The sequence below is a fragment of the Ursus arctos genome, unplaced genomic scaffold (genome assembly GCF_023065955.2).
Source record: "Ursus arctos isolate Adak ecotype North America unplaced genomic scaffold, UrsArc2.0 scaffold_23, whole genome shotgun sequence".
NCBI lineage: Eukaryota > Metazoa > Chordata > Mammalia > Carnivora > Ursidae > Ursus > Ursus arctos.
The window spans coordinates 40691104-40818400 of NW_026622908.1; the positions used below are offsets into that span (position 1 = coordinate 40691104).

The following is a 127297-nucleotide window of genomic DNA, read 5'->3' on the forward strand; positions in this document are numbered from 1 at the left end:
GCCATGGCCCAAAACCACCCCCCGCCCCCACTTTGTGACGGGCTATAGATGGGAGATGACTTCCTACAGGGCACAATGGGTGTAGAGGACACGAATTGGTGACTTTCCTAGTTTGAACAGAGCTGCTTTCCTCCAGACTGGGGGGGGGGGGGGGGACGACGCTCCGTGTGGTGGTGAGCCCCTGGCCCGCTCCTCCCTTGCTTCCTGTGCTCCCCGGGAACAAAGGTGGGGCCACAAACTGGAGCCCTGGCGGCGTGGTGGCAAGTGTGCTTCCTGCACCCAGAGCCAGCCCGCCCTGGGGAGGGGCCGAGCCCGCCCTGCTCATGATAAGGCTGCGTCTGAAGAAAGCTCCAAAGAGAAAGCGAAGGGGGAAGAAAGCACTCACTGAGCTGCAGGTGTTTAGACTGGGGCCAGGAGTGGCTGACACTCCCACCCCCCCCCCCCCCCGTACCTGCAGCCCCCCAGCCCTTACAGGCAAGGTAAGCTGCGGTGGCTGAAAGCCCAAACACCCTTTCTCTCCCCCTCCTGCGGCCCCTCAGCCCCTCTAACTCTCTCTATGCGGCACCCTGGACTTTTCACCGCCCTAGAGAGGCCTTGGCTGGCTTGGGATGTCTGGATCCTAGCTTCGGGCCAGGATTGAGAGTATTTTCTGACTTGCGTCCCCCACCATTTCCAGGGTGGGGAGCTGCCGGTGCAGGCTTAGGGCTGAGATGTGGGCTGGGGAAGCAGATGGAGGTTGTGCCAGGCTCTGGCCTCCATCCGGTGATCTTGAGTGAGCCCATTTCTTACTCTTACCGGGCCTCGGTCTTCCTCTCTGTAAGACGGGAGTGGGTAACGGCGCCGTGCACGAAACCACCATAATGGTGAGAGTCTGGCGTTTGCCTGAACAACTCTGCGCCTGTGTCTTGCCCCTGCCATTGACATACCAGCCCACACGTGTGCTCTCTGCTCTCCTGCCTGTCCAGGGCACCACGGGGCCACTTCTGCTTGAACGCGGACACCTGCAAGGCCCCGGCACCCTGCTCACTCTGCCTCCTTCCCACCCTCTGTAGCGCCACCGCAGCCATGGCGGGGATGAAGACGGCCACCGGGGACTACATCGACTCGTCCTGGGAGCTGCGAGTGTTCGTGGGAGAGGACGACCCGGAGGCCGAGTCCGTCACCCTCCGGGTCACGGGGGAGTCGCACATCGGCGGGGTGCTCCTGAAGATCGTGGAGGAGATTAGTAAGTGCCCCTGCCGCTCCCGCTGCTGACCTCAGCACCACGGGGCGGCTGTAACTGGGTCCGTGGGCGCTTCCGGGCCACCCGACCGGGCAGCGCTCGATAACCCCGCCACAGTGACTCAGGCACCAGCTTAATCATTTGGTTCCAAAAAAGACATTTCCCCAACTTCCCCTCCCTCCCGCAATCTTCCCTCCCTTCCTCCCACTCCAGCTCACTCTGCGAAGCCCCCAAGGAGCAGACCCAGCCACGGCCTGTTCACCCACTTCTGGGGGCAGGAGGGGTCTTGCCTGGGCCGCGGCGGAGTCTACAATCGAGGTCTCAGGGGAGACCAGGGACCTGGGGCCGACTCCCATACCCTCTCTCTGGGGCAGAAGCCCTCCACAGGCTGGTGACGGGCCTAGCCTGGGTGGGAAGGCCCTGCCCCCACAGGAAGTTACAGCAGAACAGCCTGTGGTATCAGGCGTGGAGAAGAGCAGGGCTAGTGACATGGGGGCTCCTCATCCCCATTCCCTGCCGGGGGTGGGGGCTGCCCCTTCCTGGGAGAGGCAGAGCCGGAAGGCAGGCCCACGATCATTTCAGCCCCTGGGTCCTGGGTCCTGGGTCCTGGGCCACCCGTGGGCAGGTAGGGGTGGGGAGGCTTCCTCAGACGCAGCCAAGCCAGCACATGCAGCCTGGGACGCAGGTTGACTGGCTTGTGGACGCGCGGGGCCCCGGGACAGCCCAGCCACAGGGCTGAGGTCGTGAAGGAGCTTCCAACAAGCAGGGCCCAAGGAGGCTGTGAAAGCAGAAGTGGGAAACAGAGGGTCCCTCAGGAGACTGGGCGTCTGGCCAAGCTGCAGACAGGCCTGGGCTGAGCCAGGGCAGAGGGGGTGAAGAGACAGGGCCCCAAGGGAAGACCTGGTTGGCACCAGGGCAGGGCACACGAGCCATGCAAGGGGCCAAAATAAGGAGTCAGTCAGTCAGTCAGACAGAACTCACCCTCCACCTGCCGGGTCCCCCCAGGGGTAAGTCCCTTCAGCTCCTGTCCCCTGCAATGGGGACACTGTCCCCACCCTTCTTAATCCTGCTCATTCCTGAGTGTATCAGATGTCAACTGAGGCTCAGTCAAGCCAGACCCCATGCCACGCCAGTCCCTGCCTTGCTGGAGTATAGCCAGGCGGGTGAGATGGACCCTCCAGCTCCCAGCACGGGGCGGAATGCCAGCCTCAGCACGGGGCGGAGGGGGAGAGAGCACAGGGCCTGGAGCCAGAGGGGCTGCACGCCACTGGGACGGGGAGACTCCCTAGGAGAGTCCCGAGGGGGGGCCGCAGCACGGGGGGCAAGGCGTGATGTTGGAGCGCAGGCGTGTTCTGCACTGGGACCTCCGGGCCAGGGAGAACAAGAAAAGAGGCTGGGGTGGCTGCCGTTCGGAGTGTAGACTACTAGAGGTGAAGAGCGGCCACCAAAGCATTTTCAGCTCACATCTAGACAAGCCCCTCAGATAGGGGTGGGCTAGAGGCAGGGAGACAAGTCCTCCTACGGCGGGCAGTGAGGACAGACAGGAGGGTGGGTATTGGAAGTGAGATTGGCATCGGTGAAACGTGGTGGCTAAAAGTGGAAGGGATAATGCTCGGGCCTGGCAAGGAAGCCCTGTCACCCAGCCCCCAGATGCCGCATGGGAAAGGAGGGAGAAGACCCTCCGTCCCGTGTCAGGCAGAGGGAGTTTCACGAGTGCCTTAGGGGCTGGAAGTAGGAGTTACAGCATTTCGGTCCCAGAGGCAGGCACGTGGCCTGGCGAACATGTTCCTGGAGTGACTGAAGCCGGTGGACATGTCATTAAGCTCCTGGCATGTGGGTTTCTGGCCCGGGGCCCACAGCAGGGCCTGTCCTGAGTATGGTGTGTTTGGGGATGGAAGCAGGAAGATGAGGCTGTAGACCAGGCAGGACCCCTGGGTAGAGGCCAGGGTGGAGGAGGAGAGGGATCTGAACCGGGGAAGGACAGAGGCAGGCCAGGACAAGGGGCCAAGGAGGACAAAACAAGAGCCAAAGGTCCAGAGGAGATGGGGAGTGGGCGCCACAAAGCCAGAACAGAGTGAGGCAGCGGCTGCAAGGACTCTGAGAGGTCGGACAGATCCAGCCGGAGAATCTCTTGCATTTGGCAGCTCTGGTGACATTAGGGAGGGAGGAGGAGGGAGGGCAGCAGGAGTGCGGGTGGAGATGGGGACAGACCACTAGCTGGGAAGGGCTTTGCACACTCTAGAGGGCTGCGTCCAGCCTTTGTCTTTGTGCTCACCACACACCAGCTCGCACTCCTGGACGGAGACGTGTCCTCTGTCACGCTAGCTGCAGGACAAGTGACGTGTTTGTGTTTCGGACTGAGTCCTCGCTCCGTGCGTTAACGTGCCTGCAGAGCATATCGCAGGCCCTGGAGCGGGTCTGCTTCCGCGTCCACGGGGTGGGGATGATGACCGCTCACATCTCACCAGCTCCAAACTGAGGCCCAGAGGGCTGAAGGCCTTGGCCAAGGGCACAGAACGTGTAACCGAGAAATGTTCCTGGAGGGCCTGCTGTGCCGGGCACAGCCCCAGGGCCCCAGCAGAGCCTCGGCCTCCCAGGCTCCCAGGAAGGCCAGCCAGAGGCCAGTCAGCCAGGAATCACGGGCGGTGCTGTGCGGGGCAGCCCAGTGGGCCGGAGTGTGGGAGGTGGAGGCACGAAGATCAGGCCCCCGGCTTCTGGGGAGGGGGGCTCCCCTGGGAAGTGGCACCGCCACTGAGCCCCGCAGAATGAGCAGGGCTAGCCGGCAAGGAGCCCTTCGGCCGTGACCTCCATCCTGCCCGGAGCCCGCCCTGGCCTTGGCTTGTGCTCAGCCCCGGGGCCGGGCCCCCTGGGGCTGACGGGCCTCCCGCTTCCCCGGGGCCCCACAGAGCGCAAGCAGGACTGGTCGGACCACGCCATTTGGTGGGAACAGAAAAGACAATGGCTGCTGCAGACACACTGGACGCTGGACAAGTACGGCCTCCTGGCCGACGCCCGCCTCTTCTTCGGGCCCCAGCACCGGCCCATCATCCTGCGGCTGCCGAACCGCCGGGCCCTGCGCCTGCGAGCCAGCTTCTCCCAGCCCCTCTTCCAGGCCGTGGCCTCCATCTGCCGCCTCCTCAGTGAGTCGCCTGCAAGGTCCCGCTCTCCCACCCGGGGCGATGGGCCTGCCAGAGGGCCGGGCCCCCCGCCTTACCGGCCCAGCTGTTGTCACAGGGTCCTTGCGGTCCTGTCCCCTGTCCGGCCTGCAGGGCAGTGAACTGCCCCAGAGTACCCGGGAGTGGGGTGGGGAGGTTCCGGGGCAGGACCCCGGCCCTGGCTGAGGTCCCAGCTCCCCCCAGGTATCCGGCACCCTGAGGAACTGTCTCTGCTCCGGGCTCCTGAGAAGAAGGAGAAGAAGAAGAAGGAGAAGGAGCCGGAAGAGGAGTTGTTTGACTTGACCAAGGTCGTCCTGGCTGGGGGTGAGCACAGGCTGGGCAGGCTGGGGGCTGGGCACTGGCAGCGGAGGTCCTCCCACCCCCACCCCCACCCCGAGGCCCAGGCTGGGGGCTGGGCCCGTCTAACCCCGTCCTGCACTCCAGGCGTGGCACCTGCACTGTTCCGGGGGATGCCAGCCCACTTCTCAGACAGCGCCCAGACCGAGGCCTGCTATCACATGCTGAGCCGGCCACAGCCCCCGCCGGACCCCCTCTTGCTCCAGCGCCTGCCTCGGCCCAGCAGCCTGCTGGACAAGACCCAGCTCCACAGCAGGTGCGCCGCCTGCTGGGTCTGCAGCCCGGCGCCCTGTCCCCTTGGGTCTGGGCTCCCACTGCCAGGGCCCACGCCCTCCCCTGTACCCTTGCCCCAAATCCATACGTCCTGTTTCCAGGCCTTTCTTATATGTGTGCTTGCCCCTGATCAAGCCCCCTGCCCAGACCCCCACCCCGCCCCAGCCCCGTAGCCGCCTCAGCCCTGACCCCTGCCCGTGCTGTGGCGCAGGTGGCTGGACTCCTCGCGGTGCCTCATGCAGCAGGGGATCAAGGCCGGGGACATGCTCTGGCTGCGCTTTAAGTACTACAGCTTCTTCGACCTGGATCCCAAGGTGGGCTGGGCCGGGGGACGGTGGCAGGGGGGTCTGGGTCAGTGAGTCAGGGGGACTTAGGGTCAGGGGTCTGGGCTCGGGGAACGTGAGAGACCAGCAGGGCATCTGTCCATCCATCCATGGCCTCATCTGCACTCCCGTGTCTCAACTCCGCCACTGTCGGGGCGGTGTAGACGGTGGTGGTGGGTGCCCCTAGGGAGCCTGCTCAGGTGGGCGATGCCTGGCACCTGGACTCAGAGAAGGCTTCCTGGAAGGGGTGACACTGGGATCTGCAGGTTTGGGGTGGGCAAGGGACAGGCTTTGCAGCCAGGGGCTGCGTGCATCTCTCCCTCCCCGCCTGCCGTCCCTACCGGTGATCGGCCATCGGTGGGCTCTGTGCAACCCTCTCAGACACTGTCAGGACCCCACAGGCACTCCCTCACCTGTGACACCTTTTCTCTCCCCTCTTACTGCAAAACTTCTAAATGCCGTTGTTTACCGAATCTTTGGCATCTAGCGTCCTTGCTTCCCAGAATCCTGCCCCCTGTTTCCAGGTCTTTCCTGTGGATGCTCCGGGACTCCCTCTCTCCTCAGCCAGATCTATCCTGGCCTCTTCTGTCCCCATCCACACACAGGAAGCGCACCTGCCACGGTGACCACACCCGACATGCTCTCTGTCCCCTGCTCCCTTCCCTCCTGCTTCTTACTAGGCCTCTTGTGACCCCCATGAACTGGGGGTGGGGTGTCTCCAGACACCCTGTCCAGGCTGCCCCCCTCTTCCTCCTGTCTCCACAGCCTCTGGGGGTTGACAAACCCAGAATGCCCTCCCCAGCTATCCTTATCCCCTTGCCTGTTAGAGCTCCCAAGCGTGTAATCTCTAGCGCAGACCTTCTCCCCTAACCTCTAGACTCGAGTGTCCAGGTGGCCCGGCTCCACTCACGGACCTAACAGGCATGTCAGACTTCTGCCTGAACCGGAAGTCGTGATTCCCAGCCTGCCGAGCACATCTTCCCACCTTCCATGAATTCATTGCAAAAGTTTTCATGGCTTCGTTGCTTAGGCCATTCTGGATCCTTCCCTTTCCCTCCCATCTCAGCCGTCTTTGTGTCCTGTTCAGAATCCCTTGGACTAAAATCCCAAACCACCCGTTCTCTGTCTTTTCATCTGTCCATCTGTCCGGTGGTCAGCCCGTGTCATGGTGGTTTGCGCACTCCTCCTAATGCACCTCTCTCCTCTCTTGGCCTCTCCAAGCTCCACACCACATCTGGAATGAACAGACACAAGGTCAAGTCACTCCTGCGGCTGCCTGTGGCCCCAGCTGCCCAGCCCCCAGGCCTCTGCCTGATCTGGTCCCTGTTCGCCTGTCTGTCACCGCTCCTTCCCTTCCTCTCCTGGGGACTTTGTTCCCTTCCCCAGCTCTTCCTGCCATACTTTGGATTGAGTGGTTTTCATGATTCCATTTTCTCTCCTTTATATTAGTTTATTAGCTATACTTTAAAAAAATGGTTTGGGTGGTCACTCGAGGGGCTCTAGGATACACAAGGCTATCGCTATTCGGTGAGAAACTTACTATAGGACATTTGCATTTCCCCTCTGGCCTCACATTCCTCCCATCACACACTTCAGTTCTGCAGGTGTCAAAGCCCTCAAGACACTGTCATTCTTGTTGCTGTCATTATTCTCACCACGGCTGTATTGAGAAATCATTCATGTACCATATCACCTGCCCATTTAAATGGACAACCCAGTGGTTTTTAGTACATTCACAGAGTTGGGCAATCATCAGCACCATCAGTTTGAAAACATTTCATCACCCCGAAAAGAATATCATACCCCTCACCCGCCCAGCCCCAGACAACTCCCAAGCTCTTTTCTGTCTCTATAGATTTTGCCCATCCTGGACATTTCCTATAAATGGGAGCATACAGGATGTGGCTTTTTGTGGCTGGTTTCTTGCCCTTGGCATCATGTTTTCCCGTTTTAGCATGTTGCAGTGTTTCATTCCTTTTTCCTGCCAAGTAGGATATCCTTGCAGAGCTATCCCCCATTTTATTGATCCATTCAGCAATTAATGGACATTTGGTCCCCCTCCCCCACATGCTGGCTATTATGAAGAAGGCTGCCATGAATAGTCATGTACAAGTTTTTGAGGGGTCATATCGTTTCATTTCTCTTGGTGTAGACATAGGAATAGAATTGTTGAATCATTATCACTCTTACTTTGACTTTAACCCGTCAATCATTCTTTTGTGGAATTTTTGTTTTGAGATAATTGGAGATTGCAGGAAGTTGTAAGAAATAACACACACAGAGAGCGCCTGGCTCCCTCAGTTGGTAGAGACGCGGCTCTCGCGCTCACCACTTCCTGTGCTATTCCCGCCTATGGAGCCGCGTCTCCAGCTGGTCTCATTTGCTGTCTGCCTGAAGGACTTCCTTTAACATTTCTTTCTTTCTTTCTTTCTTTCTTTTTTTTTTAAGATTTTATTTATTTATTCGACAGAGATAGAGACAGCCAGCGAGAGAGGGAACACAGGCAGGGGGAGTGGGAGAGGAAGAAGCAGGCTCCCAGCGGAGGAGCCCGATGTGGGGCTCGATCCCAGAACGCCGGGATCACACCCTGAGCCGAAGGCAGACGCTTAACAACTGAGCCACCCAGGCGCCCCTTGTTGTTTTTTTTCTTTTTCTTTTTTCTTTCTGTGCCTGATCATTTTTTATTTGATGCCAGACAGACACTACAAATTCTATGTTCTTGGGTGCTAGACTTTTCTTTTTCTTTTTTTTTTTTTTTTTTGTAGTCCTTTAAGTATTTTTAAACCTTGTTTAGGGATGAAGTTAAACTACTGGGAGACAGTTTGATCCTTCCAAGGCTTGCCTTGAATGTTAATTAGGCAGGACAAAAGCATCCTCTAATCTAGGGCTAATTTACCCCATTACTGAGGCAATTGCCTTCAGAGAACTCTATCTAATGCGTCGTGCATCATGACACTTCTCTAATCCGGCTTTTGGGAGTGTGAACTATCTCCACCCTTCGGTGAGCTCTGGTAAAGGTTCCATCTGCTCCTTTCAAGTTGTTTTGTTTTGTTTTGTTTTGTTTTTTATCAGCCTTGGGTAGTTTCCTTACACACATACACTGATCAGTGTATGTTAGCTAAAGACTCAAGAGGAGCCCTCTGCTTATTTCCGGAGCTTTCTCTCTGTGCAGCTCTTTCCTCTGTAAGACTCTGTCCTGTGAATTATAACTGCCTTGGACTCACCAAAAGTTCAACTACATTTCTTCAACTTGGGGAATATGCTGGACTCTGTTTGGGGTCCCCCTCCCTGTGCAGCTCTCTCTGGGCAACAAACTGGGGCAAACAGGATTCACCATGTTTGTTTCCATTCTGTCAGGGATCACTGTTCTCTGTGGTCTCTTGTCCAATATCTAAAAACCACTGGGTCTTTGTTGCTTTCTTTGTTTTTATTTTTTTTTAAGATTTTATTTTTAAGTAATCTCTGCACCCAATGTGGGGCTTGAACTTATAACCCCGAGATCAAGAGCTGTATGCCCTACCAACTGAGCCAGCCAGTTGCCTCTGTTCTGTTTTCAAAATGAAAATTTAAAAACAAAATTTTCTTTTTTTTAATATTCTTTAAGTTTTTGTTTATTTATTTAAGTAATCTCTACACCCAAGATGGGGCTCTAACTTACAACCCCAAGGTCAAGAGTCACATGCTCTTCTGACTGAGCCAGCCAGGCACCACCCCCCAAAATTTTCTTATAGTTCAAAATTGCTGGATTTTATTTACTTATTTTTCTACTAATTGTGCACAATTTTCTATTAATTGCACACAAATTGAGCCCCGTGTTGGAGCCAGAGATTACTTAACTAACTAAATAAAAACACAAAAAGATAGTCTTTGGGGGTCTCTCTTGTAGGATACTCTCTCTGGGGCCATGGCTTCTCCTTTGGGGTCTTCAGAGTGATGAAGTGGGAAGTTCCATAGCCAAGCCCCTCCAGCATTGCAGCCCGACCACAATACTCCTTTCAAACCGGTGGATTGCTTTAGGATATCAGTCAGTGTTATCTTTTTCGTGGAACCATAGACCCACCGCACAACTGTTGTCCTTGAACTGCTCTTCCTTATTTCCCAGAATCCCTCTATTGGACTTCTTGGCTCCTGAATGTCACGTGTTCCTCTGTTGACTAACTCCTTTATTTGGATGAAACATATATTTCAATAGCTTCCCCTCAAATGCTAAACGATTTGAAATCCTGCATGTCTGAAAAGGTCACTGTTCTACCCTCACTCACATGATAGTTCAGCTAGGTATAGAATTCTAGGTTGGAAATATTTTCCTGCCAAATCTGAAGCCACCTTCCCATTGTCCTCTAGATCCCAGGGGTTCCATTGAGGAATCTGATGCCATTTTGTTTTCAATCCTTCCATGTAAGACCCTTTTATTTATTTTTTTGGAGAGGGAGGAGAAATACCAGAAGGTTTTAGTCTTCTCCTTATCTCATGATGCTTTAAAACCTCTCAATAATATGTCCTAGTATGGATCTCTCTTCATTGATTGGCCTGCACACTTGCAGAGCCCTTTCAGATGAGGAACTTGAGCCTTTCAGTTCTGGAGAAATGCTCTAAACAATCCCCTTATCATTTCCTCCCCACCACTTTTCTGTTCCTTTCTTCTGGAACTCAGTAGATATTAGACCCCCTAGATGACTTCTTCAAAGAAAAAACATAGACATTTATCTTGTCTTTCTCATGTCTTTTTTTTTTTTTTCTTAAGATTTTTTATTTTTAAGTAATCTCTACACCCAATGTGGGGCTCGGACTCACATTTCCAAGGTCAGGAGTCGCATGCTCCACCGACTGAGCCAGCCAGGTGCCCCTCATCTTTCTCATTTCTAAGTTTGTTGTCTTTTTGTTTTACTTTCTGGAGAGGACTTGGACTTCTCTTTCAAGTGACCTACTGAATTTTTAATTTCTGCAACTGTATTTTTTTAAGTTCTACGAGCTCTTATTTTCTGAGTGTTCCTGTGTAAGGTTGTTTCTTTGTTTTAGTATAACATACATTTTGAAAAATGTACAGATGTATCCAACATGTCAAGCAGCAGGTTTCACCAGCCCCCAGAAGCCCCTTTCGTACCCCTTCCAGTCAGTATCTCCCTTGGGGGAGGCACTAATGTTAATTCTAACAGCACAGATAGTTTAGCCTGTGTTTGAAATCTACATAAATGAAATCACACAGTCTGTACTCTTTTGTGTCTGGCTTTTTTCCCTCAGCATTATGCTCGTGTGACTCACCCACATTGCATACAGCTCATTCTTGCTCACTGGTGTGTGACATCCCATTATGTCAATATACCATAACTAATTTTCCATTTCTACTGTTGATGAGCATTGCACAGTTTCCAGATTGGGACTATTATGAATAAAGATGCTATGAACATTCCAGTGATGTCTTTCAGTGAACGTGTCTACACATTTCTGTACGGTCTGTGTCCAGAGGTGGCATTGCTGGATTACAGGGCAGCTTTGGTTGAACTGTAGCAGAGAGCTGTTAAGCAGCTTTCCAAAGTGGTTATACCAAGTTACACCCCCCATCAGCAGTGTCCAAAAACTGTATTTTTTCCAAAAGTTGGTACTTGGTGTTTCCTATCGTTTCCATGGTAGCCATTCTGGTAGGTGTGTAATGGTATCTTGTATGGTTTCTTGTTTATTTGGTTTTTTTAAAAAAACAGCTTTACTTAGGGGCACCTGGGTGGCTCATTTGGTTAAGCACCTGCCTTCAGCTCAGGTCATGATCCCAGGGATTCCAGGGCCCTGGGATTGAACCCCACCTTGGGCTCCCTGCTCAGTGGGGAGTCTGCTTCTCCCTCTCCCTCTGCCGCTATCCCTGCTTGTGCTCTCTCTCTCTCTGTGTCAAATAAATAAATAAAATATTTGTAAAAAACCCAGCTTTACTTGGATATAACTGACATACCATAAAAATCACTCATCATAAGTATTCCTTTTGATTATTTTCAGTAAACTTATACAGTTGGGCAGCCATCACCACAATCAAATTTTAGAACATTTCATCACCCCAGAAGGTTCTCTAGTGCCCATCTGCAATCATTCCTCCTCCCACACTTAACCCCAGACAATCACTGATGTGCTTTTTATGTGGCCTTCACATTTCCCTGATGACTGATCAAGTGAGCCCTTTTTCATATGGCTACTAGCCATTTGGATATCATCTTTTGTGAAGTTTCTGCTCAATTTCTTTGCCAATTTTTAATATTGAGTTGCTTGTCTTTTGTATTGCTTTATAGAAGTTCTTTATATATTCCGTATATGGATAGTACGTTGTTGGATAAATATATTGTGATTACACTTTCCCACCCTGTGCTTCACCTTTTCATTCTCTTAATGGTTTATTTGGATGAAAAGTTGTTCCTAATTTTAATATAATCTGACTTCTATTTTAAAATATTTTTCTTTTATGATGAATGTCTTTTGTGTCCTGTTTAAAAAATCTTTCTTATTCCAAGATCACAAAGATGTAGTCCCATTTTTCTCTAAAAGCTTTATCTCTATAACTTTCATGTTTAGATCTGCAATCCAGCTGGAGTTGGTATTTGTATATGGTGTGAGGTAGGGGTACAAAACAATTTTTTTTTTTTAATGGGTATCCAACAGACCCAGTATCATTTATTGAAAACAGCATCCTTTCCCCAGTGACTACGGGGTCACTTTTGTCGTAAGTCCGGCGAACATAAATGCATGGGTCTCTCTCTGACTCTCTGGTTCTATTCGTCAATTTGTCTCTCTTTACCAAAGCCACGCAACCTTAATTACTATACCTTTATCATTATGTTCTTTTTAAACACAGCATTCCGTTCTTGTTTTACGAATGCAGCATTTTGTCTCCCTAAGGATTTTTGGTTGAAGTTTTCTTCCGCTCCCTAATGTCTTTGTTTCCTCCAAGCTCTTTCTTTTCTGTTTGTCTTGGTCTCTGTAGTTGCTGCCGCAGCTGTCCTTACACGGGGTAATCCCTGCCTGCCCTTTCATATTGAGAGGCAAGGCTCTAGGAAACCACCGAAAACCCTGAGCGGTAGAATAGGGCTCAGCACTTTGGGGGCTTCCTGGGGGTGCTGGGGTAGGCATGTCGCTCTTTGTGGGGGTTTTCTCTTTGGCTCATCAGTTTCTCAGCAGTGAATCCTCTGATCTCCCAACTAGGAATAGAAGGCTCACTGTCAAAGTCTTGGGTGACAAGTGGGGAAGGGCTGGGGGTGTTCCACCTTTCAGAACGTTAGCCTTCTCTCAGTTCACCTGTTTTGAGCACGGTGTGCCCCTCACCCCGCTGTGCCTAGAGTACCAAATGCAGGGGTTCCTCTGACTCACCATCTCCAGAGAGTAAATCTCTGGCTTCTGCCAGGTGCCTGGCTCTCACTTGGCTGCAAGGAGTGGGGGACACCTGTTCCTTTTATACACCTTCTATAGTCCTCATTTCAGTCCACCCTCACCTCTCAGCCAGAGGATCCGGAACCTGTCCAGGGGCCACCACACACACTGGATGCCTTTGTCCAGATCGGTGTTCTTTTTGCTGTTTGTTTCCTGTCTATTTTCAAAACTCATTCATGCCTTTACTGCAGAACGAGAGAGGGGAAATGGCAAGACATCCCAGCTCTCGCTCACTGTAACTCAGTTCCTGTTCATGTTTCTGCTTTCCATCTGCCAAAATGTTGTCAGCATCCCTCACCTACGGTAGTTCCCGCTCTCTTCTTTGTCCTTTTGGGTTTACTCTTTTTATGCCTTTGCTATCAATGTTGGTGGGTTTCAGAGGGAGCCTGGGCTTGGTCTTCTGTGGGTAACTGGGATCCCCCTTTGAGCTTTGCACTCCCTGTTCCTTCTCTCTGGAATGTTCTTCCTATCACTCTTCCCTTTAGTGGCCCGTTGCCATCCTTCAGGTCTCAGGGCAGTCTGTCACCTCCTCAAGGAAGACTTCCTGGAATGCTTCTTCATGTGGAGTAGTTCCTGCACCCCAGTTCCATGCTCTCTCATCGCCATCATCCTTGGGGTGTCCTTGCCTGAGGGTGTGAGTGAATGGCCCCATGAAAGCTATTTCCTTTATTTATTGCTTTTATCTCAATCTTGAATCACCTTACTTATTGATTGACTGGTTTACTCAGCTCCCCTTCTGCCCCCACAGGCGCACAGTAGACATACAGTCAACATTTGCCTGGGCAGGCCATAGGCTGCCGTTGGGGTCTGCTGCCCAGGTGGGGCTGCGAGCTGAGCTTGCCACTGAGCAAAGGCAGGGCCGGCAGGTGCACAGGGAGCTCAGGACAGTTGGCACCTGACCGAACCAGCCTCCCCTGCCCCTGCTGCAGACAGACCCAGTGCGGCTGACCCAGCTGTATGAGCAGGCTCGGTGGGACCTGCTGCTGGAGGAGACCGACTGCACTGAGGAGGAGATGATGGTGTTCGCAGCCCTGCAGGTGTCTGGCGGGCGGGGGGACCTGGGGGGTAGGGCGCAGGCCGGGCCCAGGGCAGGGAGGGTCTTCCAAGGTGGGGCCCCATCTCTGGGAGGCCCCACTTGGGCCACTGTGGGCTACTGGGCCGCCCACTCAGCCGTCCCTGGCCACACGCCCCACCCAGTACCACATCAACAAGCTGTCCCAGAGCGGGGAGGCGGGTGAACCCACTGGCACCGACCCGGGGCTGGACGACCTGGACGCGGCCCTGAACAACCTGGAGGTGAAGCTGGAGGGGTCGGCATCCACGGACGTGCTGGTGAGGAGGGGCTCTGGTCAGGGGTTGGGGTCAGGGTCAAGTGTGGGGACCTGGTCCCCCTCTGACTCCTCTTCTCTGCAGGACAACCTCACCACCATCCCAGAACTCAAGGACCATCTCCGGATCTTCCGGTGAGTTTAGGCCCAGCGTTGGCAGCCCAGCTGGAGGGGCCCCAGTGTGGAAAGAGAGCCCAGGAGGGAGGGAGGCAGCCTGTCGCAACCCTCCTGCCTCACGCTCAGGCCCCGGAAGCTCACCCTGAAGGGGTACCGCCAGCACTGGGTGGTGTTCAAGGAGACCAACCTGTCCTACTACAAGAGCCAGGACGAGGCCCCGGGGGACCCCATTCAGCAGCTCAACCTCAAGGGTGAGTGAGGGTGGCCTGGCCAGGACAGTGACAAGGGCAGGAGCGGGCTGGAGGCCCACCTGGCCCCCCCCCACCTGCGGGCGGGGGAGGTAAAGGCTGTCCCCTCAGGTTCCCCCTGGGGGCAGGAGAAGACACCTTGTGTGCTGAGGCATTGTGCTGGGCTGGCACACGCCCAGGGACCTCTCAGGCAGGGCCCCCCCCAGCCTCCTACCCACCGCTTTGTCTCCCTCTAGGCTGCGAGGTGGTCCCGGACGTCAACGTCTCAGGCCAGAAGTTTTGCATCAAACTCCTAGTCCCCTCCCCTGAGGGCATGAGCGAGATCCACCTGCGATGCCAGGACGTAAGTCAGGGCCAGGCTGAGGCGGGAGCGGGGCCGGGGCCGGGCCCGGGGCTGACCGGAGCCTCCTCCTCACCCCACAGGAGAACCAGTATGCCCACTGGATGGCCGGCTGCCGACTGGCATCCAAGGGCCGCACCATGGCGGACAGCAGCTATGCCAGCGAAGTGCAGGCCATTCTGGCCTTCCTCAGCCTGCAGCGGACAGGCGGTGGGGGCTCAGGCAACCACCCCCAGGGCCCTGACGCCTCTGCCGAGGGCCTCAACCCCTACGGCCTTGTTGCCCCCCGCTTCCAGCGAAAGTTCAAGGCCAAGCAGGTGCCAGAGGAAGTGGGTGGTGGGAAGGACCGCCACATTTACCTGGCCACCCTCGGGCCCTGGATCTCCCCAGAGCCTTCCTTTAGAAAGCCCCGTGCTCACTCATTCCTTCTCCTACCCTTGTCCCTGGGACGGAGCATGCTGGTCCCCACCCTCTGGGAGGGGTCACCGGGCCGCTGCCCACACCCACCTCAGGGCCTGGCTCAGCTGCTCCTGCTGCAGGGCCCCACCCCCGCTCCGGGCACAGCATCCTGTCTCCCTGGTGGGGACAGGCAGGGCGTCTCAGGGGCTCTGAAGACCCCTCACCGGTGTGGTCCCGCAGCTCACCCCACGGATCCTGGAAGCCCACCAGAACGTGGCCCAACTTTCGCTGTCCGAGGCCCAGCTGCGCTTCATCCAGGCCTGGCAGTCCCTGCCCGACTTTGGCATCTCCTACGTCGTGGTCAGGTGCGGGCCCTACCCCAGCCGGTCCTGCCCTCCCCTCCCCGGAGGCCGCTGTGGCACCCTGAGCCTCCCTGCCTGTTCTCTGTGGGCGCCCCGCCATCCTGTGCCCCTGCAGCGAGCACCAGAGCAAGAGATCAGGCCCAGAGGGCGGGAGCCCCAGCTCCCCTCCCGGCTCGGCTAGGGACCGTCCCTCTGGAGACCGCGGTTCGCGGCTATGGTGGTGACTGCCCTCTGCCCATTTCCCAAGCCCGCGAAGACAGAGCCAGGCAACATGATAACAAAAAAATGTTGTCGTGGAAAGGCACACAGTTTGCCTGATGCTGCCAAGTGCTATTGTAAGGGTTTTATCAGCGAACCCTCATTTTCCAGATGAGGGGCCTGAGGCCCAGAGAAGCTAGCGGACAGGTGCTCGGCTGGGCCAAGCTCCGCACCAGGCTCTCCGGGCGGGCTCCGGCTCACACTCTCTCCCGCCCCGGGGACTAGGTTCAAGGGCAGCAGGAAGGATGAGATCCTGGGCATCGCCAACAACAGGCTGATCCGCATCGACCTGGCCGTGGGCGACGTGGTCAAGACCTGGCGCTTCAGCAACATGCGCCAGTGGAACGTCAACTGGGACATCCGGCAGGTGGGCCGGGGTGGGGGGTGGGGGTGCTCCAGGGGCAGGGCCGGGCCCAGCCAGGGCAGGACCGGGGCTGCTCTCCTATCCCGCCCCCGCCAGCCCCTCTGACTGCCCGCTCCGCAGGTGGCCATCGAGTTCGACGAGCACATCAACGTGGCTTTCAGCTGCGTGTCGGCCAGCTGCCGCATCGTGCACGAATACATCGGGGGCTACATTTTCCTGTCGACGCGGGAGCGGGCCCGCGGGGAAGAGCTGGATGAGGACCTCTTCCTGCAGCTCACGGGAGGCCATGAGGCCTTCTGAGGCCTGTTTTGTTGCCCCCACTTTGCTCACTACCTGCTATGGCCACTCCTAAGCCCACACCCTCTCCAGACATGCACCGAGCTGGGCACATTCACCTGCTGTCACTGGCTTTGTGCAGACCAGGGACCTAACTGGGCCAGACTCCGCCATCCCCCAGGCTAGGGAGGGTAGGTTATGAGCTGTACAATGCCTGCCCTTCCCTTGTCCGAGTGGCCAGGACCGGCGCCGCCGACCTAGCTGGGGTCCCTGAGCACACAAGGAAGACTGGCTGTGGCTACAGGATGATGATAATTCATGGTTTCAAACTGGAGCTTCCTTTTTGTTATCTTTTTACATTTTTTTAAATAAATATTTTATTGTTGGATCATCCTTCTTCCTCTGGAGCTGTGCTTGGGGCCACTCTGACACTCTGTCTCTTCATTACCAACCAAGGAGAGGGCCTTTCCTGAGATAGAAGAGGTGAGGGAAAGGGAGACAGAAGTCAGCCTGGGGCTGGGAGCTGGGAGGGAGGAGAGGGCAGAGGGCACAGGCTCCAGGCACCACGAACAGGAGGAGGGTGGTGTTTCTCACGGGTAGGGCGCAGCTGCAGGGCCTCCTTGAAGTACTTGGGAAGCAGGAAGCCATCAGCGTTCCCTGGAGTCAGGATCACTCCGTTGGCAGAGCGGAAGAAGGGGATTCCATCTGCAGACAAAGCCAGATTTGGGACTCCTGCCCTCTCTGAAGCCCTAGGGCAGTCCGTGCTGTGTCCGGGCTCACCTGCCAGGGCCCGGGGCCCGTCAATGAACACAGCCACTTCGCAATTTGGCCGCATGCCTGTGGAGACAATTGGAGCTGAGGCCTGGGGCATTTGGGGTTGCAGTCATCAAACCTGGGCAGGCTCAGTGGGAGGTTCTGGGCTCAGGGGCGGGGATGGGGTTACTGCAGCATGCAGAGCATGGAGTGGCCTTGGACAAGAGAAGCTATGATCCTTGGAGAGGGACCTGGTAAGGACAGCTGGGGAGGACGACTGACCACTGATGACACCAGGGTCCCCAGGCAGTCCTGGGGCCAGGTGGATATGTGTCCTTCCCCGGCTTGACAGGCCCTTGAGCAGGATGGATGGCCAGTGCTGCCAGAATGTGCCATGGACGAGCCTCAGGGGCAGGGCCTGTGGGGTCTCCAGGGGCATCAGCTCCAACTCAGGTACCTGGGATGGGTGGGGGGAATGGACAGCAGTGAGACCCCCCCTCGCGGGCACGGGTCCCACCTGGCTTTCCCACTTGTCCCCTTAACTCCCACCTGCAGGGAGTGACCCTGATTGGCCCGGATGAGAGGGCCAGTGCCGGGGTCGCCCGGCTGCAGGGCAAACCGCTGCTTCCCGTTGGTGTCCACCACGCGCTGCACGTCTTCAGCCGAGAAGCTGCGGAACTGGGGCAGCTGCAGGAGGGCACCCAGGGGCACGAAGCCATCTGCGGGCAGGCGGGGCGCTCGGGAGTTGAACTGTTCTGGCCTGGGCCAGAGTTAACAGCGGGAGCCACAGGCGACCAGAACGGAGCCTGGGCTTGGGGGGTTACAGGGGTTTATCCGTGAGAGTCTCCCCTTTCTGGGCCTCCATTTCCTCAACTTACAGGGACATAGGATCTGCCTCAGGGAGGGTCACAAAGATAAAGTGCCCCTTTTTTAGCACAGTACCCTGCCCAGAATGGACACTCAGTAAACACCAGCTATCTCAACAGCCCCCAGTACCCACTCTTGGGTAAGTGTCTACCGGGTCGCTGTACCCAAGGTATCGCCAGGCCCGGCCTCCCAGTTTGCTCTAGACAGGATACTGGGCCTCGGGGCTCCCTGCACATGGAGGGGACGGGCCCTCTGTACTGTCCCCATAGGGCCATGGGGTAGGGCAGTCATAGATAGGCTCACACTGCTCCCTCACCTCCAACCACTCACCTCAGTCTTCAAGACTCTCACTTACCAGCCCTCAGGGGAAGCCCCAGCTTCAGGGCCCCGTGCCGCAGGGCGTAGGACAGAGCCTTGGACAGTTGCACATCTCGGTCCTATAAGAGCCCAGAGGTGGGGGCGCCTGGGTGGCACAGCGGTTAAGCGCCTGCCTTCGGCTCAGGGCGTGATCCCGGCGTTACGGGATCGAGCCCCACATCAGGCTCCTCTGCTATGAGCCTGCTTCTTCCTCTCCCACTCTCCCTGCTTGTGTTCCCTCTCTCGCTGGCTGTCTCTATCTCTGTCAAATAAATAAATAAAATCTTTAAAAAAAAAAAAAAAAGAGCCCAGAGGTGGCCCCTGATCCACTCTCACCCCACCAGCATATTCAGGGGAGCCAGGGCATCAAGTCCTCCTCCTTTACCCTCCCGCTAAGAAAGTGAGGGTGAGGGTGGGGTGGGCGCACCTGTTCCCGGGGTCTGTGAGCCCTTCTACCCCTGGGTCCTGTAGTTTCCTGTCTCCTTTCTCCAGGGGAGTTCATGGCTAAGACCTGCGAAGAACAGTGATATGTGGGTACTGTTAAGGACCCTCTCATGCCCCCGTCCTGCCCAGCAAGTCACAAAGCCTCAGGATGTGAGAGCCGGGAGGGGGTTATTCTGCTCATTAAATTCACTTCCCACCCCCAACTCCCTGATGCAGACAGGGAAACTGAGGCCAGCAAGCATAGCTGCCCAAGGTCACACCGCGTCCGCCACGGATCCCACGAAAGCCGAGTCCCCGCTCTCCAGGCTCGCGGGGCTGCCCCGCAAAGCGGGCCTCAGGAAGCGGCCCGGCGTTCGGGCTGACGGGGCGGAAGCGTCAGGGCCGGCCAGGACAGACAGAGTGACGAGGCGGGAAACAGACCCGCGGGCTCACCGACTCGGCGGCTTCGCAGCGGACCCGCGGGCCTCGGCGCACGGACCGGCCAATGAGAAGCGGGGGAAGAAGGGGACGGGCACTTCCGCTTCGGGAAAAGGGGTGGAGCCCGCGGGCCGCGCAGGCCGGTGAGTGCCGGCTGGAGGTGTGAGCTTCCGCATCCTGCAAGAGGTCCCGGAGCCCCGGGGGTTGGTGGCAGGACCCTGGGTTTGGGAGAAATAGGCACCTTAAGGGGTGACTGGACTCAGGACCTCTGGGTGGTAGAGATGCGCGGGAGTCCCAGGGATGTCTGGAGGCAGGAATGTCGGGGCTCTTGCCTGGATAAGACTCTACTGCCCAGGGAGTGGTCAGGGGGTGCAGAAGGGCTGGGGGTACCCTAAGGGGGTCTGTGGCAGAGGCGGCTGGCTGCTGGGCCCAAGGGTCGCTGTGGTGCTCTCCGGGTGACAGGCGGCTGTGTCCTCCTCCAGAGCTGCCCTGTCCGGATCATGGACCCTGAAGTGTCCCTGCTGCTGCAGTGCCCCCCAGGTGGGCTGCCAGAGGAGCAGGTGCGGGCTGAGCTGAGCCCAGACCATGACCGCCGCCCACTGCCAGGAGGGGACGAGGCCATCGCTGCCATCTGGGAGAGTCGGCTACAGGCTCAGCCCTGGCTCTTTGACGCCCCCAAGTTCCGCCTGCACTCAGCCATCCTGGCACCCGCTGACTCACAGGGGCCACAACTGCTCCTGCGCCTGGGCCTTACTTCCTACCGAGACTTCCTGGGCACTAACTGGGCCAGCTCAGCTGCCTGGCTGCGACAGCAGGGGGCCACTGACTGGGGTGACAAGCAAGCCTACCTGGCAGACCCCCTGGGGGTTGGCGCCACACTGACCACTGCAGATAACTTCCTTGTCTTCCTGCGTCGCTCTCGGCAGGTGGCCGAAGCACCTGGGCTGGTAGATGTGCCTGGTGGGCACCCTGAGCCTCAGGTGAGATGCCAGCCTGGGTGCAAAGGCACAAAGACTCAGCTTTGTTTTCCTCATCCCTTAAGGTGGAGGGGGCTGGTGCTTCTCTGAAAGACTGCTCAGGGCAGCACCTCAGCCTCCCCACTGACCCCCGTTTCAGACCTGTAGGAAGCTAGGGGATGATGGGGGGTGGGAGGGTGTGGAACAGAGGACTAGCTGGATCTCTGGTTGTCCATCTGGAAATGGCAGGCCTGGGTCAAGGGATCACTAAGATTCTTACTCTGTGCCTAGCCAGGCCCTCAGGGCCAGCAAATATGGGGGGAGGCAGGGTGGGAAGAAGTGGGGAGCAGGTGCTGAGCCTGACCTCTCCCAGGCCGTGTGCCCTGGTGACAGCCCCCTGCACAAGGACCTCCCTGGGGAGCTGGTGGTGCATGAGCTCTTCTCCAGTGTCCTCCAGGAGATCTGTGATGAGGTGAGTGCGGGGTGGCCCAGACAGGTGGGCAAGAAGGGAGGGGGTAGAACATGCCAGAATTCTACAGGTGTGGACTGGCAGGAGGGTCTGCAGGCATCTGGCATTGGGAGAAGAGCTTGGCTTTGCAGTTAGCCCAAGTGGAGTGGAATTCGAGCCCTCGTATCTGTGTGCCTCAAGCTCTTCCTTTTTAAAATGGGAACGATAGGAGTGCTTGGGTGGTTCAGTTGGTTAAGCATCCGCCTTGGGCTCAGGTCATGATCCCAGGGTCCTGGGATTGAGCCCTGTGTCGGGCTCCCTGCTCATCTCGGAGTCTGCTTCTCCCTCTGTCCCTCCCCCACACTTGTGCTCTCTCTCTCTCAAATAAAATCTTAAAATTTCTTTTAAAAAAACTAAAAAAAAAAAAAAATGGGAACAATAAATGTCTTGCCCACTCCCCTCCCTTCCTGTGTGTTGAAAAGAGGAGTAAATGAGAGTCCCAGTTACTACGGACTTCCCTTGGGTGACCCTGGGCAAATTGTTCGGCCTCTTGGGTTCTGCTTTCCCGTCTGTAATATGAACATGCCCAAGATCTGACATTTTGTTATTCTGGGAATTTGAACTACGAACTGTAAAATGCTGTACAAGGATAATGTTCTGCATTGAGAGGGGCAGGAATATGGGCAGTGGGCACTGACAGGTGGGCCTTCTGTCCCAGGTGAATGTGCCACTGTCCACCCTGAGCCAGCCACTGCTATTGGGCATTGCCCGCAATGAGACCAGTGCCGGCCGCGCCAGTGCCGAGTTCTATGTCCAGTGAGTGAGCTCTGGGGTACAGGGTTCCTGGGTCTTGGGGTAGGTGGGTGGTTGAGGGGAATGGCTGAGGCAGCTGGGGTTCCCGTAGGACCCTCCAGGGACTGGGCACTCCCCAAGCCACTCTCCTATCCTTTTCCAGGTGCAGCCTGACTTCTGAGCATGTGAGGAAGTACTACATGAGTGGAGGAGCTGAGGCCCACGAGTCCACGGGAATCATCTTTGTGGAGACACAGGTGTGAAGGGGCAAAGTGTATCTTGTTTGGACAAGGAGCTGGTGTTGGGCTTTGCATAGGCTGGGTCATGCATGTCTGTCTCCCTGGGGCTGGATCGGATGGGGCTGCTGATTCTTTTAGAGCTTTCCTCCAGAGCCACAGGGCCTCTTTGGGGATGCCCTCAGTCCAAGAGAGAGCCAGGAACCTCTTCAGCCTCCTTAACATGTCTCCCTAGGGACGGTGAAGTGCCAAGGGTTCTGAGGCTCAGGACCACTGGGCGCAGCTCCCCCAAGGGACCTGAAGGCTGGATGTTGGGGGTCTTACTTTCTCTCCACAGAGAGTACGGAGGTTTCAGGAGACCGAAATGTGGGCTGAGCTCTGCCCCTCGGCTAAAGGCGCTATCTTTCTCTACAACCAAGTACAGGGAAGTCCCACCTGAGTCGCCCTAGGGCCCCCAACCCTAGCACAACTTGGAAGACAATAAAGGACTTTATTCTTGGATTCCATTGGCATCTGCTGTTTCCGTGAGACAGAGATGGACCGCTGGGAGAGACCTGGGTGGGTGAGAGACAGGACGAGTGTCTTGGGAAACAACAACAACCCAGCCTCGGTTTTCCCGTCTGCAAACTGGGATGAGGACCGAGCTCCCCTGCCAGGCTGTGGTGAGGGTCCGGGCCTCCTATGGGGTGGAAGCTGCTTTATGAAAGATGTCTCGCTGCACAGCTGACTAACAGCCGTGTTCCCGGCACAGAGCGACGAAAGCTGGGTCGAAAGCCGCAATGAGGGCGGGCAGCATCCCTCCTGCTTCGCGGATGGGCGCCAGGAGCCCTTCCGCGGGTCCGCGGGCCTCAACCTCGTTGGGCGGGCCCGAGGCGCCAAAAGCCAATGGGTGTGCGGGGTGTGGCCTTCGACGCACGTCCGGACCTTCCGGCTCGGTAGGCGTGGTCTGGGCGGCTAAGCCACTGAGAATGTGGAGGCGGGGCCTGAATAGGCGCTGGAGTTGGCGGCCGCGGAATCCGTGAGCGCAGCGGAGGCGGGGCTTGGCGGGCCCCTCCTTCACCCGCCCCCAAGCTCGCAGGGTCGGGATGGGGGTCTCGGTGTCCGGGACTGCTTGTCTCGGACACCGAGACCAGTGTGGGGAGGGGCCCTGGACGCCCGGGTCAGAGGCAGGGGCAGGTCCAGGACACTGGGGTCTGGTCCCGAGTAAAGGAGGCCCCACCGCCCCTGGGTTCCCCAAGGCAGCTTCAGTTTGCCTTCGCAAGTAAACGGGGCCAGGCCCTTCCCTTTGGCCCCGGAGTGTTTGAAGTGTGGTCCTATTCTGGTCCTAATGCCCTCCTCTTCGTGGCCTCCTTTCAAACGCCGCCTGCCTGTCGCCATGCTGTCCCTGTTCCTGTGCCGGTTGTGGCCCCGCAGCCCTCCCACCCGGCTCTTCTCAGCGGCCACCGGGCAGCGGTGAGTCGGGGGCCGGGGGCAGCCCCCCCCCCCCATTCAGTGGGTTTTCCTTGAGGAGAGCCTGCCCAGCTCCAGGCCTGAACGTAGCTACTACGGTAGTTGTGATCTCTCTATTCTGTCAGGTGCCTTACAGGCTGTTTCAGGTAACCCTCGCCTTCACGATGGAGGACACAAGATCATACAGCAAGTTAGGTGGCAATAGTGGAATTTGAGTCCAAGCCAAACTCAGTGCTCTTTTCACGACTGTAGTGGTCGTCAAGCATCATTGTGCAACTCACTGGAGGGCTGGGGTGGGGGTGGCTTACAAAAATGCAAATTCCTAGGCCCTGTTCTGGAGATTCTGATCTGCAGGCATGAAGTGGGGTTCGCGAATCTGTTTTTGCTTTTTTTTTTTTTAAACAAACTTCCGGGGTGTTTCTGACACAAGGGGTCTGAGGGCTACACGTTGAGATGTTCTGATCTGCACCATACCTGAAATGCTCAAAAAGGGAGGGATGATTTGGAGGTGGATCTCCCTTGGCACCGACCTCAGCTTCCTCACCTCCTGGTTTCTTTTCTTTTTCCTCCTGGTTTCTGAGTTGAGGAGTGTGGTCCAGGGGGGCTGGGAGGAGGAGGGGGGGAATATCCTCTGTGTTTCCATAGCCCCTGCAGTTTCTGGCTTATCTCCACAGGTCTGGCCCCAGGAACTACTATGAACTGTTAGGGGTGCATCCTGGTGCCAGCACTGAAGAAGTTAAGCGAGCTTTCTTCTCCAAGTCCAAAGAGGTACCAGTGGTCCTAGATGGGGAGGAAGGAGGGTCAGTCTGAGCCAGATAGGGTACATTTCAGACTCCCAGGAGTGGAGTTGAGTGGCTCATTCTGGATGGTGCCACATTCCCTTAGCATGTATAGAGAGGGCAGAGTTCTGGCCAGTTGGGAGGAAAGGTTGGGGGCAGGAGCCAGGGCTTCTGTGTGGTGGGCTGGACTTGGCTCTTTTGACCTGCCTGCTCTTGAGAAAGCCTGGACCTGGGCATATGGCGAGAGCCAGGCAGCAGGTGGGGAGGGCCTGAACAAGGGGAGGGGGCAGGAGTCTGTGGTTCCTGACTCTTCGGCCTTCTAGAGGGGTGGGCAGCCCTGAGATTGAGGGTTCCTGTCCAGGCAGGGCCTCTGAGAGTGATTTGAGCCTTTGTGGGTGGACATTATTGGGATGGGTTCTGTGAAGGGCCATGGAAAAAGAGCTGAAGAGAGTCCTGCCCCACCCCAGCTGCACCCTGACCGGGACCCTGGGAATCCAGCCCTGCACAGCCGCTTTGTGGAGCTGAGCGAAGCGTACCAAGTGCTCAGCCGAGAGCAGAGCCGCCGCAGCTATGATCACCAGCTCTGCTCAGCAGCTCCTCCAAAGTCTCCAGGAGCCACAGCGCATCCCGGGTCTGCTCATGGAGCACACAGGTACAGTCGTCCTGCCCCGGCTTGCCCCACCCCCCGCGTCTCCTGGGGAGCCTCATCCCCACACTTCCTTTCTTCCCCCTCCCAGCAGCTCCTGGGAACCCCCCAATGCACAGTACTGGGCCCAGTTTCATGGTGTGAGGCCTCAGGGACCGGAGTCGAGGCAGCAGCAGCACAAACACAACCAGCGGGTGCTGGGGTACTGCGTCCTGATCATGCTGGCGGGTATGGGCCTGCACTATGTGGCCTTCAGGTGATCTCTGCCTTCCCCCTGGGGTGATGGGCAGAGGGCAGGGGGAGGGGAAGCCCACTGTGGTCAGCCACACATCCACCTGTGGGGCCTGCACTTTTGTGTCTCTCAGGCTAAGAATGGCATGAAATAGGTCTCCTGAGCGTCTCCTTACTTGGCAGGGGTAGCTCTGCATTCACTAAAGGCTAATGTCATTTTCCGTTTTTTTTGGCATTTGAATGTAAATCTTGGGTGCTGCTGCCAGGGCGTGCTGGAGCCATCGAAGAGCAGGCCCAAGAAGGAAATATGTTGTAACTGGGCCTCACCGGCAGCTATCCTCGCTTGTTGGGCAATCGGCTATCTCCCTGCCACCCTTTTACGCATGCCCTGGATACCGAGGCTCCCCAACAAAGCTGCCCAATGACTGGTGCCCACAGCTAGCAGGCTGCCGAGCTCAGTGATGGAGATGTATACCCTTGCTAGTCTCCGGCGAGGAGGAACACCCCGATGTTCAGACCTGCTGTCTCCGCCTTCCACAGAACAGCCGGGGACCTGGGTCACCAGCGGACGCTGGAAAAGCCCCGGCCGTTCTGGGCCCCTCTCCCCGCCTAGCGCAGGCAGTTAGGCAGGGGTCCTCACAGATGTAAAGCTGTGAGACCCTAGAGTGGCATGGTCGGCGTGGGATGGATTTGGGGGACCGCAGGGATTGGGGTTAATTGCAACCCCCTTGCAGGAAGCTGGAGCAGATGCACAGGAGCTTCATGGACGAAAAGGATCGCATCATTACAGCCATCTACAATGACACACGGGCTCGCGCCAGGTCTGTCCCTGCGTCATCCTGCCCTCCCTTCACTGTCCCGGCACCACCCTCCGGGATCCTACGTCCTGACCGCCCAGGTGCTCTCTCCTGCAGGGCCAACAGAGCGAGGCTCCAGGAGAATCTGCAGAGGCGGCAGCAGCAGCCACCACCTGGAGACCCAGGGATCCCGACTCCGTTCACAGGCACCCGCCCATGAGCGGCTCATGGGGGCTGCCCTGTGTTCCCTCCTTGGTACCCCGCGGGACTTCCCACTCCCCAAAACGCGTGCAATAAAGTGCTTCTCAGAGCTCGTGCCCGGCTCCTTGCTTTCGGCCCAGCGGCCCCCTCCCGGGCCTCGCCGGGAGACAGCACCCCGCCCTCCGGGTCCTGGCGGCGGCGACCCGGGAGCCCGGCCCCCTGGGCGGTGCGTCCCCTTTCCCCTGCTGCGGCGGGCGGGGGGTGTGTGGAGGGGGCGGGCCCCGGCGGCGGCCTCGCCCCCCCTCCCCCGCCCCGCCCCCGCCCCGCGGCCCGGTGGGGAGCGCGTGTCTGGGTCACATGAGCCGCCCGCCCGCCAGCCCGGGCCCGGCCCCCCGCCGCCCCCGCCGTCCCCGCCGCCGCCGCCCGCCGCCACCGGCCGCCCGCCCGCCCGGCTCCTCCGGCCGCCGCTGCTGCGCTGCGCTGCGCTGCCTGCGCTCAGGGCTCGGGAGGGGGCCGCGGAGGAGCCGCCCCCCGCGCCCGGCCCCCGCCCGCCGCGCCCGGGCCCGCGCCATGGGGCTCTGGCTGCCGACGCCCCCCGCGCCACCGGGCTAGGGCGATGCGGGCGCCCCCGGCGCGCGGCCCCCGCGGGCACCATGAGCCCCCTGCTCCGCCGCCTGCTGCTCGCCGCGCTCCTGCAGCTGGCCCCCGCCCAGGTACGTGCGTCCCCGACATCCCTCCCGCCCGCCGTGCCCTCTCTCAAGGTTGGCGGAAGTGGGGAGACGCGGAGCCGCCTCTGCCTCGGGGATCCGCGGGGTCCGGTTGCGGACCGGGGCGTGGTGGGGATCCGGCCAGGGCATCCCCCGGGAGGAGTCCCTCCGCGCCGGCCCGCCAGCCCGCCGGCCCATCTGCCCAGCCCCGGGCCACTCCCCTGCCCCACCCCGTCCCCTGGGCTCGGCCGGGGGCGGAGATGCTTGGTGCCCGCAGGACTTGGTTCGGCGCCCACTTGCCCCCTCCTGACCTGCGGCCTCCGAATCAGCCGGCCCCCTGCTTGGATATTGGACGCCACCGCCGCTGCCGCCGCCACCGTCGTGGTTGGGGCAGGTCTCAGGTGGCCAAGAGAGGATAGGTAAAGCTAGAGTGACCCCAGGAGCAGAGCAATCTGGAAAAATGTCACAGAGGAGTTGAAGCCTTTTGACGGCCAGGGCAGAGCCCTGGGGACAGTGACAGGGCCAGCCCTTCCTTGAGTGCACCTTGGGTCCAGGTCCCTTCTCTCCTACAGGGCCCTGTGTCCCAGCCTGATGCCCTCGGCCACCAGAAGAAAGGTAATAGTAACGATAACTGCACTAACCAGCACTGAGACGGTTTGCCCGACAGTTTGTGTAATCCCAGTCACTCTCCAAGACGCAAACTCTTACTCTGCCCATTTCACAGAAGAGGAAATTGAGGCAGTGGGGTTCCTGGGGTCTTGGGCAGGGGAAGACAGGTTGTGAGGGCAGAGAGAGGACTGGCGGAGGGTGGCTGTGACACAGGAATGAGAGAGAACAGCTGCACGGGACAGGGGACAGGGGACAGGGGAACCAGGGAGAAGCTGCAGGAAATCCAGCCTGGACTTAACCCTTGTGCATCTGCCCCCAGTGGTGTCATGGATAGATGTGTATGCCCGTGCCACCTGCCAGCCGCGGGAGGTGGTGGTGCCCCTGACCGTGGAGCTCATGGGCTCCATGGCCAAGCAACTGGTGCCCAGCTGCGTGACGGTGCAGCGCTGCGGTGGCTGCTGCCCTGACGACGGCCTGGAGTGCGTGCCCACCGGGCAGCACCAAGTCCGAATGCAGGTGCTGGGGCAGGTGGGGTGTGCCCGGCTGGGGTGGATGCTGGTGCTCTGGGGGCGGTGGCCAGAGCCTTACCTGGTGGGCAAGCTGTTCTCCCTCCAGCCCATGAGGCATTCCCTCCCCTGCCGCCGCATCGTCTCTCACATTGTCTCTCCTCCATCTCTGGGATACAGATCCTCATGATCCGTTACCCGAGCAGTCAGCTGGGCGAGATGTCCCTGGAAGAACACAGCCAGTGTGAATGCAGGTGCCAGCCAGCCCCACTTCTGAGCTCGCAGAGACCAGGCTCCGGGGATGGCAGGGCGGGGGGGTGGGGGTTGCGGGGCACAGTGGTACACCACAGTGGGGACCAGATTTCCAAGACTTGAACTGGAGTAGGCCTGGGATCCGGGGTAAGAGAGTAGGAGGCTTGGCTTTTCTGATCCTCTTCCCCTTCTTGTCTTTGTCTGTCCCTCTTACTTTTCAGACCAAAAAAGAGAGAGAGTGCTCTGAAGCCGGACAGGTGAGTCTCTTGGGCTTTTGCTGAGGTGGGGTTGGAGCCCAGGCCCAGCAGCCAGAATGTAAAGTGTGGATGGGGTGGGGTAGGGGAGGGGGGTGTATGAGTGTGTCAGGAAGCTGCAGTCCCATCCCCTCTTTCTCCTCCCACTGTGTCCCCCGTCCCCTTTTCCTCTGCTCCCCGAGACTGTGCGCTCTGACCCAACCCCAGCTCCTGGGAAGACTTTTCTTTCCCGCCCCAGACATGTTGCTTCTCCTCCTAGGGCTTCCACTCCCCACCACCGCCCCCAGCCCCGCTCCATTCCGGGCTGGGACTCTGTCCCCGGAGCACCCTCCCCAGCTGACATCACCCATCCCACTCCAGCCCCAGGCCCCTCTGCCCACGCTGCACCCAGCGCCGCCAGCGCCCTGACCCCAGGACCTGCCGCTGTCGCTGCCGACGCCGCAGCTTCCTCCGTTGCCAAGGGCGGGGCCTAGAGCTCAACCCAGACACTTGCAGGTGAGGAGCTGCGGGAAGGCATCGGGCCGGGAGTGGGCCCGGGGTGAGCCTGCCAGGGAAGGGGAAGCCGCTGAATGTGCTGAACAAATATTTACCAAGCATGCACTGGCACTGGGATCAGTGTAAACAGAGTTCACATTCTCATGTGGGAGTCGGACGTGAGGATATGTGATGCCAGCAGAGGAGGTCAAGGGCTGACATTGGGGCACCCGACATGGTCTCCGAGAGGTCACAGATGCCCCGAAGGTAACATCTGTCTGCAGTGAAGATGAGAGAGACGGCTCTCCAATTTGTGAAGCTCTGGGCCTTCCTAAAAGCCCCCATGGGAGACATTTGTCGCACCTTGTGGGCTCTGTGAGAGGCCAGGGGACACCATGGAATCCTTGTCCACCCTTGTCTGAGATGCTTCTCGTCACTCCTCCCTTCCACAGAGAGGCCATGGGGTGGCATCACGTGGGCAGGCCAGTTGGGGCTCACCAGGAGTGGTGGGAGAAAATGGGGTTCACAGAAGGTAACAAAGGGGTGAATCTAGAAGTGCAGGGGCTGAGCCATGCCCGCATGAACAGACCCCTTCCTCCCTTCCTCAGGTGCCGGAAGCTGCGAAGGTGACACGTTGCCTTTCAGACTCAGCAGGGCCACTTGCCTCACAGGCCACCCCTGCCCCCAGAGGGGGACAGGAGGGCAACATGTTGAGAAGAGCCCAGTCCCAAGATCTCCGTGTGGGCAGAAGCTGCTCCAGGACCTGGGCCTCTCAGAGGACTTCCTAGCTGTCCCGGGTCCCTCCAGGCTGCCGTCCAGCAGGGTGGGCAGCTGGACGAGGAGATGTGTAGGCAGCACCAAGTATCACGGACTAACTCGGGAGAGAAGGGGTCCCATCTCAGTTTTCAACCACCATGTACAAGTGAGCATCTTACAGCGGGCTCCTCTGTCCCCTCACTAAGAAGACACCGATCCTGCGCACATATTGGGAATCGGGCTTCAGTGTGAGAACTGTGACCCCCCCGACCCTGATAAAAGAGATGGAAGGAACTGTCCCTGCCTGTGTCACTGTTTGTCACTGTCCTGGCTGGGGGATTCAGGCACTTTGCATCACACTGCCTCCTCGAACCAGAGCTGGTCTTACTCCCTCATTATGCCGATGGAGGAAACGAGACCCGAGGTCCCCCACCAGGTCACAGACGGAGCCGGAACTGTGTATTCGTCACAGTCCTGTTGTCACATCCAGGCCCTGTCCTCCTTGTTCATCACAAAGGCTGCTTTCTGGAAGGAGATGGCCTGCTGTGGCCAATGAGCTTGAGGTGGGACCCAGATCTGCTGAATGATCTTGGTTGTCACTGCCCCCTCTCTGAGCCTCAGCTTCCACCCTTGGGCTCCAGGAAAGTCTGAGTACGTCTTCACTTGATAGAAAAACCCATCTTCTCTGCTGGGCAGCGCTCCATATGTAAGCTACTTCCTCTAGCTTAACTCTAAAGCCACGCACCTGCCCTGTCCCCACCAGTACCAAAGGGCTGTGGCTGGTGGGCTCGGTTTGGGAGATAGGTCCCCTCACCCCAACCACACAGTTTTCTCCACCTTCACCTCCCTTCCCCTTGGGCTCCCCTCACCAGCCCCTGCTTGGGATTCTCCTGACTTTTGTCTGACCCAGCCTAAGCTCAGTGCCCAGCCTTCTGCCTGCAGCCTCCAGTGTCCCTGGGGCGGAGCGGTGAGGGGTGGACCAAAGGCCAACCTTGGGGACCCAATGCTTTGCCCTGCTGAGACAGGACATTCAGGGGCTAACCCAAAGCGGCTACCCTAATGCAGGCCTTCTCTGAGGTGTGAGATTGGAGGGCAGGGTAGTGATCTTGTTGGGCCTCAGGCAGGAGTGGGGTTAAATCAGAAGAGACAATTCCTGACAGTGATTACCAACTTCAAATCATTTTTCTCAGTTATGCTGTCACCTAAAATGCCATAGCTCAACTGAAGTGAGACAGATGATGGCTGGGGACCCTAGAGCTGGCCCCTCTCCAGCCCACTTAGTGCTGGACACACACAATGTTTCATATGCACCCCTTTGCTTAGTCCTCAATTCTCAGGTCAGCACTGCTGATTATCTTCCTTTTTCAGTTGAGGAAAACTCTGAGGCTTAGAAAGGCTGATGGACCTGGGTATGTGACCGCTAGTCGGCTGTCTCTAACACTCAATTTAGGTTTCGTTGCCTCCCAACTACAAGTTCATTACTTCAATTGAGAGATGTTGACTGCACACGGCTGGGTGCTGGGGCACCTGAAAATACCAGTCTGGTTGGGGAACAGGCCCAGCCAGACCACTGTCATGACTCAGTGGTCAGTGTGCGGCAGGTCGAGGCAGGCTTGGACGCCAGCGCGGAGCAAAGGGAGAGCATTAGCTGTGGGCCAGGGCCTGGTGGATGCAGGGCCGCAGTCCCACAGTGGCCCTGCCAGGTCCTACCAGGCCCAGGAACTTGCTCAAGGTCACATTGCCAGTCGATGATTGCAGACCCCAAATTCAAACCCAAGTCTGAAGCCCAGGCTCTTTCCACTGCAACTAACGAGATCGTGGATCCCGAAGAGGCCCAAGGGGACGTTTGAGAACGCTGTGGAAGAGCCAGGGGATGAAATAAAATGGCGTCTCAAGACCCCCTCCGGGAACCCCCGTCCGCCTGACCTTAATTTCACCTCGACCGGAAGTGCCGAAGGCACTTTAGGAAGTCACTTTCACCTAACCTTACCCACTACCCAGCCACCGGAAGTAGCGCGTCATCACGTGGTGGCGCGGGGGCGGGGCTGGGGGGAAAGGCCGCCCCAGCGGGCGTTGGCAGCGGGTTTCGCACAGTCCAATGAGGGCGGGCGGCGTGGCCCGGCCTGGTAGCGACGATGACGCGCCTGCGCAGAGGCAGAAGCGCGACTGGGGTTGACTCCGGGGGCGCGGCGAGGAGGTGAGCGGGGGCCACAGCCCGGGCTGGGGGGAGCCGGGGTGCAAGGGGGCAGGCTGGATCAGGCCGGGCAGGAGCGGGTCGGGGCTCCGAGTGTCAACGAGGGATAGGTTAGGTGGAAATTGGGGGTTGGGGTCGGAGCTGTCTGGGGATGCCGCAGGGGGAGGGTTCTCACGCCGCACGGGGCGGAGCCCCGGGAGTCGGGGCGGGACGTGGAACAGAGAAGGGTGGAACCTCTGAGCTGGTTCCAGTAGGAGGCGGAGCTCCGGAGCCAGGGGCGGGGCTAGGACAGGTGGGGGGTGGAGCCTGGCCCTTGGAGGAGGAGCTGAAACAGGCGGAAGGCGGAGCCTCGGGTTTGGAGACCGAGGGGGACGGAACCCAGGCGCTGGGGGCGGGCCTTCAGCCGGTGAGTGGTGTGGCTACCGTTCAGGAAAAGGGGTCTGGATCTGTTGAGGGCGGGGCTCCAGGGCAGGGGGCGGAACTACGTCCTCTAAAGGGTGGGGCCAAGGAGTCAAGCGAAGGGGTAGGCCCAGGTAATGGCCCGGGGCGTCCACGCGGGGGCGGTCTCCGCGGGGGCCGGGCCTGGGGACGCGGTAGGCCGAGAACTCCCCCAGGAGAGGTGGTGTGGGTGGAACGGGCTCGGCGGCCACCCGACACGGGGCCAGTATGGGTACCCCGCAGGCCCCCGAGGGCTCAGAGCTGGGGCGGCGCCCCCGGCGGAGGCACAGGCCCGGCCTGGGGGGTGCCTCCGGAGGATCGGGGCTCCCCGGAGCCACCCAGCGGCGATGTGTGGGTCCCTCGGGGCAGGCCCCCTGCAGCGGCCGCAGAAGTGTGGGTGTGCTGGGCGGGGGGCAACTGGGTGTGGCGTGAATGGGGTCGCCCAGTCGAGGCAACGGCTGGGCAGCCAGATAGGGTCTGGACTTTGCGTAAAGGGACGGGTGGGAATTGAAGAGTGGAGATGGGGACCGGGAGGGAAGGAAGGGCTGGGGGTGAGCAAAGGGGCGGGGCCCTGGCTGCTGTGGCCTCCCCTGACCCCCTCCCCCCGCTGCTGGGGTCCTCGGGCAAGCCCCCTTCTCACTGGACTGGTAAGTGTGGCCGCGGAGCCCGGGGGAGGGGGCGGTGACCCGGGACAAGGGGATCCCCAGGGGCAGGCAAGGTACGGTGGGGGTGGAATTCTCCTGGTACCTACTATTCCACGCCTTCCCCGCCCTACCCCCCGGTCGGTTGGTCGGTCGGTCGGGGTCTGTCCCCGCAGAGACATGAGGCTGAGCTGGGTCCTGACAGTACTGTCCATCTGCCTGAGCGCCCTGGCCACTGCTGCGGGGGCCGAGGGCAAACGGAAGCTGCAGATCGGGGTCAAGAAGCGGGTAGACCACTGTCCCATCAAATCGCGCAAGGGGGACGTCCTGCACATGCACTACACGGTGGGTGAGGGAGTGGAGCATTTGGGGTGGGTGGGGCTTCTGGGGACCTGAGAGGACTTGGAAACCAGATCCCTCATCCTACAAGGTGGGTGACCTTGGGCGAGTCCCCTCCCCCTTTTACACTAGTTTCCGTAGTTCTACCCTGCTGTTCACTGCCTGATTCCCAGGTTGGCACCAGCAAGCAATGACAATGTCCTATGAGCTGTCCAAGGCTCTGTCCCCTTCTAGGGCTATGGCTGCCAATGGGGAGCCCCCTTGGGGAGAGCAGCTGGGTGGGGAGGTGTGTCAGACTGGACCCTCCTCTTCACTGGCCTTCCCATGGTCCCACAGGGGAAGCTGGAAGATGGGACGGAATTTGACAGCAGCCTGCCCCAGAACCAGCCCTTTGTCTTCTCCCTGGGCACAGGCCAGGTCATCAAGGGCTGGGACCAGGGGCTACTGGGGTGAGTCGGGGGGCCATGGCTGTGGTTGAGGAGGTTGATTGTGGGAGGCAAGCCCCAGGGATAGGGTGGGGGGCAGGGAGCCTGGGTGCTTGCCATGTGCTGAACATGTGTTGTCCTGCAGGATGTGTGAGGGAGAAAAGCGCAAGCTGGTGATCCCATCAGAGTTGGGTAAGAGGCCCTTCCTGAGCCTGGATAGGGGAGTTGGGGGTGTGTGTCTGGGGAAGGGTGAAGGCTGGTTCAGCCTCTGCATTGGTCTCCACCCCGTCCATTCATTATGGCGCATGCCTCTGCCAAGTCTAGCTATGTCCAGCAGTGAGAACAGGGCAAGACCCCTGGGACACTGGATTCTGGTGCCCACCCTCTGCCCTGTACCAGACCTTTTGTAGCCCCTTCGCATCTCCATTACACCTTCTGCATTTCTGGCTTTCTTGTTGAGATGGGCAGAGGCCTGGCTTCAGCGGATGCCTGCCCCACACCTCTCCCTTTGCCAGGCTACAGCTTACTATTTCTTTGTGCATCTTTGACAGGGTACGGAGAGCGGGGAGCTCCCCCAAAGATTCCAGGTAATATACCTTCCTGCCCCCCATGTCCTGCACCCATCTCGTCTCCCTGTGGTCCTAGTTCTCATTCTGTCCCCTCTTCTCCCCTGCAGGTGGTGCAACCCTCGTGTTTGAGGTGGAGCTGCTCAAAATCGAGCGACGTTCAGAACTGTAGCGAAACTGGGGAGGGGCAGTGGAGAGGCCCCCATCAGGGACCAGACTGTTTAAAACAAAAAACAAAACAAAAAAAAACACACAAAAAAAAGACCCTTAAAGTCCATGGAGTGAGCCTGTGTGTGTTTGTGGGCCCCGAGAAACTGAACTAGCCCACAGCTTCAGCTGGTATACCCTCTCCCTTGGCATCACGTACCCCTCTTCTTTCTTGGCTACAGAGAGCCTTGGGGGTGCGCTCAGTGGCATGGGGATCACGATGGCCAGGCCCTAGGTGGCATAGTGGCCTCTTGCCCAGAGGAAAAGGAGTGTTCCTGCCTGCCAACAGCAACACCACTTCCCCCAGTTCCCCAGCCACTTCCAGCTCTTGGTCTGGGAGCCAGCACTGGGCTATCGCCATGGCTACGTGGCCCTCTGGAAGGCCTGCGGTCACCTGGGAAGCAGCTGAGCTGGCAGCAGCTGCAGAGCAGTGTGTCCCCCCAAAACAGACCAGCCGAGCCTGTGAGCTGCACCAAAGGCAAATCCTAACTTTATTAAAGGGCCGCGCCGCAGAGTCAATATAAAAACACAAAAAGTCCCATCAGTTTAATAACAATAAAAAACCCCAAAAATGGAAAACTGAGGGGGCAGGGAAGAGGCCCCTGGGCCAGGGGCACGGGGAGCCCTGCTCATGGCACCAGGCCTGGCCGCAGGGCCCCCCGGTATTGCTGTTGCTACGAGGTCGGGGGGGCAGCGATTGTCCTGTGGGAGCCACCGTTCACCTGGGTCAAGGACCCTTACTTCTTCTGGGGTGTGCTTAGCTTCTGCATGCCCCGGATCTTGTCCAGCAGGCCAGAGATGAAGGCCTGAACAGAAGGGAGGACATTAGGGAGACCAGACCTCAAGATGACAGAAACCCAGGCTCCTTTCACCCCAGCCTCCGGGGAAACCACCTACTTACCTCAGTGGGTTTGTAACAGTCAACCAGCAGCTCCTAGAAGGGCATGGAAGGGTAAGTGTAGGTGTGAGTTCTAAGGAACAAGGGACCCCGAGTTCATCTGTACCCACTTCCAAGGGAGTGGGGGCACCCCAAGGCACAGGCGATGCCACAGCCACTCAACAGCTAGGCAAGCATCATTAGCCCCATTTGACAGAGGCAGAAGCCGAGGCTCAACATCCCCGAGTTGAGTGACTAAAACCAAAGAAGGCTAAATCTAGAGCTTACCCAAGGGGCAGTGCCTCCAGGCAGCCCTCCCCTCCCTGATCCCCCTACCTGGCCCTGCTGTCTCACCTTGACCCTGGCAGCCCGGGTATCATCACTCTCCATGTCCAGGAGTTCATCCACATCAATCTCCAACTCTGGGATCTCCTCTTCCTGGGGTGGGGGTGGGGGAGGAGGGAGAGACAAGGGCCTGAGTTGGGAGAGAGGGTGTGAGAGGGGCTCTGGCTGAGGCCCCTGCCCTACCGCAGGATGAGCCAGCCTTCTTTGCCCAGCAGACAGCGGCAGCTGTCCGAGGAAGAAAACAGATCAGGCCTGTGCCAAGGCAAAACGCCCAGTGAGGGGGGGAGCTTCCTGTCCCTGCCAGTTGGGCACCGTGGGTGCCAGACAGGGCCAGACAGCTAGGGCTGGGGGACCCTGGGCTGAGAACCCTGCAGATGTGTTGCCCCAACTTCCCGGCCCCCCTCTCAGTCAGTGCACAGGTGGGGCCAGCTGTCTCAACTCCTCACAGCCCCTACCCCTCCCCCAAACACCTGTCACAGCTTCCCAGGAGTGGGGAGGAAGTAAAGGGTGAGGGGTCAGTGGGAAGGACCCAGGCCTGGTAAGGGGGAAACAAAGAGCCTATGCTTTGCTGAGGGAGGGGGTGCCGCCACCCCTCCCCCCCCCAGGAAGCGTCTATCCAGTCTGGAGCCAGCTGCATTCCAGGGCTGGTCTAGGGTAGGCAGCACAGGGCAAGCCCACTCCTCCACCCTGCCCCCCGGGGCCTGAGTCACCATTTGAGCAAGGAAGGAGTCATGGGGTGGAGAACCAGAACCCAGAGGACGGCTAGCCTGCCCCTACTCCGAAATGGAGCTGCAGGCTGGCCCATTAGAACAGCCCAGACCCTTTACAATCCCACCAGGCTTGCGCCTTTTACCAGTGTAGGTTAGCAGGCACCAGGTAGCCCTCCTTTCCACCGGCAGCCCAGGCTAGCCTCCTGCCCCCTACCCATGGCCCAGACTATCCCTTGAGGCTTCTGGAAGACCCCAAGCTTGACCAGGGTAGTGACACGAGGAAGTCATGAGGGAGAAGACAGGAGTGACTTAAGGTCAGACAAGAAAGAGCACACACTGGGGGCGGGGAGTATAGAAAGGGAGGGGAGCGCGCGGAAGCGTAGCGCCCATTGACTCCGGGTGACAGGCGGCGCGAGGTGGGGTTCCCAAGCAGCCCAACTAGGGTACGATTTTAGGGTGTCGGCGCAGAGTAGGGGACACACCTGGCAGTCGTAGAGGCGAGTGAGCTGCTCCAGGATCCACTCCTCCAAGTTGAGGCGCTTCCGTAGCTCCTTGCGGTCGTACTTGACGGTGACCTTCCCTTGGCGCCTCACTGGGCCCTCGTCGTCCGCGCCGCCCGGGCCCTCGCCTGCAGCCCCAGGGGGGCTCTGAAAGTAGACGCGGGGCCCTGGGCCACCACTGCCTGGCCCGGGGGCCGGGGCAGCCAACGCCGCGCCCCCCGCGGGGCCGCTGTCCGCCATGGCGGCCGCCGGGGCCACGTGCGCGCGTCGGGCCCCTCCCTGCGCCGCCGCCTCCGGGACGCCCGCCGGCTGGCTCCGGGCCGCAGGCTCGGGTTAGCTCGCGGGCTCGGTTCCGCACGGCTGCGCGGCGAGGGCGGCGGCGGGGGCGCCCGGGGGCAGCTGCAGCATGCGGAGCCCCCGGGCCTGGCCTGGCCGCGCCCCGCCCCCTCCCTGCCGATCCGCCCGCCCTTTGTCCCCCGCGGCCGCCGCCCGAGCCGCCGCCGCCGCCGCCGCCGCCGCGAAGCCGCTTTCTCTGTCTCGCTCGCTTCCCCCGCCCCCCGACCACACCCCCTTAAAGGGCCAGTCCCTCTGCAGGCCCCTCACTCCCACCCCGCCCCCGGCCAGGGGCTAGGGGAGGGTCTAGTCGTCAGGGGTTGGGTCCTGGCTGTCTGATATATCCCTCTTAAGCTTTCTACCTCTACCCTGGCGTTCTAGGCGCCCGGTAGCGGGATTTGGGCTCCCGCCGGGACCCTAGTATTCAGTCCTCACTGACGCAAAAACAGGGGTCATCTGGGAATGAAGGGGAGTGGGCAGTATGTGCAGGGTGGGGGTCTGGAGAGACTTGGGAGCCCCCGACGTCTGAGTCCTCCGGTCCTTGACCAGAGGAGGGCAAGCAGCCTTCTCCGCGTAGACCGACACGTGGACCAGGCTCCCAAGGGTGGAGGGGTGGAGAAAGCGGACAGGAGCTGCCCAGGTCCCCGGACGCCGTACTCGACGAGGACGCGCAACCCCCAAGGTGGAGGCCCAGGTTAGGGGTGAGTGGAACCGGCTCAAAGGCCTGAAGGGCTAGACCCTAGGCTGCCACCGCCCACCTGCCAAGATGGCGGCGGTGAACGGGATTATGGGAAATGTAGTTCTCGGCGTCTGTCCGGGCCTGGCCGCCCCTCCCCCTCAGCCGCGCTAGGGCGGGGAAACGCAGAACTTGTTTGGGGCGCCCTCGTTCGGCTGGCTTCGACAGGGCGCGGCCAGCCGCGCCTTCCCACCCCCCGCCCCGCACCTCCCTGCAACCTCTATGTGTACAAAGAGGGAACTCAGGAGTAAAGAGCTGAGAAATGGGGGAGACGGCACCCCCGATAATAAAGATGCTATCAGCTGACCCATAAAAAGCGTTCCTCGAGTCGGTTCCACACAGTCGGCTCCAGCGTGAGGCCACCTCATTCGCTCTCCCACAGATCGTTACCCTGCAGCGCCTCTGTCCTTCAGTTCTCACAGGCGCCTTACCTGGCGCACCTCTCTCCAGCAGACGGTGCATCTCATTTCCGCACTCCGCGAGGTCTTCCGTATCTCTGCATGGTCTCCCTCATTCATGGGATCTCTGTCTCCCACGTCTAGACTGTGTGCTCCGTGGGGCCAAGACTTACTGCTGATGCCCAACGCAGAGTGACCGGCTGGGCTTCAGACCCCCGTGTAGGAGCAGATGACCCGATTCTTGTTCAACCCCCAGCACTGGTGTCAGACTCCTAACTGTTGGCTGAACACGTGACTCAATGAAAGAATGAATGGCTTCCTCTGTGTCTAGCATTTCCTCAGAAGCCTGTGGCAGAGATTCAATGAGAAAATACGTGGAAGGGACAATGACAGTCCCACAGAGGTCGAGTCACACAGCTAGAGCTGGAGCTCAGCTGGTGAACCCAGGCCCCCTGACACAAAGTCTCTACTCACCATCCCCCCACCCCTAGATAGCACCCAACAAGGGCATACAGCCCCTCTGAGATGCTTCCACGGATGGCAGGCTCGCCCTCTGCAGTCCTAGGCTGAGTCTCCACACCTGAGGGGCAGTAAGTGGTTCTGTCCCAGCCTCTCACAGACATCTTCTCTCTGGATGTCAGAGAAGCCCACAGCAGCAGGCAGGGTTCAGAGAGAGGCTGAGACTGGCCCAAGGTCACCAGCTGGTGCTGCAGTCAAACTTGAACCCAGAACTTTGAGCTTACCCTGTAGCTGAGAAAAAGAGACAATGAATGCAGAGGCCGGGAAGGGTATGTGTTGCAGGAACAGCAACGTGGGCTTCTCCCTGAGGGGCCTGGGTTGGAGGCAGGCTCTTAGGGCTCATCCCAGGTCCCGTAGAGGGGGCTCACGCCTGCTCCCTCCCCAACCCTTCTCCTGGCCTTATCCTCCTGTCAGCCAGCTTGGGGAGCTGGTGGAGGGCTGACCCTCGCTTTCACAGATTAGGCAGGACCCATTCTTTCCACCAGGAGCCCCATCCCTGGCCTGGCCTCTGGCTCCCAGCCTGGCCTGTGGGAAGGGCAATTTCCCTGAGTCCAAATTCCCTACCACACCCTACCTCACCCCACCAGGGCAGGTCTGCTCTCTGAACCACAGCATTGATTCCGGCCTTAGGGGTGTTCGTAGTTAAGAGGGGAGACACGTACACCATAACTTGCTGTGGGAGTTATGGCCTACAGGCCATAAAGAGCTAGGTACCAGCCCCAGCTCTGTCTCCTCAATGCTGTGAGCCCAAGTGATGACTTTCCTATCCCTCCTGCCCTGAGGGCTAGTGTGAAGGCCTCCTGTCCAAATTTTGGGGTACCCCTGGGGGTTCTCTGGGCAGGGTGGGGAGGCTGACACTCCCGCTCTCCATTTTCTGTGCCATCCCCACTGCTCTGCTGCCTGGTCAGTCCCTTCCTATGGCCACCCACCCTGAGAATGTTAGTGCAGATGGTCATGCTGGCCGGCGGCCTTGTGGGAGGCTGGGCTGCCCTGCACAGAACCTCAGAGTGGAAGAACTGAGTTCAAATCCTAGCTCTGCCCAGCACCAAGGCCATGGGCAAGTCATTTATCTGCTCTGAGCCTCTTCTAGGGGGCTGATTCTACCAATCTCCAGGGGCTGGGGGCTGAGAGCTCCGTGCTGAGGGCCTGCATCCCAGCCATGGCTCTCCTGCCTAAACCCTCCCGGGACTGGAGTGTGCGGCCACCGTTGCTCGTCATCTTGCCAGCCTCAGACTGTGGCCTTCCCAGCCCCACCCCACCTGAGGTCCCAGCCCCCTCTCTACCAGAGTGCAGCTAAGGCTGCTTTCAGCACCTCTTTGAAGCAGAGGCCCTGGAGAGGGAGGGTCCCGTGGGCCAAGAGCTCACTTAATCGAGAGTAGAGGCGGAAGGACTGCCTTCCTTCCACCATTACTGCTTGCCGAGAAACCCTATTACCATTATCAAGACTGGAAGAAAGTGTCCAAGGAGGAAGGAGCCCTTTAATGGGGGCTACCCTGGCCTCAGGAGACATGGTGGGGGGGGAGTGGGAGGGAGAGGCTCAGGCTCAGGAAACAGGCTCCCATCCTGTTTTCCAAGGAGCTGCTGCTGCCCAGCATATCTATGAAATATCCTTGTCCAAGGCCTAGAACCCTGGCTCTGCCCCTGCTAGCCCCGGCACTGGCTGGCAGGCCCCCTGCCCCAGAGCTGATCTGTGCCCCTTCCTCTTCCTCCCTGATACCCCCCAGTCTGCTAGCCACTCCTCTGATGTCCAGCTGCCTGCAGCTAGGGCTCGTCTTGTACCCATTTGCTTATTTCACGCTCCCACGATCTCCAGCTTCTGGACAAGGTGACTGAGGCACAGAGGGGCTGGGTTCTGCTGGTAGACTTGAACCCAAGCCTGGAGGAGCAGAGGCCACCACTCTCCACCCTGAGTGGCTCTGCCCAATGAGATCTGGTAATCTCTGGATCTCTGAAGGGTCTGGTTCTGCTGTTCTTGTGAGAGAGGACGAGGGGATCACAAGTCCTGTCCCCTTTTCTTTGTCTCCTCAAGGACAAGGAATGGAGGCAGGATGAGCCAGCTTTCCAGTCAGAGGGCTAAAATCTTCCTACAAAGTTGTGTGACCTTGGGCAAGTCCCTTCTCCTCTCTGGGCCTCAAGCAGAAATCCCGCCCCACAGGGTCTCTGGCCAAGGCAAGGAGATTCCTTAGGTTCGAGTTGGTGTCCAACAAGGTGGGGATTTTGAGGATGGCCAGCACCAGGCAGGGCTCCCCTTAGGGGTCTGAGAGCCTGGGGCGAAGGGCCCTGCAGGGCCCGCTCCTCCTTGGCTGACCCCTCCTCCCCCAGAACCAGCTCCAGTCTCTTTCTGGGTTTCTAGGTGACTTGGCTGGCCCCTCTGGATGAGTTCTACTTTAAACCTACTGCTGCTACTGCCTCTGTATTGGGGGGGCTCCCACAGGGGCCCCCAGGCAGGAGCCCCCCCCAGCCAAGCCCTGCGGGAGGGGCTGCAGCCCCCACCTATCCCAGTGCCCATGTGCCTCCCCCCCCCCAACCCTGGAGCACAGATTTCAGGGCACCTGCTGTAGGCCAGGCACCGCAGAGCCCCTCTTCAACCCCCCTTGTCCATGGACACCCCGGAAGCTTCTGAGCCCTCTGGGCAAACGAGCAGTTGTCTCCTTCGCAGTGTTCAGTAGGAAGCCCCACAGGGACAGGGTCCAGGTTCAGTCATGGGGGTCTACAGAACAAGAAGCGGGCTGTTCTAGGGCTCACTCTGGAAGGCCAGGATGCTTAGGTCCTTAAAGGAGGCAGCAGGCGCCCGGCATCCCCGGGCTAGGGACGGGGGAGGGGCGCCTGCCGGCGGGAGGCCCATTAGCTGGCTAAGTGCTCCCAGGGAGGGGGGGCACCGAGCTGCTGCAGGAGGGGGTGAGGCGAAGTGAGGGCGGGGGTGGGGGGTGGGAGTGGCTTTTCCTGCACTCAGCTAAGTGCTGCCGGAGTGTGGTGGGGGCAAGGCTCTGCGCCCCCCGCCCATGCCTGGCCCTCCGGTAGTACCCTCGCCCCCGCCGCTCCGAAACCTAAGCCGGCTGACCCCCCTCCCAGTCTTCAGCAGCGCTCTCTACACCCAGTCCCGTGACTGCACCCTAACAACCACTCTGGCCCCAAGCTCTGTCCTCCAACCCCAGGCAAGTCCGGATGAGCACCCCCGGCCAAGTGCCGGGGTCCAGGTTATGCCCCTGCCCCATCCCCCCTCTGGCTGCTGTCGCCGCCCCGGCCGCCAGGGGGAGCCGCCGATACGGGGCGGGCGGGCCCGACGTGGGTGGGAGGGGGCGGCGCCGCTGCGGCCCCGCCCCCGCCCCGCCCCGCCCGGGCCCCGCCGATTCTCTGGTCTGTCCGGGACAGACTGGCGGGCGGGCGGGCGCTGACGCCGCGGGGCCGGAGCGGGCCGCGCGGGAGCGCGCGGAGGGAGCAGCGGCGCCGTCGGTCCTCGTCGGGGCTCCGAGGGTCCCCGACTCGCCCCCGGCGGGGCCATGGCGGGCGCCAGGCCCGGCGTCCACGCGCTGCAGCTGGAGCCGCCCACCGTGGTAGAGACCCTGCGGCGCGGGAGTAAGTTCATCAAATGGGACGAGGTAAGCGTGGGGGCCCCCCGTTCCACCCAGTTCCTGGGACTCCTTCGCTCAAGCTCAGTCAGACACCGGGGGCCCCCACCCGAGCCTGGCGCCCCCCCACCCCCAAGCCACTCTGGCTGTGCTCCGGAAACTTGAGTCCCCAATCGTGCCCGTAATGAAGATTTTGTCCCCCACCCCCAACCCCAGTCAATTCAGCTGTGGAAAATTTGGCTTTCCACTCTTTGACCCGGAGATTTCGAACCCCAATGAATCCTGCCCCCCCCCCCACCTCTTTTCACTCGCCCTTTTCACCCCTCCTTGCCTGCCAGTCTGATTCTGGTTCCCCCAACCCTGGCCTGGTCCACAGACCATTGCCTGGCACTGGACTCTTGCTGGAGGACCCTGGCCCCCAATCGGGCTCAGCGCACCCCCATTCTTCCTAGTGCCCTAGCCTGAACATTGTTCTCCATTCATCACTTGTTCACCCTATTCTTGCTGCACCCCTTTGCCCTGCTTTGGAAGCCCATCCCAGCTCTCTGCTCAGGAGGGAGCACAAAGCCACCCCCTAGTGGAGTCTTTGTCCCCCAAGTTCCTCCAGCCCTGGGGAACTTTGCTCTCCACTTCTTAGCCTCAGGGACTTTGAACCCCAATAAATCCTTGGCCCCCCTTTCTACCTGCCCTGCCCCTGCTGCTTCCCAGATGCCCCGGCCCCCACCTGCGGTTCCCCAACGCGTCCTGCGCTCCACCCCCGTTTTCACACCGCCCCCTCTGCCCCCTGGGCCCCTCCTTCCCCAGGGCCTCCACCCCGTCTGCCTGAGCCTCCCCGCTGCTCCTTCCCAGTCAGGCCGGAGGCCTGGAAGACTCTGGGTTCCTTTCCGGCTGGGTGGGGCGGGTAGGCGTGGGAGCTGGGGGGAGGGGCTGGGGGCGTGGCCTGAGGCAGCAGGTGTGCCTTTAGGGGTGCCTAGGAGCTCCAGGGACCAGGGGAGACCCCTCCCCCCAGTCCTGCGTGCAGGGAAAAGTTTCTCCTTTTCCTTCCAGTGTGATAAACCCAAATAAGGAAGTGGGAACTGGGAGAGGGCCCTGGGGGTGGGGTGGGGGTTGCTGACTGGGACTTAGGGCTGAAGAGCAGGGGGCCTGGGCTGTTTTTGAAGGCCAGACGCTGGGAATGGGGCAGGGGAAGGCCCTCGGGTCAGTACCCACAGAACTCCCCTCTCCTCACACTCCTGGGGGACCTGAGCCACAGGGCAGGGTTGGGAATCCCAGGGAGGGGCTGAGGATGGGTGTCAGCACAGTGACGTGGGGAGGCCCAGGCACCCCCAAAGTTCCAAGGCCTCCTGGCCTTTGTAAGAAAAGAGATGGGCGAGGCTGGTGCAGTCCCCAGTTTTCCAGAAAAGGAAACTGAGTCTGGAGAGTGGAGACTAATCCCAGTCCCCACAGTGGGGTTGCAGCTAAGGCCAGGAGCTGAGAGCCTAGCAGAGGTCTTGCTTCCTTCCTTCCAAGGCGTCTGGAGCCATACTGCCTGGGAGCAAATCCTAGGGCCTCCTCTTGACCTTAAGCAAGCCACAGAGCCTCCCTGTGCCTTAGGCTTCTCATCTGTTAAATGGAAGGAACGATAGCACATACTTCATAAGATTGTTAGGAAGACTAAGTGAGCTCCTAGAGGGCCGCTGGCCCTGATGACCCCCCCCTCCTTTGGCTGCTAGTCCTGAGTCACACAGGGGTGGCCCAGGGAGTGTGCCAGCGACCAGATCCTCCTCAGAAAATAGGGCTGGCATACCCTTCCCTGCCCTCCTGCCAGCCGCATGAGGGAAGACAGAATTCACTGTCCAGTCCCAAGGGCAGGGTGAGTCCCCTTCTTGGGGGTTTGGTCTGTATTCTGTCGGATGGGGTGAACCGCAAGACTGAGGCTCCCACTGGGTGCAGTGGGGGTGGTCATGGGGTTTGAGGCCGGTGTCAGGGCTGACTGGTTGTCATGGGGCCCTGAGGGACACAAAAGCGGTAGGAGTCAGAACCCTCTGCTTTCATCCCGTAAATATTGTCGAGGGGGCTTCAGGGTGCTCTGGCTCTGGGGAGGCCTCCCAAGGAGGTGGGTCAGATTTCATGGGTCGAGAAGGAAGGAAAGAAAGGCTATCCTAGCAAAGGAACAATGCAAAAGCTGGAGGAGGGGAAAGATAGTCGTCCGTGTGACTGAGCCTTAGGGTCGGATACAGGTGAGGTCGGGAGGGGCACCGGGACCCCAAATGTCATGCCAGGGACAGTTGCGTGAGCTTCATCCTGAGGACCATAGGGGAACCACAAAGGACCTGTGGGCTAGATGAGGCTTCATCTTCACTCACCGGCAGAAACGCTGGGGTGGATGGCCCGAGGGAGCCCAGGGCCCAAGCCTGGGCCACAGCCCTCCCTCACTGACCCCTGCCGTCCCATGCCGTCCCCAGGAGGCCTCCAGTCGGAACCTGGTAACCCTGCGTGTGGACTCGAATGGCTTCTTTCTGTACTGGACCGGACCCAACATGGTGAGGGGGGGCAGTGGTACAGCTTGCTCAGGTCTAGGTCCCCTGCCCAGACCCTCGAACCCCTCCCACCCGCCCAGGAGGGTGGGGCCCAGCTGCTGGCTGACCTCTCCCACGGCTCCCTGGACAGGAAGTGCTAAGGGCGGGGGCTGAGGCTGGGGCTACAGCAGGGGGTGGCCACTCCCTGCCCTGGGTGGAGATCTTGGGGGCCCCTGGCTCTTGCCCCATAGCCTCTCAGACCTACCCTGGCATCTGGTTTCCCCAGGAGGTGGACACACTGGACATCAGTTCCATCAGGGACACGCGGACGGGGCGTTACGCCCGCCTGCCCAAGGTGAGTGACGGGGCCCTGAACTAAGAATGGGAGTGAGGCCTTGGGGGAGGGGGACACCCTTCTTTACCCTTGGCTTTCATCTACTCAGGACCCCAAGATCCGGGAGGTGCTGGGCTTTGGGGGCCCTGACGCCCGGCTGGAGGAGAAGTTGATGACGGTGGTGGCTGGGCCAGACCCAGTGAATACAACATTCTTGAACTTCATGGCCGTGCAGGATGACACAGCCAAGGTGGGCTGGGGCCCAGGGGTCGGCCCTGGGGAGCCGAGTCAGCCATCACTTGGCGTCTGTTGCGCACGAGGCTGTTCCGTGCCCCTGTTTCTAACCGTGCTCTGACAAAGCAGGATTTAGCACTTACTGTGGATCATACCTGATTCGGGGTGTGGGGTGGGGCTGGGCCAACCCTCTGTTCCTCATTCACCCCGTCTCACCCTCACCCCATCTCCTGACCCCTCAGGTCTGGACCGAGGAGCTGTTCAAGCTGGCTATGAACATCCTGGCTCAGAACGCCTCCCGGAACACCTTCCTGCGAAAAGCGTGAGTGCCGGGCCTGCCTGCGGGGTGTCGGGGGTTCAGGTGGCCATGCCCAGCGGGTGACCCTTCTGCCTGCCTCCCCAGATACACAAAGCTGAAGCTGCAAGTGAACCAGGACGGACGGATCCCGGTGAAGAAGTGAGTACCCTTTCCCTCAGCACCTTCTCTCCTGCCCCCACCTTGGTGACCTTCGCCCCCATGACTCTGACCTTTCTCACCTGCTCAGTATCCTGAAGATGTTTTCAGCAGATAAAAAGCGAGTAGAGACTGCACTGGAATCCTGTGGCCTCAATTTCAACCGGGTGAGGGGGCAGGGGCAACATAGGGAGGGCATCGCGGTGGGTGCCTGGTCCTTTGGGGCCGAGTGGCCCTGGGTTCTCACCCCACACTTCTGGCCCCCCAGAGTGAGTCCATCCGGCCGGACGAATTTTCCTTGGAAATCTTCGAGCGGTTCCTGAATAAGTTGTGTTTGCGGCCAGACATTGACAAGATCCTGCTGGAGATGTGAGTGGGGCTGGGCCCACCTCCTAGCCCCCGGTGCTGTGTGTGTGGCCTCTGCTGGCATTCCTTCCAGCACAGTGAGGGGAAGCAGAACTTCCGGGGGTCCCTGTGGGCTGGGGCCGGGGCCGGGGCCGAGGCCGTGCTGTGAACTGCTCTGGGCTGACCCTTTGCTGGGGTTACTTGCATCAGCCTACGCTGGGGTGGGGGACCGAGCGGCTTCGATGTGCTGTGGGACTGGCCTGAGCTCTTATAGCGAGTGACCACTGGAGCTGAGGTTGGGTCCAGGGTCTGGAAGCAGGCCTAGCGGGCCAGACCCTCGGTGGCTTCCAAAGCCCTTGCTAACGCCAATGCCGGCACCTCGTGGTTAGGGAAGTGGATAGGAAAATGGAGTCCCAGAGCTCCCACTCCCAGGGTGAGGGCTTGGAACAGGGGCTGGCGGGGCTCCAGTCTGACCTAGCTTCCTACCCCGTCTAGAGGCGCCAAGGGCAAGCCGTACCTGACGCTGGAGCAGCTCATGGACTTCATCAACCAGAAGCAACGGGACCCGAGGCTCAACGAAGTGCTGTACCCACCCCTGCGGCCCTCGCAGGCCCGGCTGCTCATTGAGAAGTATGAGCCCAACCAGCAGTTCCTGGAGCGAGGTGAGCCAGCGGGGAGCCTGTCAGAGTTGGGGGGCTGGCGGCAGGAGGAGCCCCAGCTGAGCCTGCTGACCCCTCCCATCCCCCAGACCAGATGTCCATGGAGGGCTTCAGCCGCTACCTGGGAGGTGAGGAGAACGGCATCCTGCCTCTGGAGGCCCTGGATCTGAGCACAGACATGACCCAGCCGCTGAGCTCCTACTTCATCAACTCCTCGCACAACACCTATCTCACAGGTGAGCGAGCCCCCCTTGGGCAGCTGGGGTGCTGGCCTCCGTGCCCTCCGCCCTCTGCCCCTTCCATGGCTCCCTCTTTTTGGGGTGGCCAGTGCTAGGGATGCAGGCGGGGAACAGGCAGCCTATCCCGGGGGGAGCAGGGCTTCTCTGCGTGGGTGCCCCTTTCCTGGCTGGCCTGGAAGGCTTCCCTGGGGAAGGGCTGAGGCCTGCACCAGCTGGCCTGTGAGGGAGCCCTGAAGGCCGGGAGCAGGAGACTCCTTGGTGGTGCTCTTCGGCGGGAAGGAGGCCGGAGGCCGGGCGGGTGCTGGGGCAGGTGGAGGTGAGAGGGAGTGAGAAAAGGAAGGAGGCAGGGCTAGACCAGGGTGTGGAAGGAATTTGGATTTATCCTAAGTGGGCGGGAAAGGCTTTCTGGAGGTGTTAATCAGGGGAGGTGATGAGACCTGGTATGTTTTGGGAAGAATGACAAGCCAGGTGCTCTGCAGAGATTGGATGGGAGGCAGGAGGTGATGGAGGCGGTTGCGGGGCCGCGGCAGGCAGTGGAAGCAGGAGAGGGAAGCGAGGGGCCATGGGGGCGTTGGGGACGACTCCCCCCTTCAGGCCCGTAGCTGGGGGGGGTGGCGGGTGTTTATCTGCGAGAGGGTGAGTCCTGGAGGAGGAACCAGTCATCAGCCAGCGCTGCTGGATGCTGACTGTGCCCGGCTTGGACGCGTGCCAAGGGCTGGGTGGCAGGACACGAGCCCTGCCCTGGGGGATTTCAGGAGAGATGGCGCTGGTTCCACAGTGAATTAAGGAGTGATCAAGGGCTGGCCAGACGGCGTGCCAGGGCCGGGCTGGGCCGCCGCCGAGGCCTCTGCGTCTCCAGCGCGGCTGGTTCAGCACGGGCCTGGGGAGGAGGGCGGGGAGCCAGGCTGGCCGGGCGGCCGTGGTGACGGAGCCTCGCCGCCAGCGGGGCAGCTGGCCGGGACCTCGTCGGTGGAGATGTACCGCCAGGCGCTGCTGTGGGGCTGCCGCTGCGTGGAGCTGGATGTGTGGAAAGGGCGGCCGCCCGAGGAGGAGCCCTTCATCACCCACGGCTTCACCATGACCACCGAGGTGCCGCTGCGAGATGTGCTCGAGGCCATCGCGGAAACCGCCTTCAAGACCTCGCCCTACCCCGTCATCCTCTCCTTCGAGAACCACGTGGACTCGTGAGTGGGCCCCTAACCTGGGGAAACTCGCCCCCCGCCATCGGCCCAGAGGCAGCCATCCCACAGTGGCACTGTTCGACTTTTCCTGTGACCTCTGACCCTGAGGGCCTTTGATCTACCCTGGGGACATCAGCTCATCCCCCACCTCTGAACCTCTGACCTTTGACCTCGGCCCCACAGGGCAAAGCAGCAGGCCAAGATGGCCGAGTACTGCCGTTCCATCTTTGGGGACGCGCTGCTCATTGACCCACTGGACAAGTACCCGGTAGGAGGGCTTGAAGCCGTGGCAGGGTGTGGGGGGGTGAGGGCGCCCCGGCAGGCCCTGACCTGTCTGTGCCCACCAGCTGGCCCCAGGCGTCCCCCTGCCCAGCCCCCAGGACCTGATGGGCCGCATCCTGGTGAAGAACAAAAAGCGACACCGGCCCAGCACTGGTGTCCCCAACAGCTCTGTGCGTAAGCGGCCGCTGGAGCAGAGCAACTCGGCCCTGAGCGAGAGCTCTGCCGCCACCGAGCCCTCCTCACCTCAGCTCGGTACGGCCCTGGCCCAGCCTTCGCCCCGATCCTGACCCTGAACTCTCACCTCACCGAACCCTACCATCCTGGCGACCCTCCTTCTGCTCCCAGCCTGACCTCCCTCCTCACCAAGCCTCTCAGCTGAGGATGGGACCTCTGACCCCCGACCCCGGGCACGGACCTCACTGAACTGTACCCCGACTGGATTGGGTTCCATCCAGTTCCTGATCCCCCAACCTTAGCTCCCCACCTCACCGAGCCCACCCTGCCCTCCTCTGAATTCGACCTCTGGCTTCAGTGAACTACGTCCTCATGCTTTGGCTGTGACCCTCAGACCTCTGACCCTTGTCCACTGACCCGCACTGAGTCTGTCTACCCAACTGGTTAGAATTTGAGCTAACCCTTGACTTCTCACTTTATTGAAGTCCCCCGTACATCTGACCCCTGACCGCTCACCTCACTAAGCCTCCTCATTGGGTATGGCTCTGCTTGACGCCTGACTTGGAACCACACCGTGTCATCCTTCACCCCCACTGCCAAGGCAGCTGTACCCCAGTTCCTGGCTTCTCACCCTTCTGAGCCACCCTACCTACCTCTCTGATGGATAGAACTCTGGACCTTGACCTTTGACCCCTGACCCCTGTGCACTACTACTGGGTTTAATACCATCTGACTCCTGACCTCTGCTCTCTCCCCCAGCTACACTGCCCTGAGGTGATCCCTTGACTTGCTCACTGAGTCACCTCCACAACCCCTGAGCATCTGTCTGTCTTGACCCCCCGTGGCCCTACCCTCTGCAGGGTCCCCCAGTTCTGACAGCTGCCCAGGCCTGAGCAACGGGGAAGAGGTGGGCCCGGAGAAGCCCAGCCTGGAGCCTCAAAAGTCTCTGGGCGAGGACGGGCTACCGAGGGGCCCTGATGCTCTTGGGTCTGCTGACCGTGAGGACGAGGAGGAAGAGGAGGAAGAGGAGGAACAGACAGATCCTAAAAAGCCGACCACAGATGAGGTCAGCCCTGTGGGCGGGAAGAGGCAGAGGAAGCATGGATTAGTTACCCTGGTGTTTGCTGAGCACCTGTGTGCTGGGCCATGATCAGAGATGTTAGCCCTGCTCTCCTGGAGTCCATAGGGGGTGTGTATATGGAGGGGGGAGAAGGGGTCTTAGGTAAACAGGCATGGAAGCAAGTGAAAGTATGCTTGTGACTGGGCTGGGGAGGGGCGAGTTAGAGTGTAGAATTGGGGGGAGGAAGGGGAGACTGATCTGGGCAGGGAGGTTGGGCAATTGGACCTGAGGGAGAGGGACACCATGTGCAAAGGCCCTGTGGCAGGACTGGAGAGCACAGGAAGGGGCAGCATAAGACAAGAGAGTGTTGAGTTCTGAGGCGTGGAGGTGACAGAAACAATGTATCCGTGAGGGCAGGGCCCAGAGTGAGGAACGGTGCGGGCAGGGGTGGCCAAGTTCAGCGTTGCAGGTGTGGAGGTCAGGGCTCTTGGTGGGCCACGGAGGGGAGATGGCAGCACGGCGGTTGGAAATAATGGCTCATCTGCATGGGAATAATTGAGTCCCTGGGGTTCGGTGAGGCGTTCCAGCTTCCAAGGATCAGGGAGGCAGGAGGCAAAGGAGGAAGGTGGGGTCCAGGGCAAGGCCCCAGGGGAGTGGGACCAGGACTGACAGGCCAGAGGGGCTGGGGCCCTTGCCGAGAGCCACTGGGAGTATGATTGCAGCAGTGTGCAGGTCAGCACCTCCTTCCTGACGGGGCAGGTGATGGCTGGGGGCATGAGCCCGCTGACCCTTCATTTGGGGGCCACAGGGCACTGCTAGCAGTGAGGTCAATGCCACCGAGGAAATGTCAACACTCGTCAACTACATCGAGCCTGTCAAGTTCAAGTCCTTTGAGGCTGCTCGAAGTGAGTGGGGTAGGAGACGGTGGGAAGAGGAGCCAGCCCAGCCTTTCCAGGCCTGACCCCCTCCCACTCCTCACCCCCCAGAAAGGAACAAATGCTTCGAGATGTCATCCTTCGTGGAAACCAAGGCCATGGAGCAGCTGACCAAGAGCCCCATGGAGTTTGTGGAGTATCCTTCCGCGTTGCCAGGGCTGGCGGAACAGGGTGGGGTGCTCAGAGGCTGGCTCACATGTTCTGACCCCACTGACGCCACGCGCACAGGGTCCTGACCCTCGAGCACCCTGGTCTGGGTTTGTGGCTAGCCTCAGAAACTGCTCGGGGGTGAGGCCGAGAGGCAGGGGGCCAGAAGGGCAGCTTGAGCCAAGGCCGGGAAGTGGGTTCACAGGAGCCGGGCATGGGCCTGGCGTGCCGGCCAGGAGGCGGGGGACAGTACACGGCGTGGCCCCTGACTGCCATCCTCAGATACAATAAGCAGCAGCTCAGCCGGATCTACCCCAAGGGCACCCGCGTGGACTCGTCCAACTACATGCCCCAGCTCTTCTGGAACGTCGGCTGCCAGCTTGTCGCGCTCAACTTCCAGACCCTGGGTGAGCACTGGCCTGCCTCGACCCCCTGGCCTCCATCCTCACTGACTTCTGCTCGGTGACCCTCCCGGCACTGTCCGAAGGGACCTCTGACTCTCTAATCCCAGATCTCTACTCTGAACCAAGACCTTGGCAAACCCCACCTCCTGACCTTGGCTGACTCTAGACCTTTCCCCCGTCTGATCTTTCCTTAGTCTGGACCCCTGATCCCATTTGATCTGACCCTAATGCTCCCTGATGCTCCCTGATGCTCCCTCTGCTCTGGACCGTCCTTCCTGCCTCCTCACCCTGTTGGCTTTGCGGGCCCTCGGCCTCCCCCTGTCGCCCCCAGACGTGGCGATGCAGCTCAACGCGGGCGTGTTCGAGTACAACGGGCGCAGTGGCTACCTGCTGAAGCCCGAGTTCATGCGGCGGCCAGACAAGTCCTTCGATCCCTTCACCGAGGTCATCGTGGACGGCATCGTGGCCAATGCCTTGCGGGTCAAGGTGGGGCCGGGGAGCAGGGACGGCTCTGGCGGGTGTCCTGGGGGGGGGACTCTTAGTAGTCACCTCACCCTCCTGCCCCCCACCCCCAGGTGATCTCGGGGCAGTTCCTGTCCGACAGGAAGGTGGGCATCTACGTGGAGGTGGACATGTTCGGCCTCCCCGTGGACACGCGGCGCAAGTACCGCACTCGGACCTCTCAGGGGAACTCCTTCAATCCTGTGTGGGACGAGGAGCCCTTTGACTTCCCCAAGGTGAGCTGGCGTCTGAGCCGGCCCTGCCAGGCTCTCTTGGCGGGGGGAGCAGCCAGCAGGCACGCAGGTAGTGGTCAGGGGTCGGAAGGCGGGGGTGCCGTGGGACCGCAAGTGTGGGCCTGTCACCTCCAGGCCCCCTGTAGGCCCTGCATGTGTCAGGGTCGGGCTCGGGCTCCTGGCCCTCTGTAGGCTTCGAGAAGAGGACAAGAAGGTGAGACCGCAGGAGGGCCCGCAGCCCCCCATTGCGGAGTGGGTGCAGCCCGCCCCATCTCCCAGGCAGGGAGGACTTTTCTGGGCTCACAGCCGCAAGCTCACACCAGCTCGTCCCTGCCTCCCGAATGGACTGGACCTCTGTGCCCCGTGGGGGTGGGGGTGGCCTCAGGCCCAGACCCAGGGATCCCAGCAGTTCCTCCCCTGGTGAGGACGAGACCCGGCCCGTCAGAGTGGTCACGCCTGGAGGGGTCGGCCCCTCCTCTTCGCTGCTCACAGCCCTTTGTCAGGCCGTGGAGGGGCGGGCCGGCCGCCGGCTCAGTGGCAGTGCTGACCGATGGTCAGTCCTTGGGTTGGCTGGTCTGAGGGGCCGCTCGGGGTGCTGGCCTCAGTGGCAGTGGTCCATTGTGGCTCCGGGGACACAGCGGCCACGGGGCAGCTGTGAGGCTCAGCCCGGGTCTGGGCCCTCAGGTGGTGCTGCCCACACTGGCTTCGCTGCGCATCGCGGCCTTTGAGGAGGGCGGCAAGTTTGTGGGGCATCGGATTCTGCCCGTCTCTGCCATCCGCTCAGGTGAGGCCGCCTGGGCTCTGGGAAGCACGGAGGCCGTGGGGGGGGCTGCCGGGCGGGGCCCAGCCAGCTTGCCGTTCCCCGCTCGCAGGATACCACTACATCTGTCTGCGGAACGAGGCCAACCAGCCACTCTGCCTGCCGGCCCTGCTCATCTACACCGAAGCCTCTGACTACATCCCTGATGACCACCAGGGTGAGCTGGGGGAGCGGGGGGGACGCGGGCCAGGCGGGGCGGGGGGGGGAACAGGGTCTGCCCATGGCTGAGCCAGATGCCCCCGTTGAGGGGGGTAAACAGAACTGTGGTCCTTCCACGGAACCAGAACAGTGGGGAAGGTGTGGCCTTGGGGGTCGTGTCTCTGAAACCCTTGCCCTCTGCCCCCACCCAGACTACGCCGAGGCCCTGATCAACCCCATCAAGCACGTCAGCCTGATGGACCAGAGAGCCAAGCAGTTGGCCGCCCTCATTGGGGAGAGCGAGGTGAGCCAGGGCAGGTGGGGGGCAGGTGGGAGGCAGCAGGCTCAGGCTGACCTGGACCCTGGGGGCTGCTGGGGGCGGGGGGTGGAGGTGCATGGGGGGGGGTGCGATGAGGGCTGATCTCCGGGCTGTGTCCTGGTAAAGCACCCTGCAGCCTTCTCCACTCTCCTCTGCCTGCACTGTCCCATCCCAGTCCCAGCTGGTGGTCTGGCCCCTCTCCCCGAGTAAGGCCTTCCTGCAGATGCCGACTTGAGGCATTTACCCACACCCTGTGCCTGGAGGCCTGGTTCCCCTTTCTGGCTTCTCTCATCCAGACCAGACAATAAAGCCAAGTGAATGCTGAGCGCCAGATCTCTGCCTGGCCGGGTGGGAGCTCTTTTCAGCCACTCGACTCATATAATCCCTCCGTACCACCTGAGTTTGGTCCTGCCACCCCAGTGTAGACATGGGAACACTGAGGCTCTCCAGCTGGGCCTCCAGCCCTCGGCTCTGCCTCCGACACTGGTCAGTGCGCCATGCTGCACGGTGTGGGGGCTTCTGGCCTCTCGGCCTCAGTAGGCTCAGCAGCCCTGGGTGACTGTCCACATGTTAAGGAGGTGGAAACTACCCCTTTTGCCTGTGAGAGGCTTTCGGGACAGCCCTGGGCTGGCACTCCTCCAGGGGCAACAGGGTCAGAGCTGATGCGCCGGGTTTGGCTACCTCACCAAAGCAGTTGGAAGCTACGGAAGCTTTTAAAACATGGGGTCCTGGGAGCCAGGAGCTGGGGAGTGGCTTCTGGGGGGAGGGGTCGGGAGCAGAGGCTCGGCCGCACGTCCAGACCTGGTCCCACGGGGCCCGTGGCGGGCGGAGAGAGAGGCTGCTCGGAGCTGTTAGCGGGAGAGGCTGGTGCCCACTCTGCGGTCACTTCCTTCGCTGATTTAATCAAGAGCCAAGCAACGAGGAAGATGAGCAGCTGTGGGCAAGGGTGGAGGGGGACTCGGAGAGGGGAGGAAATTTGGGGTGGGGCCAAGGCTTTCCTGAACAATCTGGAAGTTCCTGAGCACACGAGATGGGGCCTGGCATCCTACAGACAGAATCTCACGTTCACTTTCCCACACCCCGCCTGGAAATGAGGTTTTGAAATGCTTATTTGAGACCTTTTATTTCTCTCGTAGTTGTTCCAACAGCCCCATGTGATAGACGTGGAGCCCAGGCCAGAAGGGCTGAGGGAAGCCGGCCGGGGGCACTGGGGAGCCCCGCGAGGTTAGAACCAGCATTTCTAGGAAAGAGCCTTCTGCTTTCTCCCCGTCAGGCTCAGGCCGGCCCAGAGACCTGCCAGGAGACTCAGTCTCAGCAGCTGGGGTCCCAGCTGACCCCAAACCCCACACCCAGCCCTCTGGACACCTCCCCGCGCCGGCCCCCAGGCCCTGTCACGTCCCCTACCAGCCCCTCGCTCAGCAGTCCAGGTAAGGGGCGGCCTGGGCCTGGGCGGTGGCGCGGGGCAGCTCAGCTGTGCTCTTCCCCGGCCCCTCATAGCCCTGCCTCCTCTCTCCAGGGCAGCGGGACGACCTCATCGCCAGTCTCCTGTCAGGTGCGGGCCGGGGCTCTTGTGGAGGGAGTGGGGTGCTCCTGCGGGGCCGGCGCGCCCAGCCCACCTCTGCTGTGTTGCTCAGAGGTGGCCCCGACCCCGCTGGATGAGCTCCGAGGCCACAAGGCGCTGGTGAAGCTCCGGAGCCGGCAGGAGCGAGAGCTGCGGGAGCTGCAGAAGAAGCACCAGCGAAAGGCCGTCGCCCTCACGCGCCGGCTCCTCGACGGCCTGGCTCAGGCGCGGACAGAGGGCAGGTGCCGCCAGCGGCCGGGGGTCCTGTGAGTGTCCCGCCCGCCTGCACGCCCATGGGCAGTGTGCACGTGTGGGGGTTTTCACTGGGGCGGGCGTGGCGGGATCGCCAAGGGCTGCTCCTTGACCCCCAGCAAGTCAAGGTTTGGTGCAAGGAAGATTGAGGAGTCTTTCCACACTCGGTCCCACCCTCTCTGCCAGGGTGCCAGGCCGCTGTTGAAGTCCCCCACGAGGAGCGTGTATGTCCAGAGACTGTTGCCCCTACAGGCTCCCAGCGTTTGCACGGAGCGAATGGGCCTCGTTGTTGGCATCCTAGACCCTGCCCCCACCCCTCCCGGGGCTGGTGTCCTCCGTTGCCTGTTGGGATCTGCCCTGTCCGCCCCTGCCCTCCCAGCCCAAGTCCATGTGACAACCAGAGAGTCACCCAGAGGGGTTCTTCCTACAGAGGCGGGGAAAACGAGAAGGAGGAGGAGGAAGAGGTGAGGCGGTATCAAGAGTTCCAGAAGAGACAGGTGCAGAGTCTGCTGGAGCTGAGGGAGGCCCAGGTAGATACAGAGGCTGAGCGGAGGCTGGAGCACCTGAGACAGGTGAGGTGGGCATGTGGCAGCAAGGGACAGCCTGTCTCCTGGACAGACCTGGCATCAGCCCTGGTCACCTGTTGGCCACCTGTGTCCGTAGGCTCAGCAGCGGCTCAGGGAGATTGTCCTGGATTTTCACACAACTCAGTTCAAGAGGCTGAAGGAGATGAACGAGAGGTGAGGCAAACGACCTTGGCCAGGGGGCGGGGGGGGGCAGGGGACTCGCTGGTGCTACGAAGAGAGGAGAGCCCCCAGACCTGCCATTGACCCTTTCTCCGCCCCCACTGGCTCTTCCAGGGAGAAGAAGGAACTGCAGAAGATTCTGGACAGGAAGCGCCACAACAGTATCTCAGAGGCCAAGACAAGGGAGAAACATAAGAAGGAGGCGTAAGGGCCCTGGGGCTGGGAGCCGCTGGGGGGCTGGCAGCTGCTGGGGGCAGGGGGCCGCTGGGTGCCGGGCACCAAGCCCCCTGTACCGTGCTCCCTGCAGGGAACTGACAGAGATTAACCGGCGGCATATCACCGAGTCGGTCAACTCCATCCGCCGGGTGAGTGAGGCTCAGGCCCCAGCCCACCCCTCTCTTCCTTCAGTCATGAGAAACTTGCCTCCTCAGTGCTGGGCCTGAGGCTCCGTTGCTCTAGAGGGACTTCTAGAACCTTTTCCTCTGGGCCCCACAGCCCTCTTGCCCCAGTATATCTGGAGCCAACTGTCTGCCACAGTGTCCCATGGCTTTGGAGTCTTTGAGTCCGGAACCTTTGCTATAAGGTCACTTCGGAACCGTGGGCCCCCAGCCCCTCCCTGAGGGACCCTTGGCTAACCCCCTGCCCCCCGCAGCTGGAGGAGGCCCAGAAGCAGCGGCATGAGCGCCTTGTGGCCGGGCAGCAGCAGGTCCTACAGCAGCTGGCAGAAGAGGAGCCCAAGGTGAGGCCCGGGGTGAGGGGGCCACGGGCGGGCAGAGTGCCGGGGCTGGGCCTCGCCTGCGACACCCCTCCTCCTCCCTCAGCTGCTGGCCCAGCTGGCCCAGGAGTGTCAGGAGCAGCGGGCGAGGCTGCCCCAGGAGATCCGCCGGAGCCTGCTGGGCGACACGCCGGAGGGGCTGGGGGACGGGCGTCTGGTGGCCTGTGCCAGCAACGGTCACGCACCCGGGAGCGGCGGGCACCTGTCTGGCGCTGACTCGGAGAGCCAAGAGGAGAATACGAAGCTCTGAACTGGTTGAGCGAGAGGTGGCCACAGGATGGGTGCTGGGAGGGCAGGAAGCTAAGACACTAATGCTTTTTTTTTTTTTTTTTTAACTTTTTATCTTTAGAAATTTTATTTTTTTAAACTGGGGCAAGCACCCCACACTAACTCCCTTCTTTCACCCTCCTGGGCCCCATGAGTCCCCAGCCCCTCCTTCCTGCCTTCAGTCCTAAGGAAGGTGCTGGGTCACTGTGGGCCACAAGGGTTTTGCCCTCCCATGATACCCACACCCCAGAGTGGGAGCTGTCTCCCTCACTTCCCCGGGGAACACTGGCAGAGACTTTGAGCTCTGGGAAGTAGGGGGTCACATGCTTTCTCTGTTCTTTGGGAATTTTTTTTACATGAATAAAAGTGGATTTCAGGGACCCTGTGTGCAGTGTGCTTTGGGTGGGGCAGTTCTGGAGAGGACCCTGGGCCCCGGGCCTGGCTCTGCCGCTCTCCTGGGGCTTTGGTTTCCTCATCTGTAAAATGGGCTGGTGGGCATTGTGGGGTTGAGGTCAGGCCCCCAGCGGAGGGCTGCTGGGTTTCAACCTTGAGACCTCTTTGCTTGGGTCCTTGCACATCTTCCCAGTGACCTGCCATCAGAGGCCCTGTGGCCTCCCCCAGGCTTTCCCACCTTTATGCCCTCTGTCTGTCCCTGGCCCATCACTTCTTGCCCCCCCCCCCCATTACTTTCTCCCTCGTAGGTTCTTCTTGTCCTCCCTTCACAGAGGCTCAGGCCTCTGCTTCAGGAAGCCTTCCCTGCCCCCCCTTCCTGTCGCCTGATAATGACCCAAGTGCCCATCATTTTCTGCTGAGGCTGCTCTGGGCCCCTCACAGGCAGTTGACTCTAATCGGAGATGGACCTGGTCTGCTCAGAACCAGCCCAACTTCGGGGTCCCTGGGCTCTCAGTGATACAGTAGGTGGGGGAGGGGTGGGCCTGGTAGTTGACTCTTGGGAGAAAGGAAGCTGACAGTCACAGACGCTCACAGGGACTGGGAGACGCAGCATCCCCCTCATCCCTGTGAGGGCGATATTATGCCTGTCTTACAGATGAAGAAACTGAGGCCCAGAGCAGAAGTCACAGGTGCCAGGCCACAGCTAAGTCAAGATGTCCTGACCTGGAGGCAGGGTGGGCCTGGACCCTGTATTGGCTGTCTTCAGCCTCGGGACAGCGTGGAGTGGCAGAGACCCCTCAGCGAGGGTGCGGCTAGGTTCTGCAGCAGGGTCAGGCTGGCACTTCTTCAAGGCCTCTCCCAGCTTCCTGGCGCTTCCCGGGCTGACTGCCTCCCTCCTCCAGAGGAAGGCAGCCTCTTATCTGGGCTTATCTCCTGCCAATTGAGTGTTTTCTTTCTTTGTTTTTGCTGCAGCCTCAGGCAAACAGGGTGGGGAGGTGACAGAGAAAGGCCTTCCAGAGCTGGCCCTTCCCAGGGCTGGGGGCCTCTCCCCTTGCCCTGCTCCCTCAGGGGTAATACCATTGCCCAAACCTCCCTGCTTCTGTGGTCAGGCCTGGTCCTGTCCCCAAATTGTCCTAGTCTATTCCCCGGTCAGGCCCTTCAGCCACCAAGGCCTTTCTGTTTAGCTTGCCTCTACTTACAGAAACACCCGATGTCAGGCCCTGGGTCCTTAAAGGCCAGGCTAAACTCCAAACTCCCCGGGGATGACATTCCAGCCCCCTCACAATCCTGGCCTCTGCTGCTCGCCCCCCCCCCCCCAATACTTCCATGGGTCCACTCTTTTCTCTACAGGGAATGACAGCTCCCCTCTCCATCTCTCAAGTCCCAGCGCTAACTCAACCTCCTCCCTGAAGCCCTCCGGGACTTCCCCTTGCCGGAGGGAGCCGCCCTCACCCCGGTTCTGAGTCCGTTACAGCACTCAGATGGCGGTAACTCCACTCGGAGAGGCTATCTCTACCCCCTGCCAGGAAGCTTCTGACGGCCGAGCTGTGGCGTAATTCATCTCTGTATACTCAGTACCAAGCGCTGGCTCGTCTACAGGGGGCGCCAATAAATCTTTCTGGAATTAAGCTCCGAGCTCTGCTCCCAGGTCCCGGTGAAGCTTCTCAGTTCCCTAGTGACCGGTACAGTCACAGCCCCGAGCCCAGCCTTCCGTTGCCCCCTCCCCCGCTCTGCGCGTCCTGCCAGTTCCCTGAACAGAGCTGGTCCCAGGCCGGCCACACAGTAGCTGTTTAAAAGGACTGACCCAAATAGGAACAAATGACCCTCCCTGGGGGACGGCGGCACGGTTTGCAGAGTGCGGAATTCCGGCGGCCGGCCGGCCTGCAGTTCCCAATTACCATATTAGAGATAAGGACCTGGAGGTCCCCGAGGTCCGCCTCCGTTCTGCTTTCCGGAGGCCAAGCAGCCCTGGCTCTGGTCGCCGCCTGGACCCCTTCCTGGTCTCCGTTCCAGGATAAGTCACTCAAAAAGCGCCTCGGTTTCTCTTATGTGTAAAGCGAGGGCATCTTTTGAAACTCTGTACTAGCGCTTCCCCTGCCCGCGAAGCCCCAAGCGACGGAGAGAGGAGACTCGGCGGCACAAATGCGGCTTTTATTAGCACATTTCGTTGCAAGCGACGACCCGCAGCGATACCGCGCAGGAAAAGGTTCTGGTGAAGTCAAGACTTTCCCGACTTGCAACTTGGCGCAGACGCTAGGGGTAGCCCAGCGCCGGGGGCGGGGTCACGGGGCCACTTCCGGCGGCTAAGGACCGATAAACTTCAAAACTTCCGACGGGGCCAAACCCCTCCGTCCTCCTGGTACACACCGGAAGGGAATCGGGCTTTGGGGTCAGATCGCCTCCTTCGAAAAGGAAAGAACTGATCCTCTTTCTTGCATAAAGCCTGCGGAAAAGACTTCCGCCCACACCCAAGATGGCCGCCGGCGGCGCCGGGAAGGGGGGAGAGTTTCGGCTGTGGGACAGGTCATTGGGAGGGGGCGGAGCCTCCTCTCCCCAAGTTCCGATCCCACCAGGACTGGATGACGCGCGTCCAGCTGGGGCTTTGTCGCATCTGCGTCGCTGTGCCCGCGCTCTTCGGGCGAGGAAGTCCCTTCGGGATGGGAGGAGGAAAGGGTTAAACGAGTTAGCTCGTCCTGGCAGCCCAAGTCGGAGCCCTCCACCTCCGGAATCCCACCGCTAATTGAGATGCCGGCGGACCTAAAGACCGTAGCTCCCAGCATGCCTTGTACCGAGGGGCCTCCTGACCACTTTAGGAAGCTTGGAGGGTCGCTCCGGCCCTTAGGAATGGGGCTGGTTAGATCCCAGACACACCGTGCCAGGGGCGCGGGGAGAGAACGCCTAGAAACCTGTAAGCGCCAGAGCCCGAGACCTAGCCGGGAAGCCGGGACGGCAATTCAAGAACTTCTGAAGTTGAGGCCAAAGAACCCGGATATCAGAAAGGGGCCGACCGGGCGCACTAACACCGGCATGCCTCGCGCCCTGAGGATTTGGGGAACTCAGGCGCTTTAGCCTCCCGACGCACGGTCTGCACTACAGATACCGGCAGGCCATGGGCCTCAGGAAGGGTCAGGCCAGAGGGAGAGGAGGGGTCCTGGAACTACAGAGCCCGACACTCACCTTGAAGGAGCCCTGGAACTCGTCGCTCATCCTCCGGAGCTCGCGGCCATAGCGCAGTGCAGCACAGAGGTTGGGGGGCGCTGAGCTCGAGCGCCCCCGGAAAGGGCTGAGCTCTTCCTCCTCCAACCCTTCATCCTCTTCGGTCCCCGCGGGGTACGAGCTGTGGCGACTCCGGGGCTCCACAGCCCCAGCGCCTGCACAGGGGACAGAGGCGACATGAGTCTCCACTCTTCTGCGCCCCTAGCCTTGCCAAAGCCCTCGGCACCAGCTCCCCGCCCGCTGATGTCTCTGTGTGCACAGTACCTTCCCAGGTACCTCACAGTACCTCGGAGCCCCAGTTCAGTTCCTTCATATGTAAAGTGAGGGAAGCTGCTGGGGCTTTTGTGAAGATTCGAATTAACTTCTCATTAATCCCACAAATCTTAATTGAGCCCCAATAGTGGGGCCTAGTGTATTAAATGACCTCTGTGCCTGCCATAAAATAAGGGCGTAAGTAGTATAGTTATCAACGCCAAGACCATGAGGCCTCAGGGCACTCCCTGGAGGAAATCAAGCACCTGGATGAGGTCTCCTGCCCTAGGCAGGGCTGAACTCCAGCTCTGCAAGTGATGTGCTGGGGCCCGTTTGTTTCCCTGTTGTGGCCTAGGGAGACCTTGGGTCCCTGGAGAGCAAGGACCTGTCAGCTGCCTGTCTGTACCTCTCAAAGCACCTGCTTTGGGGAACGAGTCCGGAAGGGTCTGTTGACTTTTTACGGTAATGATTCTGGAGCACTTACTATGTGCTAGCCCTGGGAATTCCCTCATTAGGCTCCTAACCATCCTAAGAAGTGAGTCCTAACACTGCCTCCATTTTACAGACGAGAAGACAGAGGCTTAGAGAGCAGTGACTTGTCCACGGTCACACAGTATGACACTCTCAGGTTGGAAGTCTCTAGAGGTTTCTTGGACTCCAGAGTCCACCGATCAACAACTGAGCTACACCTCTTCCCTTATCAGACCACCCTTCAACTCTGAGCCGGTGTGCTCACCTCTGTGTGGGGACTGACCCATCCCCTACCACCAGTGGCTGTGGAAAGGTCACATAAAACAGAGTGTGAAAGTGCTCTGAAAGCTGAAAGTACACGGTGGGTTGTCATTCACGCTCCCCTCTCCTGTGTTCTGTGTCTGACCTGTGTACTGTGTGCCATCTCTCCACTCCTGTCAACCCCACCCCCAAAACTAGACCAACAAAGACCTAGAACCACTCCCAGGAGCAAAAACCCAGAGCTACCTAGTCGCGTGAAAGACATCACGAAAACAAGTGCAGGGGAAGATGCTCAAAGCCCCTGGGAAGGCCCATCTGTCCGGGAAGACATTCTGGAAGAAGTAAGATTTAGGCTCTGAAGCCGGGGTAACAGTGTCTCATCTTCTCCCAAAGGACCTTAGGCAAAGCCCTGCAGGTCACTTTCAGGGGCTGCAGGGCCTCCAAGGGGCCCAGCTCCAGAGACGTGGCCAAGAAAGCTAAGAAGGGAAGAGGGTGCTGGATCCAGAAAGGCCTAGGTTAAGAGGGTGGTCAGAGCTCCTGGCTGTTCTGAGCTTCACCAGAGTCCAGGCCTGAGGTCAGGCAGAAACACCATAAGGCCTCTGAGGAGTGAGGTGGGAGTAGGGATTAGGCAGCTAAATCAGAAATTGGCACTGGGGATGTGGGCTGGAAGGTCAGGAATAAAAAGACCCTTCATAAGAACAGGCCGATCTACAGAGCACTTTCCAGGTCCGTGGGGCGTGGGGGCGTGGGCAGAGGCAGGTGCCCTACCTTGACCAGATTCCTGCTTTGTGATCTTGGACCTCCCCGCCTTTTAAGATTCTATTTATTTATTTGAGAGCAAGAGAGAGGAAGAGAGCACATGCGTATGGGCAGGGAGGTGGGGCAGAGGGAGGGGGAGAAGCAGATTCCCTCCTGACCATGAAGCCCAAGGAGATGTGGGGCTCAATTCCAGGACCCTGGGATCACAACCTGAGCCAAAGGCAGATGCCCAACCAAATGAGCCACCCAGATGCCCCACCTTGGGCTCTCTTCTAACCTGTTGGGGCCCCAGTGTCTTCCTCTGTGAAATGGGGGCAGGGGTGCCTGGGTGGCTCGGTCAGGTGGGTGTCTGCCTTCAGCCCATCATGATCCCAGGGTCCTGGGATCAAGCCCGTAATTTGGCTTCCTGCCCAGGGGGGAGTCTGCCTCTCCCCCAGCTCATGATGTCTCTAATAAATAAAATTAAAAAAAAAAAAAAAAAGAGCGGGGAGCCTGGGTGGCTCAGTCGTTAACTGTCTGCCTTTGGCTCAGGTCATGATCCAGGGTCCTGGCACTGAGCCCCGAGTCAGGCTCCCTGCTCTGCCCCTCCCCCCCACTCATGCTCTTCCTCTCTCTCTCAAATAAATTAATAAAATCTTAAAAAATAAAAGAAATGAGGGCAGTCCCTGTCTCCCAGGACCACCCTGACAACAGGGGAGACAAGGGGAGCACCAGGTTCTGCCCCTCTTACATCCTGAAACCTCGCACTTCCCAGTGAGGCACCTGCTACCTTCCCTTATGTTACAGACGAAGAAGCAGAGGCACCTAGAGGTTAGGAACCTGCCAGAGGTACTGCAGTGGGCACACCCTCCTGGCCACCTAAGGGCTCAAGGAACGTCAGCTGTTCTCCTTTACTAGCTTTTAAGAATGCATACAAGCACCGTACCTGACAGACGCAAGGTCCAAGAGTCAGGAAGTGAGTGACCTGCGGGTGGCCGCTTGGTGTGGGCGCCGCCCCCTCGCCCAGGAATCAGGACAAGCAGAAGAGCACTGGCCATGTCAGGTTGGAAGTGCTTCACCTGAATCGGTTCATTACATCCCCACCGCACCCTATGAGGAAGGTTCCTCACTGTCCCCATTTTACAGAGGACAAAACTAAGGCACAGAGAGGGTAAGTCGCTTCCCCAATGTCACACAGCTAGCAGGTGGCAGAGCTGGGATCCAAACCCAGCCAGTCTAGCTCCAGGTCCTGTGTGCTTCATGCTTGTGCCCCAGGTTCCCAACATCAGCACCACGGGCCACCTTGGGGCTGCCATCTGGGGACCTCTGGGCCTTCCGTGAGTGCCAGCCCTACCAGGAGCCTATCCTATGGGGCAGGCTATTTGCACCAAAGCCATGGACTTAGGCATGCCAAGCCAGCCACCACCAGAATGATGACCATTTGTGTAAACTGAGCTTTTAAAAGTGTCCTCTTTACTGGAAAAAAACCTGAGGAATTTTCTGGGAACTCCCTGGGGAGGGGACATCCTCACTCTGAACCATCCCACCCTCGAATCAGCTCTCGCCCCTACACATTCCTGGGCAGGACAGAGGTGGCCTCTCCCCACTCTGGGGAAGCGAAATGGGAGGGCCGGGGAGTGGCTCCTGCCTGGGTGTGAGCCCGGGTGGCTGCTCAGGCTTGCTGGCTCACACCATCCTCTCCAAAGGCCCGCCTGAGGCGGGGGTGGGGGAGCCCCAAGCCCCAGCAAAGCTTTAAGTTCTTTACCATGGGGATTCTGGGTAAGCGGGCGGGGCCGGACACATCCAAGTTCACACTTCTGAGAGCATCTGACACGCTTCAGTGAAACGGTAGTGTTCCATGGTGTTCCAGGCGGCTTGAGGCGGTGAAGCTGTGCCCTCAGGCAGCGCGGGGTGTGGATCCTGACCTCTGACCTCCTGCATGCGGGTGTTCCCATACTGTTTGCCCCCCCCAGCAGGCAGAGCGGCGGGGCAGCCGTGTGGCGCCCCAAACCGAGCAGGCACATGAGGCCCATCAGCTTCCAGCACCTACGGGCCTCAGCCCAGACCCCTGTCTACCGTAAAGCCATCTGGGGTACAGAAATCCCTTCCTGGCCAAGAACACGCCCCATCTTGCTCAGAGCTGCTAAATCAGAAAACACTCTAGAGCAGGGGCTGGCAAATGCTTTCTGTAAAAGGCCAGGGAGGAAATGTTTCGGGCATTGCAGGCCACACAGTCTCTGTTGCAACTACTCAGTTTTGTAGTCACAGCTTGAAAGAAGCCATAAACAGTATATAATTAACTGTGTTGCTGTATTCCACTAAAATTTTTAAAACGTCGAAACCATTCTTAGCTCATGGGCTGCCAAAAAATAGGGATTTAGCGTGTGGCTGTGGTTTGCCACCCCTTGCTCTAAACCCAACTGTGTCTGTCCTCTGCCTAAAACCTTCGATGGCTCCCCACTGCCGAGGAGGTAAAGTCCAAACTCCTCAGTGTGGCTTTCAAGGCCTTTACATTCTGCTTCTATGTACTTGATCCATTATCAGGAGGGCATAGGTTAGTCCTCAGCTCTGCTCAGAGCCTGGGCCAACTCAGGATAACAACAGGGACACCCAGGTGGTTCAGTTGGTTAAGCATCTGCCTTCCGCTCAGGTCATGACCCCAGGGTCCTGGGATGCAGGGAGCCTGCTTCTCCCTCTGCCTGTTGCTCCCCCTGCCTGTGCCCTCATTCTCTCTGACAAAAACAAAACAAAACAAAACAAAACAAAAACAAAACCAAAAAACCCCCCAAAAAACCAATAACAGCAACAATTGCAGTAACAGTCAGAACAGCAAACGGCCCTCTGGGCCAGGCACTGTTTCTAAGCACTTTTCCTATGTTGTTGTTGTTTTTTTAAGAGGAGCTTTTTTTTTTTTAAGATTTTATTTATTTGAGCAAGAGACAGAGAGAGAGAGTGAGAGAGAACACGCACAGGGTGAGGAGGGGCCGAGGGAGAAGCAGACTCCGCACCGAGCAGGGAGCCTGATGCGGGGCTCCATCCTGGGACTCTGGGATTATGACCTGAGCAGAAGGCAGGCACCTGACCGACTGAGCCCCCCAGGCGTCCCAGCCCCTTTCCTATATTAACCGACCATCCCCCCACAAGAAGGGAGAACAGCTCTAGTCCCATTTTCCAGATACGAAAGCTGAGGCCGACCGCTAACCAGCCTTCAGGTTCCACCTGCTAATGGAGGGTGGAGCGGCGTTCGAACCCTCTGGGCGTTCCTGCTTCCCTCTCCGGCATCCACACACATGCCCACGGCTCACCATGCACCTACCTGTCCCAGGCACCGGCCTATGCGCTGAGGCTCTCACAGCACAAAAGGTGGCACAGTCTCTGCCCTGGGGACACAGACAGTCCAGTCCCACAGGGCACAGGGGGCAGGGGATATGAAGAGTGACGGGACTCTGCCGGTCCGGAGGGGGCAGGGGCTCTGTGGCTCCCACAGGTCATGGCACTTGATCTTTAATGGGAAAATCATTTGCTTTTTAGGCATTGAAAACTAAGTCAAGGGGCGCCTGGGGGGCTCAGTCAGCGAAGCACCTGCCTTCAGCTCAGATCATGATCCCAGTGGCCTGGGATCCAGCCCCGTGTCCTGCCAGACTCTGCTCACCGGGAAGCCGGCTTCTCCCTCTCCCTCTGCCTGCCGCTCTCTCTCTCCCTCTCTCTCCGTGAAATAAATAATAAAATCTTAAAAAAGAAAAGAAAACTAAATCAAGAGGGGGGTAGGAGGATGGGGTAACGGGGTGATGGACATTAAGGAGGGCACGCGATGGCACGAGCACTGGATATTACTGCAACTGATGAGTCACTGCCCTCCACCTCTGAAACTAGCAATACACTCTATGTTAATTAATTGAATTTAAATTAAAAAAATAAAAAGAAAACTAAGTCAAAAGTTTAAGAACTCAGTCAGTCCTTGCGCGTGACGGCTACTGTCTCCCTCCCCAACCTTGTCCTGGAAGGGTCTGGAGCTGGGGGAGGTGCCCCCTCCTGTCAGTGCCTTACGCGCCCCCGCCCCCAGGCCACAACCCACTGGTGCAGGAGCTCCCTCCAGTCCTGTCTTCATTCATTCCCAGGACCCAAGTGGCCCTTCCACTTTCCAGCCTCTCCTTCCCTGTCCCTCCTTCTCCAGCCCTGCTCTGGCTCTCAGCACCCCCCCCCACCAGAACCTTCAGTAACTCCATCCCAAGCCCCACACCTCCTCCCTGGGGGACTCCCTCCTTTGGTAGCCCACTCTAGAGATGCCAGAACTTCCAGTGAAAGCTTACAGCCCACACCAACCACTCCCTCCCTTGCAGGCACCCTCGAGCACCCCTCCGCAGCTGGGCAGATACAGGCACAGCTCTGGTTAAACTCCAACACCCTCCTGGCCCCCACGGCCCCCAGCAGCCAGTGTGGCTGGAGAAAAGCAGAGCCAGGCCACCTCCTTTGAAATTCGTGGCCTTGGGCAACCGGGTGACTCAAGTCGGTGGCTCAGGTCATGATCCCAGATCCCAGGGTCCTGGGATAGAGTCCTACCTCAGGTTCCCTGCTCAGCAGGGAGTATGCTTCTCCCTCTCCCTCTGCCCTTCCCACCCACTCATGCTCTCTCTCTCTCACTCTCTCTCAAATAAATAAATAAAATCTTTAGAAAAAAATGTATAATAAAAAAGAAAGAAAGAAATTTGTGGCCATAAAACCCAGTGGGGCCCTCGACATTGCCCAGCCCACCTTGCACGCTCTAGGATTGGGGATGGACAACCCCTTCAAACCTGATGCTCTCCTTCAACCCTTTCCTGGAGAAACTGGCAGCACCCACAAGAGAAACCTCTTCCCATGAATATCTACCCACGACCACGCACCCATGTCCACTGTCCTGTGTTTAGCTGAGCCAGCCCTCCCCAGGCGCCAGACCCCTCTGTCCTACTCAAGGACATCTCTCTAGCTAGATGTCGGCCTCATCTGGTAGTGCCCTGGCTCCTGGATTACTCCCACCAGCTTAGAGACAAGCTATTTTCTTTCCCCTTAAAAAATAAGAACAACGGGGGCGCCTGGGTGGCTCAGTTGTTAAGCATCTGCCTTTGGCTCAGGGAGTGATCCCGGATCCCTGGGATCAAGCCCCGCATCAGGCTCCTCCGCTGGGAGCCTGCTTCCTCTCGCACTCCCCTACTCGTGTTCCCTCTCTCGCTGGCTGTCTCTCTCTCTGTCAAATAAATAAATAAAATCTTTAAAAAAAAAAAAAAAAAAAGAACAACGACAACAAAACCACCTCTCCTTGATCCTCCCTGGGCCTTCTCTGCTCCCTTGCCTGGAGCACAGCTTCGAGTAGGTTCTTCTTTCTGTCTCCACCTCTCTTCCTGTTACCCCTCCCCACTGAACGGAGGTCAGACCCCCCCCCAACCCAAACTGCAACATCCCTGTTGGCAACTCCAGCCCTCCACTCCCAGCCCTCCTCCAGCCAGAAGCATCCCCTTGCTGCTGGGCCCTGCCTCCTCCTGGTTTCCCTCCCATACTGCTGCCAATTCCTTCTCAGGCCCCAGCACAGGCTCGTCCTCTGCTGCGGCCCTCTGAAGGCCAAAGCCCAAGGCTCAGCTCAGGCCCAACCCAGGCCCCTGCCTGTCTCCACTGGCTCCCAGGGCCTGAGAGAACACTACCTCAGTGATTGACAACTCCCACGTGTATAAATCCCACCTGGACCTATCCCTCCTAGAAATTTCCATCTGGCTCCCCAAAAGGCACCTCTAGCCTGCCCTGGCCCAAACCTGCCTCCTGATTTTGCTGCAGTTCCGTCAGAGTTAAGAGCAGCAACTCCCTTCCAGGTGCCCAGGCCAGATTCCTTGCAGCCATCCCTGACGCCTCTCTTGCCCACACACCCCACGCCCAGTTTGCTGGCAAATCCTGCCAGTTCTACCTTCAAAATTAACCCAGAGTCCAGCTATTTACCACCTCCTCTGTCACCCTTCGTGCACAAGCCATCCCCCTCCCTCACTGGGACTCCGCAGCAGCCTCCCCGCCGGGGCTGTTTCTGCCCCGCTGCAGACTAGTCGCAACACGGGGGTGGTGGTGATATTCTTGGTTCCAAATCAGACCGCCCTGCCTCTGCTCAAAGCCCTCCCGTGTGTTTTCACTCCAAGTGAAAGCCCACGTCCGGACACAGGCCTGGAAGCAGGCCCTGCCCAGGTGCCCCTCCCCCCCATTCATCCCTCGGGCATCTCTACCTCTCCTCCCCTCATCGGCCCAGACTGTGTCCTGCCCTCAGGGCCTTTGCATTTGCCCTTCCCTCCGCCAGGATGTGTCTTTCTGCGGAGATGGGCAGGGCTCACCTCTCACCACTTCCAACCTTGGCTCAAATGTTGCTTCTTACCAAGGCTGACCCTGACCACCTCAGTTAGAGTCACTCCCCCAGCCCTCCAGGACTCTGGATTCCAAAGAGAAAGTAAAGAATATTTCTGGCCCTGCCACAACGCATTAGAGCATTTGTTTGTTTGTTTGTTGACGGCCTGTCTCCTTCCACCCAACTAGAACCCTGAGGCACTACAAAGGGCGAGGAGGACTTTTATCTCTTTTGTTCACTGATGTACCCCTGGGGGCTGGGGCAGCATGTGGGCACAAATTAAGCCCTTGACAGGGAAGACGGAGAGGAACAGCGAGGTGAGGTGCGGGTGGGAAGCTGTGAGCAGCAAGGGCAAAGATCTGGACGGTAAAGGAGGTAAAGAAAGCCCGTGGAGGTCAGTCTGACGAAGTGTGTGTGTGTGCAGGTGGGGGAGGAGGACTTTGTAAGCCTTCCTGTTCCTGAATGTGGGGCTGGGGTCATTTTCGGCTTCATGACATTAGGGATAGGAGTTTTGTTTACAGAAGATCTCTATGGTTATTCCAGGTGCCAAGACGTGGAGTGGGCTGCGGTGGGCACTGGGAAGGTGGGTACTGGTGAGAAATGGCCTCTGTTCTCCAGTGCCCATCCTTCCCCTCTCAGCCCTGGGTCCCCTCGATGAATATGGACAGACCCCTTCGGGTCACTTGCCCTTGGCATCCTTGGGGCAAGGATGGCCCCAGTGTGGGGGTGTTTCACAGCCCAGGAAAGCATACACCTGGGGGCTAATGTCCAATTTCAGGGAAGGTGCAAAGCCCGGGACAGGGCACCTTGGAGTCTTCCAGCCCCACTTCCTATCAAAGGCAATGCCATCCAAGTGGGACCTTAGGCAAGTCACTTCCCCTATCTGGCTCACTGGCTGTCTCTACGTGATTTCTGTCCCGGTCCTACACTAACAGCTACATTCTTTGAGGATTTGCTATGCACTGACGCTATAATTAAGTGCTTCCTTTATATTTCTGCTAATCATCCCAACAGCCCTACAATGGTGGTGATTAATTGCTCTGTTTTACAGAAGAGGAAACTGAGGTGCAGAGAGGTTAGGCACTTACTCAAAGCCAGCCAGTGAGTGGGGATGCAGCTGGGATGCGGGAAGCTACTGGGCTGGGGGCAAGACGGACAGGCAGGTGGTTGGGGGGTGGGTACCTACCTCCATGGTGGTTGCTGCTGGCCGGCTGCCCCTGGGGGTGAGCAGCTTCCCCTAGGAGGCCTGGGGCTGTCTGCCGGTGCTTGCCAGGGCCTGGGGGCTGGTCCCCTGTGGGGCTGGGGCCCAGGCCCCTATCTGCAGGGCTGGAGTCTTCCTGCTCACTGGGCTCAAACTCTGGGATCTGGAACATGCTCTGGGCTGTGGGGGCAAGATGGAAGGTAGTTAGGGCACAGCTGGGGCCAACGGTGGCCAGTGAAGGGGGGGCAGCAGATGCCTCTAGTTCCCTCTCCCACCTTAGAACCCCAGGTTCACCCTGCCTCCCAGGCCCAGATCTGTCCACTGAGTCTAGCTGGGCAGGTCGTTCAGCCTGTCCACCCAGGACCTAAATCTCCTCTTTTGGAGCCCTGGTGCTGTGAAGCAGTCGCAGGCCCCTACTTAGGCCCCGGCCCAACCTGCCCTCAGTGGCGGTACACAAGTCTTACCCCAAGCCCGATCTCGAGGCCCCTGACCTGGGCCTGCCGCCTCCCTCTAGTACTGAGGGAGCCCGGCCCTAGTTGCCCGGGCAACGGGAACTGTCACCGACCCAGCCCAATCAGCTCTTGAAATGTCACTAGGGCCGGTCGGGGGCGTGGCCTCTCCCGGCCCAGGCTCCGCCCCCGCCGGCGGACCTGCTTCCCTGCCCACCGCCGTCGTCCTGGGTCCCTTCCTTGTCTCCCGCCGCTCAGTTCCCGACTTCCTTTTGCCTGGGCCATGTGTGGGAGCCGATGAGGGATTCTCTGGGGTCCCCACTTGGAACCTGGAGACCGGCTTCTGCTGACAAGCCCTTCAGCCCCTCTGGGCCTTAGTCTCCACTCCTGCAAAATGAAGATAATGACACCTCCCTTAGAAGCCAGTGAACTTTGTAAACCGAAGGGTGATTACTGTGGGTGAAAGCACTTTGCAAAGCTTCACTTGAAGCTCAGCCGTCGATGCAGGTGGTGTTGCTGTTGTTACTGCTCCATCTGGATGCAATTGTTGCTGTTGTCACTGCTCCGTGTGGACTGGGTAGCCGGGTCGGGAAGTCCCGCTCCCTCTTCCCCACAGTGGAAACCTCGCACCGCCCGCCTCGGGGGCACTACTCTCCGCGCCAGCTCGGGAGCGCTCGAGATAAGCAAGGGAGCCTCCTCCCCGGCAGGATGACCGCCCCGGCACAGGAGAGGGGGCCCCGCTGAGGGTGGCCGTAAGACTTGCGGGGGCTTCGCGCCGAGCAGGCAGCCGGCCAGGTGAGCGGGAACCGCAGCCGGCCAGGGAGTGGGGCGGGCGTGCCTCCCCGGGACCGCGGGGCCCTGCGGGTTAAGCCCAGGGGGCGGGGCCCTGGGGCCATCTTGGCTGTGGGCGGAAGTTTCCCTCGGAGAGCTGGGGAGGGAAGTTGTTGCCGCCCCCCGGCCAGGCGGTGCAATCCCGATTTGGGGATAGGGAAGAGAAGCCTGGGAACTGGCGGCCCCCCAAACAAACGAGGGCAGTTGGCTCCGGGCACGGCCCACCCGGGTGCCCGCCGGATGCGCTTCCGCCCCAGCGTCTCGGCCTCCGCTGCCTCTAGTAACCCCTGGCGCCCGCCAGCGGCGCACCTCGCGCCAATTCTCGAACGGCTCCGCGCCGGACACGGCGCAGCGCGAGGCTGCGGAGCTGGTGGGACCAGACCCTGCGCACTTAACGTAGCGAACGACACCCGCGCAGGCGCAGGCGCAGGAGGGGGCGGAGCAGCGGGAGCCGGGGAGCTGGGGAGCCGGAGCCCCGGGTCCCAGCGACCAGAGCCGGCTCCCCCAGCGGCGTCCGGAGGACCCGGCGTCGGCCTCCTCCCGCCTCCCGAGGCTGGAGAGTGGATGCAGTGGGGGGTGGGGTGGGGGCAGCTTCCGGAATTCCGAGGACAGAAGGCAGAGGCCATCCCCAATCCGGATTATTGGAGGGGAGAGAGAACCCCAGTTTGGGGAGGGGGAGAGCTGGGCGTTGAGCGTCCCCCGCAGCGGCCGCTGCCTTCAGCCGAAGGGTATCTGCCGGCTCTCCCCCTCCAGCCGGGACGACTCGAGCGACCAAGGCCAGGGACCCCTGTCCTTCAGCCTCTGCACCCCCTCACCCTGGCTCTGGGACTGGCCCAGGGTGGAGACCCTGCCCACTTCCCTCCTCTGCCCTCCAGAGGGTCTGTCCTTCCACGCCTCAGAGTGAGGGGCCCAGGCCTCAGGCTGCCTGTGCCCCGCTGCAAGGGCAGGGTCCCTCTGTTGAGGGGGAAGGGCCTGGCCAGCTGCAGCTTCTTTCCTCCTGAGCTCCCCATCGCTGTCGCTGCACCCTGCAACTCCCACCCCTCCATATTTATTTCCCTGGCCCCCTGCCAGCCTCTCCATCTCTTTCTCTGGGATTCAGGCCTCCCTTCCTGACATGGAGAGTAACCTGTCTGGCCTGGTGCCCGCTGCTGGGCTGGTGCCTGCGCTGCCTCCTGCCGTGACCCTGGGGCTGACTGCGGCCTACACCACTCTGTATGCCCTGCTCTTCTTCTCGGTATATGCCCAACTCTGGCTGGTGCTCCTATATGGGCACAAGCGTCTCAGCTATCAGACAGTGTTCCTGGCGCTCTGTCTGCTCTGGGCTGCCTTGCGCACCACCCTCTTCTCCTTCTACTTCCGAGATACCCCCCGAGCCAACCGTCTGGGACCCCTGCCCTTTTGGCTTCTCTACTGCTGCCCTGTCTGCCTGCAGTTCTTCACACTGACACTTATGAACCTCTACTTTGCCCAGGTAACCATGGTAACGGGTGGGGGTGGGCTGTGGGGTGGCAGGCCCAAAGGAATGATGGGCATCTCTGCTCCCAGGTTGTGTTCAAGGCCAAGGCGAAGCGCCGGCCGGAGATGAGCCGAGGCTTGTAAGTACACGGGACATATGGGCATATCCCCCAGGCCAGGGGCAGGGCAGCCTCATGTCCATTTCTTGACCCCCCCAACCCTGTGCATTGCCAAAGCGGGGACAACTTAGCAAATGTTTGCGAAAGAGCCATGAAAAGTTAGGCATGTGGTGTGGACAGCTCCGCAAAGGCCCTGCGCTCATGAAGGGCAGCGTTGATCGAAACAGCCATCCATGCTAGTGTGAAGGGAAGGGGTCCCAGCGTCATGGAAGAAGAGCTGGAGGCCCCAGCCCTCGGAAGCCCCAGAGTGCACTTCTGGCTGACCTTGGGTGGTGATAAGCTTGTCATTTGTATAACGTCTTGCAGTTTATTAAGAGCTTTCACAAACATTTTTACAACTTACCTGTGAGGCTGTTATTATCCCCATCTGAAAGATGAAGAAACTGAGGCCCAGCAAGGTAAAGCCACATGTTCAAGGTCATAGATCTGGCAGAAGGCAGAGCCAGGGCTTAAACCCAGGTTTCTTTCTTCCCTTCCCTTCCCCTTTGCTTTCCCTTTTCCTTCCTTCCTTCCCCTCCTTCCCTTCCTTTCCTTCTTTCTTTCTCTTTTTCTTTCTTTCAGATTTTATTAATTTATTTAAAAGAGGGAGAGTGAGCGAGAGAGTGCACAAGTGGGGAGGAGGGGCAGAGAGAGAGAGAGAGGGAGAAACAGACTCCCCTCTGAGCAGGAAGCCTGGGCTCATGACCCCAGCCAGAGGCAGACCCTCAACCACCCAACTGACTGAGCCACCTGGGTGCCCCTGACCCCAGGTCTCTGTCTCTCAGTCCTGTGCTCTTTCCACTGTACCATAGCGGTCAGTCACCTTCCGAGCTCTGTGGGCCTCAGTTTCCCCATCTGTAAAACTGCAGAGCCAGGGTTCAAAGACTGGATTGGTTGGAATTGGTTCTGATTGACGCCTGGGGGAGTTTGGGTGGTCACTTGAGTGCCAGGCTGGGACTGACTATGCTGTGGGCTGCAGGCTGGCTGTCCGAGGGGCCTTCGTGGGGGCCTCGCTGCTCTTTCTGCTGGTGAATGTGCTGTGCGCTGTGCTGTCCCGCCGGCGCCGGGCACAGCCCTGGGCCCTCCTGCTGGTGCGAGTCCTGGTGAGCGACTCCCTCTTTGTTATCTGCGCACTCTCTCTTGCTGCCTGCCTCTGCCTTGTCGCCCGGCGGGCGCCCTCCACCAGCATCTACCTGGAGGCCAAGGTAGGGCCACAAGCCCTGACCCCTGGGTGTCCCTTGGGGTCTTCGGGCATGATCTTCCAGGTAGAGAGGGAGCTGGAGCTTCCCCTCCCTGAGGGTCCTCTGTTGTCATCTCCGCCAGGGGACCAGTGTGTGCCAGGCAGCGGCGATGGGTGGCGCCATGGTCCTGCTCTACGCCAGCCGGGCCTGCTACAACCTGGCAGCCCTGGCCTTGGCCCCCCGGAGCCGGCTGGATGCCTTCGATTATGACTGGTACAACGTCTCTGACCAGGTGGGCATTAAGCACGCCAGCTGCCTCCTTAGTAGCCATGGCTCTTGGCCCCCAGTTGGCCCCGACTCGGTCTGGGTGCCCCCCTGGCACTGTTGCGGGCTGACACAAACCCCTGCCTTCCCACAGGCGGACCTGGTGAATGACCTGGGGAACAAAGGCTACCTGGTGTTCGGCCTCATCCTCTTTGTGTGGGAGCTGCTGCCCACCACGCTGCTGGTGGGCTTCTTCCGGGTGCACCGGCCCCCACAGGACCTGGTGAGGGCCAGCGGAGACGGGCGGGCGCTGGGAATCCCTGGACCGGGGTCTGGCGGGGCTGTGGGAAGCCAGTGGTGGGGCAGGAGAAAGCAGATTTGGTGGTTTCCTCCCCCAGAGCACCAGCCGCATCCTCAACGGGCAGGTCTTTGGCTCCCGTTCCTACTTCTTTGACCGGGCCGGGCACTGTGAGGACGAGGGCTGCTCCTGGGAGCATGGCCGTAGCGAGAGCACCAGGTAGGAGCCCTGGCCCTGCCTCAGGTCCTGTGGGCTCCCAGCTCACTCCATTGAGCCATGAGGATCTGGAGCCTGGTCCTACCACTTTCCCCCTCGGCCCCGCCCCTGCCCGGCCCCCATTTTCTCTCTGTCCTGGGTGAGGTCCCCTCTGGTTTCCACCCCATGATGCAGTTTGCCACAGTCTAGAGGGTTCAGGCCCTGGGTGCTGGAAAGCCGGGGCACTGGGCCTTGTGCTAAGCCTCTCTTCCTCCGCCAGCTCTTGTGGATGTGGCCCTGGTCCCTGCCTCAGGACTGATCCTTGTTTCTCTGCCTGCAGCCTGTCAGGAAGCCTCGGCTCTGGCAGCTGGTACGGTGCCATCGGGCGGGAGCCAGGCTGGTGTGGGGGCAGCCAGACACGGACCACTCCTCTGCTCTTCTCCCAGGTGCTGGGACCAGGTGGCCACCACCACAGTCTCTACTCCACCCCACAGACGTGATCCCCTTCTTGTCTCCTCCTAGAACACCCAGACCCCAGTCCCCCCATCCCAGGCCCCTGTGCCAAGTTCATCTGCCGCTTCTTGCCCAGGATCACGGGAGGCTGTGGCCGCCTCTTCCCCTGGCCGGCTCCTTGCTACTCCTGTCATAGTGAGCTTGTGCTGTCCCCTAGGATGGGGGGCATGGCCCTGGCTGCCAGATGCCCACAGCACCTTGGCATGACCTGCCACCTCCGCTTCTGCACTGGAGCCAGCTGCCTCTCCTGCACCTGCCACTCAATAAAACAGTGTCCGTGCCCCTCCTCTGCTCGCGGTGTGTCACTTGTCTGCTTCGTGTTCCATGCACTGTGGCCTCTACAGCTGAAGGCTGAGCAGAACCCAGGCCCTCCAAAGGCGTAGCTGGGCTGGGCAGGGGTCACTTACCTGACCCAGGCTGGTGGACAGGAAGAGGGAGGAGCCTGCAGTCTGAGGGGCAAGGAGACCCAAAGGGTCTGTTCCCACTCCAGTACCCTCCTCGCTTGAAAAATGTCTACTCTCTCCTCAAAACCGGCTTCAAATGCCACCCTCTGTATGAAGCCTTTCATTTCCAGGTCAGGGAACCATGTCCCCCCCGTCTGGGGTCCCGTGGCACCTTGATTATGGGTCTCTTAGGCCTGATACCCTGCCAGTTTGGGATTTCTGGAAACCCTGCTTCCCTGTCATCCTTTTCAACCTGGCATTCCGGGCCAGGGGTTGGTTAGTCCAGGGCCGTGGAGGAGCTGGCCTGTGACTGAGTGGCTCCTATCTCCCTGCCCTGTGTGGATTTGGCCAGATAGTTGGGCTGCCCCCACGTAGTCTGCCTGGTGGCCCCGAGAGGAGGGCCCCTTCTCTGGCTGCCCCTAATGCAGCGGTCATTGCCTGCCGTCGCCACAGCCTTGGCAGAGCTGACATCTGTCCTGTGGCTGGGAGTCATTTATCCGAGGGTCTCTGTCCTGTCCACGAATGTGGTCATCACAGCTCCTTGGAGTTCCTGGGGCCTAGCACTGATCCCGTTTTGAAACTCTTTACTTGGGATGCTCCTGGGCACGGGGCCTTCAGGGCCTCCCAGGAGGGCATCTGAGACTGGGAATCAGCTTGAAGCTGAACAGTCACTCTTTGTTGAAAGAAAATTGCTAACGTTTGTAGGGCACTTTATTGTGTGTGCCAGCCACTGTTTCGAGCATTTACAAATACTGACCTCCTTAGTGCTCAGAACAGCACTCTGAGGTGATAATTAATCATCCCTTTTCTGTAAGTAGGGACTGGGAGGCTCTGGAGAGCTTGATGACACGTCTGCGCCCTCTGCCGGTAGGGGTGGTCAGCCCTAGAGCCCAGGCTTAAAGCCACCCACTGTGAGGGCTGAAGACCCCAGGCCAGACGGTTTTGGGAGAGATCTGGCTTTAAAGAAGTGGGTGGGAGCACAAAGGGGAGCAGTTCCAAGCCCTGCCTGAGCCCTGGCTGTTCAGGCTGTGGGGGCGTGCTGGCGCCCGCTCCGTGCTGGGATGGCCACGGAGGCGAGGACCAAGGGATGGGGCGGGAGTAGGGCCAGGAGGTGCCCTGGCGTGACTTTCCAGAACTGGGTCCCAACGCTACCTCAGCCAATTCCAGATTGTTTCAGTGGATCGCCCACCCCTTTGTCCCACGGGGCCGCCTCCCTCAGGAGTGCTGAGCCCATGGGCCAGGCTGTCCCCAGGGGCGGGGAGTTGAGGGCCCTTCGGATCCGTAGTGGGCCTGGGAGATGCTGGGAGATCAGCGTGGCGCCTGTCCGGAGAGGTGATCCGGCCGATGTCCGGGCCGGGGCTGTGCCGCTGGCCACACTGGATGGCCAGGGGGGCAGTAGCAAGACTCCAGTCTGAGACTCCAGGCCGGACTCAGCGGCGACCCGTCTCGGGCTCCTCTGCCCCTCACCTGCCGAGACCGGCCGGAATTGGGGGGCTGGGCCGCCGCAGGTAAGGGGCTGAGGGGCACCGCGCTGGCGGCAAGGGCGCGGCACGGAGGGAGGCGCGGCGCTGGAGGGGTTAAGCTTGGAAGGAGGGGGGCTTCTGGCGGCGGGAGGGGGGTCCCAGCCCCGGCGGCCGCCCGCTCCGCCCCTGCCGCCGCCGCCGCCGCCGCCTCCGCGGCCCAGCCGGCACCGGCGAGGCCGCGCGGGAGCCCGGGCCGCAGCCGCAGCCGCAGCCGCAGCGGGGCCGACAGTGAGTGCGGGGCTGACGCGGGAGGCAGTGCGGGGCGCGGGCGGGACTCCCCGGCAGGGAGTGGTGCGCTGGGGGCGACCGGCCGGGAGGGGCGCGCACCTCCCGCGCGTGGGCGCCTCTGGGAGTCGTGCGGCCGCGCGTCCCGCCGCCCGCAAGCTCCCAGGCGTCAGCGTTGAAGACTCGGGAGGCGGTGGGAGCGAACGGCGGGTGTGCAGTGTGTCTGGGTGGTGGGCGCTCCGCGGTGGCCTGGCGGCCTGGGTGTGTGGACCGGAGTGTGTGCACACGTGCGCGTGCACCTCTGGGGTGCCTCCGCCCGGCGCGCACGCCCCCGGGGGTCCGGGTGTGCCCGTGAGTCTGGGGAGTGTGCAGGTGGAGTGTGTGCGTGCGGCGGGGCAGCTCTGCGGGCGGGAGCCGCAGGGCGGAGCGTGGGCGAGCGGGTCTTTGTGCCGGCGTGTGTGCGCGTGGGCGCCGGCGCCCGCTCTCCCGGGGGGCTGACGGCTGTCCCGGAGGATGCTGCCCCAGGTCCGGCCCTGGTCGCTCCCGCCCCGTTCCTTCCCGGAACGGGGCACCCTCCCCCTCCCACCCCGCCCGGCCTTGCCTCTGCGCAACGACCGGGACCCGCCCCTAGGTTCCTCGAAAGCCGGCGGGTCGCGGGGAGACCCCGGAGGCTACCCGCCCGGCCCCTGGCGGGTCGCGGCGGAGCGGGGAGAGGCGGGAGGGGGGAGAGAAGCGCGAAGATGCTGCCGCAGCCGCGGCGGAGGACCAGGGACCCGCCATCCCCGTCCCCGCCCTGCGCGGACCGGCCTCTCCTCCCGCTTTCCCTTCGCGCGCCTCCGCGCCCCCTCAGCCTCCTGCTCCGAAGCCGGTTCCTCACGCCCCCTCCAGCCGCCCCCCCACCCCCGGCGTTCTCTCGCTCGCCCTGCGGGTCCCTCCGCAGGCTCAGTCTTTCTTTCCCCCTTCCACTCTCCTTCCTTTCCCTTCCCGGTGCCCTCTTCTCTTCTCAGTCCTGGAGTCCCTGGGCAGGGGCTGAGGGCCGGGCAATGGAGGTAAGGGGGAGGACAGAAGTGGGGGACTGGGTGTGCCCTGGTACCAAGTGTCCTGGCAGAGGGATATGAAGAGAGGACATCTATGGGCAGTCTGGCTGGGGGCTCCAGGGACCTCTGGGTGTGTCGGGGCTGGAGGAGGAGGGCGTGGGGGGGGGGCGCAGGCTAAGTTACTGATCCCAGCATCCCTGGTTCTACCCACAGTGACCTCAGCTCCCCAGGAGCCCCCTGCCCGGCCCCCCCAGGCGGGTGGCGGAATAGGCCGGGCTCCTGGGCGCGCCATGCGCAGCACCACACTCCTGGCCCTGCTGGCGCTGGTCCTGCTCTACCTGGTGTCCGGTGCCCTGGTGTTCCAGGCCCTGGAGCAGCCCCACGAGCAGCAGGCCCAGAGGGAGCTGGGGGAGGTCCGAGAGAAGTTCCTGAGGGCCCATCCATGTGTGAGCGACCAGGACCTGGGGCTCTTCATCAAGGTGCGTGGGTGGGCAGGAGCCCCTTCAGCAGTCACCCACGACACCCCCTCCCTCCCAAAAGTGCTGCATGCCAGTGGGGCCCTGCGCTGGGTTGCCGCCTCCAGACTGGCACCCGGTGAGGGCAGGGTGCAGCTGAGGGGTGCAGGGCAGAGGCTGGGATCCAGGTCTCTGTGTTTTCAATATGGCAGCCATGGGGGCGTTTGTCTGCCTTGCTTTTCCTGGCCTCGTGCTGAGCTCCTGGACTGTCTCCTTCAGGGTGATGTGATGGTGGTTGAGTGAAGGAACGAGTGAAGGAAGAAATGAATACATGGCTAGAGCACATGAAATATGTTACATTTTCACAGGCGTAACCCACTGGTTCCGGGTTGCCGCATGAAATCCAGGGTGCCTGGATAATGGTGAATTTTAGCCACTAAACAAGAAATGCTTTTAAAAAATAAATACATCCCATGCAGTATTCTTATTTACTGAATCTGGCGACCCTACACTGGTTTCTCTACTTCGGAGTCACGGATGCCTTGGAGATGCCCAAGCACACTGTGAACAGTCCCCTGCCCCCTGGAAAAATGCACTTATATCCTGGTGGTTTCAGAGGTTGTCAGAGGGTGTCAGAGGGACACATTCAGAGGGTTCCAGGATGTCCTAAGCCTGCCACCATGGATACCAGGTTAAGCACCCCTTCTCCCCAGGACACATGCTTATGCTGAGGAGGCTAGAGGAAGGGCAGGTCAAAGGGGGTTCAGCTTTGGTTCAGTGACTAAAGAAAGTGCTGGGCTTCAGCCTTCTGGGGGTGCTGTCAGGTAAGCACCTTTGTTGCTTCTGTGATTTCTGAGTCACTATCACATAAAAACCCCAAGGATTAACTCTAATAAATTGATGTTTATTATTTTATGGAAGAGTACCCCTCCTTCCCTGCCTGTTCTTTTGGAGGGAGGAGCCAGGGGCATGGAGGCCTCAGTGTTCCAGCTGATTCCTAAGGTGGCAGGACCAGGAGCAGAGATGAAGGCGGGGTGGGGCCAGGACACAGGCGGCTTGGCATGTCTCTGACACTTCCAGAATGCCCAGTGAGGCCCAGAGAGGGCTGGGCAGGAGAATGTGTCTGGCCAGACCATAGGGCAGAGCGGGGGAGGGAGGGAATCTGACCTATTTTATCTTCACGATGTAAATGCTTTTTTCCTGGATAAAAAAAGAAGAAAAGGAAGGGCAGAAATTAGAAGTGTGGGCGTCAGCTGCTTTCTCTTCCACAACTAGGCAGTCCTGCAGCAATTATGCGCCTACTGTGTGCTAGGTGCTATGCTAATACACCATAGGGTGAGCAGGGAAATTGCTATGGGGGTGGAACATATGCAGGCTGTACCCTAGAAGATGTCACTGGGATGAGGGGGACAGATCCAGGGACAGATCACTGTAGGATTCAGTGGAGAGAGAGCTTTCCTTGCTTCCTTCTTTGTTAAACACCTGTTGTATGCTGGGCCCTGAGCTAGGTGCTGGGGGCAAGGAGGGAGATGGGGAGGGGGGCTTTGGGAGGAGCTGGTAGTTGAAATGAGGCAGGTGAGACATGTTGAATTTAGAGATGTGTGATTGGTTTGCAAGAGACCTGCAGGCAGAGGAACAGCATGGGCAAAGGCGTGGAAGTTGGAAAGCTCAGAGTGTTTTGCAGAACTCGGATTTAGCAGATGCCTAGTCATTCGAAGCAAAAATTAGAACACCAGGATGACAAGAGATTTTTTTTCCCCCTAAGTAGTGAATTTATTGGAAAAGTCTTGCAAAATAAAATCTAAATCACTTTAATCATACATTTCACTTCTTGGCTTCATTTAAGAATTACTATTACAGGAAATGGGATCATCTCAGAAAATATGGGGGGAAGGTCACTGCAACTTGGGTTTCAAGTGGGGGCCCCAGGAGACAAGGTTGGGGAAAGGGAGGTGGGGACTAGTTTGAAAAGGTACTGAGATGCTGGGCTGGGAGTTTGGACTCTATGTTGCGACTGCAGGGAGCTATGGAGGATTTGGGGCAGTCACTTCAGGAAGATTCATTTGGAATGGGTCTTGCTAATGAGAATTGCAGTCAGAGAGAAAGAATGTGGTTTTTGATCTCCCCCACTGCCTTTGTGCCTTGGCTCTGTGCTCCTTGGGGAAGGGCCCTTCTGCCCCCCCCCCCACCCCCCATTGTGCTCTGATCTCTGTCACTTAAGGCAGACACTCTCAAAACACAGACTCTGTCTTGAAGGGACCTGCAAGGTGGCAACAGGGGCAGACACATGGCCATTTCATTCATTTAATCCTATTTATTGAGCACCTACTGTGTAACACAGGATTTGGCTTGAACTTCAACAGGATGGGTGGGGGGTTGTGTGTCCAGGAGCCTTCCGATATTGGGTACAAAATTTGATGGCATATGAATCTTCCTGGAGAAAGTGTCCCTAACTTCCATCAGATTTGCTAAGGCAAGGAACTCAAACTCAGCTTTCCTAGGGGCGATGGGAGTGGTGGGGTCTGTGGAAAGCCGGAACACTGGGCATGGTCACTACTTGGGACTAACTTAACAAACGCACAGGGCTTACGTTAACTCTTCACAGCTGTCCGAGGTAGGCACTAGCGTCATCACCCTCACCTGATAGAGGCGGAAACTGAGGCACAGAGAGTTAACTTGCGGGGTCACACAGCACCAAGATTTGAACCCAGGCAGTCTGGTCCAAGTCCATGCTCCTGACCTCTGTAAACCTGAAATCTTTTGTGTGAAATTAACGGGCAGATAACTAAAATCCTTTAAAAAAAATCTATTTATTTATTTAGAGAAAGAGCACTCTAGCATGCACACGTGCAAGAGGAGGGGGGTGGGGGGAAGGGACCAAAGGAGAGGGAGAGGGAGAATCCCAAGCAGACTCCCCGCTGAGCGCTGAGCCTGAGATCCTGACCCTGAGAGCATGACCTGAGCCGAAATCGAGAGTTCCACGCTTAACGGACCAAGCCACCCAGGCGTCCCAACTAAAATGTTTCTAAAACAACGTGGAGGTCAAACAAAACTGGGCCACCCAATTTGCAATGTCTACTCTGAGGGACTGCCCTCAGGAAGAGGAGGGAAGGGGAGAGCTGGGAGGGAGAGGGAGGACACCACTCTGGAGACTGGAGGGCCAGGGGCGTGGGCAGGACAGTTGGGAAGGGCTGAGGTTCCTCCTTCTGCACCTTGTCCTGCAGGATGTGGCTGATGCCCTGGGAGGGGGTGCGGACCCTGCCATCAACGCAACCAGTAACAGCAACCACTCAGTCTGGGACCTGGGCAGCGCCTTCTTTTTCTCAGGCACCATCATCACCACCATCGGTGGGGGAGGGGACTGGGCACGTGGAGGGGGGCAAGGGGCCGCTGGGCTTTCTCTTGGGGGAAGGTGCAGAGGGAGGAAGTGGGGGGCAAGCAGCCCCTAGACTTCCCGCACGGCCCCTCTGCCCAGGCTATGGCAACGCGGCCCTGCGCACAGATGCCGGGCGCCTCTTCTGCATCTTTTATGCGCTGGTGGGGATCCCGCTGTTCGGGATCCTGCTGGCGGGGGTCGGGGACCGGCTGGGCTCCTCTCTGCGCCGCGGCATCGGTCACATCGAAGCCATCTTCTTGGTGAGCTGCTCCTTGCCCTGCGCGCCCTCGCGTTGGGCTCGGGTTACCCTTCCCTACGTCCCCGCCCCGCACGAGAGCGCGGGCCTCAAGGTCGCGGGAGCCTCGCGCACAGGATCCCGGAGGCGGCGGTGTGGGGGTGTGTTCCTGGAGGTTTTGGCGACGCCTTGGGTCCTTCCTGCCCATTGCCACTCCCTGCAGAAGTGGCATGTGCCACCGGGGCTGGTGCGAATACTCTCGGCGGTGCTCTTCCTGCTGATCGGCTGCCTGCTCTTTGTCCTCACGCCCACGTTCGTGTTCTGCTATGTGGAGGGCTGGAGCAAGCTGGAGGCCATCTACTTCGTCGTAGTGACGCTCACCACGGTGGGCTTCGGGGACTATGTGGCCGGTGAGGCCACCTTTCTTGCGCTGCACTTCCCTATCCACTCTATTCCTGCCCAGGGGCCCTGCACTCTTGTGTCTCCCTCCAAATTCCTCGTGGTGTGTGCGCTCACAGGCACTTGCTCCAATCCCTACACGCCCTCACGGGATGCACCTGCACGTTCTTGCACGGGTGCAGCACCTCGTGTGCCCTTACATTCTCGCATGCCTGCACCCCATGCATGCTCACACGTATATTAAGTGCACCCCTCACACGTGCCACATTCTTATATATGTGCACCCCTTCCATTTGCTCACATTTTTGCATGTGAGCACACTCACTCGTGTATTTGTATCTAGCACACCTTCAAGTCTTGCACACTCGTCTTGCATGCATTCACACACTCTAGCACACACCCACTGATTGCCCTGGAGAGGCGGATCCACTCACTGAGCTGGGAAGAGGGGCAGTGAACCAGGAGCTCACAGGCTTAAAGCCTGCCCCACAATCAACATCTTTCTGGCCTCCCCGGTGGTATCCCAGGCGCCAGCCCCAACCAGAGCAACGCAGCCTATCAGCCGCTGGTGTGGTTCTGGATCCTGCTCGGCCTGGCCTACTTCGCCTCGGTACTCACCACCATCGGGAACTGGCTGCGAGTAGTGTCCCGCCGCACTCGGGCAGAGGTAGGCGCCCCTGGGTCAGCGCTGCGCTTGAGCTGTGCCGCTGGCGCGCTCCACCCTAGCGGCGGGTTCATCAGTCAGTCTCCCTTCTAGAGTGCGGGCTTCTCAAAGCAGGGATGGAGTGCCCCCCACCCCCACCAAGTGGACCCGGCCCAGGGACAAAGGGTTAAACTTGGGCCGGTTTGCTGATGACTCCATCTCTGTTCTCATGGCTAGGGCTGCGAGATTTAGAAAAGAACAAAACAAAACAAAAAGCAGGAAGCCCAGTTAAATGTGACTTTCAAATAAATAGCGGATCATATTTGAGTGTAAGTATGTCCCAAATGTTGCATGGGAGGGACATGCATATATTAAAATTTTATTTGTTGTTTATCTGAAATTCACATTTACCTGGGCGACCTGTGTTGTGTGACCCAACTGGTCGCGCCGGCCGTGGAGCTCGAGAGAGGCGCAAAGGTCTCCAGGGGGCACGGGAAGGATAGCTGAAATAAACCCGGGGCTTTCTAGAAAAGCTCCTGGAGAAGAGGGCTCTTAGGTTCGGATGGAGGAGAGGAGGGTGTGTAGCTGGGTGACGAGACTTTCCGCGCTCTGGCGGGCTGAGACAGGGGGACCGGGAGGAAAAGAGGGGCAAAGGGGTAGCCTCCCGGGGTTGCAGAGGCAGTCGAGGAGGACCCGCGGGCGAGGACTGCCTTTCCTCCTCGCGCAGATGGGCGGCCTCACGGCGCAGGCCGCCAGCTGGACCGGCACGGTGACGGCGCGGGTGACCCAGCGAGTCGGGCCCACGGCACCACCGCCGCTGGAGAAGGAGCGGCCACTCTTGCCCCCACCGCCGTGTCCTGCGCAGCCCACCGGCAGGCCCCCGTCCCCGCTCCCCTCGAAGGCCGAGCCGCCCTCTCCGTCCTCGCCGTCCACCCCGCCCACGGCCTCGGCGCTGGATTACCCCAGCGAGAACCTGGCCTTCATCGACGAGTCCTCTGACACGCAGAGCGAGCGCGGCTGCGCGCTGCCCCGCGCGCCACGGGGTCGCCGCCGGCCCCCTAACCCTCCCCGGAAGCCGGCGCGGCCGCGGGGCCCGGGGCGCCCGCGGGAAAAAGGCGTGCCGGTGTAGGGGCAGGCCCCCCCTGCCCGGGCCTCTCAAAGGGCTTCGTTCTTTCGCTCTCCCCGGCATGCTCTGCTTGTTTGACCAAAGAGGCCTCTCTCGACCGGACTGAGGCCTGCGGAGGAGGCCACGGGTGCCGCCCCCGCTCCTGGCCCTCTCCTCACTTCATCCATTCGCAGACCCCCACGGCTTTCTGTCTCGCTGTCCCGGCTGGGCCCGTCCCTCACACCTCACGACTGTGCCTCAAAAGCCTGCATCAATAAACGAAAACAGTTTGCACCGCTGCGGGCGTGCGCGCTCCGGGGACGCGAGTGGGTGTGGGAGTGCTTGCGTCGGGCCACCTCCGGGGCAAGCCAGGCCTCCCGTGACCCCCGGGCCGCGCCCCTCCTCCCCATGCCTGGGCCCGTGTCTCCGCCGGGAGGCTACCGGGTAGGATCCGGAATAGGAATGTGCCAAGGTGTTCTGTGCGTCTCCAACCTCAGCGCAGATACCGGGCGGTGGGGACGGGGGAGAGAGAATGGCATCTAACGTGGGGGGCTGTAGATGGAACTCTCCCTCGCGACCCCCGCAGCACCCTTCGGGACGGGATTCTGCCCCTCCCCGCTCCTGGAGCGTGACCCCTTGCTCCTCGCCCCGAGGCCTGTGGCGACTGGGTCCGTTGGGGCAGAACCATGGAGGAAAAGCCTTACAAAGTAAGAACTCTTCCCGGACCCCTTCCCCCTGTGAGCCCCCAGCCTGGGTCCCCTGGCTGTTCTCTCCCTCAGCCTTGGCCCCGGGGCAGCTCCCAACGAGCCCCCCTGAGCCGACTCGACGGAGGGACGTCCCCGGCGTGCTCTTCCTCTCCTTCCCAACTCCTCGCGGCCCTTGGCTTCCCTCGTTGTATGTGGCCCACAGGCGTCTTTGGGCAGCCATGGCTCAGACATATCGAGCCCAGACAACGACATCCGGAATCTGTGGACCAGAGCCACGCTGTCGCAGCCGAACCTGAATGTGCCGCGGTCCAGGGTCGGCGAGGACTCGGACATGGAGGGCAGCAGCAGTGGCACCAAGTCTCGCCGGTGGTACAATCAGAAGGCCCGCCGCGACTCGGATGGTGGTTGGGAAGAATGGGACGACGGAGAGGACAAGGAGAGTTTCAGACAGGAGGATCTGGACGAGCCCTCCTTGTTGGAGCTGGAGCTGCGTCGGGCCGGCTCCCTGAGAAGCCGTTTAGAGGAGGAGGAGGACGTCGATTCCAAGCCCGACACCGGTCAGTGCGGCGTCACAGGGTTGTGGGTATCCACAGGGCAGGGGGATGGCCAGGACCTCAATATCTGTTGCTGTGAAGTGGGGGGTGGAAGGGGAAGCTGTAGGATCCGTTTCCAGGATTCCCTTCCCGGGACGGGCGCCAGCGTTCATCTTTTACGCTTTAAATCAACCAGACATTCTTGGAGCGCCCCCTACTGGGCAGGCGGCGTACGAGGTCCTGTGGCCACGGCACGCCAGGTCCGAGAGACACCTGCGAAAATGCGCAAAGGCAGCGTGGTAGGACCCAATGCTTTTAATGGAGTCACTGGGATCTTTGAGAGGAGGGAGTTATTCCCTTGTGTATGGATTTGCTGTCGTTGAGGAAGTGTCTGTCTTTCATTCACTCAGTCATTGGCTACAACTTTTAAGCACCTACTTCTTGCTGGGCACTGTCTGGGACTTCCCCAAACCCCAGTCCCTACATTGCGGGATTAAAACAGATAACAATATTGTAATGCCATTTATTGAGTGCTTGCTGTGTGCCAGACACTGGCCTTCCTTCGCATGATCACCTTAAACTTCACAACCTCCATAAGGGGCTATTCTTATTACTCCATTTGACAAATGAAGAACTTGAGGGTCAGAAATTTCCAGTCATTGCTCCTAAGCCTCACCTAATGGGGTAGTCAGAACTGGAACCTTGGTGGGTGGGACAGAAAAGCCTAGGGTAGTAAACTACTGTCCCAGACTGATGTTGCACAACAAGATGGGACCTGGAGCTGGGCTCTGAAGGCCACTCCCCTGTCACCACAAGCCTGCCCAGGGAAGACCCAGCAGTCTGCAGATGACTGATCTCTCTTTTTCTCTTCTCCCAGAAATATCTTCCTCAGAGTCATCATCGCTCAATATCTCGAAGCACACACCCCATCGAGCCTACTGGATGGAGCAGCAGAACAGGGTTAGAAGTACCCAGGGAGACTGGGGATTTTAGCAGGGTGGGGATGGGCAAGTTGGGGGTTGCAGACGTGAAGGGGTGAGGGTGGTTTGTAGAGTGGAGGGGCAGGCAGGTTGGTTGGGGGGTCTTGGGGCTAGAGGGAGCAGGTGGGGCATTTCAGCTCGGGGCAGGGCTGGGGGCCCTGGGACATCTGAGCCTCTTGCTGCCTCTCCAGCTGCCACTGCCTCTGATGGAACTCATGGAGAACGAAGCTCTGGAAATCCTCACCAAAGCCCTCCGGAGTGAGCCCCTCCCCCAGCTCCCACAAGAGACCCTGGGGGATTTTGCAGGGCTTGGGCGTCTGGGAGTGGGGTTTCAGGATGTGTCTGCCTTGTCAGATTCCCTAACCACGTACAAGTATTCCAGGAGCCCTACCAAAAGTAAAAAATTGGGGAACTGGGCACAGGGACACCCAGTGGGGAGAGCATGAGGTGACCGTCAGGGGCCTGGGCTCCACCCTTAGTGCCGCCCCCCTCTGGCTTTTCTAAAGCTGTTTCTCCACTCCTCAGTGGGCATGACAGTCTTTATGTGGCCTTGGCCCCGTCCCTCGGTGCTGTGAGGAACCTCTGGACAGTGGATAATTTGGGTCAAAGTCCCCTCATTTGCCCTGCTGATAATATAAGGCAGGGATGCGGGCTAACAGCTTAGAGTGGGTGGTCCAGGAGGTGTCCTCAGAGCTGCCAGCTACCACTGTCCTAGTTCAGGCCTGCAACACTCTAACTTTGCCCTCACCCATTCTCCACCTCAGCACTCTCATCCTGCTCCACATCCCCCATCTGTTTGCAGTACAGGTGTATGACTTGACCTTAAAAAAAACAAAACTGTCAAGGCCCAGCACCTTGGAGATCCGAAGTTTCCCAGACCCGAGTGCCACGCGCTCCTGCTACCCCCAAATCACCCGTGGTTCCTCCGATCTCACGTGCAGTACCGCTGCTGGGGAGGCCATGCCCCTGCTCACTGCCCTGAGCTGAGCTCTGCCCTCTAGGCTACCGGTCAGGTATTGGCCGGGACCACTTCCTGACCAAGCAGCTGCATGGATGCATCGAGGGTCTCAAGAGGCGCCGGAGCAAGAGGCTGAACATCTTGGGGCACTGAGAGCACCGCCTCGGGCTCGGGCTCGAGAGACAGACAGCCGGACTCCAGCCCCCGACCCCTGTCCCGTCCCCAGACCCAAGCCCGACCCTGTCCACGCGGAATTTGAATCCTAGAGAAATAAAAGACTCTGTGCACGGTCGGTGAGTCAGTGCGTGGCTGCCCGCGTGAGGCGGACGCACGTGGCCCCGCCTTTCCCCGTGACCTTCACTCGGTCACCGCTGTGACCTTGAGCGTTCTCGGTCCAGGCCCTATTGGCTCCGCCTTCCAGGGATTCGAAATCCAGGACTTCTTGCATGTTTTATGCCTGCTTCTCCCACCCGGGGTCCAGCAGCTGTGTGGGGATACTGGATCTGCGGTCCAAGTGCCCCGATGGTGTAATCTTGGGGGAAGCAGGAGAAGGTAAAGGGGTAGCGCCTCCGCTCAAGTTTAGGCACGCTAGGCCCCGCCCCTCATGCATATGCAGTTACACTAACCTCTCCGCTTGCCCCGCCCTCTCATTTACATATGTAAGTCTTCTCCCTTGCTCCGCAACTGCGGCCACGGAGCCACCTCGCCCACCTCTCTCGCGCACAGCGCGCCCCGCCTCCTTCGTTACGTAAGAGCGCTCCTGGTTCCAACCCCCTCCCGGAGCCTCACCAAGTCTCCTCTGGCCCCGCCCCCTCGGCCACCGCCTTCGCGAGTGCGCCGCTCCGGCTCGGCGGCGATGGGCGGGACCTTCATGAAGGACCTGCCTCTGGCTTCGCCGGCTCCGCCCCGACTGGTCCGGGCACGCAGGCGCTGCCCGCCCCGCTTGTCTGATTAGCATAGGGCGCCGAGACCCGCCCCCTGCTTTGCATGCGCACGGCCGGCCCCACCCCCGCTGTCAGCTGGAGGAAGCAGAGTAGGAAGCGGCCGCGATGTCCTTTTGTGTCCTACAAGCCGCCGGCGGCGCCGCCGAGTGAGGGGACGCGGCGCGGCGGGGCGGTGCGGCCCGAGGAGGCGGCGGAGGAGGGGCCGTTCGCGGCCCCAGGCTCACCCCGGCGCTCCGGGCCGCTCGGCCCCCATGCCTGCCCGCCCGCCCTGCCGGAGCCCCAGGTCCGGGGGCGGAGGGGAGCGCCGCTGGGGGGGTGGACGGGCGGGGCGCGGGGGCCATGTGCGAGCGCGGCTGGGAGGCGGGCGGGGGGAGGGCGGGCTCCGGCCCCGGGTCACGGTTGGGACCGGGTCCAGGGCCAGACGGGGTTAGGGTCCGGGCGGGATCCCGTGTTGAGGTCTTAATGCGTCGGCCTGGGACAGGGGCCAGTTCTGGCTCGGGCTGCAGGTCCTGGCCAGGGTCAGGCTTGGGCCTCGAATCCAGTCCCAGGGCAGGGTTCAATCCGGCACCTGGAGCAAGTCGAAGTCCCAGGGGCGGGCCTGGGTGGAAGATAGGGAGGGTTCCCTGTCGGAGAGGGGGCTTTGAAGACCACGTGGGGGCGCTCGAAGGGGCCTTGGGCCACCCTCCTCTCTGGGTCAAAGGTCATCGCACCGGCAGGGGAGAACTTCCTCCTCCTTGGCGCTCCCCATTTACTTCCTGATAACCTGATAGAGGTCCCCCGCGGGCGGAGGGGGAGGGGAGGCGAAGCAACTTTAGGCAACTTTCCGTAGGTGTGCGCAGGTTGGGGGGGGCGGGGCGCCCCTGAGGTGGAGGATTCTGCGGCAGCTGGAGTGTAAGAGTGATTGTGCTGGCGGGGGTTGGGGGGGTGGGGTGGGGTGTAAGGAGGTGGAGCCGCGTCCTCGGGTGGGCCTGGGATTGGCATGCAGGGGCAGGAGGGGTTGGTGTGTCAGGTGTGAAAGGCTCTGAGTGTGTTTCCACAAGGGTCTGTGCGTGTGGGTCTGTGTGGGGGCATGGTGAGTGCATGTGTTTGGGAGTGAGTCTGTGTGATTGTGAGCGAGTGTGTGTGATTGTGAGCTTGGAGTGTGACTTTGTTTATGGGTTGTGCACTTCGGGAGGAGTGTGTGAGTGAGAGTTGGGGCTTCGGGAAGGCCATGTGTGAGAGCATGGAAGCGCCCAGCAGAGAGTGAGCATGTGTGAGCAGTGAGGACAGATGTGGACCCAGGTGAGTGGGAGTGTGTGAACCCACCACCTGCCCTTGTGTGCCTGGTTCATGCTTTTGAATGGAGGATACCCAGGTGAGGGGGAAATCATCAAGGTCCCCAACATCTGGAGAAAATTGAGAGGTATCTCACTACTGGCTGGGGTTCCAGATGGGGTTGAAGGTCACCTGGGGACTAAGGTTACCCTGTTCCCTGGCCGGGGTGGGAGTAGGGAGTTTCCAGGCCTCCCCCAGGTTCCCAAGTGGGAGACCTTGCTGTCAGTTACTGGCCCTGGAGGCTTTGGAGACTCTGTTCCCATGGCAACAGCTGGGGGGGGCCTCTTCATTGGGCAGCCCTTCTTTGGACTCTGCCCCCCTTCCCTCCCCCTCGGTGAGCCTGGAAGCCTGGCCCTAGGCCCGGGGTTGGGCAACCAGGGTGGCACTGTGTCTCCATCCCCCATCCCAGTGTCTCCTTGTGACCCGACAGGTCTCTCCCTGCAGGTGACCAGCGCCATGTCCAGCCAGGTGGTGGGCATTGAGCCTCTCTACATCAAGGCAGAGCCAGCCAGCCCTGACAGCCCAAAGGGTTCCTCGGAGACCGAGACCGAGCCCCCCGTGGCCCTGGCCCCTGGCCCAGCTCCCACCCGCTGCCTCCCAGGCCACAAGGAAGAGGAGGATGGGGAGGGGGCTGGGCCTGGCGAGCAGGGTGGTGGGAAGCTGGTGCTCAGCTCCCTGCCCAAACGCCTCTGCCTGGTCTGTGGGGATGTGGCCTCCGGCTACCACTATGGTGTGGCGTCCTGTGAGGCCTGCAAAGCCTTCTTCAAGAGGACCATCCAGGGTGAGCCCCACCGAACTCCTGTGCTCTTTGCCCTCTGGGCCTAGCGCTACCCGATGGGTGTACTGCCTGGTGGCAGTAGGCCCCCAGACTGCTGCGGTACCACTTGGGAGTTCCCAAGTTCTTCCTCCCTCCTGGGAGTGCCGTTTCCCTGAAAAGTTAAATAAAGCCACCAGGATGTGTTTAATGGCTTGGATGTGGGATGTGAGAGAGAACTCAGGAAGCCTAGGTTTCTGGGTACTAGAGGCCTAGCACCTTCCGCAGTGGCTCTGAAAAATTTGAGGCAGCCTTTGTCTGCTTCTAAACTTTGTTCTTGCTTCTGGCAGCTGCTGACCTCTCAGCAGCCTAGACCCCCCCGCCCCAGCCCTTTGGTGGATTTCCCCAAAGCAGCACCAGCGCAAGCAGGTTTTCATGGGTAACTGAGAGGGGTTACGTCATATCTCAGCACCTGACTTTAAAAAGACTGTTACCCCCTGAATTTTTCTCACTCAGGAACACATACCAAAACATGAGTGAGCAAGATGGATGTAAGAAGGAATACTTGGCATGTGCCTGTTACTTATATTTTTATAGGAACACTTCTTACTTTGGGGCTGTAACATATACTTTTGGAGAACATTTCTTGAGAGCTTACCCCGTGTCAGGCACCGTGCCCTCTACATTCGTGATCTCTTCCTCCCTCAGCAGCCCATCAGGGGCCAGTGGTGTGACCGTAGTTGAGGCCCAGGAGGATTTTTATTTTTTTATTTTTATTTTTTTAAAAAGATTTTATTTATTTATTTGAGAGAAAGAGACAGCCAGTGAGAGAGGGAACACAAGCAGGGGAGTGGGAGAGGAAGAAGCAGGCTCCCAGTGGAGGAGCCCGATGTGGGGCTCGATCCCAGAACGCGGGAATCACGCCCTGAGCCGAAGGCAGATGCTTAACGACTGCGCCCCCCAGGCGCCCCCCTAGGAGGATTTTTAAAACTTTGTTCAAGTTCCACGGGTAGAAAATGGCAGAAGCAGGATTTGAACTTGGGTTGATTTAGGTCCAGAGCTGACTGCTGCCTCTGCGTATTACTTACAACTGAACTTCGGACAGATGCCTCCCAACTGATTGTGACATTGCGATGGGTTTTGATTTGGCCAACACCCACTGCTCTAGAACCGTGTGTGCTCTCTAATGGTTCCGAAGGCCAGTGAACTAACAGGCTCAGGCCCAGGCGCCTCCTACCCACCCTGGACCCCTTCACTCTCTCTTGACTCCATTGGCAGATCTTTATTGAGCCCTAGCCATAGACTGCAACCATTTATGGAGCGTCTGGGTGCTGTGAGCCGTACTGAACACGTGACCTCGACGTTCCCTTTCATTCTTACTAGCCGTCTTTGTTGGAAGTCCTGTTTTTATCCCGTTTTTATAGATGGGAAAACTGAGGGATTGGGGGCTTAGGTACGGGACTTGCCCAAGGTCACACGGTTAGAGATAGTGTCAGGATGGGCCCCAGGCAGCCTCCAGAGCCCTTGTTCTTCACAGACCTGTGCTCTGCTGTCCTGACCCCTGTTCCAGGCATGCGGACGTAGCTGGGACTGTCATTTATGTTCTAGCAGAGGGGAGAGAGAAAACAGTGAATTGCACAAAACTGTTGTAGTGCAGCTGTTCTGAGTGCTGGAGGGGGAGGAGCAGGCTGTGTGCCAAGGAACCTGGCTGGCTTGGAGGCTCTGGAGGTCTTCTCGGAGGAGGTGTTTTGAGCTGCGTGCGCAGGCCTGAATATAGGGTATAGGAGGAATGTGCCAAGACCATGTTGGCTGGATGTGTCATTCAGGCCTTGCAGTAGCCCTGTGAGGCTGGGAGGGCCACCGTGTGTTCATTCAGCCAGTTAGGAGCTGCCATTACCTACCGGCCCTGTTCCTAGTGTTCGGCAGTCCTGGCCCTTATGGAGCAGACGCTAAAGGGGGACGACAGATAATAAGATAACTAAGTACGTGTGTGGTGGCTCAGGGTGCTGAGAGCTGACGAGAAACTATCAAGCAGGGCAAGCGGCAGGAGAAGTCTGCGCAGGGGCCCCCGACGTTCTCACAGCAGGGCCAGGGAGGGCCTCTCTGAGGTGACAGGGAGTAGAGCTCAGAAGAAGGTAAGGGAGCAGTGTGCCCTGAGCCTGGGGTCTGTGTGAGGAACACTGAGTTGGCTGGGCTGGAGCAGTGTGAGGGGGATGTTAGAAAGGTTGAAAAGCTAGGGGCTGGAGGCCTCACAGGCCTCGGCGGGTACGTGGGCTTTTACTCTGAGAAGGGACATCACTGGAGGGTTTGGAGCAGGGGACGGACAGGACCTGACTCGGGTTGCATGGGTTGTCCTGGTCCCTGTGTTGACATTAACTGAAGGAGAAAAGGGCAGAGGAGGAGGCCAGTGAGAAGGTGAGGTGATGGTGACCCGGGCAGGGGCGGGCGCAGGGCAGAATGGGTCGGCTTCTGGACAGAGGAGGAGGTAAAGCTCGCCAGGCCTCGTCGATGGGTTGGATTTGGGTGTAAGAGAAGAATCAAAGATGTTTTCTGGATTTCTGCTTGAGGCACTAGACAAATGGAGTTCTGTAGGGTTTGGAGTGGTAGGTTGTGGGCTCCATTTAGGACAGGTGAGGTTTGCCACACCTTCTAGACCTGCACAATGCTGAGGCAGTGGAAAATGAGTCTAGAGTTCACGCAGCTCTATCGATAGAAACGTGAAGGCCCACGACTGGTGAGCTCACCATAAGAGTGAGTCGGAGATGAGGTCCAAGGGCAGCCCCGGGGTTTGTCCTTCGATGGAAGGAGTGTGTGGGGTTGCACAGAAATGACATAGTGGCCAGTAAGGAAGAAGGTGGTGTCCCAGAGGCAAAGGATGACATGTCCAAGTGTTTGTGGGAGCAGGACCTGACCCATGGCATTAGATGCCTTTAGCCAAGTGAGACGAGGACGAGAATGGACCACCGCATGTGGCAAAACAGAGGCTGCTGTGGCCCTTGATGAGAACAGATGGGGTTAGTAGAGCCTAGAGATGTGGCTTGACAAGAGGCTTGGGGCAGAGATAGCCTGACTCCCCTGGTCCCCGGTTTCCCTGGCCTAGTCAGGAGCCCCCAGCCCAGAGGCCATTCCTCTCACCGTCCCGGGCTTCCTTGCCCCACTCAGCATGCTTCCCCTCTCCCCAGACCTGCACTTAACCCGGGGCGAGTCAGGGCTCTCCCGTCTTCTGGGCCCCCTCCGGGCCCTGGGAGGCCGCTACTGGAGCCCTGCCTCTTCCTGGCAGGGAGCATCGAGTACAGCTGTCCGGCCTCCAACGAGTGCGAGATCACCAAGAGGAGACGCAAGGCCTGCCAGGCCTGTCGCTTCACCAAGTGCCTGCGGGTGGGCATGCTCAAGGAGGGTGAGCGCTGGGCCTGGGTGCACGGGGCCGGGGTGGGGGGGTCCTGGGGCATTCTGCGGGAAGAGACTGGGCAGGAGGGCTCCGCAGAGCAAGCCACCCCCAGCCCCGTGGACACAGCCCTGTCCTGCAATTCAAGGAGTACGTCTGGACCGTGTCCGAGGTGGGCGACAGAAGTATAAGCGGCGGCCGGAGGTGGACCCGCTGCCCTTCCCAGGCTCCTTCCCTGCTGGACCACTGGCAGTAGCTGGAGGCCCTCGGAAAACCGGTGAGAGGGCTGTGGGTCCTGGGAGCTCTAGGGTTGGGATGGGGCCGGGACACGAGAGGCCTGTTAGGTGTCAGTCACCCAGAACGGATAGCGTGGGCATTGGGATCCCAGTTTGCCCTTCGTCTAGTCACATTTCCCTGAAGGGGTATTTTTGAAAATACCCTTTTTATCAGTCCCTAAGTAGTACATCTGGGACCAGGATTTTTCTCACACTCACAACCTGTCTGTGGCCTTGGTTTCCCTGGGAGATAGCGGGAGCCCTTCCTGGAGAGAAGTGTCCGAGCCTGGCTGGCCAGGGGCTATTAGGAAGGCCGTGGCGAGGTGGGGGTGGGGTTAATTTGGGGAAGATGCTTGACCCTGAAGGGGCCTGCAAAGTGATGAATTCGAGTGCCTCTTCCACCTGTCCCTGCAGCCCCTGTGAATGCACTGGTGTCCCACCTGCTGGTGGTTGAGCCTGAGAAGCTATATGCCATGCCTGACCCCGCGGGCCCTGATGGACACCTCCCAGCCGTGGCTACCCTCTGTGACCTCTTTGACCGAGAGATTGTGGTCACCATCAGCTGGGCCAAGAGCATCCCAGGTAAAGGGCCAGGTGACCCGGGGCTTCCCTCTGCAGGCCAGGTCTGGCTCTGGTGAACTCGTTCAGCCAGGTCTGCTTCCCACTACCCTGCAGGCTTCTCGTCACTGTCACTGTCTGACCAGATGTCAGTCCTGCAGAGCGTATGGATGGAGGTCTTGGTGTTGGGTGTGGCCCAGCGCTCACTGCCGCTGCAGGATGAGCTGGCCTTCGCGGAGGACCTGGTCCTGGATGAAGAGGGGGCACGCGCGGCTGGCCTGGGGGAACTGGGGGCTGCCCTGCTGCAGCTGGTTCGGCGACTGCAGGCCCTGAGGCTGGAGCGCGAGGAGTATGTCCTGCTGAAGGCCCTGGCCCTTGCCAATTCAGGTGAGTCCGGGGCGGGCACCGATGGAGTCTCCGTGAGACCCTCCACTTTGTATCCCCGACGGTGGTACAGTCTCCTCTGGCAGACAAGGAAAATTGGGGCTTAGGGAAGAACAGTGACTTGTTGAAAGTCCCAAAGAAGGAAAGGGCAGACCCAGGAACTGCAGGTAGGATTTCGAGCTCTAGGGCCATCTTTGCATGGAAAAGGGAACCATTTAGTGGGAGCAAAGGTGGGGAGGATCAGAAGTGGCCACGGTTGAGGGAGAAGGGGGGGCTGGCTCATGGGCAGGAGCCGTGAGTGGTGCCTCAGTCAGCCCCTCAAATCTGTCTGGCTCCTCCTCAGGCCCCATCCAACAGTGCTCAAGCAGGTGTGGGCTCTGCCTTTCTGGAGACGGTCGTGTCCACAGCACCCTCTCCTCTCCTTGCAGACTCTGTGCACATTGAGGATGCCGAGGCTGTGGAGCAGCTGCGAGAAGCTCTACACGAGGCCCTGCTGGAGTATGAAGCAGGCCGGGCGGGCCCCGGAGGGGGTGCTGAGCGGCGGCGGGCGGGCAGGCTGCTGCTCACACTACCGCTCCTTCGCCAGACGGCGGGCAAAGTGCTGGCCCATTTCTATGGGGTGAAGCTGGAGGGCAAGGTGCCCATGCACAAGCTGTTCTTGGAGATGCTCGAGGCCATGATGGACTGAGGCAAGGGGTGGGCATGGGTGGGGGTGCTGGCAGGACCCGCCCAGTATGGGGTCAGCCCCAAGGGGGCAGAGCTGGGGTCTGGGCAGTGCCACAGCCTGCTGGCAGGGCCAGGGCAATACCATCAGCCCCTGGGAGCAGGCCCTACGCCCTCCCCTCCCCCCCTCCCAGGGGGTCTTAGAAGCTGGGAATGTGTGCGCCCAGGCTCTGGGCACAGTGCTGCCCCTTGCAAGCCATAATGTGCCCCCAGAGTGTAAGGGGGGCCTTGCGGAAGCCATAGGGGGCTGCAGGGGACGTGTGGGGGGCAGAAGCCTGACCTCAGGGAGGGAAGGGAGTGGAGGCCACAGTCTCCCAATGGGTGATGCTTTTGCTGCTGCTTAATCCAACCCCCTCTCCAGAGCAGAGGGGGATTTGGAGAGCAAAGGCCCCTGCCCCCTTCGCTCCTCTCCTCATCATTTGCATTGGGCATTACTGCCCCCCCTTGAAGCAATAACTCCAAGCAGGCTCCAGCCCCTGGACCCCTGGGGTGGCCAGGGCCCCCCATCAGCTCCCACCCAGCCTCCTCGGGGGGGAGGGAGAGCACTGCCTCTATGCCCTGCAGAGCAATAACACTATATTTATTTTTGGGTTTGGCCAGGGAGGTGCAGGGACATAGGGCAAGCCAGGGCCCAGAGCCTTTGGCTGTACAGAGACTCTATTTTAATGTATATTTGCTGCAAAGAGAAACCGCTTTTGGTTTTGAACCTTTAATGAGAAAAAGAAATATATCGAGCTCAAGAACACTGTGTTTCGTCTATCACTGGGTCAACGCCTGGGGATACACGACAAACCTAGGAAACAGAATATACATAAACAAGAACATTCATGGTTCCAGACTGGAAAACTAGTGCCTGGCACGATTAAGTCTCGGTTTCCTCATCACTCAGCAACATGTTGGGGATCCCGCGACTGATGGGGAACAGACGTCCAGACTCTGGGCACTGCAAGGTGCCCTCCAGCACATCCACCTGCGGGGAAGGGGGAGGGAATAGAGCTGAGCACTGGCAGCCTCCGGCTGTGACCGGCCAGGGAAGCAAGCGATGGGCCGGTTCTCACCTCCAGCAGCACATGGTGCATCTGCCTCAGGAATTTCTCATCATGCTCATACCCTTCAATCGGCCCTTTGGGCACCTCGACCAGATGCAGCTGTGGGCAAAGGCCTAAGTCAGCTCTGGGCATCCCACCCCTTGTTCCGAGGACAGGTTCCCCGGCCTGGGGCAAGGGCCTGCGGTGAGACCACCACCCCCCCCCCCCCCCAGGATGAGCGCGGGCTTGGGGGAGGGTCCTCACGGTATCCGCCGCCTCCAGAAGCGCCGCCCACTCCACCTTGGGTATCATACGCGCCACGAAGTCGGGGTTGAACTCCACCGGGTTGATGCGGACCTCAGTGGCCTGCGGGGCGGAGGGGTTTTGTTAGGGACAGGAGCCTGATTCCCCTATTCCGCCCAGGAGGCGGGCGCGAGACTGCCCCCGGCCGATACCTGGAGGCGCAGGGGGAAGCCACGGGGCCCCACCCCCCGCACATGCGAGCTCAGCAGGTTGTGGGTGAGCAGCTTCATGTCGCCACAACGCGCTCTCGGGCCGGAACCGGAAGGAGACAGAAACTCCGCTGCGTCACTTCCGGGGCCGCTCCATTCTCCATCCTATTGGACGGCTCGGAGGAGCGGAAGTGGCGAACATGCTGGAACTTCTCGTGCTAGCCCGAGTAGAGGTATTTGAAAAGCGTGGTGGGATCACGCGCTCCTACCGGAAGCGTCCCGGCGGGAGAGGACTACGGCGCAGGCCCAGTGGTGTCCATTCGCTACAAATCATGCAGTGCACATCATATGTAAAGCAGCCGCAATGCAGGGGCCTTCGTTGAATGCAAAATAAGCGTTTTTCTCCTACACAGGCGCCAGACGCCATCGTCTCCCGCCCCTCGCTTCCGGTTAAGGAAACACTGCAGGAATCCGTAAACTCGGCCCACCACCATAGCGACGCCCCATTCTTGTACGCAAATTAGTTGCGCGTCTGCCGAAAGCCCCGCCCATCCGTTACTGCGCCGGGGGTCCAGCCCCAAATGCAAATAAGCCGAGCGCCCCGGAAGTTCCGCCCCTGCACGCGCCCCTACGGCTGCGCAGTAGAGGAGCATTGCCGGGGACGGGTACGGCCGCGGCTCCGCCTTTCGGGGAGGGGACCCGCCGGGGCACCGATGTGAGGGCGGGGCGATCGTGCGCTCTGGGATCGGCATGAAGCTTTTTCCGCACGGTGTTCTGAGTCGTCTGCTAGGCTCGCTTTTCGTCCGTGCAACTGTCGTCGAGTCTGCAGCTTCGGCGGCGTCGAGAGCAGGCGGGTGCCGGCAACGAGGCAAGGAGTGGACGCTTGGCGGGGCCCACGGTTTCAGAAGCGCCGCCTCAGCCATGGCCCCAATCAAGGTGACCGCTGGCGGGGCCCGGCCTGAACTCCCTTCCCGCTGCTCTTCCCAGTGCTCTCCGTCCCTCTTGTCTGGGGAGAATCACCCTCCTGCCTGCTCTCCGGACCCCTGTCCGCCCCGCCGGACGCTTCTTCCGCAATTCTCCCTCATCCCCTCAGCAACACCCTGTGGCTCTGCACCCCCCCCCCGTGTTTTCTCTTAAAACCCCTATTGTGTCTCCCCCGTTCCACACTTCTCCCGTGGCTAATTCCCACGCTTCTGCTGAGTCTTTTTCATCCTCACCCGGACCAATCCCCTCCTGCTCTTGGGGCCACCTCCCTTCCCCTTCCACATTCTTCTGAGACCTCCTCCTCCTGCTTAATCTTACTCCCCAATGCCTCATTTGCCCTCCCTTCGTGTACCTTCTCCGGCTGCATGAAACCCTCACACTCCCAGGTAGACTAATCCATCCCCTTGGAGAGATGCCTTTTATTTTATTACCCGCCCCCCTTTTCATCTGCTGCTGCTCTCCCTTCTTCTCTTCCTGAGGGCTGGACATTCAGACCTGGCCAGGGTCCTTTCCCTCCCTGTTGTCAGGGTCTCCTCCTTACCCCCAAGTAGATCCCCTGCCTCTCCTTCCCTGCCCATTTATCCCACTTCTTTCTGGTAAGAAATAGACTCCTTGTTTATTCAACCCCCTTGTGACACCCAGAGAGGCCTCCTCCCCCATTTTCTGTTGTCACCAACAGGCTGGTAAAAGGAATAGGGGGCACCTTGAAACCTGGAGGATGTGGAGGAACCAGGCGGTGGGGAGAGAGGGTGGGGGGAGAGGGGAGAGCGGCAGGGAGGGACCTCTGGAAACTTTGACAGGTTAGGACATTACAACGCTGTCAACTGTGCTCCCCTAGGAGCAACTGCCTGGTCTGGTTTAACGCCTTTTCCCTGGCTTCTCCACACCTCCCCATTTCACAACTCCATATTTCCTCATCTAGTCACTCTCTTTGCTCACTTACAAACTCCTTACCAAGTCAGTTATTCCCTCTAGGTGGGAGATGCCATCCCTTCGGTGGTGGTTTTTGAAGGGGAGCCTGGGAACAAGGTGAACCTGGCAGAGCTGTTCAAGGGCAAGAAGGGGGTCCTGTTTGGAGTCCCTGGGGCCTTTACGCCCGGCTGTTCCAAGGTGAGACCTGCCATTCTGAGACTCCGCATTTGGAATCTTGTGTACACGTCTGCGTTGTTCCTAAGTCCTAGGGCAGCTTACAAGGAGAGTACGTAGTTGCAGTGACAGTTACTGTCACCTATCAGAGCGGGACACCCCGGTGGCTCAGTCAGTTAACACCTGCGTTCGGCTCAGGGCATAATCCCAGGGTCCTGGGATCGAGCCCCACTGGGGCTTCCTGCTCAGTGGGGAGCCTGCTTCTCCCTCTCCCTCTAACTGCTGCTCCCCCTGCTTGTGCTCTCTGTCAAATAAATAAAATCTTAAAACAAAAAACAAAGCCTATCAGAGAGTTCGGAAAAAAGCGGAAGCCGTGAAAAGGTGGTGGCGTCAGGAACGTAGGAGAAAAGGGTATTGTAATTAAATTCAACGTCTGTTACTGATCTTGCTGGTGATTGGCACTGTGGAAGATACGCGGGTAAATAAAGTATAGTCACGTCCAAGGGAAGTTCATGGTGACCACAGAGCACTCAAGTTTGGATCCGAGCTTCCTGGCCGCCAAGGCAAAAAGGAACTGTGGCTGACACATTTCTAACTGATCAAAGATACTCAAGAGGGAAGTGAGAGGAGGGCCTGGAGATAAAGGGTAGGCCGGGGTAGGCCATAGAGCAGAGGCAATGATCCCTTTGCAGACCCTTTGTTTCCCCTCCTAGACCCACCTGCCAGGATTTGTGGAACAGGCTGATGCTCTGAAGGCCAAGGGGGTCCAGGTGATAGCTTGTCTGAGTGTTAATGATGTCTTTGTAACTGCAGAGTGGGGACGAGCTCACAACTCGGGAGGCAAGGTGAGGTATGGGTCCTGGGGGGGGGGGGGTCAGGGGTCAGGCAAGGGATTTTTCTTTGACCTTTACTTTCTCCTTAGGTTAGGTTCTTGGCTGACCCCACTGGGGCCTTTGGGAAGGTGAGTGCACCCCTGCAACCCCTACCCTATAGGATGGTCCCTGTGCCAGGCCTTGGACACAGGAACTTGGAGGGACATGGCTAAGGTGAGAAGCAGCTGGTGCGGGCAGGGCTTGGTCTGTTCTGGAAATTTCTAAGCCTTGTTTCTGTTTTTCCTTTTAGGAGACAGATTTATTACTAGATGATTCATTGGTGTCTCTCTTTGGAAATCATCGGCTCAAAAGGTAAAAGCAGGAAGGTCCTCTGTCGGGTTCCCCTGCCACCCCTTCAATCTCCATTCCCAGCCTCCAGGCCCAGGCTGTTGTAATTGTCTCAGTCTCTCTCTCTTTTGAAAAATTCACTTATTTATTTTAAAGAGAGAGCGAGTGTGCAGAGGGAGAGGGAGAGAGAATCTTTTTTTTTTCTTTTAATATTTATTTATTTGATAGAGCACAGGCAGGGGGAGGGGCAGAGGCAGAGGGAGAGGCAGGCTCCCCGCTGAGCAGGGACCCCCCCCCCCCCCACCCCCAGTGGGGCTCGATCCCAGGACCTTGGGATCATTACCTGAGCCGAAGGCAGATGCTTAACTGACTAAGCCACGCAGGCACCCCAAGGGAGAGAGAGTCTTAAGCAGATTCCACGCTGAGCTCAGAGCCTGACGTGGGGCTTGATCTCACGATGCTGAGACCACGACCTGAATGGAAAACAAGAGTCAGATGCTTAATCTGACTGTACCACCCAGGCGCCCCTGGCCCAGTCTCTCTTTCTGGCAGGTTCTCCATGGTGGTAGAGGACGGCATAGTGAAGTCCTTGAATGTGGAGCCGGATGGTACAGGCCTCACCTGCAGCCTGGCCCCCAACATCCTCTTGCAGCTCTGAGGCCCTGGGCCTGTTACTCCTTCTACCCTTTCCTGTTTCACCTGCCCAGCCCTGGACAGAGGGCCCAGTCCAGCCTCAACGGGGGCCACCAAGTGGGAATTGTGACCAAATTTCTGCAATAAACATTTCTGGTTCACAGTTAGTCCTTGATTTTTTTTTTTTTTTTAAAGATTTTATTTATTTATTTATTTGACAGAGAGAGACACAGCCAGCGAGAGAGGGAACACAAGCAGGGGGAGTGGGAGAGGAAGAAGCAGGCTCCCAGCAGAGGAGCCTGATGTGGGGCTCGATCCCAGGACCCTGGGATCACGCCCTGAGCCGAAGGCAGACGCTTAATGACTGAGCCACCCAGGCGCCCCTGATTTTTTTTTTTCAAGATTTATTTATTAATTTGAGAGCGTGTGCGTGTGCATTGGGAGGTGGGGGGAGGGGCAGAGGGAGAGAAGCAGACCTGTCTCTGAGCTTGGAGCCAGGACCTAGGGCTTGATCTCATGAACCTGAGCTCATGAGCCGAGTTGAAATCAAGAGTCAGATGCTTAACTGACTGAGCCACCCGGGGGCCCCTACTCCTTGATTTTGAGTTGCTGATTTGCTGAGGGCCAGGCCTTAGGACAGTCACAACTGTGAGGGTAGTAGGCAGGGGCTGAAGGGGTACCAGTGGGGGACCCTGACTTCATTAAGGAGATAGTTAGGGAGAGCCTTTGAATGAAGTATTACCAAGTATCAGTATACAGTTGGGAAAGGACCAGCGGTCTAAAGAGCAGGGGAGGGAGCAGTCTGTGCAGAGGGAGCAGGCCCTCAGCAGACACGAGCGTTCCCTGCAGCCATGACCTTCTGCATTTGATCTCTGGGTGTTGGCTGACCTCATGTAGACCATAAACCTCAGGGTAGAAGCTTTGGCGCTAGGTACCCCCCACCTGGGCCAAGCTTTAACTCCACCATTCTTTTAGACTCTGTCAAACCCCTCCCAGGAGCACCCTGATCTCAAAAAGCTCCTGGCACCTCGGGGCCAACTGACTGGTAGAAAGGGCTCCATCAGTGGAGGCAGTAGTGGGTTAGTCCAGGAGAGCTTTCTGGAAGAGGAGTCTAGGTGAGCTGTTGGCAGGGAGAAGATGCCGGTGAGGCCTGACCAGTGCTGGGTGTACTGTGAGGGGCTGGGGGTCAGGGAGGCTTCAGGGTCTGGTCTTGCTATCTGCAGGCCCCGCCCTTGGGTCTCTTCCTTTTGCCTCTGGGAAGCCTTGCACTTGGCATCAGGCAGTGATTATTAGGTCCCTGCTGTGATGAGGAGCTCATAGTCTTTTTTTTTTTTTCTTCAATTCTTTAAATTTATTTGACACAGAGAGAGAGCATGAGCAGGGGGAGCAGCAGGCAGAGGGAGAGGGAGAAGCAGGCTCCCTGCTGAGCAGGGAGCCCAGCGCAGGCCTTGTTCCCAGGACCCCGGGATGGTGACCTGAGCTGAAGGCAGACGCTTCACCGATGGAGCTCATAGTCCTACAGAGGGCAGACACTTAGAGCTGCCTCTCCAGGTAGAGGTAAAAGTCCTCACGATGATCCTGTGGGGTGTGAGTCTGAGAGCCTCAGGTGGGGAGAGCGCCCACGTCAGCGGCTGGCTAACCGGCTGGCCACCAGCTCGCCCGCCACAGGCCGTGTGCCCTCCTCCTCCCTGCGGAGCTCGTGCCGCCGGCACCTCCCCGCTATCAGCGCGAGCCCAGTCTCTGCGGCTGCCCCTCAACAGCCTGTTTCTTTTACTCCGGGCCTCTTAACCTGAGGCCCGGGAGAGGCCTCTGAGAGGCAGCGTCCCCTCCAGGGTCCTATTGCCACTGACTGGGCCTCTTGGCATGAGGGGGCTCCCAGGGCCGGGGCGGCCCCTTCGGTCAGCACGATGGGAGTCCGGTGTGAGTGGAGGTGGCCGTGCACCTCAGCTTGCTGGGGGTGGAGGGGTGTCTGTGGGCTGCTGTGGATACGGGAGGGCCTGAGATCAACGATCACATCACAAGAGAATCTGGCAGAGCTTCCTCTCCCGGGTGGACACACTGTTTCAGGCTTGTAGACAAAGGGCGGGGCAGGCCAGGGCATAGCGCGGCCTAGATCAGTGGGTTCCGGGGGCCTGGAGCGGTACCTGGCAGGGCAGTGGGCGTGAGCTTCCCAGGCTGTTGGTGGCCAAAGGGCTAATGTTAACACAGACCCCACGACATTCATCCTACATGTCTCCAGCTAAAACTCACCACCTGTCCGGACCTTCCCAAGGGCACGACAACTCTGACCTGGAAGGCCAAGGGTTTTGCTCAGCATCCGCAGTTCTGGCCTTTTCTGGGTCAAGAGTTCCTTTGAAGAGCTGCTGAGAGCCATACCCTTTTCCTTAGAAAATGCACGTCATTTGGGAGCCTGGGTGGCTCCGTTGGTGAAGCATCTGCCTTGGGCTCAGATCGTGATCTCAGGGTCCTGGCATGGAGCCCCATGTCTTGTTGTCGGGCTCCCAGCTCAGCGGGGAGCCTGCTTCTCCCTCTCCCTCTGCCCCCCCCCACGCTAGCTCTTGCTCTCTCTCTCTCTTAAAGAAATAGAATCTTTAAAAAAAGAAAAAGAAAATGCACGTTTGCACGTCTGTGTGCACAGAGGGACATATGAACACCCTTTTTAAGGGTTTTGAGGAGGGCCCCTGAAGTCCTTCCAGAAATTCCAGGCGAGCCCCCACCCCTGCCTGGGAGGCATCATACCGGAGTGGGGTCACCAGACTTTGGGCTCAGACAACTAGACTGTGAACCAAGAAGCTCGTGACCTTGGGCAGGCTGTTTAGTCTCCCTTGACCCCACTTGCCTCATCTTTGAAGTAGGAATAATCCAACCCACGTCCTAGGCTGTTGGGAACAACTGAGAGTTTATGTAAAGCACCGGGCACGGTGCCTGGCACGCGGCAAGAACCCAAAACATGGTTATAAAGAGAAAACAAAAACAAAAACAAAAAAAGAATCCTTGCTCTCCACCATGCAGCCTGTGTGTCGGTAGAGAAAGAGCTAGAGGGGCACCTGGGTGGCTCAGTCGGTTGAGCGTCTGACTCTTGGTTTTGGCTCAGGTCGTGATCTCCGGGTCATGAGATCGAGCCCTGTGTCCAGCACTGCTGAGCACAGAGTCTGCTTGGGGTTCTCTCCCTTTCTCTCTCTCCCCCTCTGCCCCTCTCCGTGCACACTCTCTCTCTCTCAAAAAAAAAAATATTCTTAAAAAAAAAAAAGAAAGAAAGAGCTAGAAGTAGGAGTTAGGAGAGAAGTCAAACCTCAGTCCTGTTATTAGTGATTCCTGTGACCATGCCTCCTTGGGCCTCGGTTTCCTCCTCAGTGTAATGGGCTAGTGACTCTCTTATTATCCATCGTGTGTAGGTCCCCAGGATTCTCTGTACATTGTCTGGCACCTGAAGCCTCACAGGTTAAGGAGCTGGGGAAGGGTCCCCAGGGGGGAATCTTGGCCAGGCCCTAGGGAGTCAGACCCGAGCTTCTGAGAGACGGAGAGGGTTGCAGGGGTGCTGGCAGTCCTGGCCCAGACCTTGGGCTGCGGCTATGCAGGCACCACGATCAGGAGTATATTGACCCCGGGGGAGCCCACCTTGCTGGTCACGGTTGGGGTTTGGCCACGCAGATGTTGAGGAGTAACAGTGGAGAGAGAAGATTGTGTGTGTGTGTGTGTGTGTCTGTGTGTGTGTGTCTGTGTATCTACAACTTCTGGAGAAATTTGGCTAACATCTGTGTAAATGCACGGATTTTTGGCACTAATAAACATGCCTGTCAGTCCACCATGTTATCGATATTTGCCTTGGTTCTCCCTGCTTGAACTGGAAGTCTTTTTTTTTTTTTTTACTGAGCACAGGTGAGGTGCCCTGCTGCGGACGCATTTTGGGAAACAGTACGAAGTACAGGAAGGGAGAGAGAGAGAGAAAGCTATCCTTTCTTCAGCTTCCTGAATATTGGTTCCCACTGTTTCAGCATAAATTTGACCATAGAGGGTCTGAATTAGAACTAGATTTGCTTGAGGGTGATAACAATCTCAGTGACTTGAGACAGAGGCTTAGCTCACAGACAGGCAGGAGGCAGGCTGACAGTCTAGGGCTAGTATAGTGGCTTCATGCTTCTAAGGGACCCATACTCCTCCTATCTTGCTGCCCTGCCATTTGAAACATCTGCCTCCTACCTCACACTCCAACGCAGCTGCTTGAGTTCCAGCCACCACAGCTGTAGTCCAGCCAATGAAAAGGAGGAAATGGGAAACAGGAGATAAAAGGTCCATGCCAGCTGTCTTTTAAGAAGGTTTTCTGGAAGCTCTTACGTATCATTTCCGCTTAAATCTCACTGGCCAAAACTTAGTCGCAGGGTCACACTAGCTGCAGGCAGAGGCTGGGAAACGTCAAAGAGATTGGGAAGAAATAAGCAGTGTGGGGCACACGGGGCGGGGGGGATCCTGTCTGAGCACAGGAACTTTTGGGGGCTTCATGGCCTCCCAAAGGATGGTGGCACTCCCTGCCGCTCCCATCAGCCTTGGCAGGGACACATTCTAAGCAGTCCCAGGTCCCTGCGTGGTCACCTCATATCCCCAGTGACCCCTCTCCAGCCTCTCTCCTGCTCCCTGCAAACCTTGGTCTCCACAGTCACCCCGATTCCCCAGCTTGTGGGTCGTCCGGCATCTTCAGCATCTCCTGACAATGTTCACCACCTGGGATGCCTGTCCTTTTCCTACCCCTGCCCAAAGTGCTCTACCCTTCAAGGTCCCAGGCCGGTCCCGTTTGCTGAGGACCACTGCCCCGTTCCTGTCCCTTGCTTGAATGAGTCCATGTGGGCCACACCCTCAGCTTCATCAGGTGGGAGGGGGTTTTGACCTATAACTCACATTTCATAAAATTCACTCTAAAGTGCACAGTTGAGTGGCGTTTCTTCTACTCACCAAGTTGTACCACCGTCACCGCCATGAAGACAGATCTTGAATCTCCGCGACCTCTCCCGAGATGAAGTCGCCTGTCTCTTCTGAGCAACGCACGTGTGCCCATCCTGGTTATGAAAGGCATGTTCGGACTTCTGGAAGGTTCTACTCACCCCCACGTGCCCCTGCGGTCACATCAGGTGTCTTGTACTGGCAGCTGTGTGCCGAGAGTCATCTGGGCGCCAGGCCCTGGGCTGGGCTCTGGGGACACGGCGGTGAGCGCGCCAGGCACGGGCCCTGCAGACACCGCCGCCAGGCAGGACTCCAGGCTCCGAGCTCCTGTCGTAGTGGAGCTGGCAGTGCCCTGGCAGCTCTAGTCCCTGCCTCGACATGCCCACAGTCCCACAAGGGTGCCAGACCCTGGAGGAGCGCTTGCAGTCTGCCCACAGGCCCACAGGAGTGCACAGACCCCGGGGGAGCTGTGATAGGGCAGCCCAGGTCGGGGTGTTTGGGGTATGGCGGAAGGACTCTGGCCACTAGCCCACCCCGCCCTGGAGTACGGGCGCGGGAATGACCTCCCCCATGGGCTGAAAGAGGAATAGACGATGGCCCGGTGAATAGAGGTGGGAAGGGTGTTCTAGGTGGCAGGCACAGCCTTGCCAAAGCCTAAAGGTGAGCGAGGGAAGCAGGTGTGGGCTGAGCGGACCACGTGAAGGCAGAGATTTGGGATTTTGTCCACAAGCCACAGCTCAGTTGGCTTCTCTTGCTGGACATCCAGGGGCCTCTGGTGTTTGGCTAAGAGCGAATTCAGAGACTTTCTATTTTTGTTTCCTCCTGAGCTCCTTCCTTGGGGCGTGTTCCCCAATGCTGGAGTGTTGGGTCAGAGGGCTCTGGCAGTTTGACTGGGTTCTGGAAACTCCGAGGCCATTCTGACAGCCACCAGTGATGTGTGCGGGCGCTCCTCTCCTCACCACGTGCCAGTTCGAGCTTTACCTTCTGGATTTATTTTTGCTAGCTTAATGGCTATTTAATGGTATCTTGGCGCTGTCTTACATGCGTGTGTCTTTAATTATGAGGGAGGCTGGCAGCTGCGGGGCTTGGCGCCGTCCTCCCTGTGCTCGCTAACTGGGTGCTGGGCTCCAGCCCCGCTCTCCCACGAGCCAGCAACAAGGCAGCGGGGAGCAAGGGAGGTGATGCAGCTTTTGGGTTCACCCTTAATTTTACTGACCCCTGCGCACCTTTGAGCCTCACTCTCCTTATCTCTGACATAGAAATTCATTTGCTCGAAGACGTGACTTCAGCTGCCTTCTGTATTTTGGCTGTATCTCTTCCTGGCTGTGTGGCCTTACACAAGTGACTTAACCTCTCTGTGTGTTAGTCTCTTCATCGTTGTGGTCTCCGTGGCTTGGCACTGTGCCAACGAGGGAAGGTGAGAGAGGAGTAAGGCCAGTGGGGAAAAGGACTGGGGTCTGCTTTTTTTTTTTTTAATAAAGATTTTATTTATTTATGTGACAGAGAGACAGCCAGCGAGAGAACAGAGCAGGGGAGTGGGAGAGGAAGAAGCAGGCTCCCAGCGGAGGAGCCCGATGTGGGACTCGATCCCAGAACGCCTGGATCACGCCCTGAGCAGGAGGCAGACACTTAACGACTGCGCCACCCAGGCGCCCCTGGGGTCTGCTTTAGAAAGGGAAAATCCTTTCCGAGAAACAGGCCATCCAGCAAGACCAGCAGGGTGAGAAGGGTGGGGGAGGAGGGTGCGTGGTGGGGGGGAGTTTCAGGCTGGAGGAACAGCAAATTCGAAGGGGCCCAGGGTGGGCGTCTGAAGAATGCGGGAGGGCCGGGCAGAGGAGGTGGGGAGGAGCCAGGGATGAGCTTGGGTGGACCGGCGGGCCCACCCGGCAGGGCCTCGGGCCTCAAAGGTCGTGGTTAGAGGTTGGAACTTGACTCAAAGCCCAGGGAGAAGCCACTGTTGGGTTTAGGCAGGAAAGGTTCCTGAACCAGTATTTCCAAAAGTCTCTTTGGGCACTGGGCGGAGACGGCCCGGAGGAGGACTGGTGCTGACATTGGCCTTAGTAAGAGTTTCAGGGTTAGGCGGGGCGGGTGCCTTCTAGGAGTGTGGGGGCGCCCTGGGGAGAACAAGCCGAGTGTCAGGTGGTGGGGGCTGGGCGGTGTCATGCTCTCTTCAGCTGCTGGGCCCATGTCTAGCAGGTGGCCCCCTGAGTCTCTGGGGACCTGGCCCGGCGATGGGCCGATGGCCCTGGGTCCCACCCTCCCTGGCTCCGGCTTCCCACTGCTTCCTTCCATCTGGGCAGCTGGTTTGGGCCACCCCCCTGAGCATTTCTGCTCCTGCCCAACTCTGACTCCACTGTTTCTATCCCGAAATGGTGGATAGTAAAACCAGCCCTTCTTAGCACTTAGGTGGGGAGGAGGGAGTCCCTCAGACCCAACACCAGAAACCCAGGTGCCCAGAAGGCCCTGGAAGCTGTTTTTTGTTTTTAATTCTTGAACTTGGGGCCCTGAATCTTCTGGTTAGGAAACTGGGCCCTGGCCAGGCCACAGGGGTGCCCTGTGGGACTCTGGGCCTGCTGCAGGCAAGGGGTGGAAGTGGCCCTTTGACGCAGCCCTGGAGGGTCCCAGGCTGTGGCTGGACCTGGCCACCACTTTCCCTGGCCGCCCTGGACTCTGCTTCCCCAAACTCCAGGGCCCTCCTGCCTCCGGCCTTTGGGGTCAGACCAGGACTACCTAGAGATTTCAAAACCAGAAAGAAACTGGGAGATGGCATCCCTCCCACTCCTACCTTCCCCCCTACCCCCCACTGCAGAGGGGGAAGCTGAGCCCCGAGGAAGGAGACTGCCATTGATTATGTTGTCCATTTGTCTGTCTGTCTTTCTCTGCTTCTTGCCTGCCTCCTGGATCCCCATGCTGGGGCACTAATAGGAACTGAACTCCCTTAAAACTGCCAGAGGGGCGCCTGGGGGGCTCAACTGGTGTCAGACTCTTGATTTCAGCTCAGGTCATGATCTCAGGATTGTGGGATCGAGCCCTGTGTCCAGCCCCACACTCAGTGCCCAGCGCCCAGCACCCAGAGCCTAATCTGCTTGTTCCTCTGCCTCCCCCTCTGCCTCTCTCTCAAAATAGATAAATAGATAAAATCTTAAAAAAAAAAAAAACCTGCCAGAAAAAGATATCTGAGAAGGGCAGTCACTATAGCACTGCAAACATTTAAAATATTTGTCGATAAGACACAGTTTAAATGCTGATGGACTAGCAGCATGGTAGAAAACCACACAGCCTTTAGGAAGGCCAAGGCTGACGGTTCTGAATGGAAAAGAAGCAGGGAGGTGGAGAAGGAGGGAGGTACCCAGCCCTGTGCTCGTGGTTGCACCCACCTGTTACAGACTGACATGGGCAGCTGCGTCTCAGAAGGTGCTAACGGGGGAAGCAGAAAGCGGGGGTTGGGAGTGATGAGGGGGAGACTTGATTTCTTCTCTATACCCTTATGCACTCTTTCTTTTTTCAAGATTTTCTTCCTTTCTTTCTTTCTTTCTTTCTTTCTTTCTTTCTTTCTTTCTTTCTTTCTTTCTTTCTTTCTTTCCCTCTCTCTCTCTCTTTCTTTCTTTCTTTCTTTCTCTCTCTTTCTTTCTTTCTTTCGAGAGTGAGAGAGCTGGGGGAGGGGCAGCGGGAGAGGGAGACAAAGAATCCTCAAGCCGACTCCCCACTGAGCAGGGAGCCTGATGCAGGGCTCTGATCCCAGGACCCTGAGATCACGACCTGAGCCGAAGTCAAGAGTCCGGTGCTCAACCGACTGAGCCCCCCGGGCACCCCCACCCGTCTGCACTCTTGACATTTTTGACCACGTGTCTGGAAACAATTTGCAAGGGCAAATCTAGCCCCAGGCAAGGGACCAGTGCTAGACTCTGACGAACATGTCTCAACGGCTAATTGAGCCTTGAAACCCCGGGATCTCTCTGTCCTCTGCTGAGGAGGCCTGGCCCTCCCTTCCACTCTCCCCGCGGCCTCCCTGGGCCTGACTCAGCCGAAGCAAGTCAGAGAAGCAGGTTGGGGTGCAGCCAGGCGTGTGTGGGGGGACGGATGTGAAAGCAATTGGCGACACAGCCCCTGCCGCTGAGGCTTGAGGAAGGGTGTGCCTGGGAGATGTTGAGCAAGGCAGGGGCCCTGCCAAGGGATGAGGCCCAGTCACCGCACTTGGCTAACCCCGAGCAGGCCCTCTGGGAGGACTTCCTGGGCTGGAATCCTTGGGGAGGTGCAAACAGAAGTTAAGATCCACTGGGGATCAAATCTGGATGGACCCTTGATATTATTACTACTAAAGATAACAACCACACCGGGGACCATTTAATGCACACTTCAGCGGGGCCCCAGCTCCTGGAATCCTCATAACAACGCTCTGAGCGGATTATCTGCATTTCCACGCGCGTCTCAGGAGGGCTGAACAATGACTGTGATTTTCCGCGAGCAGCCCTGGACGCCTTCCCATCGCCTGGTGAGACCGGCTCGCCGTGGCCATGAGCTCCTTGCTCCTTACACACTGGCCCCGCTGCCTTCCTACACTTGGTCCTACTGAAGAGCTGTGTGACTTCGGGCAAGTTAGTCGCCTCTCTGAGTCTCGGTTTCCTCCCGTGTGAATTGGAGACTCTTAGTCCTTGCGTCACATTTTCGTCCAACACAAATAAGTCAATTAGTGTAAAGTACTTTAAAAAAAAAAAGACTTTATTCATTTGACACAGAGAGAGAGAGAGAGAGAGAGCACAAGCAGGGGGAGAGGCAGGCAGAGGGAGAGGGAGAAGCAGGCTCCCCGCTGAGCAGAGAGCCCGATGAGGGGCTCGATCCCAGGACCCCGGGATCATGACCTGAGCCAAAACCAAGAGTCTGATGCTGAACTGACTGCGCCCCCAGGCACCCAAGCGTGGAGTTCTTATAACCACGACAGGCTCCTGGTAAGCCTGTTGGCCGTGGCTGTTGTTACCCCATATCTCATCAAATCTACGGTGTCATCCATTGTAAAAGATGCCACTCAGGGAAAAGAAGAATGCTGCCAGTCGACTATGTCCCAAGTCTCTTTCATCACTAGAACCTTCATCTGATACTTCCCGAAGGAGCTCTTCTCGACTTAGACGGAGATTCTCATCATCTATAATTCTGAGGCACACATAAAAAGGAAAATAGAAGCAAAATAAATTGTTTTACGGCATTTGGAAAACTCCTTCCCACTTAGAGTCGACGGAGGCGTGATGACTGTGTGTTTCGCCACCACCTCCTGCCACGAGCCATGGTGAGTGCTGGAGCGCAGCCCCCCTCAACTCTCCGTAAGACAGCCCTGAAACCAACTGCGGCAGGAGCTGTCTCCAGCCAGCTTCTCCATGGACTTCTGCTCGGGGAGCGTACTGACAAGTCCGGTTCTCTTCCCCGGGGGCTCGCACCCTTTGAGTCCCGGGGTTAAGGGAGTGCTCGCTCAGCTCTTGCCTCTGGGGCTTCCTTCCAAGTTGCTGACGCCCTTTCTGCAGGGTTTGCTGCTTCTCAAGTGTGGGCACGTGCAGGCAATGACGGCTGTGTCAGGACTGCCGCCAGCCAGAAAGCGACTCTACCATGTAACCCGACTTGGGAGATTCAGATGGGAGAAAGTGTCTCGGAATCCATGACACACGAATCATCTCCGAACTTTGCGCTGGGCGTGGGGGAGGGGGCCTTCCAGCCACCACAGAACCCTTGCACATTCTGTTCCTGCTCTCTTCCTTCTTCCCGTCTTTGCCTTCTTCACCCACTCATTCCCCATGTCAGCTTCCTCGTGTAGCCCCCTCTAGGATGCCTTCCCTGACCATCCCAGGGAGTCAGTCCCTTTACTGTCCATGCACATAGTACAGCTGCAATGTTACATTTTGAGCGCGTGTGTGATTTTGGGGGGGCGGCCATCTCCCCGGTGTACTGAGGCCTGTGGGTGCAGGGACTAGCTGGCTTTCACTACATTCCCGTATGGAGCTGTGCCTGGCAAGGCGCCAGTGGATGAAAGAATGAACGGAGGCCCCACAGTGCACCGTGGGGGAACTGGGAGGTCCTCCTGGCCTGTCTACGAGACATGCTGCAGGCCTCTGCACTATGGGGGGAGGTAGGGTGGGGGTGAGGAGGAGACAGGCTGCCGTCTCTGCACTACACAGCTTCCCTCAGAGGCCGGAGTCCAAGTCGCTTCTTGTACGGATGGGAAATTGAGGCCTGTGAGGTCACATGCCCGTGGCCCAGACGTCCTGTCTCAGTCCGATTCTGCAGAGAGAATGGGGGAGGGTGGGGCGGAGGAGGGGGGCTCACTCCTGCCTGGGGTTCAGAGAAGATTTGACACAGGCTTCCCAGGTTGGGAGCGTAGCTTGGGTGAGTTCGAGAAACACCGAGGGGGAAGCGAAGCCTGGCAAAGCGGAAGAGGCAGGTGTGGACACCCAGACTCACCACACTAGGCCCGGAGTCCTTGCAGAGGCCCTGGAAGATGGGAGGCCAAGGTCCCCTCCTCTAGTTTCAAGTTTCCAGAGGGGTAGAGGACTCACCCGCCATGGTCCCCTGTGCCAGGAGAGCTGTGGGCAGGCGTTGCTCCCGGATGGCCCTGACCCCACCTTCCCCTGCTAGCCTCTGTGCCAGCTCCGCGGCTCTGCGGAGATGCTGAGAGGATGTGGGGTGGTGAGGTGGGGGCTGAGGCAGGACTCGGGGGTGCAGAGGCCCGCCTGCTCCCGGAAGAAGGAAGCTGCTCAGGGTGTCTGTGGCTGGGCCCCGGGATCCCCGACCAGGGGAACTTCCTCTTCCTCTCAGGGCAGGTGTAGCTGCCGCAGCGGGACCCACACCCTGGCCCTGTCATGGATGGGGGCAAGGGGCCCAGACTCAAAGACTTCCTGAGTGGGAGCCTGGCCACCTGGGTGAGGGGGCAGGTGGGAGGGGTCTGGGAAAGGGAAGTGAGCAGCAGGGAGGGCCTGGTGCTGCTGGGTTTGGAGGAGGGTCAGGCAGAGCCGGGGTGGGGGGGTTTGGGGGGGTTGGTGCTGAGGGCAGGGGCAGGCACAGATGTGGGGCTGGAGGAGTCTAGACCCAGGGGCCAGGGGCGTTCAGGGAAGAGGTGAGGAGAAGGCTGCGTGGGCTCAGGAGGCAGGTCCGAGGGGCTCGGGGTGGGGGTGGGGGGTCACTCTGCTGGTAGGGGAGATCCTAACCGGCTGGCTGACCTGTCTCCACTGGGCACAGGCGCTGGGACTGGCCGGCCTGGTGGGAGAGGCGGAGGAGCCGGAGGGGGAAGAGGAGGAGGAAGGAGAGGGGCCCCTTTGCCCGGAGAAGAAGTTCCTGCATCTCAGCGATGGGGCCCTTCTCCTCCGGGTGCTGGGCATCATGTAAGAAGCCACCGGCCAGCCTCGGAGTCGGAGAGGTGGCCCCTCCCACCCCAGGCTGCTGGGAGGAGCCTGAAGGCTGGTGGGTGGAGCTCGGTTGGGGGAGGTGGGGCCTTGATTGTCCACCCCCCCCCCCCCCGACCACGTAGCTCCCTGTGCCCACAGAGCTCCTAGTTCTCGAGGGGGACCTCGGGTGGTTGGGGGCCGTGACGGTCCTGCATCCCGGCGGGTGTGGAACCTGAACCACCTGTGGGGCCGGCTGAGGGACTTCTACCAGGTGAGGGGTCGGGAAGCGGAGGCTGAGCCTGGGAGGCCCCCATGGGAAGGCCCCTCTCCTGTGTCCTATGTCCTGTCTCCTCTGCCCCCAGGAGGAGCTGCAGCTGCTGATCCTGTCGCCACCCCCAGACCTCCAGACGTTGGGGTTTGACCCCTTCTCAGGTGCTCTCTCCTACCACCCCTTCCTGCTGCTATCCCCTCGCCCCACCCCTAACTGTCTGTGGCTTGTGCCCTGTAGAGGAGGCCGTGGAGGAGTTGGAAGGCATCCTTCGGCTGCTGCTGGGGGCGTCAGTGCAGGTGAGCAGGGCAGGGCAGGGCAGGGTCCAGCTTCGGAGGAAGACGTGGGGGGCTGCCCATGCCAGCATTTCCGGCCTGTCTCCCTGCAGTGTGAGCACCGGGAACTCTTCATCCGACACATCCAGGGCCTCAGTCTGGAGGTCCAGAGCGAGCTGGCTGCTGCTATCCAGGAGGTACTTGGCAGGTCCACAGCCTGGGACCGGCACTGCCACCTGGGGGCGCCCTGCTCCTCACCTTCCCCGGCTGAACGGCCCTCCCTACTTGCCCAGGTGACCCAGCCTGGGGCAGGTGTGGTGCTGGCGCTGGCTGGGCCCGATCCTGGGGAGCTGGAGCCCCCAGAACTGGAGACGATGTCCCGGAGCCTGCTAGGGACTTTGCTAAGGCTGGCCCGGGAGCGTGATATGGGGGCCCAGGTAGGAGGCATTGTGACCCAGGTGGAGGAATGGGAGGACTGTGGGAACCCAGATATGTGTGTGTGGGGGGGGGAGTGGGGATTGGGGCCCACATTTGTGGGGCTGGGGTTGAGGGTCTTGGACCAGCAGAGCTACAAGAGCCAGAGATGGCTTGTGGTGACTGGGGGGCACGGGATGGGGTACTTCTGGCTTCTGACCCCGGCTTCCCACAGCGGCTGGCTGAACTGCTGCTGGAGAGAGAGCCGGCCCCCTTGTTACCAGAGGCTCCGGCTAGGATTCCCCCAGAGGGCCCCTCACACCACCTGGCCCTGCAGCTGGCTAACAGCAAGGCCCAGCTGCGGCGCCTGAGGCAGGAGCTGTGAGTACCCCGGTCTGGGAAGTGCGCCTGGCGGGAGAGGGGCCGATTAGACATGGATGGAGACGGGTGGGATCAGGCCTGGGGGTTCTGGGTTCCCACACCCCTCCAGCGTCCCTCTTCTCTAGGGAGGAGAAGGCCGAGCTGCTGCTAGACTCCCAGGCGGAGGTTCAGGGCTTGGAGGTCGAAATCCGACGGCTCCGCCAGGAGGTGCGCTCAGATGCTCCCCGCCGCTGTCGCATTCCCTAGCCCTCTCCCCCACGCCTCCTCTGTCCCATCGCCTGCCGCCACCCGGGCTCCTTCCCCTCCCTAATCCCTCTGGCCCGCGGCTGCCGGTCCCCAGCTCCGCACCGTCTGGCTCAGGCCCAGGCGCTGTCGGGACAGGCCAAGCGGTCCGAGCTGTACCGCGAGGAGGTAGAGGCGCTGCGGGAGCGGGCCGGTCGCCTGCCCCGCCTGCAGGAGGAGCTGCGACGCTGTCGCGAGCGGCTACAGGCGGCAGACGCTTGCAAAAGCCAGCTGGAGGTGAGGCGGGAGGCAGGGCCTGGAGGGGGCGGAGCACGGGGCGGGGCCTGGAGGGGGTGCCTGCTGGGGATGGGATGGGCCGGGACGGGGAGCGAATTGGGGCCTGGAGAAGAGAGGGCGAGGTCTAACGGACGAAACAGTCGGGGCTAGGAAAAATGGGTGAGGTGGTGTCTGGGGAAAGGGCCTCTGGAGAATGGGGCAGATGGAGGGGAGAGGTGGGGGCGGTAGGTAAGGGGAGGTCCTGGAGAGGAGGGTGGGGCCGAGTGCAGGGGAGGAACTGTCTGGAGAGAGCCCTTCGCAGTGGAGCCTAGAGGGATGCCACCTTGGGAGGGAGTTCTTGGGGAGAAGGGGCGGGGCTTACATAGGAGGGGGCGGGGCCAGGTGCTGTGGAAGTGGTACCTGGAGAGACCCTGGAGAAGGAGGAGTAGATAGGAGGGAGAGGCGGGGCCTGGAGAGCACCGGGGTGCAGGGGTGCAGGGTCAGATGGGGGAGGGAAGGCAGGGTCTGTGGCCGTGGAGTGCTTGGGGGCCGCATCCCATTAGCGGTGGTCTCTGCTCCCCCACCAGGAGGAACGGGTTCTGTCCGGGACTCTGGAAGCCTCGAAGGCGCTGCTGGAGGAGCAGCTGGAGGCCGCTCAAGAGCGCTGCGCCCGGCTGCATGAGACTCAGCGGGAGAATCTGCTGCTGCGGACCCGTCTGGGCGAGGCCCACGCGGTGAGAGTGCCCGAGCGACCCCCAGTCACTCTATCTGTGACCCCTGGCGACCCTAATGGTTCCCCAGAGTTTTCTAGTGGTCCCTGTGACCCCTGACTCCTTGTTTCCCCTAGTGATCTAGCCCACACTTTGGCCTGGCCAGGGTGGGGAAGGCGTGTCTGACCCTGCCCTTCCCCCAGGAGCTGGACACTCTGCGGCATCATGTGGACCAGCTGGCGGAGGAGAATGTGGCGCTGGAGCTGGAACTTCAGCGGAGCCTGGAGCCGCCCCCGGGCTCTCCAGGGGAGGGTGAGCAGAGCCCCTGTAGGTAGCGGGGCTGGGGATGTGGGGCTGGCTGCCTGTTTTCCTGCAGCTCTGGTGGGGATGGCTTCTGACTTCATTCTCTTCTCAAGGTGTTGGGGGGGGGGCGTGTCCATGGGTGTTGGGGAGGAACCAGGGATCATGGTAAAGGGTAGGGAGGGGTCCTAACCTCCTCTTGCCTTTCCCAGCACCCGTGCCAGGAGCAACCCCCTCACTTCACGATGAAGTGAGAGAGGCAGAGGCTGGGCGGCTGCAGACCCTGGAGAGGGAGAATCAGGAGCTTCGGGCCCTGCTGCAGGGGCTCCGAGGGCAGCCTGAGGCCCAGGTGAGTCCCCTTCCCCAACCATCCTAGCGGGTCCTTTCTTGCTGCCTCCTGGGGGCTTGACCCTTCCTCTTATGTACCCTCAGCACCCCCTGCTGGAGGAGCAGAGCGAGGACTCCTTGGTTCCAGAGCTGGATGCGGCTCCCCAGGCTTGCTTGGCCTCAGCCCTGGGCCCCCAGGGTTTGGCTGGCCAGGTGGGGGATGAAGGCGCCCAGGCCTTGGACCTGGCTCCCCCGGGATCAGACTCGGCCCTTGAGAGATTAGCTGTGCGTCCCCAGTCTTCTGATTCAGACCCACAGGTGATAGAGAGGCCCCTCCAGATGGCTGTCACGGCCCCCCAGACCTCAGACTTGACCCTCCAGGAATCAGGCTGCCCTGTAGCAACACAGGGGTCCCTGGAGAAGGCTGGCTGTGGAGCCCTCCTCCAGACTCCCAGCTCTGTGGTCTCACCTCAAGGTCCAGGGGTGGAAATTCAGGCGGAGCTGTTAGGAGGAGAGATCGGAGAGTCAGGACCCAAAGCCCAGGTGCCGAGACAGGAGGGCCCTGCAAGCAAGCCTGGACCCTCAGAGCTCAGCCTCCACGCACAGCTGGAGGAGCAGGAGACCCCAGGCCAAGGGCTGGACCTACCCCACGGGCAGAGACAGGCCAGAGAACATGAACAGAAGCTGGAGGGGATGGCTGGGGACCCGGCCCAGCAAAATCCACAGCAGAAGTCGGAAGGGGCTCCGGAGGCCCAAACCTGGGAAGGGCCGATCCCAGGGGAGATCCTGGCTGGTGGTGGCCCAGAGCAGGAGGCCCTTAGGGAGGAGGTGGCACAGCTCAGGAGAGAGGCTGAGGCCCTTCGAGCAGAGCTAGAGGCCCAGACCCGGAGGCTGGAGGCCCGAGGCACAGAGGCTGCCCGCCTCTCGGAGGAGCTGGCTCAGGCACGGAAGGCAGAGACCGAGGCCCATGGGGAGGTGGAGGCCCAGGCCCGGGAGCAGGCCCGGCTGCGGGAGGCAGTGGAAGCAGCCGGCCGGGAGCTGGAGGCCGCGTCGCGGGAGCGGGAGGCCCTGGCAGAAGCGCTGGCGGCCACAGGCCGAGAGCGGAGGCAGTGGGAGCGCGAGGGGCCCCGACTGAGGGCCCGGGCTGAGACAGCGGAGGAGCGGCTGCAAGAGCTGGAGAGCGAGGGCCGCCAGCGCCTGCAGGAGGCTGAGACGGAGAGGCAGGCCCTCAGGGAGGTATGTCGGGGCTCGCAGCCCGGGGTAGGAAATGGGGTTCTGGGTCAGTTGCTGGGGTTTGGGTTATTAATTCTATCAGTGGCCCCAAAGTGCTCAGCACCTAACTGGGGCTGGAGAGAAAAAGGTGAAGGCCACCCCTGCCTCCCAATTTACGTGGCCGGGGACACAGGACAGATGTCCCCTACCTCTGGTGGGGTGGGCTATAGGAGGGGATAAGAGTATGGATATGCAACAGACTGCCTGGGCGCCAATCCTGGCTCTCTGACTGTGGCGACTGACTCACCTCCACCCTATTCCTTCCTCCCTAAAATGGGGGTGCTCTTCATAGTTGTCCCAGTGGGTCTTTTGGAAGACCAAGGGAGATACTGTAACGAGCCTTGTTTATGCGGCAAAGACTCAAGACATGTTGATTACTTTTTAAAAAATGTTTATTTATTTATCTTTATTTTTTTAGGGAGAGGGAGAGGGGTACGGGGAGAGGGAGAGAGTGAATCTCAAGCAGACTCCATGCCCAGAGTGGACCCCAACGCGGGGCTCCATCTCACGACCCTGAGATCGTGACCTGAGCCGAAATCAAGAGTTGGATGCTTAACTGACTGAGCCCCCCAGGCGCCCCCCAGACATGCTGATTATTATTAATATTATTATTTTTAAGATTTAAAAATTTATTTTAGAGAGAAAAGGAGAGAGAGCAGGGGGAGGGGCTGAGGGAGAGGGAGACAAGTAGACTCCCTGCTGAGCAGAGACCCCCCCCCCGCCCCCGACGTGGGGCTCGATCCAAGGACCCCAAGATTATGACCTGGGCTGAGTCAGACACTCAACCAGCTGAGCCACTCAGGTGCCCTAAGACATGTTGCAAAGGGTGTGGGAGGCCATGGGACAGGGATCTGGTGCCAGGGTGGGGGCAAGGAGGGTTTGGAGAGGGTGCTGAGGGGTGGTCAGATTCCACTAGGTGGGAAGGCCATTTCATTCAGAAGGAACGGCATGTGCAGAGACCTGAAGGCATTAACGATGCTTAGGGGCATGGCAGGTGCGGGGACAGGGCCAGAGAGACGTGTGGGCCAGCCCTGCTGGTGGCAGTACTCCATCCCAAGGCAGGGAAAGCCACCCGAGCGTGTGGGCAAACCTATGTGAGGCTGGGTTTGAGGAGGGTCCCCTTGGTGTGCAGGGGAGCCTGTGGCCATCAGGAGACAGGTGAGGCCACCTGGGGCTGGGACGGGGGATGGAGGAGAGAGACGTGGAAACCCCTTCATTCCTGTGCTTATCTGTACCAGGCAGCCAGTACGCCGGTGGTGGTGGAGGCTTTCAGGGTCTGGGGTGGAGACGGGACTGTGCGGGGAGCTGTGGGAGTCCAGGAAGCATAGTGGACTCAGGCTGGGTAATGTCAGGGAAGGCTTCCCGGAGGAGGAGAGGGAACGGCAGTGGGCCAGGACGAGGCACAGGTGCTACTGTGTGTGTGTGGGGTGAGGTGGGAAGTGGAGGGAGGCTAGGCGGGGAATTCAGTAGCAGGTTCCGACTGGGCCGGGCCTCATCTTCCTTTCAAGCTGAGGAAGGAGTTGTGGTGGTCTTGGGAAGGAAATGACCTCAGTGACCTTTACGGAAGAGCAATGACCTTTAAACCCAGCGGGGCGTGGACTGGGAGCACAGTCGTCAGGTACTCACGTTGGAGGAGGCTAGGAGGCAGTGGGAAGGATGTTCAGGCCTGGGGGCTCGTGCTGCTGGGGGAGGGTGTGCTGCAGACGACAGACGAGGAATCGAATCTTCCAGCTGAGCAGTTTCCAGTCTCATCCCTACTGTCCCGACGAGAACACTGAGATTCAGAGAGGAGGAGTAACTTGCTGAGAGGCCCCTCGGGCGGAGAGGAGTGGGAACACAGTGTCGGGTTGACCCGGGGTTAGGCATCGGGCAGGGCGGGCCTGGGGAGTGGGAGAATGAGGGTGTGTGGGGGGAAGGTAAGGCCGAGAGGCCATCTCTGGGGTTCACTCTGAGGATGTGACTGAGATGCTGTCAGGCAGGCCTGGCTTCTAGCCCAGATCCCTTGCTTACGGGCTGTGCGGTTAGGGGCGAGTTCCTTCACCTGTGTCGTCTCCTGGAAAACTGGAATAGGAATGACCTGCCTTTCAGGGTCCTGTAAGACGGTGACTGTAGAGAGCTGGGGGCGGCCGGGGATGGCAAAGCCAGCAGGTGCGCCTGGCGGGTGAGGGTAGAGGGAGGTGCGGGTGAGGGTTGGGTGTGCTCTGAGGACTGAGCAGGTGGAAGAGCCTGAGGACAAAGGGGAATTTTGTGAGATTTCCTGGGCAGAGAAGTTCCTGGTGATGACGGGGTGTGGTGTAGGAGGACGTGGCTAGCCTGGGGAAGTCAGGGAACCCAGGCCAGGTGGCTTGTCCCTGTGGGCTGGGTGGAGGGCAGGAGGTGCAGTGGGGGCGGGGCACGGCACTGAGGGCCGTGGCCAGGGCCTGGAGGGGGCCAGTTCAGGGGTCTGGCCGGAGGTTCAAGTCCCTTCATCTGTACCACTGTTCTTCCTACCCTTAGCCCTTGGGCTGTCATGGAGGCGGGCCAATGAGCAGCACGGCCTCATGGGACTTGTAGTTTTTCAGTGAGAGGCAGTGGCCAAAGGGGGTCCAGAAGTACAGTGTACAGTGGCCCCCCGGGGAGACTCGGTGGGGTTGTAAAGTTGGGAAGATTAGAGCAGAGGCCGTAGACTTGGTGACCAGAGAAAGCCTTTGGCAGGCAGCTGCCCCGAGTCGGCCCTTCCTTGCGGTTTCATCTTGCCAGGTCCCCCGCACTTCAGAATGGTTTGGCCTGTCTCCTTCTGTGGCCCACTCTGCCCCCTTCTGCAATGGTGTGGCCCAACCGCCACAGGATGCCTGGCCTGGCTGGGCCTGGCCCCCCCCGCAGCATCTCTCCCCACCCCCCAGCCCCCACTGTGGTTGGGCCTGACAGTCACCAAGTTCCTGTCCTCTGTCCCCATCCCCCTGTGGCTGAGGGCGCTCTTCAGATCTGCCTCTTCCAAGCCCTTCTTTCCCTCATGTGGCCAGCATGGCCTCAGCACGTAGGGCACGTCTAGCTGCCACTGGGCACACGAGAAACCGTGGGCTCAGAGAGGTAAAGACACTTGCCTGGCAAGTGTCTCTGACTCCTGGGCCAGGGGCCTCCCTCCCCCACTGCCAGGCTTACGATCCCAGCTCTTTCGTTGTCACTCTGGAAGGCGGCCAGGCTTTGCTCCCATTTTACAGATGGGGGAGTAGAAACCCAAAGGGTTAAAGGTCTTTGCCCAGGGTGGGGCACCTGGCTCGATCCATCAGTAGAGCCCATGACTCTTGATCTCTGGGTCGTGAGAATCTACTTAAAAAAAAAAAAAAAGATATTTGCGCAGGGTGACAGAGAAAGGACAGAAGGTATCTGCCCCCCCCCCCCCCAGGAGGGTGCTCTTCCCTCCTGGCTCTGAGCCTCTGTGCCTGCCCTCAGGAGCTCGAGAAGGCCGTGGTGCGGGGCCGGGAGCTGGGGGCGCGGCTAGAGCACCTGCAGCGGGAGCTGAAGCAGGCCGCCACAGAACGCCAGGAATTTCTGCGGGAGCAAGAGTTCCAGCACCAGAGGTGGGGGTGTCGCCCCAGGGTTGGGGGGGGCAGCCAGGGCTTGGGGAGGTGTCGGTGCCACGGCTTCTCCTGGCAGGTACCAGGGCCTGGAGCAGCGGCTGGAAGCCGAGCTGCAGGCAGCGGCCACCAGCAAGGAGGAGGCCCTGAGGGAACTCAAGACCAGGGCTCTGCAGCTGGAAGAGGAGCTGGTCCAGGTAAGCCTGCGGCCCCGGGTGCTGGGAGCCTCGTCTCACCTCGCCCTCCATGCTGCCTGCCGACAGACAGACAGACAGACGGACATCCGGGGCTGCCAGCACTCCTGTCCCTCCAGCCCTGCACTGGGCCTGCCCCTTGATTTTTGCCCAGTCACTTGCCTTGTGCCGCATTTGGGGGCCTATTGGGGAGTGCCCTGTGCTGGGGCTCAGGTGGACTCTGCCCAGGCCCTGTCGTCTCCTGGGGGCCCTTGTTTCCCTCATTCCTCCAATGGACAGGCCCCTGCGGCTCTGCTCTGAGGTGACGACGGTGTTTCTCCGGCCTCACCGCTTCCGAGTGAGCTCGCTTACTGTCCTTGTTCTTGGCCGGCCACTGTTTCTGGGGCTCCCGGCCCCAGGCTCAGCTCTGGGGTGTGCTGGGGCCCAAGACCAGGCAGGGACACAGGCCACCAGAACCCGGGGTGTCAGGGGACAGCAGGCACCCAGCAGAGCCCCTAGCGGGCACACGGGGACACGTAGGCTTGGTTGGGAGAGGGGGAAGTGGTGTTGAAGCTGGGCCAGAGGAGGAGCAGGGTGGAGAGAGCGGCGGCAGAGCTGAGCGTGGAGCAGGGCAGACGGAGAGTGACAGAGGGACAGAGGGACAGAGGGACATGTGGGAGCCAGGAGCGCAGGGGTGGGGGAGCCCGTGGCAGAGGGATGGGGCTGGTGTTAAGTGCTGCCCGAGGGGTGAGGGTCCCCTGGGTTGGGTCCCCGCACCACCCTCAGGCCTCCTCCATGCCCCCACGTGACCCCCCGGGGCCTCTCCTTGCAGCTGCGCCAGGGCCCTGAGGGGCTGGGGTCGGAGGGGCACCTGGAGCCGAGGACTCCGGGGGCCCAGAGTGGGCGGCTCATCGAGGTGGAGCGCAGTGTGAGTGTCCCCCGAGGCGGGCCCGGGGAGGGGGTAGCCCCAGTGGCCTGGCCCCTGCTAACCCCCCTCGCTTCTGGGCAGAATGCGACGCTGGTGGCCGAGAAGGTGGCTCTGCAGGGACAGCTGCAGCACCTGGAGGGGCAGCTGGGGAGCCTGCAGGGGCGCGCCCAGGAGCTCCTGCTGCAGAGTCAGCGCGCGCAGGAGTTCAGCAGCCGCCTGCAGGTGGGTGCCGGCCTGGGGCTCCGTGCCCGCCCGGTCTCCTGCCCCCTGTCTGTGGCCGCCCGTCCTGTTCTCTGCCCTAGCTCCCAGCCGGCCGCCCTACCCGTTCCCTAGTCCCCGACCTCCGAATGCCCCGTTCTGCACCTCTCTTCCTGCTCCTGCTCACTTCTACTTGCATCTTCCCCCTTGAGCCTTCCCCCTTCCCCTCACCTCTGTGCCGGTTTGCCCAGCTCCATCTCTCTCAACACGCAGTCCGTAGTCCCTCCCACTTTCCCTGCCGCTACCCCAGCCCAGTCTGTCCCACCCCTGCCTTGTGCCTCTTGCCCTCCCTTCCACAGCCTGGCACCAGCACCTGTCTCCATGATACCCCTCCCCTCTCCTTGCTCACTAACCCCCGCCTCTACTTTCTGCTCCCTGCGCCCCCCCGCTCCAGCGCTCGGCCTCCTCCGTAGTTCTCTCTCATATCCTCTGCCCTGCCCCTTGCCTTTTGCCCCCTGTCCCTTCCCCCTTTCGGAACTGGGATTGCACCCCCTTCTCTGTCTAGGCTGAGAAGTCTGTACTGGAGATGCAGGGCCAGGAGCTGCATAAGAAGCTGGGGCTGCTGGAGGAGGAGGTGCGGGTGGCACGCCAGTCCCAGGAGGAGACCCGGGGGCAGCAGCAGGCTCTGCTGCGGGATCATGAGGCCCTGGCCCAACTGCAGCGGCGACAGGAGGCCGAGCTGGAGGGACTGCTGGTGCGGCACCGTGACCTCAAGGCTAACATGCGGGCGCTGGAGCTGGCTCACCGGGAGCTGCAGGGCCGGTGAGCCTCCCCCAGACTCCCGGCTTCTCTCCCCAGCACCCCCTGCCTGTGTGGAGCAGACTCCCTCCGTGGGTCTGATGCCCCCTGCAGCCCCCAGAAGCACCACCACGCCATACAGCGTGCTGTGTGGCTGGGCTCGGGGTGAGCCCACTCGAGGCTCTCTCATCATGGGGAGTGATGGGCACTTTGCCTGGCATTCTGCTCCCTGGCTTTGTTTGGGGGCCGGTGCCTAGGAGAGGGCAGACCCCTAGGTCCAGATAGGCCAGCCGCCTGCTTGCCCCGGCCCCAGGTCTCTGCAGCCCTCTCAGTCCCTGTGCATCCCAGGCACGAGCAGCTGCAGGCCCAGAGGGCCAGCGTGGAGGCGCAGGAGATGGCCTTGCTGGCAGAGCGAGAACGCCTGATGCAGGACGGGCATCGGCAGCGCGGCCTGGAGGAGGAGCTGCGGAGGCTGCAGAGCGAGCATGACAGGTACCAGCCCTGGCACAGCCCCGCCCCTCTCGGGCCAGGTCTCAGTGTTCCCGTCTGCAAAGTGGGTTGGTGGTGAGTTAGTCACCGTCCCTGTGGGGTCCCGCTTTACCCCCTCTCCCTCAGCGTGGCTCTTCTGGCCCCTGTGGGGGGCCTGGGAAGGGGTGGAGTGCCCTTGGAGAGCATCTTTTCTGGACTCTGCAGGGCTCAGAAGCTGCTGGCAGAGGTGTCTCGGGAGCGGGGCGAGCTGCAGGGTGAACGTGGGGAGCTGCGGGGCCGGCTGGCGCGGCTGGAGCTGGAGCGGGCCCAGCTGGAAGTGCAGAGCCAGCGACTGCGTGAGTCCAACCAGCAGCTGGACCTGAGTGCCTGCCGGCTGACCACGCAGTGCGAGGTGTGGTGAGGGATGGGTGGTGGGCGGCTGGGGGCTGGAGAGTGGGGGGGGCTGGCTGGGGGGCAGGGAGAAGGTGGAGGGGGTGGAAGGTAGCCACCCGAGCCCCATTAAATCCCGCACTTGCCCTGCCGCCCGCCCCTGCCCCCCCCCCCCCCAGCTGTTGACAGAGCTTCGGAGCGCCCAGGAAGAGGAGAACCGGCAGCTGCTGGCGGAGGTGCAGGCTCTGAGCCGGGAGAACCGGGAGCTTCTGGAGCGCAGCCTGGAGAGCCGGGACCACCTGCACCGCGAGCAGCGCGAGTACCTGTGAGCAGCTGTGGGAGGGCCCAGCTCGGCTGCGGGGAGCTGCAGCGGGTCCCGGAGACCCCTTTGGCTGCTCATGGGGAGATGCCCGGGAGGTCCTGGGAAGAGGGCCGGGGCTGACCACTGGGGGCTCAGGACAACAGCAGTTCATCAACACCGGAGCACCGGCTGGCAGGGGTGTGGCCGAGTGTCCCCCGAGCCTCGCTCCTGCCTGGCCTCATGCCCGCCTCCTCCTTCTCCATGCTCGCAGGGACCAGCTCAATGCGTTGCGCCGTGAGAAGCAGAAGCTGGTGGAGAAAATCATGGACCAGTACCGAGTGCTGGAGCCTGGGCCCCTGCCCCGGACCAAGTGAGGGTCCCCTCCACCCCCCGGAGCCGGAGTCCTCCCAATCTCTGCCCCTGCCCTGCCCTCTCCAGGCCCTGATGAGGGTTCGCCTGGTCTTTGCCATCCCCAACATGGCCCTCTTGTCCCTCTTTCCTCTCTGGGCTTACCCCTTCTTGTGCCCTCTTGCCCCCAGGAAGGGCAGCTGGTTGGCAGACAAGGTGAAGAGGCTGATGCGGCCCCGGCGGGAGGGGGGCCCCCATGGGGGGCCACGCCTGGGGGCCGATGGGGCTGGCAGCACCGAGAGCCTGGGGGGCCCCCCAGAGACGGAGCTCTCCGAGGGCAGGGAGGCAGATGGGACAGGTGGGTCTGGGGGCTGGGTGACCAGGCTGGTCCCTACCCCGTGTCTCCTATCCCCACCCTGGTGCTTGCCAGCGCCTCTGGTCTCTCCCTTCATCTTGTGTACCCCTGCTGGCCTTCCCTGCCACGTCCCCCTCAGCTGGCACCTCCCTCCCGCCGGCGCTGCCACCCACCCAGTCCTACCCATCCACAGCGGCGTCTAGGACCTCAGAGCAGCAGGGGACTTTAGTGAGAGCTCATTTATCCCAGTCAGCAGTTGAGGAAGCCGAGGCCCAGGGAGGGGACGTGCCTTGCCCAAGGTCACCCAGTGAGTTAGTGTCAGAGTCAGCACAGGCCAGCCTCCTGTCACCACCCTCCATCACTCAGACCTTACCCCTGCCTCTGCAGCCTTCTCTCCCTGCTCTGTGGCTTCACCCCGCCGGCCCCTCCACTCTGCCCAGCCCCTTCCTGCATTGCTCCACACCCTCCCTGCCTGTGCCTCTTGCAGGGTCCCCTTCCCCGGCACCCATGCGCCGGGCCCAGAGCTCCCTCTGCCTGCGGGATGAGACCCTGGCAGCGGGGCAGCGGCGGAAACTCAGCTCACGATTCCCTGTGGGGCGAAGCTCTGAGTCCTTCAGCCCCGGGGACACCCCCAGGCAGCGATTCCGACAGCGCAGGCCGGGCCCCCTGGGCGCACCCACCTCCCATGGCAAAGGTCAGAGACGAGGGTCCCTGCTCTCATTTGCTCCCCAGCTCCCTTGGACCCACCAACCCCTTGGCCTTCCCTCCTGGTCCCTTGGGTCTCCCCACAAGCCCTGCCCACCTCTGCTCTGGTCCCCATGGCCCATTGGCTGCCTTGTGCACCCCCAGGGCCTGGCGTGGGATGGGATGGCTCCATCGAGACCCTGTCGGAACACAAAGCAGATGCTAACGGAGAGGGTGAGTGGGGGTGTTTGGCCTGCCTGGGGCCCCTGGTTCATCCATTCACCTACTTGACAATGAGCCTTTACTGAGTGCCAGCTGATGTGCTAGGGATATGGCAGGGGATACAGCTGGAGATACAGCAGGGAACATTCTGGTACAGGAGGGAGATAGTAAACAGTGTGCATGAAAATAATAATTATCTACAGTGGTCCTGTCCAGTAGAACTATGATGTGAGCTCCATGTGTAATTTAAAATTTTCTAGTAGCCTCATCAGAAAAGTAAAAGAGACAGGTAAAATTAATTAAATTAATTAATTAATTTTTAAAAAAGATTTTATTTATTTATTTGACAAAGAGAGAGACAGCCAGTGAGAGAGGGAACACAAGCAGAGGGAGTGGGAGAGGAAGAAGCAGGCTCCCAGCAGAGGAGCCTGATGTGGGGCTCGATCCCATAACGCCGGGATCATGCCCTGAGCCAAAGGCAGACGCTTAACGACTGTGCCACCCAGGCGCCCCAAATTTAATTTATTTTTTAAGATTTTATTTATTTATTGGAGAGAGAGAGACAGAGATAGCGAGAAGAGAGCAGGAGCAGGGAGGAGAGGGAGAAGCAGGCTCCCCGCTGAGCAAGGAGCCCAACATGGGGCTCGATCCCAGGACCCTGGGATCATGGACCTGAGCCAAAGGCGATGCTTAACTGACTGAGCCACCCAGGTGTCCCCCCCCCCTTTTTTTTTAAGATTTTATTTATTCAGGTAAAATTAATTTTAAGAACATTTTCTATTTATCCCATTATACCTGAACTGTTAACCATTTCAACATGTAGTCAGTGTGGAAAGTCATTAATGAGATATTTTAATTAACCAATTAATTAATTTTTATTAATGAGATA

At 59.7% G+C, this 127297-nt stretch overlaps 17 protein-coding genes across 28 annotated transcripts in view; 13 read left to right on the forward strand and 4 right to left on the reverse strand.

Annotated features, from left to right (window-relative positions):
• The first annotated feature begins 227 nt into the window (after window positions 1-227).
• FERMT3 (FERM domain containing kindlin 3) lies at window positions 228-16819 on the forward strand. Its single transcript, XM_026483371.4, has 15 exons — window positions 228-479; window positions 1053-1225; window positions 4129-4362; window positions 4582-4701; window positions 4822-4990; window positions 5219-5321; window positions 13664-13771; window positions 13932-14066; window positions 14148-14197; window positions 14306-14430; window positions 14664-14770; window positions 14851-15084; window positions 15407-15531; window positions 16012-16153; window positions 16271-16819. Exons 2-15 carry the CDS (start codon window positions 1066-1068, stop codon window positions 16448-16450), a joined length of 1992 nt encoding a protein of 663 aa, XP_026339156.3. The 5' UTR covers window positions 228-479; window positions 1053-1065; the 3' UTR covers window positions 16451-16819.
• On the reverse strand, window positions 16767-19386 carry TRPT1 (tRNA phosphotransferase 1). Of its 4 annotated transcripts, none has more exons than XM_057317117.1 (8): window positions 19280-19386; window positions 18831-18914; window positions 18402-18483; window positions 17729-17898; window positions 17462-17636; window positions 17207-17263; window positions 16998-17131; window positions 16767-16895 (listed from the first exon to the last, which is right to left on the reverse strand). In XM_057317117.1, exons 2-8 carry the CDS (start codon window positions 18903-18905, stop codon window positions 16815-16817), a joined length of 774 nt encoding a protein of 257 aa, XP_057173100.1. In that variant the 5' UTR covers window positions 18906-18914; window positions 19280-19386; the 3' UTR covers window positions 16767-16814. The 4 variants fall into 4 exon arrangements, with proteins under 4 accessions (XP_057173100.1, XP_026339166.1, XP_057173102.1 ...); XM_026483381.4 differs by having other exon boundaries at window positions 17021-17131; window positions 19280-19385; XM_057317119.1 differs by having other exon boundaries at window positions 19268-19316.
• NUDT22 (nudix hydrolase 22) lies at window positions 19311-22197 on the forward strand. 3 transcript variants are annotated; one of them, XM_026483373.4, is made up of 6 exons: window positions 19311-19407; window positions 19747-20244; window positions 20594-20692; window positions 21387-21484; window positions 21624-21717; window positions 22034-22197. In XM_026483373.4, the coding sequence occupies exons 2-6, from the start codon at window positions 19765-19767 to the stop codon at window positions 22133-22135; spliced, it is 873 nt and encodes a 290-aa protein (XP_026339158.1). In that variant the 5' UTR covers window positions 19311-19407; window positions 19747-19764; the 3' UTR covers window positions 22136-22197. The 3 variants fall into 3 exon arrangements, with proteins under 3 accessions (XP_026339158.1, XP_026339159.1, XP_026339157.1); XM_026483374.4 differs by having other exon boundaries at window positions 19395-19467; XM_026483372.4 differs by having other exon boundaries at window positions 19395-19450.
• Window positions 22198-22665: 468 nt separating this feature from the next.
• Window positions 22666-25908, forward strand: DNAJC4 (DnaJ heat shock protein family (Hsp40) member C4). Of its 2 annotated transcripts, none has more exons than XM_026483378.4 (6): window positions 22666-23148; window positions 23820-23913; window positions 24392-24576; window positions 24662-24826; window positions 25536-25622; window positions 25716-25908. In XM_026483378.4, the coding sequence occupies exons 1-6, from the start codon at window positions 23024-23026 to the stop codon at window positions 25816-25818; spliced, it is 759 nt and encodes a 252-aa protein (XP_026339163.1). In that variant the 5' UTR covers window positions 22666-23023; the 3' UTR covers window positions 25819-25908. The 2 variants fall into 2 exon arrangements, with proteins under 2 accessions (XP_026339163.1, XP_026339164.1); XM_026483379.4 differs by having other exon boundaries at window positions 22676-23148; window positions 24665-24826.
• A 431-nt stretch (window positions 25909-26339) lies between these two features.
• Window positions 26340-29656, forward strand: VEGFB (vascular endothelial growth factor B). Of its 2 annotated transcripts, none has more exons than XM_026483369.4 (7): window positions 26340-26512; window positions 27079-27121; window positions 27435-27631; window positions 27802-27875; window positions 28095-28130; window positions 28387-28622; window positions 29210-29656. In XM_026483369.4, exons 1-6 carry the CDS (start codon window positions 26453-26455, stop codon window positions 28598-28600), a joined length of 624 nt encoding a protein of 207 aa, XP_026339154.1. In that variant the 5' UTR covers window positions 26340-26452; the 3' UTR covers window positions 28601-28622; window positions 29210-29656. The 2 variants fall into 2 exon arrangements, with proteins under 2 accessions (XP_026339154.1, XP_026339155.1); XM_026483370.4 differs by having other exon boundaries at window positions 26342-26512; window positions 28488-28622.
• Window positions 29657-31446: 1790 nt separating this feature from the next.
• On the forward strand, window positions 31447-34237 carry FKBP2 (FKBP prolyl isomerase 2). 2 transcript variants are annotated; one of them, XM_026483366.4, is made up of 6 exons: window positions 31447-31554; window positions 32807-32975; window positions 33306-33418; window positions 33540-33586; window positions 33946-33981; window positions 34071-34237. In XM_026483366.4, the coding sequence occupies exons 1-6, from the start codon at window positions 31493-31495 to the stop codon at window positions 34130-34132; spliced, it is 489 nt and encodes a 162-aa protein (XP_026339151.1). In that variant the 5' UTR covers window positions 31447-31492; the 3' UTR covers window positions 34133-34237. The 2 variants fall into 2 exon arrangements, with proteins under 2 accessions (XP_026339151.1, XP_026339153.1); XM_026483368.2 differs by lacking the exon at window positions 31447-31554 and adding an exon at window positions 32031-32084.
• On the forward strand, window positions 31658-32631 carry LOC125282585 (translation initiation factor IF-2). Its single transcript, XM_048217678.2, has one exon. The coding sequence runs from the start codon at window positions 31703-31705 to the stop codon at window positions 32498-32500; it is 798 nt and encodes a 265-aa protein (XP_048073635.1). The 5' UTR covers window positions 31658-31702; the 3' UTR covers window positions 32501-32631.
• A 400-nt stretch (window positions 34238-34637) lies between the features above and the next one.
• On the reverse strand, window positions 34638-37022 carry PPP1R14B (protein phosphatase 1 regulatory inhibitor subunit 14B). The gene is given in 6 exon segments (XM_026483365.4): window positions 34638-34973; window positions 35069-35101; window positions 35399-35482; window positions 36582-36863; window positions 36865-36971; window positions 36974-37022. Coding segments are annotated over 6 exon segments (609 nt in total). The 5' UTR covers window positions 37008-37022; the 3' UTR covers window positions 34638-34904.
• A 4935-nt stretch (window positions 37023-41957) lies between these two features.
• PLCB3 (phospholipase C beta 3) lies at window positions 41958-57093 on the forward strand. Its single transcript, XM_026483361.4, has 31 exons — window positions 41958-42184; window positions 44599-44676; window positions 44939-45007; window positions 45096-45236; window positions 45463-45542; window positions 45624-45677; window positions 45766-45841; window positions 45943-46043; window positions 46515-46681; window positions 46768-46914; window positions 47861-48101; window positions 48282-48366; window positions 48446-48632; window positions 49415-49620; window positions 50423-50519; window positions 50601-50685; window positions 50979-51103; window positions 51432-51586; window positions 51676-51837; window positions 52519-52618; window positions 52707-52811; window positions 53005-53096; window positions 54385-54538; window positions 54628-54663; window positions 54746-54938; window positions 55355-55496; window positions 55588-55664; window positions 55785-55874; window positions 55978-56035; window positions 56323-56409; window positions 56492-57093. Exons 1-31 carry the CDS (start codon window positions 42086-42088, stop codon window positions 56693-56695), a joined length of 3693 nt encoding a protein of 1230 aa, XP_026339146.1. The 5' UTR covers window positions 41958-42085; the 3' UTR covers window positions 56696-57093.
• Window positions 57094-59240: 2147 nt separating this feature from the next.
• On the reverse strand, window positions 59241-70333 carry BAD (BCL2 associated agonist of cell death). Of its 2 annotated transcripts, none has more exons than XM_057317120.1 (4): window positions 70250-70333; window positions 69585-69779; window positions 60283-60476; window positions 59241-59755 (listed from the first exon to the last, which is right to left on the reverse strand). In XM_057317120.1, exons 2-4 carry the CDS (start codon window positions 69769-69771, stop codon window positions 59630-59632), a joined length of 507 nt encoding a protein of 168 aa, XP_057173103.1. In that variant the 5' UTR covers window positions 69772-69779; window positions 70250-70333; the 3' UTR covers window positions 59241-59629. The 2 variants fall into 2 exon arrangements, with proteins under 2 accessions (XP_057173103.1, XP_026339148.1); XM_026483363.4 differs by lacking the exon at window positions 70250-70333 and adding an exon at window positions 70064-70170.
• A 403-nt stretch (window positions 70334-70736) lies between these two features.
• Window positions 70737-75232, forward strand: GPR137 (G protein-coupled receptor 137). The gene is made up of 8 exons (XM_048217767.2): window positions 70737-70843; window positions 71979-72350; window positions 72425-72474; window positions 73472-73697; window positions 73816-73965; window positions 74092-74220; window positions 74336-74454; window positions 74771-75232. Exons 2-8 carry the CDS (start codon window positions 71994-71996, stop codon window positions 74928-74930), a joined length of 1191 nt encoding a protein of 396 aa, XP_048073724.1. The 5' UTR covers window positions 70737-70843; window positions 71979-71993; the 3' UTR covers window positions 74931-75232.
• A 3150-nt stretch (window positions 75233-78382) lies between these two features.
• Window positions 78383-84722, forward strand: KCNK4 (potassium two pore domain channel subfamily K member 4). The gene is made up of 6 exons (XM_026483360.3): window positions 78383-78650; window positions 81851-81974; window positions 82102-82262; window positions 82461-82647; window positions 83164-83303; window positions 84007-84722. Exons 1-6 carry the CDS (start codon window positions 78462-78464, stop codon window positions 84406-84408), a joined length of 1203 nt encoding a protein of 400 aa, XP_026339145.1. The 5' UTR covers window positions 78383-78461; the 3' UTR covers window positions 84409-84722.
• A 70-nt stretch (window positions 84723-84792) lies between these two features.
• On the forward strand, window positions 84793-87853 carry CATSPERZ (catsper channel auxiliary subunit zeta). The gene is made up of 6 exons (XM_057317218.1): window positions 84793-84828; window positions 84971-85091; window positions 85202-85648; window positions 86502-86584; window positions 86796-86862; window positions 87606-87853. The coding sequence occupies exons 1-6, from the start codon at window positions 84793-84795 to the stop codon at window positions 87713-87715; spliced, it is 864 nt and encodes a 287-aa protein (XP_057173201.1). The 3' UTR covers window positions 87716-87853.
• Window positions 87854-88581: 728 nt separating this feature from the next.
• ESRRA (estrogen related receptor alpha) lies at window positions 88582-96644 on the forward strand. The gene is made up of 7 exons (XM_026483355.4): window positions 88582-88789; window positions 90265-90601; window positions 93855-93971; window positions 94108-94236; window positions 94649-94816; window positions 94910-95179; window positions 95605-96644. Exons 2-7 carry the CDS (start codon window positions 90277-90279, stop codon window positions 95862-95864), a joined length of 1269 nt encoding a protein of 422 aa, XP_026339140.1. The 5' UTR covers window positions 88582-88789; window positions 90265-90276; the 3' UTR covers window positions 95865-96644.
• On the reverse strand, window positions 96593-97508 carry TRMT112 (tRNA methyltransferase activator subunit 11-2). Of its 2 annotated transcripts, none has more exons than XM_026483358.3 (4): window positions 97383-97508; window positions 97228-97293; window positions 96958-97047; window positions 96593-96869 (listed from the first exon to the last, which is right to left on the reverse strand). In XM_026483358.3, the coding sequence occupies exons 1-4, from the start codon at window positions 97458-97460 to the stop codon at window positions 96762-96764; spliced, it is 342 nt and encodes a 113-aa protein (XP_026339143.1). In that variant the 5' UTR covers window positions 97461-97508; the 3' UTR covers window positions 96593-96761. The 2 variants fall into 2 exon arrangements, with proteins under 2 accessions (XP_026339143.1, XP_026339142.1); XM_026483357.3 differs by having other exon boundaries at window positions 97192-97293.
• A 543-nt stretch (window positions 97509-98051) lies between these two features.
• PRDX5 (peroxiredoxin 5) lies at window positions 98052-101409 on the forward strand. Of its 2 annotated transcripts, XM_026483356.3 has the most exons (6): window positions 98057-98315; window positions 99339-99473; window positions 100163-100294; window positions 100372-100410; window positions 100572-100633; window positions 101162-101409. In XM_026483356.3, exons 1-6 carry the CDS (start codon window positions 98130-98132, stop codon window positions 101265-101267), a joined length of 660 nt encoding a protein of 219 aa, XP_026339141.1. In that variant the 5' UTR covers window positions 98057-98129; the 3' UTR covers window positions 101268-101409. The 2 variants fall into 2 exon arrangements, with proteins under 2 accessions (XP_048073723.1, XP_026339141.1); XM_048217766.2 differs by lacking the exon at window positions 101162-101409 and having other exon boundaries at window positions 98052-98315; window positions 100372-100495.
• Window positions 101410-112956: 11547 nt separating this feature from the next.
• CCDC88B (coiled-coil domain containing 88B) overlaps window positions 112957-127297 on the forward strand; it is a 15391-nt gene continuing 1050 nt past the window's right edge. Inside the window, exons 1-26 of the mRNA XM_026483351.4 lie at window positions 112957-113079; window positions 113396-113538; window positions 113701-113812; window positions 113904-113973; window positions 114050-114108; window positions 114198-114281; window positions 114378-114521; window positions 114734-114879; window positions 115005-115086; window positions 115240-115398; window positions 115965-116111; window positions 116291-116399; window positions 116600-116736; window positions 116820-117950; window positions 121419-121546; window positions 121623-121740; window positions 122549-122644; window positions 122726-122866; window positions 123408-123664; window positions 123989-124132; window positions 124334-124520; window positions 124678-124823; window positions 125071-125169; window positions 125339-125505; window positions 125990-126196; window positions 126352-126420. Of these exons, the coding sequence (XP_026339136.2) occupies window positions 113020-113079; window positions 113396-113538; window positions 113701-113812; window positions 113904-113973; window positions 114050-114108; window positions 114198-114281; window positions 114378-114521; window positions 114734-114879; window positions 115005-115086; window positions 115240-115398; window positions 115965-116111; window positions 116291-116399; window positions 116600-116736; window positions 116820-117950; window positions 121419-121546; window positions 121623-121740; window positions 122549-122644; window positions 122726-122866; window positions 123408-123664; window positions 123989-124132; window positions 124334-124520; window positions 124678-124823; window positions 125071-125169; window positions 125339-125505; window positions 125990-126196; window positions 126352-126420 (4342 nt within the window). The 5' untranslated portion in view covers window positions 112957-113019. The remainder of the gene's footprint in view (window positions 113080-113395; window positions 113539-113700; window positions 113813-113903; window positions 113974-114049; window positions 114109-114197; window positions 114282-114377; window positions 114522-114733; window positions 114880-115004; window positions 115087-115239; window positions 115399-115964; window positions 116112-116290; window positions 116400-116599; window positions 116737-116819; window positions 117951-121418; window positions 121547-121622; window positions 121741-122548; window positions 122645-122725; window positions 122867-123407; window positions 123665-123988; window positions 124133-124333; window positions 124521-124677; window positions 124824-125070; window positions 125170-125338; window positions 125506-125989; window positions 126197-126351; window positions 126421-127297) is intronic.

Bases quoted from the DNA above. Each gene is read 5' to 3' on its own strand.
- FERMT3 (XM_026483371.4), top strand. From the start codon at position 1,066: ATGGCGGGGATGAAGACGGCCACCGGGGACTACATCGACTCGTCCTGG. The intron at 5,322-13,663 runs GTGGGCTGGGCC...CCCCTGCTGCAG, and splicing joins TCTTCGACCTGGATCCCAAG to ACAGACCCAGTGCGGCTGAC. The intron at 15,532-16,011 runs GTGCGGGCCCTA...CCCGGGGACTAG, and splicing joins ATCTCCTACGTCGTGGTCAG to GTTCAAGGGCAGCAGGAAGG.
- TRPT1 (XM_057317117.1), bottom strand. From the start codon at position 18,905: ATGAACTCCCCTGGAGAAAGGAGACAGGAAACTACAGGACCCAGGGGT. The intron at 17,899-18,401 runs GTAAGTGAGAGT...GCCTGCCCGCAG, and splicing joins GGGGCTTCCCCTGAGGGCTG to ATGGCTTCGTGCCCCTGGGT. The intron at 17,637-17,728 runs GTGGGAGTTAAG...CACCCATCCCAG, and splicing joins ATCAGGGTCACTCCCTGCAG to GTACCTGAGTTGGAGCTGAT.
- NUDT22 (XM_026483373.4), top strand. From the start codon at position 19,765: ATGGACCCTGAAGTGTCCCTGCTGCTGCAGTGCCCCCCAGGTGGGCTG. The intron at 20,693-21,386 runs GTGAGTGCGGGG...CTTCTGTCCCAG, and splicing joins TCCAGGAGATCTGTGATGAG to GTGAATGTGCCACTGTCCAC. The intron at 21,485-21,623 runs GTGAGTGAGCTC...ATCCTTTTCCAG, and splicing joins AGTGCCGAGTTCTATGTCCA to GTGCAGCCTGACTTCTGAGC.
- DNAJC4 (XM_026483378.4), top strand. From the start codon at position 23,024: ATGCCCTCCTCTTCGTGGCCTCCTTTCAAACGCCGCCTGCCTGTCGCC. The intron at 23,914-24,391 runs GTACCAGTGGTC...GCCCCACCCCAG, and splicing joins TCTTCTCCAAGTCCAAAGAG to CTGCACCCTGACCGGGACCC. The intron at 24,827-25,535 runs GTGATCTCTGCC...ACCCCCTTGCAG, and splicing joins CTGCACTATGTGGCCTTCAG to GAAGCTGGAGCAGATGCACA.
- VEGFB (XM_026483369.4), top strand. From the start codon at position 26,453: ATGAGCCCCCTGCTCCGCCGCCTGCTGCTCGCCGCGCTCCTGCAGCTG. The intron at 27,122-27,434 runs GTAATAGTAACG...ATCTGCCCCCAG, and splicing joins CCTCGGCCACCAGAAGAAAG to TGGTGTCATGGATAGATGTG. The intron at 27,876-28,094 runs GTGCCAGCCAGC...CTTACTTTTCAG, and splicing joins CACAGCCAGTGTGAATGCAG to ACCAAAAAAGAGAGAGAGTG.
- FKBP2 (XM_026483366.4), top strand. From the start codon at position 31,493: ATGACGCGCCTGCGCAGAGGCAGAAGCGCGACTGGGGTTGACTCCGGG. The intron at 33,419-33,539 runs GTGAGTCGGGGG...GTTGTCCTGCAG, and splicing joins TGGGACCAGGGGCTACTGGG to GATGTGTGAGGGAGAAAAGC. The intron at 33,982-34,070 runs GTAATATACCTT...TCTCCCCTGCAG, and splicing joins AGCTCCCCCAAAGATTCCAG to GTGGTGCAACCCTCGTGTTT.
- LOC125282585 (XM_048217678.2), top strand. From the start codon at position 31,703: ATGCCGCAGGGGGAGGGTTCTCACGCCGCACGGGGCGGAGCCCCGGGA.
- PLCB3 (XM_026483361.4), top strand. From the start codon at position 42,086: ATGGCGGGCGCCAGGCCCGGCGTCCACGCGCTGCAGCTGGAGCCGCCC. The intron at 50,520-50,600 runs GTGAGTGGGGTA...CTCACCCCCCAG, and splicing joins GTCCTTTGAGGCTGCTCGAA to AAAGGAACAAATGCTTCGAG. The intron at 53,097-54,384 runs GTGAGCCAGGGC...TCTCCCCGTCAG, and splicing joins CCCTCATTGGGGAGAGCGAG to GCTCAGGCCGGCCCAGAGAC.
- BAD (XM_057317120.1), bottom strand. From the start codon at position 69,771: ATGTTCCAGATCCCAGAGTTTGAGCCCAGTGAGCAGGAAGACTCCAGC. The intron at 60,477-69,584 runs GTAGGTACCCAC...TCCCCTGTGCAG, and splicing joins CAGCAGCAACCACCATGGAG to GCGCTGGGGCTGTGGAGCCC. The intron at 59,756-60,282 runs GTGAGTGTCGGG...CCCATCCCGAAG, and splicing joins AGTTCCAGGGCTCCTTCAAG to GGACTTCCTCGCCCGAAGAG.
- GPR137 (XM_048217767.2), top strand. From the start codon at position 71,994: ATGGAGAGTAACCTGTCTGGCCTGGTGCCCGCTGCTGGGCTGGTGCCT. The intron at 72,351-72,424 runs GTAACCATGGTA...CTCTGCTCCCAG, and splicing joins TGAACCTCTACTTTGCCCAG to GTTGTGTTCAAGGCCAAGGC. The intron at 72,475-73,471 runs GTAAGTACACGG...TGTGGGCTGCAG, and splicing joins CCGGAGATGAGCCGAGGCTT to GCTGGCTGTCCGAGGGGCCT.
- KCNK4 (XM_026483360.3), top strand. From the start codon at position 78,462: ATGCGCAGCACCACACTCCTGGCCCTGCTGGCGCTGGTCCTGCTCTAC. The intron at 81,975-82,101 runs GTGGGGGAGGGG...CCCTCTGCCCAG, and splicing joins CACCATCATCACCACCATCG to GCTATGGCAACGCGGCCCTG. The intron at 83,304-84,006 runs GTAGGCGCCCCT...CTCCTCGCGCAG, and splicing joins CCCGCCGCACTCGGGCAGAG to ATGGGCGGCCTCACGGCGCA.
- CATSPERZ (XM_057317218.1), top strand. From the start codon at position 84,793: ATGCCTGGGCCCGTGTCTCCGCCGGGAGGCTACCGG. The intron at 85,092-85,201 runs GTAAGAACTCTT...AGCCCCCCTGAG, and splicing joins TGGAGGAAAAGCCTTACAAA to CCGACTCGACGGAGGGACGT. The intron at 86,585-86,795 runs GTTAGAAGTACC...CTGCCTCTCCAG, and splicing joins GGATGGAGCAGCAGAACAGG to CTGCCACTGCCTCTGATGGA.
- ESRRA (XM_026483355.4), top strand. From the start codon at position 90,277: ATGTCCAGCCAGGTGGTGGGCATTGAGCCTCTCTACATCAAGGCAGAG. The intron at 90,602-93,854 runs GTGAGCCCCACC...TCTTCCTGGCAG, and splicing joins CTTCAAGAGGACCATCCAGG to GGAGCATCGAGTACAGCTGT. The intron at 93,972-94,107 runs GTGAGCGCTGGG...CTGCAATTCAAG, and splicing joins GGTGGGCATGCTCAAGGAGG to GAGTACGTCTGGACCGTGTC.
- TRMT112 (XM_026483357.3), bottom strand. From the start codon at position 97,460: ATGAAGCTGCTCACCCACAACCTGCTGAGCTCGCATGTGCGGGGGGTG. The intron at 97,048-97,191 runs GTGAGGACCCTC...CTTTGCCCACAG, and splicing joins TTCTGGAGGCGGCGGATACC to CTGCATCTGGTCGAGGTGCC. The intron at 96,870-96,957 runs GTGAGAACCGGC...CCTTCCCCGCAG, and splicing joins TGCACCATGTGCTGCTGGAG to GTGGATGTGCTGGAGGGCAC.
- PRDX5 (XM_026483356.3), top strand. From the start codon at position 98,130: ATGAAGCTTTTTCCGCACGGTGTTCTGAGTCGTCTGCTAGGCTCGCTT. The intron at 100,411-100,571 runs GTGAGTGCACCC...TTTTCCTTTTAG, and splicing joins CCACTGGGGCCTTTGGGAAG to GAGACAGATTTATTACTAGA. The intron at 100,634-101,161 runs GTAAAAGCAGGA...TCTTTCTGGCAG, and splicing joins GGAAATCATCGGCTCAAAAG to GTTCTCCATGGTGGTAGAGG.